Below are 143,013 nucleotides of genomic sequence, written 5' to 3' on the forward strand. Positions count from 1 at the left end.
TAAACTTTCCTGACTTGGCAATTTACCAAAAAGCAGTTAGTCTGTTTAACATTCTACAACTCTTATCAGCGCCTGAACTCTCTAGTTGGAATATACCATTGTGTTCACTCCCAAAATCATTCTCACTTGGTGACTTGATTTGGAATCAAAGAAAGGATCGCCTTCCATTACATAATAACATATTTCTGTCAGCAATACTATCAGAATGGGATTTAATAAGAGATAAAATAGTTCCTAAGATTTCAAGATTCTCCTCTTTTCACAATCAAACATGGTTTCCACCAGGAAAAAACAGTAATTATAACTTGGTCCTCAAAGATAGCTTCTGGAAAAGATATTATGTCAAAAGAAGAACTGGAAAATAAAACACAAAAGAAAATTCAGTGGTATGTTTACATGCAGATTAAAAACATGACAGAGAGTATAAATCTTAAAAAACTTATGAGTACCCCTTTGACTGATTTTGAACAAATTTTAAACCATACACAGAGGGAGAAAAAGGGGGTGGTATCTAAAATGCATGCTATTCTGCTCTCTTGTTTAAAAAGTACTGATTTACCTTGCCAATCCAAATGGCATCAGGATTGCAATATCGAAAAAACACAGGAAAAATGGGAGGAAATCTGGTCATCTTCAATATTTACATCAAAAGTAATTTCTATAAGACTCCAAACGTTTAAAATTATTCACAGGTGGCACTTGACGCCTAAAAGATTGTCTACAATGTCATCCTCTTGCTCTCCCCTGTGTTGGAAGGGTTGCAATGAGGTAGGTTCCTTCTCTCATTGTTGGTGGGGTTGTCCACGGATAGCCACATTTTGGAAAGAAATATTGGAAGTAATAAAACAGATTACGAGTTATGATATTCCATTATCGCCTTCAATTATATTTCTAGACCAATGGAATATTCCGCAGGTCCCAAAAGCTATCAGGAATCTTATAGCAATTTTTTTAGTTGCAGCGAAATCAGCGATAGCTTCAGTCTGGAAACTAAAGAAAGTGCCAACTAAAGAGATGTGGCTCTCTAAGATATGGGACCATTTCATCCTGGATAAAATTGATGATAATATCCTCAATGCTGAACGCTTTCCTGCCAGGTCTAATTTCTATGACAAATGGTTCCCTTTTCTTGAATTTATAGACATGCACGATTTACATCCCAAAATAAGAATTGCTCAGATGTTGACTCAGTTTTCTGATATTTGGTAATATTATGTATGCTTTGTTTAAAAGTTATTGTAATGTTCATATTCTTCAAAACTTGTAAACTATTATTGATTAGTTGTTGTGTTACAGTTGATGTTCATTGTTGATTTCTATTTGTTGTATGTTATAAAGCTTAATTTAAAAAATCTTTAGGGATAGATTTAACAGCTAAAAATATTGACTTGTTTAAGAATTATGAAAAATTATGAGTTCAAATAGAAAAAGATTTGATTAAATGGAAGAAGTTAAATTTGTCACTATTAGGTCTATTTCAGTAGTTAAAATGAATGTACAGCCTAGAATGATATTTTTGTTATAAACGATACCAATTGTAAAGGATAAAAAACAGTTTGATAAATGGCAGAGAAAAATTGCAGAGTTTGTTTGGGCGGGGAAGAAACCAAGAATAAAAATGAAAGTACTTTGTGATGCCAAAGAAAGAGGAGACCTCCAACTGCCAAATTTAAGATTATACCATGAGGCAATATGTTTAACTTGGTTGAGAGACTGGATTAAATTGTCCAAGCACAAACTATTGGTATTGGAGGGACATGACAAGTTGTTTGGATGGCATGCATATTTATGGTATGAAAAACATAAAATGGATTCGATGTTTCTTCATCATTATATTAGAAAGAATTTATTTGTAGTTTGGCAAAAATATAAGGTATTTCTTGGAGAAAAAATACCATTATGGATTGTACCAGCAGAAGTTGTGAACCCAAATCGAGAACATAAAGGAGAAGAATGGATACCCTATAAAGAACTGCTGAACTGGGATAAGAAAGAACCTAAGATTAAAGACAATACAGAGCTGGGTGGTTTCAATTTAGACAAATTAAGGATTTATTTGAAACAGATAAAAGAAAAAGAGGGTTCAGACAGCAGTTAGAAGAGTTAATGTTAGGATTTTGCAGACTTTAATAATAAAGAACGCAGAACTCCTGCTACTGAACTTAAATATGGAAGATGTTCCTATAACAATACAGAACATTGCTATTTTACATGACAACAGCGGAAAGAATATTATATGCGCAGAAATGGAAAGTGTAAGAAATACCATCTATTGGAGATTGGATACAAAAGTTGCTGTACATGGCGGAAATGGACAAAATGACAAGAAGGCTGAGAGACCAGAATGCTGAAGAATTTTTTAAGGATTTGTTGAAGGAGTATTTGGGAAAAAAGTGGGACGTGAAGGGGAAACTGTGGCGATTTGAAAGTTATTAGGGGAATTTAGTGGGGACAGTAATCTTTACCATTTTAAGAAAAGTTTTAATTACTGTAAAGTTTAAATTTTAAATATATTTGAGTTTAATGGAAATTATTTAGTTTATTAATGTAATAAGAGTTAATTATATAGAGAGAGAATAGAAAAAATAAGTTATAGAATAAGATATGGGTTGGAAAACTGTTGGAAGTCACCAGAAAAGAGGGGGAGGGAAAGGGTGGGGGAAAATTGATATTTAGGTTTAATAATTGAAATAATGTTTGTAAATTTGTACTCACCTAATAAAAATTTCTTTAAAAAAAAAAGAAGAAGAGTTAATGTCAGGAGATGGACAAAAAACTTATTGCTAAGATATACAAACTTTTGTTGAAATGGGACACAGAAGATGAAACAGTTAAAGTTCAAATGGTAAAATGGGCAATGAACTTTAATAGGGAGATTTCAATGGATTCTTGGGAATATCTTTGGAAAAATACAATGAAAATATCGACAGCAACAAGTATAAAGGAGAATGGTTATAAGATGATGTATAGATGGTATTTAACACCAAAAAAATTAGCCAAGGCTAATAATCAAATGTCAAACAAATGTTGGAAATGTAAAAAAAATGAGGGTTCAATGTATCATATGTGGTGGACCTGTGAGAAAGCGAAATTATTTTGGTCTATGATTTTTGATGAAATGTTAACAATTTTGAAAAGTAATGTAGAAAAAAGTCCTGAAATGTTATTACTGGGGTTAAAGAGAGAGTATTAATTTACTATATGATGGTGGCGGCAAGAATATTGTATGCTCAAATGTGGAGACAAGAGGAGATACGAGAAATTCAAGATTGGATACGGAAAGTGCTGCACACGGCAGAAATGGACAAATTAACAAGGAATTTAAGGGGGGGAAATCCAAAGGAATTTATTGACGACTGAAGTAAATTTAAGAAATATTTAGAAAAGAAATGGGATGTAAAGGGCTTATTATGGTCTCTTGTTAATTAACTACTAAAATGTAAATTTAGACTTTACCTCAATTAATATGTGGGGTAGATTAGAATTATTTACTGTTAATAAGGATCTGATAACCGTTGGAAGCCAACACAGAAAAGGAGGAGGGGGAGGGGTGGGATAGCATATTTGGGTCTGATCTTTAGTTATTGTATGTTTGAAATATATGTGAACTCATCCAATAAAAATTTTATTTAAAAAAAAGTGCTCTCGGCCACATGAAGGGCTGGGTGGGCTTTGCGATCTGCTCCACACCTGATACAGGCCGGGTAAAGGGGGGCCAGGTAAAGGGGGGCGTTGCTATTCCTCACCTCAGCTAGGTGAATGGGGGTGGGCATTACCATCTGCTCCATTCCTGGGTTAAGGGGGGTGGGCATTCCCATCTGGCTCCTCTCCTAATACCATCTGGGTTAAGACAGGGGTAGGAATTGCTGGGGGTAGGCTTTGCCACCTGCTCTGCTTCTAATACTACCTGGGTTAGGCTGGGGGTATTGCCTCCTGCTCCATTCCTAATATCAGCTAGGTTAAGGGGGGGTGGGCATTGCCACCTTTTCTGCTTGTAATACCAGCTGGGTGAAGTTGGGGCATTGCCACCTGCCCCACTCCTAGTACTAGCTGGGTTAAGGTGGTGGGTGGTCTTACCACCTGCTCCACTCCTAATACCAGCTGGGTTAGGGCATTGGACGGGCACTGCCACCTGCTCTGTTCCTAATACCAGTGGGGTGAAGTGAGGCAGGCATTGCCATCTGCTATTCCTGATCTCAGCTGGGTGAATAGGGGTGGGCATTACCACCCACTCCATTCCTAATACCAGCTGGGTTAAGGGGGGTGGGAATTTCCATCTGGTCCTCTACTAACACCAGCTGGGTTAAGACAGGGTAGAAATTGCTGGGGGTGGGCATTGCCACCTGCTCTATTCCTAATACCAGCTGGGTTAAGGGGGTGGGCATTGCCACCTGCCCCACTCCTAATACCAGCTGGGTTAAGAGGGGTGGGAATTTCCATATGGTCCTCTCCTTATACGAGCTGGGTTAAGACAGGGTAGAAATTGCTCGGCGGTAGGCATTTCCACCTGCTCCGCTCCTAATACCTCACCAAAAAGAGAAGCACCCTTAGAAATAGAACAGAAACTGTCAGAGTGGAAATCCACAGCTAAGGGGAAAAAACAACAGAATATTACAAATTATATAAAGTGATGGTTAAGCATATAAAGAGGCACAGTGCATAAATTAACAATATTCAATGAATTACAAGTGTAATATAACAAATTTCATACACATTATTGCACTACAATCCGGCCAACTGTAGAATGAACACTAAATCCAACGTAGGTGGAAGCACAGAGGAGATAACAAAGTCCGTTCACTGAAGAACGTGAAACAGAACGGTTCCTGTTGTATTCATTTAATCAGCCATTTTCATCATCATCATCTTGCGCAGGGCCAAAAAGATAGGGGTGCGTCGTCCTGCCGCCTGAAAAACTGTAAGCGGCAGGTCTGTTGATGCAGTTTGGAAACAACTGTTACCCATAACCGGTTCCTTGTTGGGCCTTCCGTCCTGGACGTATATCATCTCCTCGTTCCACCTGGAAAGAGATAAGATTATGAAAAGGGCTGAGTGTCACCTGCATATTGCGGACAACCAAGCCCCCATCCAGATGTCCCCATCCAGGGGTTTCTGTAGGACCAGAACCCCCATAGAACGGTGCCTCCCAATCCCGAGCTGGGTCGGAAGTCCAGAGAGATGCCATAATTACTAATATTGGAAGCCCCAGAGAGGTCCGGGAGAACCCACCGAGCTGCACTCCCCCTGTCCATCTCCGGGCGCACGTCATCCACGAGGGCCACCGAGGCAGATGCTGTCAGATCCAAGATGAATGGAGGGTTTTAATAACTTTTCTTCCGTTTGTAATCCACCTCAGGCAGACTCACCGGAGAGGCAGAATAGAAAATGTCCAGATCAATACATGAGTAAGAGACTCAGTTCAGCTGAGTTGCCAGGTCCAGGTTGGGAAATTCCTGGAGATTTGGGGGGTGGGGCCTGGAGAGGGTGGGGTTTAGGGAGGGAAGGGGTCTCAGAAATGGTATAATGCCATAGAGCCCCCACCCTCTCCACAGCAGCCATTTTCTCCAGGGGAACTGATCTCTGTCACCTGGAGATCAGTTGTAATTCCGGGAAATCTCCAGCAACCACCTGGAGGCTGGCAGCCCAAGCAGAGGCCCACAGGGGTATACTGCTTCACGCCAAGGAGGTTCCATTTCTCCCCCAAGGTGAGTGATCGACCTCTGCTCCGTGAGCGCGCCAGGCCCCCTTTTAAAGCATGGCGCCCTACAGGCTCACAGCCTGCCGACCCATCATTGCAGAGGCAAGAGAGCCCCAAGACGTGCTCAGTCCTGGAGGGGGCCCCAAAGGCACCCCATGGCCGCCTCCTTTCTCTCCGGGCCCCCCCATCACTCTCCCCCCAAGGGCAGAGCGGAGCCCCCTCCCCCCTCCCCAGGAACGGGCACGCGACTCCCGCCGCGCCGTTGCCCAAAAGAGCAGCCGGGGGGGGGGAGCAGCAGCCGGGCAGGGCTGGGGGGAGGGACCGATCGACCACGGGGTTAAAGCGAGAGAGTCCCGACTCCTAGACGTGCAGAACGGAGGGAGGGGGGGCTGGTGAGGTCACTTCCTGCCATGCCCCCTCCCTCCGGAGGCAGGTGGCCCCTTTGGCATTCCCAGGGCAGCCTCTGCTCCGCCCCAGGCGCGCTGGGTGAGTCACAACCGCGTTGGTGGCGGGGGGGGGGGGGAGGAGAAGGGGAACAGCCCCCCCCTTTGCCCCAAGGAGAGGCGGGCTGGACGGCGGGTCCTTTGGGCTTCCTCCCCCCCCCGCCTCCCCACCATCCTGCAGTTTCCTCCTTGCTGCAAAGCCCGGAGGCCCCGGAGCAGAATTCAGCCGGGGGGGGGGGCTTTGGGGAGGGCTCTGGCCAGTGGCTGATGGAAGACCTGCCCCCCTCCCTCCCTTGCCAAACTCGGTTTCTATCTTGAAGACAGGAAACTTTGGATCTCCTCCCTCCCGCCCAGCTGCATGCATCCCCCCCCCTTTCCTTGTCTGAAAAAGCGGAGGGGATTTTTTTTTAATAGCAATGGACTGTTCTTAGAACAATGTAACTGTCCGGTTCTGAGAATTCCCAGTTTGCATTTCTGGCCCCTTTCATCGCAGTCTTTCCTTGTTATTTTCACAAGAGGGGGAGTTGGGGTGGCGACTTACTTGTTAAAACAAGCAAAGCTGAGAAAGAATTTGCTCCAGATCCTGGTATAACGCTAAACCAATCTAGTTATGCCAGTTCAGTCCCCAGCTTTTAAAACAAGCTAGGCGGGCATGGAAGGGTCAGGGGGCGGTGGACGTTAATGGAAGATGGGGCAGGGGAGATACAGGAACCCTGCCCTGTGGAAGCCCTATGGCCACTGCCTTGTCTTGCCTCTTCCACAGGCAGTAAAGGATATTACCCTTGTGGAAAACCCCTTAGATGCCCCACCACTCCCCCTCCCTCCCTCCCTCCCTCCACTTTGACATCCTAGCCAGACTCCTGTAACGTTTTGACTGCTTTTCTCATCCTCTGGGCATGTGCAAAGGGGGCTTCTCCCTCCTGCCTCCCATAGATTATCAACCACTGGGGGCAGAGTCGGCAGGGAAGAGAAACAGCCCCTGCTTGACATAGGGACTAAACCAGAGTCTCAGATCTGGTCCTCACAGCCAGGAGGAAGAGCTGGCAGAGGCCTGAGGTGGTGGAGGGCAATTTCAGACACTGCCCCCCCCCCCACTTTCTCCACACGTACATTCAAGGTGGCTTCTCTTCAGACCGCTCAAGGAAGAACCCATTTTGGGAGGCTTCCCTCTGGTAAACACTTCCTGTCACAAGAGAGGCGCAATGACAGGCAAAGACAAAGGGCAGAAACGTTTCGCGGGCAGGGCTGGTTTTCTCCGCGTGGGCAGATTTCAATTCCTAGCTGGCTTCTCCCACCTGCAGTCTCACATCCCGCCACTTCCGGGCCCCTCATTCCCAGCACCTCCCCCTAATTGTGTGGGGCAGGCCGGAGGGTCTCATTTCCCCTTAGAGGAGAGGAGGGACCAGAGCGGCTTCCAGGGCCAGGGACCCCTCAGCACTCAGGAAACGACTGGGTGAAGCTTGGGTGGAAACATGGCCGGAAGGAGAAGGGGATGAGCAGATAAGGAAGGTGGGCCCTTCCCCTGGAAAGAATGGCTGGGCGGGGGGGGGATACCAGGCCAAAGACTCTGTATCCAAGACCCTGAATTGCGCCTCACAGCAAATCCTGAGAGAGCTCTGCTGAAGGGCAAAGAAATTTGAGTGCAGCAAAAAGCGTTGCCCTCCATCTTTGTTTCTCTCCCTCCCAGGTAGCCAAAGAAAGCCCCCCTCTGCTGTTTCTCCGCTGTCTCCTCAGTGTGGTGAAGGGAAAAGACCAGCCATGCAGCCAGCTCAGGTAAGGGGGGGAGGGGTAGTTCACGCCATGTGTTGTCCTGAATTTCCCTTCGCAAGGGATTTGCTCCTCTTCTTGGACGTCTCTGGCTGCTCCCCCACAAGGCTTATAGCCACCTGCAGAATGAGGGGCCCTGAGATGTCCCCAAGGGAGACTGCAGGCCTTAAGATGTCCCCAAGAGACTTCCCCCTGCTCTGCTCCTCCTAAGACCAGCTGGGTAAAGGTGGAGGATGGGCATTGCCACCTGCTCCACTCCTGCTCCCAGCCTGGGCTTCCTGCCATGGCAGCGCCCTCTGGTGCTGCACCAGGGTATGAAGTCAAGTGAGTTGTCTTGAATATGCTTACTCAATTATATAGTAAGAAGCTTCCTATTTTTAAATAAATCCCCCTTTTTTTCAATGGCTGGGGACCTAACACAGCTTTTCAAACTGTTCTTCTCCACTTAACCCTTCCAACAACAGTCTTCTGAGGTAGTTTGGGCTGAAAGACTTTGATAGGACCAATGCACCTGGGCAAACTTATATGGCACTGAAGGAATTCGAACTCAGTCCTCCCAGGTCCTAGTCCTTCACTCTAACCACTATGTCACACCAGCCTTTTGGATTTTCTTTCTCATGGACCACCTTTCCAGCACTATAATGAAACTCTCTTCTCCTTCTTCCAGGGCCGGGTGTCCTTCGAAGAGGTGGCTGTGCATTTCTCCAAGGGGGAGTGGAGCCTGCTGAGCCCAGCGCAGAGAGCCCTGTACAAGGAAGTCATGCTGGAGAATTTTGGGACTGTGGCCTCTCTGGGTGAGGGTCCCTTTCCCCTGGGCTGCCTCCTTCTGGCTGAGAGGAGTGACTGTAAGGACCTCCTGATCGAGGGAGGACATAGTCAGGCTGTCTGCCCTGGGCCCAGGGGCTGATCTCTGCCACTCTTTGTGGGAGGGGTTGTGGAGAAGGAGCCACCCCCCCCCATCTGGCATCGCTGTGCCTGGACCACAAGGGAGGGCCTCAGAGGAGGTGCCAAGGGGCCTGGATATGGAGGTGGGAGTGTCTAAGCGGGGCTCCCCCCCCCCCCGGCTGGGCCTTGCCTTACCCTGGCTGAGTTTTGGCTGTGGAGGGAACTTGGCTGGCTTCTCTGCCCCTGAGTGAGTTCTCAGCTGGCACAGAACTGCCAATGCCAGATATGGCTCCGTACCACCCTTCCCCTACTCCTTGTCTGTTGTGTATTTCTGGAGGGGCCGGCACCCCGGCATGGAATTGCCCAGTTTATGAACACACAGAAGAGTCACAGATTTGTCTTTCTTTCTTTCTTTCTCACAAAAGGGCCTGAGGTTGCCAAACCTGACCTCATTTCCAGGCTCGAAGGAGAAGAAGAGCCCTTTCTCCGGATCTCTGATGAAGAGGAGGGATTGGCAGGTATCCATTTTAACTTGTTGTGGGATTGTCTGTTCCTTTTGCTTCCTTCCGAGGGATTTCTGTGGCCTTTTTCTCTTTGAGCTTCTTCACGCAAGAGCTTGGCTGGGTTGGGGAAGGTGAAATGGTGCTTGTAGACCCTGGACGCCTGAAAGCAGGCCTCTTCCCCCTCCCCGGTCGGATCACTTGTGCCAGGTGCTGTCCACTCGCAGAGGCAGCGGCTCCCTGGCAGGCCTTGATCCTGGGATGCCGGGTCTGCCAAGCAAAGCAGGGGCTTTTCCTCAGAGACATGATGGCCCACAGCAAGTCCAGCCAGAACTCACGTGGACACATCCTGCCTCCACCCCCCAGCACAGAGCTGCGTTGTAGGTGACTCCGGAGGGAACTGCAGGATGGTGTCGCTGTGCAACATTCAGCCCCTTGCGGCAGAAATTTTCCCAGCCTCTTTTCCACCCTAGCCAGGATTAAACTCTTCCAATTGACAGCCAATGGCCTGTAGTCTGAAGCAGCCCCTCAGGAGGCTGATTTAGTTCCCCATACAATGTGTGGAAGTGGTTTAGCAGGGGACGGGCTGCTCCACAGAGACCCTGGCAGAGAGAAAGGGGGTGGGGCAGAGCAGTGGTGGATCGTGTAGCAAGGGCAGCCAGGCTGGACCAGGTCTGACTCGGATGCCGCACAGGCTCTGGGTGAACAGGGGGCTCTGGTGGGGGGCAGGAGTGCTTTTCCCCTCGGAGGTCACGCAAGATTGACAATAAAATTGAAACCATCGAACACATGGATATAGACCATCCCATCTTTAATGAATTGGTGGCTCACTTAATTAACCCTCTGCTTAAAAATATGGAACGACCTAATAAGAGAGCCCAGGTGACGTGGTGATCATTGGATACAAATGATTCCCTTTCTGTGGCAAAATATATAGGGGCAATAATTCAATATCCGAGACTGAATATTGAGTAAGGTTTTTCCTGTTTTAATTTCACCTTAAGACAATAGCTTTAATAGCAGCGTCAGACAGACAGACAGACAGACAGTGGCCACTCTTGGGCCTGGGGCGGGGGGGGGATCCAATGTGACTGGAGAGTGAACTGTCCCTTCTGAAGCCGGCTTCTCCTTTTCAATGTAAACTTGACTCTTAATTTTCTTCTCCATTCTTGCTTTCCTCCAATGTGAAATGGAAGCTTCTGATGGGTACAAAAACTGCATGAGAAATATTTATCTTCAATGCACAGCATGCAGGGGACACACACACCCCAATAAAAACCAAACAATGGAACTCCGCAGAGGACAATGTTTGTGCCCAGGACAATCAAGGATGTGAAAAGCACATTTTCTCCTCATGCTTCACTGATCCCTGTGAGGGGTTTAAAGAAAGATGCAAATCTGGTTTACTAGTACCAGGTTTGTTGTTCAGCTTATAGTAAATCCTGTTCCCTTCTTCTTCTGGCTGACATCTCTCCTCCAATCATGCACTGGTGTGTCTCTGTTCTCATTTACGGTTGCGTCTGACTGCCTTCTCAAGGCATATTTAACCTTGGAAGACCCCTCTAAAGAATGGCTGCCCCCCTTCTTAAAGTCAGTGTTTTGGTCTAGTAAATCCCCTTCTGAAAAGAAGCCGGGACAGAAACGCCACTGGGTTCTCCATTGCTTACATGACCAGGCCAGAGTTCTCTCTCTCTCCCTTGTCTATCTGCCAGTAAGCGTCCCAGTGAAGTGCTGTTCTTCATTTAATTGCCACAAGCTACTTATCGGGGTGTGGGTTCTAGGGTGTGGGTTCTAGATCCAGTCAGTCTTGAATTCTTCCTAGGAGCTAAAATGACTAAACGGAGGCTTTGGTCTCAGCATGAGAAGACAAGACTTGCTGGAAAACACAGCAAAGCTGGGAAAGTCAAGGCAGCCGGAAAAGAGGATGGCTTGAATCGATAAAGGAAGCCCTGGCCTTCTGTTCGCAGGACCTCGTCAAGGCTTATAGTGATAGGGCATTTTGGCGGTCTTCATGTACAGGGTCACCTTAAGTCAGAAGCAACTGACTGAAAAAAACTAAAGTTGGGAAGTCAAATAATCTGATACACCAGTTGTTACCATGCTGTATAGAAATAATATTTTGTTACTAATTTTTTTAAAATAAAAAGTTCCCCCAGTGGCAGGAGGAGGAAATGGTTGCTGTGCGGTCAGTGGAAATGAGCGCCACATGGGCTGCAAAACCCAAATTTTCTACTCAAAAATGAAGCCATCCCGGTTTTACTACCATCTTTCCCAAAAACTTGGAGCAGAGCCAGTTTGAGATGGATAGCAGAACAGCAAGGGAAGCTCTGGGAGGAGCGGAAATGTAACGTGACGCTGTGGGCACGCAGGAATAAAACCCAGTTCCCAAAAGCATTCGTCTTATGGAAATGGCCATTATTGCCTTCTCAACAACAGATTATTTGGTTAATTCTCCCCAATTTCATACTCCATTTTTTCCTGTGTGTTTGTTCCAGGTATGGTAAAAACCCACCCCACCGGTCCCTGCTTTCACCACAGGGAATGAGAGATTCACTCTGTTGATTGTGGTCTTAAGTTACTAGATCACAAGGTGGAATTCCTCTCTCTCTCCGGCTTCTCCCCCCCCCCCTCCATCTCTTAAGCAACTGGAGATTGCTCTCTACCGCCACCATCACGCTAGAATTAGAATTGCAGACTGTCAGCTGGCAAACAGACTCTCTGTAGAAGAATGAGCAAAGACAGGGCAGGCCTTGCCCTCAGCCACTGGCAGCCCTAGGCAATTGCCCCAAGTGCCAAGGGAAGAGCCCCAGTCTGCTCCATTCCCTCAACCCCAGCTACCATCACTAACCTGCCTGGCTGCCCCAGGCAGACCCCTAACTCCCTCCTATTATCTGTGGGTGGGGACATGGGGCAGACCCTCTTTCTCTTCCCTCAGTTCTTGCTTTCACCCAACCAAGGAGGGGGCTCAGAGGACAAGGGACTGAGAGAGCCAAGACTGCTTAAGCCAGCCCTAAGCCAATGCAGAGGCATTTTCAACGAAGCAGCTTCTTTCTTTGGTGACAGGGGCTAGTGGAATCTGATTTCAGGAACATAATTTTTTTTTAATCTTAATAAAATAAACCATGTAATTGACACACCCCCAAAAGTTCTTACGGCTGAACAGCATAGAATGACAACATCTGAGCATAGAGAAAGTGAAAAAGATAAAAAAACCCTATCTTCATACCTCCTGCTTGGTACATTAAAGCCGAACTGGCTGTCCCTGTCTTCAAAGGTGCCCTTGTTCTCCCCAGAACAACCCCAAACCACTCCTTCTCTCAATTCTCCTAGGCAGGAAAAGAAAAACTTCAAATGACTGAGTCACTTTTAGAAGTGTGTGTGTGGGGGCCTCTCTTGTATATTCTCTTTTCTTGTCTTGGGCTATACTTTCCACCATAGAAAGGTTTTTTCTGCCAGCTTTGCCAGACTGGAACGTAGAAGGAATGGAGAAAGAGAGGGGAAGAACTGGAAACAGGCTGTGTGATCTTAACCCCTGAGCATTCCCAGAGTGCAAACACAACCATCACAAAGCAAAGGAGAAAACTCTTATAAAGATGGCTTGTAAATGTGTCCTATCCTCACACCAGGTTTCTCTTTCTTTCTGCAGGAGGCATGTGGAGGTCGGCGAATGAAACATGTGAGCATCCAGCGATGGATAAAGGGGAAATGTATTCAGATGTGAAAGGGGCTAAATATTCTGATACCCTGAGGAAAGAGGAGAGAAAACATCCATCTATAGGAAGGAGTAATTCTGGTCTTTTACAAGGTGAATACGCTCATGAAATCCCACTACTTGAAAAAATGTACATAGAAGACAATAGAAATGAGGGCAGTGAAAGTTGGAATTTTTTTCCTGAAAAATCAAACAATACCATGCATTGGAAAAGCCATAACACAAAGGAAAAATATAAATGCCTGGAGTGTGGGAAAAGCTTTAGAAAGAGTGAAAGCCTTAATTCCCATCAAAGAATTCACACAGGGGGAAACCCTTATAAATGCCAGGACTGTGGAAAAAGCTTCACTCACCGTGGAGGCCTTCATTACCATCGAAGAATGCACACAGGTGAAAAACCTTACAAGTGCGTGGAGTGTGGGAAATGTTTCAGAAAGAGTGGACATCTTAATTGCCATGAAAGACTTCACACAGGGGAAAAACCTTATAAATGCCAGGACTGTGGGAAAAGCTTCAGACACAGTGGAGACCTTAATTCCCATCGAAGAATGCACACAGGTGAAAAACCTTACAAGTGCCTGGAGTGTGGGAAAAGTTTCAGAAAGAGTGGTCATCTTAATTGTCATGAAAGACTTCACACAGGGGAAAAACCTTATAAATGCCAGGACTGTGGAAAAAGCTTCAGTCAGAGTGGAAGCCTTAATTCCCATCAAAGAATGCACACAGGTGAAAAACCTTATAAGTGCCTGGAGTGTGGGAAAAGTTTCAGAAAGAGTGGTCATCTTAATTGCCATGAAAGACTTCACACAGGGGAAAAACCTTATAAATGCCAGGACTGTGGAAAAAGCTTCAGTCGCAATGATAGTCTTAATTCCCATCAAAGAATACACACAGGGGAAAAACCTTATAAATGTCTGGACTGCGGAAAAAGCTTCAGAGAGTGTGGAGGCCTTTGTTCCCATCAAAGAATACACACACGAGAAAAGCCATATTAATGCCTGGAGTGTGGAAAAAGCTTCCGACTGAGTGGAATCCTTAATTCTTACCGGTGCTACTACTAGAACTACGAGTTAAGGCAGCAGCAAAAAATGACTTTTACAACCTCACTGTAGCCTGCTAGGTGGCTTCTTACCTCGACATGGCTGACCTGGCCACCTGGATCCCTGCTACGGTAACATCAAGACTTGACTATTGTAATGCACTATGCATAGGTCTCCCATCCAAATTAAGTAGGAGACTCCAATTGGTGCAAAACGCTTTGGCACGACTGCTATCAGGGCATGGACATCACCCCCATTCTGCAGTCACTCTGTTTGCTACCTATCAGCTACCATGCTCAGTTGAAGGTATTGGTTATCACATTCAGAGCTCTTCACAGGCCTGGCCTACCTACAGGAGGGCTTCCTTCCCTATATTCCTCCACAGGAGCTTCACTTATCTGAAGAGGGTCTCCTGCAGGTGCCACCCTGTACATGGGCGTAATGAACAGCATTCCATACGTGATCTTTCTCTGTGGTGGCCCCTACCCTGTCAAATGGACTGCCTGAGGAGGTCAGGAGAGGCCCCACCCTCCTGGCTTTTTGCAAACTATGCAAGACTGAATTATTCAAGAAGGCTTTTGTATTGTACGGAAGGGCTCTCAGTTGCTTTACTAATGAGTTCAGGACCAGGATCATAGACTTCACCACTATATTTCCTTACGTACTACCTGTTGTCTTAAATACCTGCTCCCGTGAGCTACCTGTGCTTCTTGCGGTCTAATGTCAGCCTTAAAATTCCTTATCTTCTGTTTCAGCATTTCTTCAACTCTGTCTTGGATTCTTACTAACGCTATGTCTGTGTAAAATTGTGTTTATTGACTCTATGACATCGTTTATGGAAATGTCCTTGTAATTGAGTGTCCTGATCTCATTCTGTGTAGTTCGCCTTGAGTGTCAGTGAGAAAGGTGGACTATAAATGACATAAATAGAATAAAATAGATGACAGATAAATTCTGGTAGAAGAATTCACACAGGGGAGAAGCCGTATAAATGTCTAGTATTTGGGAAAGGGTTTAAACAGAAGAATGAACTAACATCTCATCCAAGAATTCACAAGGGAGAAACCATTAGTGCCCGGTATGCGGAAAAAGCTTCAGTGTGGGTGGAAACCTGACTTCCCATCAAAGAAGTGACACAGGGGAGGAGCTATAGACATGTTTTGAATGTGGTAGGACACTGCATAAAATAAGTTATGTTTTACTCACCCCTCCCTCCGTCATGAGTGACTGGGAGAGGCTATTTGTGCTTTTGCCCTGACGTGGATAGCCCAGGCAAGCCCACTCTGGCCTGTTGTCAGAAGCTAAGCAGGGCTGACCTTGGATGGTAATTGGATGGGAGACCTCCCAGGAAGTCCAGGGTCACTCTGCAGTGGCAGGCAATGGCAAACCACCTCTGTTAGTTTCTTGCTTTGAAATCCCCACCATGGGTCACCATCAGTCAGCTATGGCCTGACAGCACTTTCCACCACCATCCACTTGAGAAATATGCTGCCTTAAACCGTTGTGATTCAGTTACGGGAGCCTTCCTGTGTGCATTAGGCAGCCACATCTCCCAAGTGGGAGCCATAGGAGACTGCCTCTCGATGGGCAGCTGTACTCCTTCCTCCTTGGCTTTGCTCAGATGAGTGACGCTGTCACAGCAGAGCGTAGCAAGACAGATGCGGACCCTGGCCTCCAAAAAGCCTTGTAAGTTAGAAGCAGCACCCAAAATTGGGCCTGAACCGTAATGAATAGACTCTGGAGCAATTCTGGAATGTGTTTAATGTGCAATCTGGACCTCAAGCTAATAGTGGGTGACTTGAGGCATTCTGTACCAAGTGGATTATCTGCCTTCAATAGCAGATCCATGTGGAGTGTGTTAAAGCAGTCGAGCCACATGGTTGTTGTGGCATAATTCTCCTCCATTTTCTTTTCACAACAACCCTGTGAGGTAGGTGAGGCTGAGCATGTGTCTATCCCAAGGTCACCCAGCATGCTTCCATGGAAGAGTCGGGATTTGAACCTGCCTTTCCCAGACTCTAGTCTGACCGGGTAGGGGCCACCCCAGAGAAAGCCCACGTGGGGGCTGCTGTTGATTTCGCCCAGGTGCAGGCTGGCAGCTGCAGTTGACCTTGTTCAGATGAGCGAAGGTGCTGTGAGGGGACATAAGGAGTGAGGTGATCTCGTAGGTATGCTGGGCCAAGGCCCTGGAGAGCTTTGTATGTAATAACCAAGACCTTGAATTGGGCATGACGGTAACTGATAGGTAGACAATGGGGTGACTGTAGGGTGGGAGTGATGTTCATGCTCCTGCTCGCTCCTACTAACAGTCAAGCTGCAGCAATTTGCTCCAATTGGAGCCTCCTAGTTAACTTAGATGGGAGACCAATGAATAGTGCATTACAATAGCCAAGTTTTGATGTTACCGGGGCATGGATGCACGTGGTTATGTCGGCCGTGTCGAGGTAAGAAGCCATCCTCCAGGCTAGAGTGAGGTTGTAAAAAGCCTTTTTCTGCAGCTGCCTTGACTTGTTTTTCTAGTAGTAGCGTTGGATCCAGTGTAACCCCTAGGCTCTTAACCGAGTGTGCAAGGGTCAGACGAACTGCATCGAAAGTGGGGAGTACAATGTCTTTAAGATCTCTGCTTTCCCAACAAGCATCACTTCAGTCTTGTCTGGGTTCAATTTCAATTTGTTATTTTTATTTATATATATGTGTGTGTGTGTGTGTGTATGCATGCATCCATGTATGTCTCCATCATAGTCACCTAATAATAGTGAGGGATTTCTGGGATTTATTGCTGACATATAATATTCCAATGGGTATACTGGCTAACTTCACTTTGCATACTTGCATATTATTCACTAGAAACAAAGCCTGTTGTGCAGAAAAAATACAATGGGCTCTAGAAAGGGGAGGGCGGATAGGAAGGCATTCTCTCCTCCTCCTCCGTCACTGATCCTGGCCGGTGACAGAGGAGGGTAGGCACTTGCTCCACACCTGTTCTTGGCCATGTAAAGGGGGGTGGGCTTTGCTACCTGCTCCATGCCTGATATAGGCTGGATAAAGAGGGGTGGCATAGCCAAGAGCTCCACTCCTGATCGCAGATGGGTGAAGGAGAAATGGGCATTGCATCCTGCTCTACACCTGATTACAGATGGGTGAAGGGGTGTGTGTATGGCCACCTACTCAGTGCCTTATTCCGGTAGGATGAAGGAAGTGAGTATTGCCACCTGCTCCACTCCTTATACCAGCTGGGGTGAAGGGAAGAAGGGCATTACCTCCTGGTCTGTGCCTGATCCCAGCTATGTGCTCCACTCCTAATCCCAACTGGTTTATGGCAGATGAGCAGGCATTGCCACCTGCTCCACTCATGATCCCACCTGGCAGAAGTTGGAGTGGGCATTGCCACCTGCTCCACTCTGAATACCAACTGGATTAAGGCAGGGGGTGGGCATTCCCATCAGGTCCTCTCCTAATATCAGCTGGGTTAAGGGGGGGATTTTCAGGGTGGGCATTTCCACCTGCTCTGCTTCTAATACCAGTTGGGTAAGGTGGGGGGCAGGCATTGCCACCTCCTCTGTTCCTGATCCCAGCTGGCTGAAGAGGGGTGGCCATTGCCATCTGCTCTGCTCCCAATTCCAGGGGAGTTAAGGTGGTGGGTGGGCATTGCCTACTGTCCTGCTCCTAATACCAGCTGGATGAAGACGGGCGGGCATTGCCACCTGCTCAGCTCCTGATCCCAGATGGCTGAAAGGGGGCGAGCATTGCTACCTGCCCCACTCCTCATACCAGCTGTGTAAAAGTGGACGTGGGTATTGCCACTTGCTTCACTCTTAATATCAGCTGGGTTGAGGCAGGGGTGGGCTTTGCTACTTGCTCTGCACGTAATATTATCTGGGTTAAGGTGGAGGTGGTTATTGCCACCTATTCTGTTCCTAATACCAGCTGGGTGAAGACAGGGGGCAGGCATTGCCGCCTGCTATGCTTCTAATATTAGCTGGGTTAATGTAGGGTGTGGGAATTATGGAAGATGGGCATTGCCACCTGTCCCGCTCCTAATACCAGCTGGGTTAAGGCGGGGTGGGCATTGCCATCTCCTCTGCTTCTAATATTAGCTGGGTTAAGGTAGGAGGTGGGCATTGCCGGGGGTGTGATTGCCACCTGCTCTGATTCTAATAACATCTTGGTAAGGTGAGGGGTGGGCATAGCCACCTGCTCTGCTCCTGGTCTCAGATGGCTGAAGGGGGTTGGGCATTACCACCTGCTTTGCTCCTAATACCAGCTGGGAGAGGAGAATGAGTGGGCATTGCCAGTTGCTCCACACTTGATCCCAGAAGGTTGAAGGAGGGTGGGTATCACTACCGGTCCCGCTCCTAATACCAGCTGGGTTAAGATGGCGGTGGGTATTACTACCTGCTCTGCACCTAATATCAGCTAGGTTAAGGCATTGGATGGGCATTGCCACCTGCTACGCTCCTAATACCAGCTGGGTTAAAGCAGGGGTGGGTATTGCCACCTTCTCTGCTTGTAATGTTAGCTGGGTTAAGGTGGGAGGTGGGTATTGCCACCTATTCTGTGCCTAATTCCAGCTGGGTGAAGATGGTGGGTGGGCATTGCCACCTGCTCCGCTACTAATACCAGCTGAGTTAAGGCATTGGACGGGCATTGCCACCTGCTCTGCTCTTAATCTTAGCTGGGGTGTGGGAATTGTGGTATTGCAGGCATTGCCACCTGCCCCGCTCCTAATACCAGATGCCAGCTCGATAACGTGAGGGGTGGGCATTTCCACTTGCGCTTCTCCTACTACCAGCTGGGTGAAGACTGTGGGCAGGCATTGTCACCTGATCTGCTTTTGATCCCAAATGGCTGAAGGGGGGTAGGCGTTACCACCTGCTCTGCTCCTAATATCAGCTGGGTTAAGGTATTGGACAGGCATTGCCACCTGCTACATTAATGTGGGTGTGGGGATTGCGGGCATTGCCCCCTGTCCCGCTTCTAATACCAGCTGGGTCAAGTTGGGGGTGGGCATTATTATCTGGTGTTCAAATGATATCAGCTGAGTTAAGGTATTGGATGGGCATTGCCACCTACTCTGCTCCTAATATTAGCTGGGTTTAGGCAGGGGGTGGGAATTGCCGGGAGTAGGCATTGCCACCTGCTCTGCTTCTATAACAGCTGGGTAAGGCTGGGGGCAGGTATTGTCACCTGCTCCACCCCTGGTCCCAGAGGGTTGAAGGGGAGTGGGCATTACCACCTGCTATGCTCCTAATACCAACTGGTTAAGATGGGGGTCAGGCATTTCCACTTGCTCCGCTCCTGATCCCAACTGGCTGAAGGGGGGTGGGCATTGCCCCCCTGGTCTGCTCCTAATACCAGCTTGGTGAAGATGGTGGGCAGGAATTGCCACTTGCTCCACTCTGATTGATGAAGGTGGGTGGGTATTGCTACCTGCCCTGCTCCTAATACCAGCTGGGTTAACATGGGGGTGGGCATTACCACTTGGTCTGCTCCTAATATCAAGTGGGTTAAGGCATTTAACGGGTATTGCTACCTGCTCCGCTCCTAATACCATCTGGGTTAAGGCATTGGACGGGCATTGCCACCTGCTTGGCTCTTTATACCAGCTGGGTGAAAGCAGGAGGCTGGTATTGCCACCTGTTCCCCTCCCAATCCAGGCCTGGCCTTCCTGCCATGGCATGTTTTCTGAAGTCATATGGTATGTTGCCTGGGCTTCCCTCTGCAGCAGCGCCCTCTGGTGGTGCACCAGGGCAGGGTATAAAGTGAGTTGTCTGAAACACGCTTACTCAATTATATAGTAGGATTAGACTTCATTCAGCGTGTGTGTGTGTATGTGTGTGTTCATTTAATTGGGTAGAATAAGTCAGGCTTTCAGAGAACAGGCAAGGTAAGCTTGAGTCACAGTGATTGTATGCATCGCATCCACACCCAGCAGCCTCTCTTGACTGGTTTTATAGCCCCAGGCCTAATTGCCATGAGTGCAGTCAATTGCTTGGGAAAGGATCCTGCACCTGCTCTTTCCCATCATCAGGGGGCAGCTGGCACCGGCTCAAGAGGCATGCACTTTGCCTCCTTGCTTGCAGTTCCATTCTCAGCTTCCGTCTTCGGCGCTCTAAGGGTGGAGGTGAAGCTGGGAAGCTGGAGTGCTGGGACCAGCTAAGGATCGGAGCTAGAGAGTGCTGGCTCTTCTTCAACTGTTGGTTGTGTCTGCTGGTCAGCTCAGCACATTGCCACCTGCTTCACTCCGGATACCAGCTAGGTTAAGGCGAGGGGGGTGGGCATTCCAATCTGGTTCTCTCCTAATATCAGCTGGGTTAAGGCAGGGGGTGGGAATTGCCAGGGGTGGGCATTGCCACCTGCTCTGCTTCTAATACCAGTTGGGTAAGGTGGGGGGCACACATTGCCACCTTCTCCGTACCTGATCCCAGCTGGCTGAAGAGGGGTGGCCATTGCCACCTGCTCTGCTTCTCCGACCAACTGAGTTAAGGCGGTGGGTGGGCATTTCCACCAGCTCCACTCCTAATACCACCTGGGTGAAGGCAGAGGGTGGGCCTTGCCCAGCTCCTTATCCCAGCTGGGAAGAAGGGTAATTCTGGACTCCAAAATTAAAAACAAGAAACTTTATTACTTAATCAGGTGGTGAGACTTTGACAAAGCATTCCAGGAGTGGGTCGAACACTCCCACATCAACGCCCCCGACTCACTGCCAACTTCCACAAACGATACCCGAACAAACCAGGGTGACAGGGGCCTTGGGGAGGCAGAAATGTCAGGTCTGTTGCCCACTGTCCCTCCATACTGTTACCCAGCTTAAGATTTGTTGCAATAGCCTCATGCAACTGTTCCCTTGTTGCTTTCCAGATTCCAGGACAGTCGAGCCCTTATCTCGGATGGCTCACCGCAGCAGCCTTGGGGCAGCTCCTTCCATCCCGCTACTGATTATGTTTGGCTGAAAGAGCCGGAGGGGTGGGGGGACATGTGAACGGGTCCCCGGAGGGGTGGGGGGACATGTGAACGGGTTGATATAATGTATCCTGAACTCAATGTGTCATTCTTAACTAGGGGTGTGCAAGGCCTGCTTGTTTTGGTAAACCTGATTCGGTTTTAACTGAATCAGGAAACCGTTTTGGCCGAAACAGCCCTGATTTGGTAACTTTAACTTAATCAGAATACCTAATTGCACACCTCTATTCTTAACAAGAGACCTGTGTACAGCCAGATGCCTTTAATTGCTTCTGTGTAGCCTATGGACATATGTATGAAGAAGCTTATGATATCTTAATAAAGACCTATTTACTCAATAGAGCTTGGATTTCTTGCTGCAAGGGTTGGGAGTCAACTTCAATGTATCCTGTCTTCTATGGACTGACAGTGGGCATTGCCAACTGCTCCACTCCTAATATTGTGGAGAACAAAATGGCTATTCCCTTGCAAAACAGCAAAATGGAGGAGGAAAAAATCCACAGGGAATACAATACTAATTTACAAAATTACAAAGCTGTATTCAGAGTGCAAAGGCTACAAAATTTCATCATTGTGTTCAAATAAATAAATAACAATCTCTTGATGCAGTTTTCAGGCACACACATCAACAATACAATAATCTTTTACATAATCATACAGGGCAAGTTACAGTAGACACACACAATTCCCAACAGTCTTCTTAGAATAGTTATAACAATTCTTTCCAGGGCTCCCCTCAGCAGGTGAACGGTGAAGCCCAGCCGTGAAGCAAAGCTCCAACCCACGCTCAATCCGGGGCCGGCTATCTGCTACAAATTAAGGAGATCTCCTGTTTGGGTAACACAGTGAGACCATGTGCAAAGCAAAAGTAATTTTTAAAACTTGAAGAATTAAACTTGCTCTCCCCAGTGGATGCTAACATGGGTAATTCCTGGAAAGATTACTTTTAAGTTGTTGTTCATTTTGTATTTTTTTTTTACTGTTTTACTGTTTCACGGTTATTATCTCTGTTCCCCTCTCCTCGGCAGCAAATGCGTTATCTCAAACAGTGCACTGCTACCCACGAAAGGTTGTAATTCCGGATGCCATTGGCAATATCACTTGCGTAAGACCTCCAAAGAAATGTCTTGGGACTGGCACCTTCAACAGGCAGGAAGACGGGGTTCTAGTAGCAGACACCATTGCTCCATCCAGTGCAGGCCAAACAAGCTTGCTCAACCACTGAGGTGTAATGGGGAGGGGGGGGTTGTAAAAGACCTTCTTATCTCTGAAATCCCCTACAATGCTGTCTGTGGGATGCTGAAGGCAAAATGCCCACTGAATCGGATCAAGGATGAAAATGATCCGTTGAATTATTATACTCCGGGAGACCCCCTCATTGGCGGGGTCGTATCTGCAACTTTTGTTTTTCTGAAATCTCTCACTTTCCGTGAACCTCCCCGTAACTTACCCTACATAAGTAATTTGAGCTGAGGGGGTTAAAGCGAGTCCACCTGCTTTGGGTCCTGGTAAAATCTCTGACTCTGTTATGTTTTTATTCTGACTTCTGGAGAATATCCTCTTAGCAGCAATGTACCACCCTGCCTGCAGATGGCCTTTTCACAGCCTCCATTGGTTGAGGTCCATACAAGGAAAGGCTGACGAGTCCAGGAGTTTTCAGTGTAGAAGAGAGACAACCAAGGTGGGACATGAGGGGTGGACAAAGGGGACAAAAGGAAGTTTTTCTTCCTTTCCAAATAACTAGAACTCAGGAGTATCTGATGAAATTGACAGGCAGTAGATTCAGAACGGATAAAGGAAATGCTTCTTTGCTCAATGAGTGATTAAAATGTGGAATTCGCTGCCGGAGGACGTAGTGATGGACTCAGCACAGACAGCTTTAAAGGGGGATTGGACAGATTCTCTGATGAGAGGTATAGTAGTGGCTACTAGCCCTCATGACTAGAAGGCAGTAAACTTCTAAATACCAATGCCAGGGCAATCATCAAGACCTCGACCTCTATGCCCTGTTTTCGGCCATCCAGAGAAGGAGAGGGGCTTTGGCTCAGTGGAAGAAGCTCTGCTTTGCATGCAGAAGGCTCGAGGTCCAGCTCCCTGCATCTCAAGTTAGAAAGGCCAGGCAGCAGGTGATGGGAAGGACCCCCACCTGAGACCCTGGAAAGCTCCTGGCCTGAGTAGGCAATGGTGACCTTGGTAGAGCAATGGTCTTCTTCTTTGGAAGAGAGCTTCATGTGAATGACTTGTTGGCCGCTGCGTGGGAGGGTGGTCTGATCCAGAAGAATTGTTCTTACCCTTTTATGGGAAAGTCGCAGGGCTTCGGCATTTTTTACTGAACAGAAGATGTAAATGTGCTCCTTTTTTGTCAGGTCAGGGACCCCAGATTACGAGAGCATCCTGTCCTTCCTATTTGCCATTCAAGAGATCAATCAGAATCCCAGGATCTTGCCCAACGTCACTCTGGGCTACGACATCTACGACAATATTTTGATGCAAGGGTGACAAACGATGGCTTGTTAGACTTGCTCTCCCCGGGGCAAGAGAACATTCCAAACTACCGCTGCAGAGAAAAGAAGAATCTCTTGGCTGTTCTCAAAGGGACTAATTCTGAAATGTATTGTCGAAGGCTTTCACAGCCAGAGAACGATGGTTGTTGTGGGTTTTCCGGGCTGTATTGCCGTGGTCTTGGCATTGTAGTTCCTGACGTTTCGCCAGCAGCTGTGGCTGGCATCTTCAGAGGTGTAGCACCAAAAGACAGAGATCTCTCAGTGTCACACTACTGTGACACTGTGACACACTACTCAGTGTCACTCGCTACAGTGACACTGAGAGATCTCTGTCTTTTGGTGCTACACCTCTGAAGATGCCAGCCACAGCTGCTGGCGAAACGTCAGGAACTACAATGCCAAGACCATGGCAATACAGCCCGGAAAACCCACAACAACCATAATTCTGAAATCTCCGTCCAGATTTCAAATATGATGGGCATCTACAAAATCCCACAGGTTAGAAGAACATTAACTCTAATTTGATTTAACTTTACTGAGTAAGTCAAGAAGTGATTACCTATTTTCGATATTCCAGCAGTAGGAAGTAGGAACTTAGGGAAGTATGTTGGACTGGTTTATATTGTTCCTCCTGGGCAGGATTCAAAGGGTTGCCATTAGAGTTGTTATCGGTGTAGAAGCTTCCTTGCAGTGTTCCACAATGCCATGCTATTCAATCTCTGCGCCAAAAGCTTAGGGGAAATAGTTTCTGGTTTGGGAGCAAGCTGTCACCAATATGATCACAACACCTCCGCTGACTCTTTTAAGAGCCTTGGGGTTATTCTAGATCCAGGGTTATTGCTGAAGGAGCAAGTTAATGCTGCTTCCAGCCTCATTTAGGCCAGAAGATGGTTTCCTACCATGACTCCTGTGAATCTGCCACGTGGATCCAGGCCACGGTAAGTTGAAGGCTAGACTATTGTAATGCACTCTACATGGGCCTGCCCTTGTCATCTCACTCTGTTGTGGCAGCTTCCCTCATGTGAGCAAACCCTTCTGAGGTTCCAGCCTGCAGATGGGTGAGATCGGTGACTGCCCAAACTAGACCATTCTCTGTTGCGGCTCCTGACTTTGTGGAATGGCCGGTCTGAGGAGGTTGAGAAGGCTGAAACGCTGATATAATTCTGCAGAATGGACAACCCACAAGCATTCAGGAACAAATCATAAAGGGATTAGAATTGCAATATAATGAACAGTCCAGGAAGATCAAGATGGGTAGCCATGTTAGTCTGTCTGTAGCAGCAGAAAAGAGCAAGAATCTGGTAGCACCTTAAAGACTCAACATTTTGTGGTAGGGTATGAGCTTCCGTGAGTCACAGTTCACTTCTTCAGATACATTCTAGCGGTATCTGAAGAAATGAGCTGTGACTCATGAAAGCTCATAGCCTATCAATAAATGTTGTTAGTCCATGAGGATGTTTTTATAAGGGGCAAGGATACGGGTTTGTTGTGGTGTTTAATATATGTATTATCTTTGTAATGCAGCTTCTGCATTGGTTATGGTATGCCATGCCTTAGACAGGTTTCTGTTTGCTGATTTCTGTAACTCTAATCTGGTAGGTAGCTGTGTTGATCAGAACATGATACAGGCCGAACTGCCAAACCCAAGGCCAGACCTTCCCTCCATGTCTCAGTGCAGAAGATTAAGCCCAAGGTGAGACCTTTTTCATGCGTTGGGCCCATCACAAGATGAGAGAGCCCCATAGCAGCCAAAGAAGCTGGGACAGCCCTGGCAGGGAAGACTCGGCATGAATGCCGAAGTGCCCCAGAAAAATCAGTCTAAGTGCCTCCAGCTCCCTGCCCAAAAGCACCTGTCCTCCACCAACTCAGACAGGCTGTCCACTGGGGAACTAGGGGGCTGGTAAACAAGCAGAATGCCTAATCTAGACCCCCCCCCCAGTGGGAGGACCCTCCTGTGCAGGGCCCCCACGAACATCAGTTAAGCTCTCTGAGAGCTACTTGGTTGCCAGTTGTTCACTGCAGAGGCAGAGACCAAAAGTAGGGGGTGCCTCCTCAGAGATGCCAAGGAAGAAGCAGGTGCCCAATGCTATGCCTAGCTTTGCTCATGTTGCACTCGGGAACAGAGAAATGACTAGTGCCAATTACTTGATACTTGGGGATGACTTTCTCTCCCTGCAGCTGTGGACAAGTTTACATCGGGACCCCAAAGCGTAGCATCTGGACAAGAATATGAGAACATAAAAGACACTGCAGACTTGGCCATCCGGAAAAATCAGCAGTGGCTGAACATAGCCTAACTCAAACAGGGCACAGTATCCTATTCCAGGACACTAAAATACTTGACAACACTTCCAACTACTTTGTCAGACTGCACAGGGAAGCCATTGAAATTCGTAAGCATGAGCACAATTTCAACAGGAAAGAAAAGACTTTAAGAATGAATAGAGCATGGTTTCCAGTTCTGAAAAACACCAGGCTAACAAAACACTCTATACCCGACAATAGCCCTGTAGAGAAGATTAGCACATCAAGCACCAATCCATATGCAAAAGAACCTCCTCAGGATACAGTGAAGCCTCCCTCTGTTAGCATTCCATACCCTGGGAAACTCTTACAGGATGACTCAGCTCAACCCCACCCCTCCTGAGTAGATACAAATGACCTACATCTTTTCCACACTGTGACACTGAGAGATCTCTGTCTTTTGGTGCTACACCTCTGAAGATGCCAGCCACAGCTGCTGGCAAAATGTCAGGAACTACAATGCCATGGCTATACAGCCTAGAAAATCCACAACAACCATCGTTCTCCAGCCATGAAAGCCTTCGACAATATACTGTTTCCCAAAATTCAAGTACAGTCACGTCTTAAAGACCCCCAGAGTATCAGCTTTTGTGAGTCAAAGCTCACTTCATCAGATACCAATTATTTGTATCTCATTTGTATCTCATGACGTGAGCTTTGGCTCACAAGGGCTTATGCCCTGGGAAATTTTGTTGGACTTGAATTTTGTTCTGCTGCTTCGCATGGCTACTCACAGGAACCAGTTTCATAAAAACACAAGAAAGGGTATATCTAGTCCAGTATTCTGTCTCACACAGTGGCCAACCAGTTACCCTGAGACCAAGGCTTTCCCTCTTATGTTGCCTCCCTGCACTGGGATTCAGAGGTTTGCTTCCTCTCTATTTCTACTGGAATATGCTAGTGGATGGGTATGAGTTGTTCAAGAAAAAACAGAAGTGTAGAAGAGGAGGTGGAGTGGCGTTGTATGTGAGGAGAGGGCTTGATCGTCAAGAAGTTATGGAGAATGGGGCGGACAGCCCGGTGGAAAGTATATGGGTAGAAATAAGGGGAGGAAGGACAAAGGGTATTATTGTTGGAGTCTGCTACAGACCACCTGACCAGCGAGAAGAAATGGATGCTGCCCTCTTTGAACAGATTGGCAGAGTATCCAGACATCAGAACCTTTTAATTATGGGAAACTTCAACTTCCCCGATGTGTGCCGGGAGACAGGCTCAGCAAAGCGTCATGAATCACGCAGTTTCCTGACCTGCCTGGCCGATAACTTCCTTTTTCAAAAGGTGGAGGAAGCTACAAGGGGTTCGGCCATACTAGACTTGATATTAACCAACAGGGAAGAATTGGTAGATGAGATGAAGGTGGTGGGGACCTTAGGGGGAAGTGACCATGTCCTCCTTGAATTCCAGTTGCTGTGGGGGGCCAAGGAAGTTCGTAGCCAGACTCGTAGGTTAGATTTTCGTAGGGCCAACTTCGATGAACTCAGAGGCTTGATGAGAGCAATTCCATGGGGGAGTGTGCTGGAAGGAAAAGGAGAGAGTGAAGGGTGGGCCATTCTCAAACACGAGCTTTGCAAGCTCAAGCCTTCACTATCCCAGCAAGACGGAAACATGGTAAGGGCTCCAAGAAACCAATGTGGATGCACAGAGAGCTCCAGAATAATCTAAGGGAGAAAAAGGAAATGTTCAGGAAATGGAGAGAAGGACACACCTCTAAAGAGGAGTATATGAGGGTTACTAGGTACTGCAGATCAGCCATCAGAGAGGCCAACGCTCAGTACGAGCTGGGTCTGGCCAGGAGGGCTCGCTACAACAAGAAAAACTTCTACAGATACGTGAGAAGCAAACACAAGGTAAAAGAGGCAATTGGACCGCTGTTGGGAGTAGATGGAGAAACTCTGATGCAGGACAGAGAAAAAGCAGACAGGCTTAATGACTTTTTTGCCTCTCTTTTCTCCCTGAAGAACTGAGGCACATCTAGAGATAGTAGAAAATGTGGCAGGACACCTGAGTGGCTAATTGACATTGACAGAGAGGTAGTGGAGAGGCATCCCCTGGGCCGGATGGGGTGCACCCAAGAGTGCTGAAAGAACTTTCCAGAGAACTTGCAGAACCCCTGTCCATCATCTTCAAGGCCTTCTGGAGGACTGGGGATGTGCCACAAGATTGGAGAAGAGTGAATGTTATCCCAATCTTTAAGAAAGGGAGGAAGGATGACCCGGGAAACTACGGGCCGGTCAGTCTGACTTCTGTTGCTGGGAAGATATTAGAGCAGATTTTAAATGGATCAATCTGTAAGTATCTGAAGGACCACTCAGTGATCCGGGGAAGTCAGCATGGTTTTGTTCCTAACAGATCTTGCCAGACCAACCTGGTTTCCTTCTTTGATCGAGTGACCAGCTTACTGGATCGGGGGAACTCTGTTGACGTGATTTATCTGGATTTCAGTAAAGCTTTTGATAAGGTCCCCCATGACATTCTGATGGGCAAACTGGAAGACTGTGGAGTAGACTATGGGACAGTTCGGTGGATAGGGAACTGGTTGGAGGACCGCACTCAAAGAGTGGTGGTCAACGGCGTTTCATCAGATTGGAGGGAGGTGTCAAGTGGGGTGCCGCAGGGCTTGGTTTTGGGCCCGGTACTTTTCAATATTTTTATCAATGATCTGGATGAAGGAGTGGAAGGGCTGCTCATTAAATTTGCTGATGATACCAAATTGGGAGCAGTAGCAAACACCCAAGAAGATAGAATTAAAATTCAACAAGACCTGAATACTCTGGAGAAGTGGGCAGCTGTGAATAGGATGCAATTCGATAAAGACAAGTGCACAGTATTACATCTGGGCCACAAAAATGGGAAGCACAAATACTGGATGGGGGATACACTTCTGGGCAGTAGTATATGTGAAAGGGATCTTGGGGTAAGAGTGGACTGTAAACTAAATATGAGCAGTCAGTGTGATGCGGTGGCAAAAAAGGCTAATTCAGTCTTGGGTTGTATCAAAGGGGCCATAGTGTTGAAATCGCAGGAGGTCATAGCCCCTCTCTATACTGCCTTGGTCAGGCCACACCTGGAGTATTGTGTGCAGTTCTGGAGGCCTCACTACAAAAAGGATGTGGACAAAATCGAGAGGGTGCAGAGGAGAGCAACAAGAATGATCAGGGGTCTGGAGACTGAGCCCTACAAGGAAAGGCTGAGGGCCTTGGGAATGTTTAGTTTGGAGAAGAGGAGGTTGAGGGGGGACATGATTGCTCTCTTTAAATATTTGAAAGGCTGTCATTTGGAGGAGGGCAGGGAGCTGTTCCAGTTGGCAGCAGAGGGTAGGATGCGAAGCAACGGGCTTAAACTACATGCACAAAGGTACCAACTGGATATTAGGAAAAACTTTTTCACAGTCAGAGTAGTTCAAAAGTGGAATCAGCTGCCTAGGGAGGTGGTGAGCTCCCCCTCACTGGCAGTTTTCAAGAAGAGGCTGGATGAATACTTGTCAGAGATGCTCTAGGCTGATCCTGCACTGGGCAGGGGGTTTCAATATTTTTATTGAAAATATGAAAGACATGGAAGGAAGGGAGGGAGGGAGGGAGGGAGGGAAAGACATGGAAAGAAAGAAGGAAAGGGAGAGAAATAAACTAAACTAAAATAAAATGTATGGCCACAGCGATACTCAGAGACCTCCGGGAGCCACACAATATGTCCAGAAGAGCCATATGTGGCTCCCAAACCGCGGTTTGGCCACCCCTGATCTCCAGGAGTTTCCCAACTTGGCGCTGGCAAACCCTATCTCCTGCACACCAACAGGGCTTTCAAGCTAAACTCTCCTCCCAAAGGCTGGGGGGAAGGGGAGTGCCCCCGCCGCCTCCCGGGAAAGCCTCTTCCAAGTTCCTTGCAAGTCTTGCCTGGTCGCCTGTCATTCTGTCTCTTGCGCACTGGATGAGACTCCAACTAAGGGGTTAAAGGGAGCGAGTCCGGTTTCCTAGCCATGCAGCGAGGCAGGAGGCCCGGTGAGGTCACTTCCATCCTTCCCCCGCGGGAAAGCGCCCTTTGTCTCGCCCACGCCTCCCTCGCCGGCGGCCCAGGTGAGTTGGATGCCCGGGGCGCAGGGGGGACCCGGGGCGCCCGCAGCGGAGGGCAGTGCCCAGGCAGGGAAGGGCCTCTGCCGATCCCGAAATGCAGGCGAGACCCTCCCTCCCTCCGCCTCGGCAGCGGCTCCATCCCAGACCCGTTCCGTCTGCAAAGCAAGGGGGTTGTCGCGTCGCAAATGTGTTTGCGCGTTGAAGAAAGGCGGGAGGGTCTGCGCAGCTCGGGGGGACAGAGTCACTGGGGCGGGGAGGGAGGGTTTTTTAGGGACGGGCGAATGGCGGGCCTTCTAGTGGGCAGAGCAAGAAGCAGAGGGTGGAAACAAGGCACGTTTCCCCCCATAGAGGGAGAGCTGACTTTGGACCAGTGCTGTTGAATTTGATCGAGGCTGGCCTTGCCGGTCTTTTGGAATTATAACTGGAGATCAGAGAATAATGGCTGCTGGGGGGGGGGGCGGCTATGGCATTATACCCTGCTGAGATCTTTCCGGCCCTCAAGCCCTGCCCTCCCCCAGGCTCCATCACCAAATCTCCAGGATTTTCCTAGCCTGGAGCTATGGTCCAGTTTGCAGAGGACTCCAAATTATCCAGCATGTGGAGAAGACCAGAGCAGATTGCAAAGGTTGACGCAAGCATAAAGTGATGCACTGTGGGGGTCAAAACTTCCAATGCCATCTTTCATTTCTTTTGAAATATTTTATGTCCCTGCTCTGAATCGGTCGCTCCAGAGACAGTTTACAAATGTCCCATAACAGAACTATAGAAAAGAGTCCCGTAGCACCTTTAAGACTAACCAACTTTACTGTTGCATAAGCTATTTTACTGCTACAGACTAACACGGCTAACTCCTCTGGATAATAGAACTACAATTCCTGTAAAAAACAAAACCATAAAAGATTCAGCACAAGGGGAATAGAGGGTGTGTGTGTGTGTGTTTTTCTAGGGCAGAGAACACCCTGCTTCTTTCTTAACGATGCCAAACTCACAGAGGGCTTCTGAGGGCAGGCTTAGCAGACAGGCAGGTCCTATAAGGCATGTCAGTCCCAGACCATAAAGGGCCCTCGCAGTTATCAGTAGCATTTTGAATTGGGCCTAGAAGCAGATTAGCGTCTGATGTCGTTTAGAAGCTTCTGAATTGCCTTCAAAGGCAGCTCCATGCATAGAGCATTGCAGTTATCTAGCCAGGTCTCTGATATAAAGGGATGAGGTTTGAATTGGATATGATTGACCAAGAAAGGAGTCTTGAAGTCTGGTGGATACAACTTTTTTCTTAAACTTGGTGTAAAGCTGCACTGAATTAACTCGTTCCAAACGGGAAAGGACTACAAGATTTGAGGAAAAGGACTGAAAATCAAACTGCTGGTACTATGATATAGCTTTGTATAAATTCATGACACAGCCAGATTTAGAAAATGGTGTATATTTCTGATTGCTGTGCCCTCTCCGAGGTCCCATAGAGCCGAGGAAAGCCACAAAAAGAGCAATCAAAATTATCAAGGGGTTGGCGCATCTTTCCTGTATGAAAAGGGTGAAAATTTTGGAAGTTTTTAGTTTGGAAAACAAGATGACTGAAGAAGAGACCAGCGTAGAGGATTATAAAATCATGTTTGGAGAAAGGGAGAGAAAGACAACTTTTTCTCTCTCTCCTGTAATTGTAGAACCATAATCCAGTGAAATTAAGATTAAAGTCTGATCAACATGTGTCTAATTGATTGGATTTATTCATGGAGAAGCCCTGAAGGTGAAACGGAGTCCCACGGTCTTCTCCGGTCTTCTTTGAGATCAGCAACATTCAAGTGCAGTGGCACCTTGAAGACCAAGATTTTCAGGGTATAAAATTTCAAGAGTCAAGCTCCCTTCGTCAGATATATGTAGGAATGGAGATGCCTGAACCTTTAAATCCCAGCCAGAAGGTGCAAAGGGTGTTGCAAAGAAGGGAGTCAGAAGACAAAAGTACAATTCAGCTTGATTAGAATAGGGAAGAAATGCTTAGGGGTAGGAAATGCAGAAAATTAGCATCTGTAGTGAGATTTTAGGTGGGATTGCAGGATTTGAGTCCAGTGGCACCTTAGAGACCCATAAGGTTTTCAGAGTGTAAACTTTCAAGAACCAGAGCTCCGTTCTTCAGACTCAAATCCTACTGTAATGAGGTAAGAACCCTGTGGCTCTATTCAGCCCCGTGGGAATCCATTGTTCTGAATTTGCAAATGAACTCAAGTTCAGCAATCTCTCCTTGAAGCTTCTCTGTTTGAGGACTGACACCTTTAGGTCAGCAAAAGAATGTCATGGAAGAGTGAAAGGTTCTTCCACCAGTTTTTGAGAGTTATGATAATGTCAGATTTATGTCTGCTTATGCTTTGTGTAGCGACTGATCTACATGTCTGATGTAGAGAGCAGAAAGACAGTGTTGGCGCTTGATGGCATTTATAACATTGGAAGATGAACAAGTGAATGAACCTGAGATGGTATAACTGGTGTTATTGGAGTAAATATGGAGACAGAGTTTGCATCTTGGTTTATTAAAGTCCAGAGTTCATGTCTTATGTTTGGGAGTGCATTACTGTGAGTGAGAAGTTGTTTAAGGTTAGGGGTCTGATGCCCCAGTTTGATCACAAAATACTTTACTGACTTATCAGAATTTAGTAGCCCCTTCACCCATTTTGCCAGTCCTTGCCTTTAAAAAAAATCCCATAAGAAAGGAATGTGCAGCCAAGCGAGGAGATCCTTCCAAAGGGTTAGAAACTGATGTAGGGTTCCGGGGCCAAGATGGAAAAGCAAGACTCAGTGGGGGCAGAAAGAGACCCAGATCCTATCCTGGCCGGGAGCAGAGGGGAATTCTGGGAAAGAATGGCACAGAAGATCTTGGGTGAGGAAACAACCAGCTCAGTTGCCCAGCGCCAGTGCTTCAGGTGGTTCCACTACCAGGAGATAGAAGGCCCCCAAGAAGTTCGCAGGAAGCTCCACCATCTTTGCCACCAGTGGCTGAAGCCAGAAAGGTGCACCAAGAAGGAGATCCTGGACCTGGTGGTCCTGGAGCAACTCCTGGCTGTCCTGCCCCTGGAGATAGAGATCTGGGTCAGAAATTGCAGACCAGAGACCAGTTCGCAGGTGGTGGCCCTGGCAGAAGGGTTCCTCCTGAGTCAGTCAGAGACTAAAATTCAGGAAGAGCAGGTGAGATGGATTCATCCTGAGACATCCAAACAGCAGAATATGGAAAAATCCCTCTCCTCAAATGCCCAACTTTTCCAGAAAACCATTCAAAAATTATATTCTCTTTTGCCATCCGGCTTGCGACATTCATTTTCCAATCCCTCTTCCCACTCTTCGTCTGCTCTTCCAGGAACCATCCAGAGGGGCTGATGATGTTTCCACCGAGGCACAAGAAGCTTCATTAGATCCCAGGCAGAAGTCACTGTTTTGGGGGGGCTTGCGCAACAGGCTGAAGGAGGCGCCACTTTGGTCGGTAAGATTTGTAATGGGGCAGGTTTCCGTTTGGTCTGCCTGAAATCTGTAGGCGGCTTTTAAAGTTCTCCGTCTGGGTAGAAAAGGTATTGGTGTTCAGTTTCAGAATTTTCAGGACTTCCTAATTCCATGGAATGTCTTTGACTTGTAGCCCAGAAGCAGCGGGGAGAGGCTGTGCATTAGAAGAAAGAGCCGCAATGTAAAGCGTGCGTGAAGAATAATTTATTCTTTGTTTAAAACCTTCACATTGTGTAAAGATCCGCATGTGCAAATAGGGGGTTGCCCCTGCAGGTAGCTCCTGGGGCTCTACCACCCCACGAGATGGATTTCAGGGGGTATTTTGGGTCTGCTTGCAGAGGCAGAGAAGTTGTGCTTCTCTCCATGGAACTGAGATGGGATCCAACCCGTTACCTCATGGGGCATTTTCTCTCCCACCAGCCCTCTATGACCCCTTCTCCAGCACTCCAGTCCACCAGTGAAGCTCTGCTCTGAATAGAGATGGGTGTTAGCTATGGCCCCCTTCAACAAGGAGCAGAGCTTTGAAGGTGGTGGCTCCAGAAGGATAGAATTCTCTTTGGGTAATGTTCTTCCTTACAACTGTGTGTGTGTGTGTGAGACTGAAGCTGCTTCTATGTTGTATTACAAACGAGGGCCTACTCTTTTAATAAAGGTTGTGGCTGATCTGGATTTCTTGCCAGATGTTTGCAGTGCTGGTTATTAGTGTTGCGTAAATGACTAGGGATTTACTGCCGCTGTTTTGGTGTTTTTTACCTGTTGGCTTCTCTGTGAACTGTCTTGGGAATGGTTAATGCAAAGGCAGTTTGGAAATATTTTAAATAAACGAAGTGCACAGATGTGCAAACGAGAAATCTGGACTAATAAGAGTATCAGAAGAGTTCTACTGGATCCAACCAGTATAGAGCTTCACACAATGGCCAACCAGTTACTCTGGAGGGCTAATGACAGGGCATAAAGGCTGAGGCTTTCCCCTGAAGTTGCTTCCTGCCTCTGGTATTCGGACTTTGACTGCCTCTGAATGTGGAGTTTCCCTTTAGTTGCCATGGCTAATAGCCGTTGATGGATCGCTATCCGTTCTTGTGGCAGTGAGTTCCACAATTTACAGTGCAATCCTAAGAAGACTTATTTTATTATTTATTTATTATTATTTATTTATTTTTATTTACAAGACTCAAAGGTGGATTACACAGTATGGGATTAGTACAATCAGTATCAAGTACATTTCAATACAGTGTCAAGGACATTTCCATAAACAATACCATAGGGTAAATAGATACAAGTTTAAAAGACATAGTATTAGCAAGAATCTAATACAGAGTAGAAAAAATACTGAAACAGAACATAATCAGTTCTAGAATTAGCATTAGACAACACGGAGCACTGGTGGTACATAGCAGTACATATTTAAAGCAGCAGATATGTAAGGCAATATAGTGATGAAGTCTATGGTCCCTAACTCATTAGCAAAGCATCTTCCCTACAATACAGGAGCATTTGAGTAAAGCCTTTTTGAATAGTTTGGTTTTGCATCGTTTATGAAAAGCCAGGAGAGTGGGGGCTCTTCTGACTTCCTCAGGCAGGTCATTCCACAGGATAGGGGCCACCACAGAGAAAGCCCATGTATGGGCTGCTGCTGTCTTCACCTGTATGCAGCCTGGCCCCTGCAGGAGACCCTGTTCAGATGAGTGAAGCTGCCATGGAGGGACATAGGGAGGGAGGCAGTCCCATAGGTATGCCAGACCAAAACCATGAAGAGCTTTGTATGTAATAACGAATATCTTGAACTGAACACGGTAACTGACGGGTAGCCAATGGAGTGACTGTAGGATGGGAGTGATGCTCATCCTCCTCCTCGCTCCTGGTAACAGTCGAGCTGCAGCATTTTGCACCAATTGGAGTCTCCTAGTTAACTTAGATGGGAGACCAACATATAGAGCATTACTGTAGCCAAGCCTCGATGCTACCATAGCATGGATCCAAGTGGCCAGGTCAGCCGTGTCGAGACAAGAAGCCATCTTCCAGGCTAGAGTGGGGTTGGAGTAAGGCTTATTCCTGTCTATTGGTTTCAGTGGGTTTTTAGACTGGAGTACCTCTCCTTAGGATTGCCCTGTTTATTGCTCTGTCCTGAACCAATTTCCCAACAATTTCAATGGGTGCCCCTGAGCTTTAGTATTATGGGAGAGGAAGAAAAAGTTCTCTCTATCCACTTTCACCATGCCCTGCATAATTTTAGTAACCTCTGTCATGTCTCCCTTTAGCCATATTTTTTTCTAATCTGAAAATCCCAGATTCTTCAGCCTTTCTTCATAGGAAAAGCTCCAACCATCTTATCATCTCAGTTGCCCTCTTTTCCCAGCTCTGTAATGTCCTTCTTGAGACACGGTGACCAGAACTTCACACAGTATTCTGAAAGAGTTTGCACCACAGCTTTATATAAAAGCATGACTCTGAGTGATTCCGCATACATTGGATAATGCACTTCCAATCCTCTTTATAGATCATTTGGAATGAATTTTTTTTGTGCGCGGAACAAAAAATCCACCTCAAACGACTGATAATGTGCATTGAAAGTGCATTATCCAACTTGTGCGGAATCAGCCAATATTGACCGTTTTATTTCCAGTCCCCTATAAAACTAGTAATATCAGAATAATTCATGCTCTGCTGGAGACTTCAATGGAGTGACAGACTTGGAACTGGATAAAAAGACTACAATGGCACAAAAGAAAAGAGGACTATTACCAAAGCTCTTTTTTGAGCTGATTCAACAAGAGACTCTTGAAGATGTATGGAGGAGAGAATATCCTAAAAGCAGACAGTTTACTTTTTATTCTGCAAGGCACTCCACATTATCAAGAATTGACATGATCTGGGCCTCAAAAGATTTGGCGTTATGGACTAAAGATGTAGAAATAATGCCGATGGTAGGCTCAGATCATAACCCAATTATGTGGAAATTAGGGAAAAGAAGAAAAAGGAAAGCATGGAGAATAAATGAGGACTTGCTACAGGAAAAAGAGAATATGGAAATATTGAGAAGAGAGACAAAGTTTTTCATACAATACAATGTGAAAAAAGAAGTACCAACTGATAAAGTTTGGGATGCTTACAAGGCGGTTATAAGGGGCATACTAATGGACTTAAATGGTAGAGCAAGAAAGAAGAAAGAGGAGAAGAGACAAGAGACTGAGGAGAAAATAAAAGCTAAGGAAACACAGTTAAAAAAGAGACCAGGGAAAAAGAAATTATACCAGGAAATTAAAATATTGCAAGAACAGCTAACAGCAATGAGTAATAAAGAATTGGAGTGGAATCTCAAAAGGCTGAATCAGAAAGTGTTTGAGGGTGCAAATAAACCTGGGAAGTACCTGGCATGGCAACTGAAGAAGAGAAGGGAAAAGAAAACAATAAACAAAATTTGTGAAGATGACAAAACGTATTTGGAACAGACTACCATTAGTAGAGCCTTTTATAAATTCTACGCTAAACTGTACAACAAGAAAGAAGTAAATAAAGACTCAATAGCGTCATATCTGGAGAAAATGACGCTACCAGAAATCTCGGACGCTTGGAGAAGTAAACTGAATAGTGAAGTAACGGATGAGGAAATAAGTAAGGCAATACAATCTGCAAATCTAGGAAAGGCGCCAGGGCCAGATGGACTTACAGCTAAATTTTATAAGACTATGGCCAATGAGCTGGCACCATTCCTAAAGGAGGTGATCAATGGAGTTCTAAGGGATCAAAGGATTCCAGACACTTGGTCTGAAGCGAACATATCATTGATCCCAAAAGAGGGCCAAGATTTGACTAATGTGAAAAATTACAGACCTATATCGTTACTCAACAATGACTATAAAATTTTTGCGAAGATACTGGCGGAGAGACTGAAGGGGTGGCTTTCGGAAGTTATAGAGGAGGAGCAAGCAGGCTTTTTGCCAGACAGACAAATAAGAGACAATTTAAGGACAGTGATTGATGCTATTGAATATTATGATAAGCGTTGTGATAAAGAGGTTGGTTTCTTCTTTGTTGACGCTGAAAAGGCATTTGACAATTTAAACTGGGACTTTATGTTTGCCACTATGGAAAAGCTACAATTAGGAGAAAGATTCATCAGAGCAATTAAGGAAATCTACAGAGACCAGACTGCAGCAATTGTGGTGAACAATGAATTGACTAAGAAACTGATTATAAGTAAAGGAAAAAGACAAGGTTGCCCATTGTCTCCACTGTTGTTCATTTTAGTATTGGAGATCCTGATGATACAAATACGACAAGATGAGGAAATTCGAGGAATAAAAATAAAGGACTATTCATACAAGGTCAGAGCATTCGCTGATGATATAATGTTAATCGTAGAGGACCCATTGGAGAACATGCCAAAAGTAATAGATAAGATCAAGGAGTTTGGAGACTTGGCAGGTTTCTATATCAACAAAAAGAAGTCAAAGATACTATGCAAAAATATGACTAAGCAGAAACAACAACTGTTAATGGAAACAACGGACTGTGAAGTAACAAGTAAGGTGAAATATTTGGGAATTGAACTGACTGCAAAGAATATAGATTTATTCAAGAATAATTATGAAAAACTATGGACTCAGATTGAGAGAGACTTGATTAAATGGAATAGGCTTAATCTGTCATGGTTGGGTAGGATTGCAGCAGTTAAAATGAATGTGTTACCAAGAGTGATGTTTTTGCTACAGACAATACCAATCATCAGAGACTCTAAACAATTTGAAAAATGGCAGAGGAAAATATCAGACTTTGTATGGGCAGGCAAGAAGCCTCGAGTGAAAACGAAAGTTTTACAAGATGCAAAGGAAAGAGGCGGAATGCAACTGCCCAACCTGAGACTTTACCATGATGCAATCTGCCTAGTTTGGCTGAAAGAGTGGATGACATTAAAGAACAAGAAACTATTAGCCCTAGAGGGATACAAAAAAATATTTGGATGGCACGCATACCTATGGCATGACAAAGTAAAGGTCAACTCGATGTTCCTGCACCATTTTGTACGGAGAAGTCTATATACAATCTGGAAGAAGTACAGAATTTATCTACAAGAAGGAACTCCTTGGTGGGTGGTTCCATATGAGGTGATAGACCCGAGAGCTGTTGATAATGAACGACAATGTTTAACATATAAAGAAATAACTAAAGTAGAAGCATCTAAACTTAGAATAAAGACGCAAGAGGAACTATCACCCAATTACGATTGGTTCCAGTATAGACAGATCAGAGATTTGTATAACTCGGACTCTGTAAAAGGAGGTATACGAATAGAGAATTCGGAACTAGAGCAGACCCTTCTTAAAGAGGATAAGAAAAGAATATCCAAGGTATACCAAGTACTGTTGAAATGGTATACTGAGGATGAGACAGTTAAAACACAAATGGTGAAATGGGCTATAAATTTTAACAAAGAAATAACAATGGAGGCATGGGAATACTTGTGGAAGACTACAATGAAGACAACGACATGTATAAATATCAAAGAGAACATCTACAAAATGATTTATCGTTGGTACATGACACCAAAGAAGATTGCGCTAGGGAATTTGAACACTTCTAATAAATGCTGGAAATGTAGGAAGCATGAGGGCTCCCTCTATCATATGTGGTGGTCGTGTGAGGTAGCCAGGCAGTACTGGGGGGTAATAATAAGAGAAATGAGTGAAATTTTACAATTTCAAATTAATAAGAACCCAGAACTCCTGCTACTGAACTTAGGAATGGAGGGAATTCCAGCCCATCACAGGACGCTGATATTTTACATGACGGCAGCAGCTAGACTTTTGTATGCGCAAAAATGGAAAGTACAAGAAGTGCCAACTATCGAAGATTGGATCTACAAATTGCTGTATATGGCTGAAATGGACAAGATGACAAGAAAACTGAGAGATCTGGACTCAGGGCAGTTTAACACAGATTGGGAGAAGCTGAAACAATATCTGGAGAAGAAATGGGAGGTGGGAGGAAAACTGTGGCAGTTTGAGAACTACTGAAGTATAATAAAATGTAGAGGGGGGTGTGACTTTACCGGGGGGAGAAGAGATAAATGTGAATTTATAAGCAGTTAGATTAACAGATTGACATATATATAGATATATATAGGTTAACAAATAGAATATTGATAGAAAATAATTAACTATAAGGATTAAATATAAGGATTGAGTAACTAACAATATTTTCTTTCTTTGATAAGATTTGTATAATGCACCAAACTGAATGTCTGAAGGTATAGACGAGTCAAATTGATTGACTATGTGATGAGAGTTATATAGAATTACTATAAAAAGACAGAATGAGTAATATATAGAGAATAAGTCAAATTGTTTGATTTAAATGTGTAAGGTTTTTATGGTTTATGATATATAGAAATATTTAAAATTGGAAAATGGGATAAATTGTTTATCTAAGATGGAACAAGACTTACAGTTTGGGTATATAATAAGAAAAATAGTTAAGGATGTACTGCTTAGTATAATGGAGAATATATATTTGTTTTAGATAGAGGAATTTAATAGAAGTAAGGGAAAAGGGACAAAGGGTTGGAAAACTGTTGGAAGTCAACAAAAGGGGGGGAAAGGGAGGGGGTTAGAAATGAAAAATTTGGGGAAAATTGAATGTAAATGAAAAAATAACGGATTCTAACCCAATAAAAAAATTTTTCAAAAAAAAAAAGAATAATTCATGCTCTGTAATATAAAGAGAAACCAGTGAAGGGAGTGGTTGCTCAGATCTTTCCCATTTTCCTCTCCCCCTAAGCTCCCCTTTATGACCCTTGAGAAGTATGTGCAAGATAGGAACTGTGGACTGTACTACTGAGTACAGCAAGTACTGCCAGTTGCTGTAAGTATGATCCTACAATGCAGGGCTTTTTTCTGGGAAAAGAGGTGGGGGAACTCAGTGGTGGAACTCAGGAATGCACAATGACATTACTTTGGGACAGCTGGAACATGCGGGGAGTTTTTAAAAGTTTAAATCACCCTAGGCGAAAATGGTCACATGGCCAGTGGCCCCACCCCCTGATCTCCAGACAGAGAAGAGTTTAGATTGCCCTCTGTCTGGAGATCAGGGGGTGGGGCCACCGGCCTTGTGACCATTTTCAAGAGGTGCCAGAACTCCGTTCCACCGTGTTCCGGCTGAAAAAAAGCCCTGCTACTATGTAATTCCGGCATTGTTTAATATGTCAAGTTAATGCTTACGCTTCTTCAGTTTTCTGCAATCTGTTTTCAGATTTCTGCAATCCAAACTTTATTACTTTGTTTATTGGATGCCCCATCCTGTTGGTTGTTTTGGACTTACACTGCCTAATCTACCTTGAGGAGAAGTGGACAATAAATAACACAAATAAATAATACATAAATATGGACAAATAGCCATGGGGGGGTCAGAAGGCAGTAGTGGGAAGGAGATAAACCCACCCTTTCTGCCATTTCCTCCATGAAGCCTCCCTAAATGAACAAAGAGGTACACATGGAAGAAAGTGGTCTCCAAGGAGTGCTTTCAAGATAAGACTCAAAACCAGGCAGTCAACAGGATAAATATCATTCTGTCTCCTTTGCCTCCCTGGCAGGTCATGGAGGGAAACTCACAGGATAGCCTGGATTTTTTGCTCTTTGTGGTGGAGTGAAAACGTCTTCTCTGCAACCAGATCAGGTAGGGAAGGAATTGTTGGGGAGAAAGGGCCGGGGGTACTGCAATTCTTTGTGTTCCTTCCCTATCGCCCAAGCCAGGAAGGTCCATTCTTTTTCTCTTTCTGTCAAGAACTGCAAATGCCATGTGTGAAGCTGTATATCCTGCCAAAGAGCTCCTAACCACATTGTCCTTTCGATTGTTACCGTATTTGTGAGCAGACGATGTTTCTTGTGCTCTCAGGACTTGGTGACCTGCAAGGAGGCGGCTGTGTATTTCTCAGAGGAAGAGTGCGCTCTGCTGGATCCGGGCCAAAGAGCTTTGCATACAGAAGTCATGATGGAGAATTGCAGGAATCTGGACTCTCTTGGTAGGGCTCCCTTTTTTGTGTTTGGCGCACAGGTAGTGCTGCTATTGTTGATAATTAGGGTAAAAGGTAAAGGTAGTCCCCTGTGCAAGCACTGAGTCATTACTGATCCACGGGGGGGACGTTGCATGACGACGTTTTCTTGGCAGACTTTTTACGGGTTAAATACAGGTATAAGATACATCAATCAGTCAAGTAAGCAGTTTTGATTTCCTTTGACTTTCAGTATTTAGTTGTCATATTTATTTGTTGGTTTTCCAACTGGAAATCGCAAGGCAACATGTCTAACACGCAGTTGCTATCAATAAAACGTCCATATGTTGGAACTATGGAATAATGACTTCTGCACTTATTCTGCTTTTGCTTTTTATCCCTTTCCATCCTCCTCTGGCCGAACTCTTCATAGAGACACAGTAGCTTTATCTGGAATCTTTGGTTTGACTTGGCATTGAGCGCCAGTGTGGTACAGGGGTTAGGGAGTCGGATCTGGGAAACCCAGGTTTGAATCCCCACCGTGCCGCGGAAGCTCCCCAGGTGACCTCGGGCCAGTCACACCCTGTCAGCCTAACCTACCTTATGGGGTTGATGTGAGGACAAGATTTAGGAGAGGAGAATCATGTAAGCTGCTTCAGGTCCCTGTTGGGGAGGAAAGCAGGGTAAAAAAAATGAATGAAACAAAGGGATGGCTGTTGTGGGTTTTCCGGGCTGTATTGCCGTGGTCTTGGCATTGTAGTTCCTGACGTTCCATGTAGAAGTTTGCTATAACTGGGCTGAGTGGGCTCCCCATGGCCACCCCATCCATCTGTTCATAGAATTCGTTGTCCCATTGGAAGTAACTGGTTGTCAGACAATGATGGAAGCTTATGGAAAAGCATAACCTTCAAGCAGTATTCAGACCCACCCGAAAAATACAACAGATGCTACGATCAGCAAAAGACAGCAGAGACCCCCTCACCTCTGCAGGAGTATACCGTATACCCTGCAGCTGTGGACAAGTTTACATCGGGACCACAAAGCGTAGCATCCAGACAAGAATAAAAGACCATGAAAGACACTGCAGACTTGGACAGCCTGAAAAATCAGCAGTGGCTGAACATAGCCTAACTCAAACAGGGCACAGTATCTTATTCCAGGACACTAAAATACTTGACAACACTTCCAACTACTTTGTCAGACTGCACAGGGAAGCCATTGAAATTCACAAGCATAAGCAAAACTTCAACAGGAAAGAAGAAACCTTAAGAATGAACCGAGCATGGTTGCCAGTTCTGAAAAACACCAGGCTAACAAAACATTCTATCCCTGACAATAGCCCTGCAGAGAAAATTAGCACATCAAGTACCAATCCATATGCAAAAGAACCTCCTCAGGATACAGTGAAGCCTCCCTCCATTAGCATTCCACACCCTGGGAAACTCTGACAGGATGACTCAGCTCAGTCCCACCCCTCCTGAGTAGATACAAATGACCTACATCTTTTCCACACTGTGACACTGAGAGATCTCTGTCTTTTGGTGCTACACCTCTGAAGATGCCAGCCACAGCTGCTGGCGAAACGTCAGGAACTACAATGCCAAGACCACGGCAATACAGCCCAGAAAACCCACAACAGCCATCGTTCTCCGGCCGTGAAAGCCTTCGACAATACATCGAAACAAAGGGATTTAGGGTTCATTATTAGAGGCTGTCCCCTGGCTTGCCTTTGGAGGAAAACCTAGTGGTCGAAGCGATCAGCTCTCTAGGTTGGATTTTCCTTTCTCTGTGCTGCAGGAGTGAACTACACATACGGCTTCTGTACCATAACCACCTTCCCAAGGTGATTTCAAAACATGCTGAGCAAGCCGAGGCCTCTTTCTCACATTAGGCTGAGACTTTCCATTTTCGGCCATCACCCATGCTGCATTTTTGTTGTCCAGGAATTAAAATATCTCACCATGAATATATTTTTCTTTAGAGGATCGTCTCAAGACTATGCAGACTGGCAACGGTGGAAATTTGTGGTAGGGGGGAGTTCCAAAAATAATCGGCATTGTGTTTTGTTTTTGTTTCCCTTTCTAAAGCAGAATTCCAGGTTCCCAAAACTGAGCCCTCCTCCTGGCTGGAAGAAGGGAAAGACGCATTTGGGCAGGACTCTGAGGAAGAGGAGAAACCAGCAGGTAGCTGCCAAGTTGCATGGCAGGAAACTTTTCTGTAGAAAGCAGAGTAGAGAGCCAGCATCCCTGACCAACTTTTTCTCCGCTGTCCCACATCTCAGAGGACAGGAAAGACAAGGTCTTACTGGGAAGTAGGCACACACCTCTTTATTGCAGGGACCTGCCAAACCAAACTAGACTCCCATGTAGCAGGGGTCTGCAACCATGACGGTAATGTCAAACCCTTCCCTAGGAATGGGGAAAAGGCAAACTGTCCCCAGCACCAGGACATGGAGGTCAGTGATAGAGCTGCAAGCCCCAGTGGGGGCAGGCATCTTCAGCCCCCAGGTCTCATTGCCTGCCACTGTTAGAAATAGCAGCTGGAGAAAAAGTAAAAAGAAAAATAAGGCCTCATCGACTTACAACCAGTTCTTATCATAGAGTTCTAGCAATTCTTGCCACTGTAGTACACACTCTGATAACATCTAGGTTAGACTACTGCAATGTTCTGCACCGGGGGCTGCCCTTGAAGACCGTTCAGAAGCTTCAGTTGGTACAGAATGCTGTGGCCAGAATGCTGACTGAAGTGGGTCATAGGGACCGTATCACTCCAGTCTTGTTTCATCTGCACTGGATTCCAATTTGCTTTTGGCAAAATTCTTGGTGCTGGCATCGACCTTTAAAGCCATGGGGCCAGTATATTTTAAGGACTGCCTTCTCCCATGTTAACCTATCTGTTCACTCCAGTCATCTTTAGAAGACCTGCTTTGGGTACCCCCACCAACTCAGGCTAGATGGGTGGCAACCCAAGAAAGGACTTTCTGAGTTGTGGCCCCAAAACTTTGGAACTCCCTCCCAAGGGAGATTTGTCTGTGCCCTTCTATTGCTGGCTTCCTCCACTAAATGAAGACTTTTGGTTTTGTTTGGCTTATTCCCAATAACTGTTGTTGGTCCTCTCTCTTTTCTTCATGATGTGTGTTTGTGTGTATATTTATTGCATTGTTTTAATTCTACTTTAAATGTTTTCCATTTAAAGTGTTTTAAAATGTTGCTTCACATTGTTAGTGTTTTAACATATGCTGCCTTGAGGATCCCATTTTGGGTAGAAAGGCAGCATACAATTTTTTAAAATAAATAAATAAATAAAGTCCCAGAGCTACCCAGAAGTTAACAAAGGGTAGCTCTATGAAATGCTCTATGGTAAAGCCTGAAGTTCTTACCATAGTTTCCAGGTAGTTCTGTTTGAGATATTCAGTCTGTTAGTCCCAGTAGAAGTTAACTTCATTTCTTCTAGAATGTGGAGCATCCATTTCCCCTTCATTTTGGTTTCTTTATCATTTGGGTCTCTATCTTTATTTCTACAGTGAGGGAGAGCAAGAGAGAAGAAGAGGACGAGCAGATAAGCGAACATGAAGAAGAGCAGAAATGGAGAAAGGAAACGGTTGCTTCGGAAGGTGCCAAATTCCATGAAGTTCGAGTCAAAGAAGAAAGTGACAGAGGGAACTTTGCTCCATGTGAAAAATCCTTATCCAGTAGATCAAGCTTGAAGGCACGTCAAACAATGCCAAATCGGGAGAAAATATTTCAATGGTCAGAGGGTAGGAAAAGCTTCGGTCGCACCTCAGGCCTTGCTTTCCATAAACGAAGCCACTCCGGAGCAAAACCTTTTAAGTGTTCTGAGTGTGGAAAGAGTTTCAGTCACAACTCAACCCTCGCTTCCCATCAGAGAATCCACACTGGCGAGAAACCATATAAATGCACAGAATGTGGGAAAAGTTTCAGTCACAGTTCAAGCTTTAATTCCCATCAAAGAATCCACACTGGGGAGAAACCATACACTTGTTCTGAGTGTGGGATAAGCTTCAGTCATAGCTCAAGCCTTACAACTCATGAAAGACTCCACACAGCTGAGAAACCATATGCATGCTCTCAATGTGGAAAGAGCTTCATTCACAGTTCGGGTCTTGCATACCATCAAAGAACCCACACGGGTGAGAAACCGTATAAATGCTCTGACTGTGGAAAGAGCTTCAGTCGCAGCACAAATCTTACTTCCCATCAAAGAATCCATACAGGGGAGAAACCATACAAATGTTTAGAGTGTGGAAAGAGCTTCAAAGTGAGCTCACACCTTACTTCCCATCAAAGAATTCACACAGGTGAAAAGCCTTATACCTGTGCTGATTGTGGAAAGAGCTTCAGACACAGCTCAAACTTTGCTTCCCATCAAAAAATCCACACAGGAGACAAACCTTATAAATGTTCAGAGTGTGGAATGAGCTTCAATCAGAGTGCGAGCCTTACATCCCATGTCAGAACTCACACTGGGGAGAAACCATATAAATGCTTGGAGTGTGGGAAGAGCTTCAGTCACAGCACAAATCTTACTTCCCATCAAAGAATCCACACAGGAGAAAAACCATATAAATGTCCAGTGTGTGGAATGAGCTTCTGTCAGAGTGCACGCCTTACTTCCCATCAAAGAATCCACACAGGAGAAAAACCATATAAATGCTCAGTGTGTGGAAGGAGCTTTCGTCAGAGTTCAAGTCTTACATCCCATCAAGGAATCCACACAGGGGAGAAGCCATATAAATGTTCAGTATGTGGAAAGAGCTTTAGTCAGAGCTCAAGCCTTGCATCCCATCAAGGAATCCACACAGGAGAAAAACCATATAAATGTTCAGAGTGCGGAATGGGTTTCCGTCAAAGTGCACGCCTTACTTTGCATCAGAGAATCCACACAGGGGAAAAACCATATACCTGCTCAGAATGTGGGAAGAGCTTCAGCCAGAGTGCAAGCCTAATATCCCATCAAGGTATCCACACGGGGGAGAAACCATATAAATGCTCAGAATGTGGAAAGAGTTTTATTCGAAAGGAGTACCTTTCTTCCCATCAAAGGATACATACTGGAGAGAAACCATACTCATGCCCAGAGTGTGGGAAGTCCTTCCGCCAGAACTCAAGCCTTACTTCCCATCAAAGAATCCACACAGGGGAGAAACCATATAACTGCTCTGAATGTGGAAAGAACTTCAGTAAGAGGTCAAGCCTTACCTGCCATCAGAAAATCCACACAGGGTACAAACCATATAAATGTCAAGAGTGTGGAAAGAGCTTCCTTTGGGAATCAAAACTTAAGAGACATCAAAGCAGTCACACAGGGGAGAAACCACATAAATCCTCAGAGCGTGGGAAGAGCTTCATTCCAGACACTCACCTTAGTTCACATCAGACAGTCCATGCAGAAATTAAGCCGAATACCTGCACAAATGGTGAGAATGTGGGAAAAGCTTCAAACGTAGAACCATTAGAACCATTGGAAAAATCCACCTAAAGGAGAATGGGTTTAGTATAAAAAGAATTTAAAGAATTTAAAACTGTGATGGTGACAAAAGACTTCTGCCCTGCCATTGGAAATGTGGAGTGGGGGGTTCTTTGTGATCCTTCTGCTATATATCTCCTCACATGTGTTCCAACCTGGGTGTTGTACTGTTTACCTATAAGTAGCATAACACACACACACACCTTTCCCAGCTGTTCTGTCTGAATGTGATACTTTTCAGCTTGCGGAGTTTGAGAATGTAACCAGGATTCTTAGAGGTGAAACCACTTGACTCTTTCCCTTCCTGCATGTTTAAAGTGGCCTGATGGGGACCAGCCATATAGACATCTAGCTTGCCAATGCGTTCTTGAGGAAGGTATTGGTCACTGCAACACTTGAGGAAGCCATTGCGTCCCTATTCTGAAAGAAACCTTCCCTTGATTCTTCTAGGCCAGGGGTGGCCAAACTGTGGCTTGGGAGCCACATGTGGCTCTTCTGGATATATTCTGTGGCTCCCGGAGGTTTCTGAGTATTGCCATGGCCATACATTTTAGTTTAGTTTAGTTTAGTTTATTTCCCTCTCTCCTTTCCCTCCCTTTTCTCCTTTCTTTCCATCTCTTTTTCTCCCTCCCTTTCTCCCTCCCTCCCTCCCTCCCTTTCTTTCTTTCTTTCTTTCTTTCTTTCTTTTTTTCTTTCTTTCTTTCCATGTCTTTCCCTCTCATTTCCTTTTTTCCTTCCTTCTTTCTTTCCATGTCTTTCATATTTTCAATGAAAATATTGATGTCATTTCCAAGTCAAAGGTCAGGTGATGGCTTTTCCCAAGCTCCACCACTTCCAATGATGTCACTTCCAGCATACTGCAAAAATCCACCCCTTCCTGTGATGTGACTTTCAGGACACTCCCCCAAACGCTCCTCTTCCTCTGAAGTCACTTCAATGCATCATGTCTTGTGGCTCTCAAATATCTGACGTTTATTCTATGCGGCTCTTACATTAAGCAAGTTTGGCTACCCCTGTTCTAGGGTCTCTGCCACAAGATTTCAGATTCGCAGAGTTGGAAGGGGCCATACAGACCTTCTAGTCCAACCCCCTGCCCAGTGCAGGATCAGCCTAAAGCATCCCTGACAAATATTCATCCAGCCTCTTCTTGAAAACTGCCAGTGAGGGGGAGCTCACCACCTCCCTAGGAAGCTGATTCCACCTTTGAACTACTCTAACCATGAAAAAGTTTTTCCTAATATCCAGCTGGTACCTTTCTGCATATAATTTAAGCCTGTTGCTTCGAGTGCTATCCTCTGCTGCCAACTGGAACAGCTCCTTGCCCTCCTCCAAATGACAGCTTTTCAAATATGTCCCCCCTCAATCTCCTCTTCTCCAAACTAAACATTCCCAAGGCCCTCAGCCTTTCCTTGTAGGGCTCAGTCTCCAAACCCCTGATCATTCTCATCACTCTCTTCTGCATTCTCTCGATTTTGTCCACATCTTTTTTGTATTGAGGCCTCCAAAACTGCACATAGCCTTTTTTGCCACCGCATCACACTGACTCCTCATATTTAGTTTTCAGTCCCAAGATCTCTTTCACACACACTACTACCCAGAAGTGTATCCCCCATCCTGTATTTGTGCTTCCCATTTTTGTGGCCCAGATGTAATACTGTGCACTTATCTATGTTGAATTGCATCCTGTTCACAGCTGCCCACTTCTCCAGAGTATTCAGGTCTTGTTGAATTTTAACTCTGTCTTCTTGGGTGTTTGCCACTCCTCCCAATTTGGTATCATCAGCACATTTAATGAGTAGCCCATTTACCCCTTCATCCAGATCATTGATAAAAATACTGAAAAGTACTGGGCCCAAAATCGAGCCCTGCGGCACCCCACTGGACACCTCCCTCCAATCATTTCACATATTTCTGATATCACGTTGAGTTTCTAGGAAGCAAGACACAGCACTGTCTGGGAATTAGCACAAGGTCGTAAACACTGGAAGCTGTTACAGTCCAACAGATAAACACCTGTGAAAGCCTGAGAAAAGAATAGTTATGACACTAGCAAAGTGACATTGAGCTATAGCCAGATACACTGTGTTCAGCAGAACAGAATCAAAATTGGCAGGGATGGTGCTTAGACACGACATGTAGTGAGCCCCCCTGGCCAGACCCAGCTCATACTGAGCTTTGGCTTCTCTGATGGCTGATCTGCAGTACCTAGTAACCCTCATATCCTTCTCTCCATTTCCTTTTTCTCCCTTAGCTTATTCTGGAGCTCTCTGTGCATCCACATCGGTTTCTTGGAGCCCTTACCATGTTTCCGCCTTGCTGGGATAGTGAGGGCTTGAACTTGCAAAAGCTCGTGTTTGAGAAGGGCCCACCCCTCACTTGCTCCTTTCCCTTCCAGCACACTCCCCCGCAGAATGACTCTCATCAAGCCTCTGAGTTCATCGACGTTGGCCCTACGAAAATCTAACCTACAAGTCTGGCTGCAAATTTTCTTAGCCCCCCACAGCAACTGGAATTCAGGGAGGACATGGTCACTTCCCCCTAAGGTCCCCACCACCTTCACCCCATCTCCCAATTCTTCCCTGTTGGTTAATATTAAGTCTAGTATGGCAGAGCCCCTTGTAGCTTCCTCCACCTTTTGAAAAAGGAAGTTCTTGGCCCGGCAGGTCAGGAAGTTGATTCTTGTCGCTTTGCTGAGCTTGTCTCCCAGCACACATTGGGGAAGTTGAAGTCACCCATAATTATAAGGTTCTGATGTCTGCATACTCTTACTAATCTGTTCAAGGAGGGCAGCATCCATTTCCTCTCCCTGGTCAGGCAGTCTGTGGCAAACTCCAGCAACAACAATACCCTTTGTCCTTCCTCCCCTTATTTCCACCCATATACTTTCCACTGGGCTGTCAACCACATTCTCCAGAACTTCTCGACAATCAAGCCTCCTACCCTTCTGATTTTTCTTGAACACTCGTACCCATCCACTACCACATTCCAGTCATGGGAATCATCCCACCAAGTCTCAGTAATTCCTACTATATTGTAGCCCTCTGTTTGCAAGAGAAGCTCAAACTCTTCCTTCTTATTACCCATACTTCAGGCATTGGTATATAGGCACTTGTAGCCTTGTACCTTTGTTTGATCTGTCCTACCCAGGTGGGCCCCTGCTGTTATCACTTCTTCATTGAAGTCGCCATGTCAATCGTCCCCTTCCCCTTGAGGCCTCAGTTTAAAGCTCTCCTGATGAAGCTCTCCAGGTTCTTTCCAATCATTTTCTTCCCTGACTTTGAGAAGTGAAGCCCATCATGTGCCAGAAGGCCTTCTCTAAGAAAACTTATCCCATGGTCCCAGAACCCAAAGCGCTCCTGCCGGCACCACCTCCTCAGCCAACGATTCACCTCAAGTATGGTCTGCTCCCTTCTCATTCCTCTTCCTTTGACAGGAAGTTTTCTGTTTCCTCAATGATACTTCTGTTCAGTGTGAGTTTTGCACAGTTAATACTGTTTTATGATGAGCTGCAGAACAAAAATCCTGATTTCTAAACTGTTGGTTGTATTGCGTTGTTCTATTGCATTGCCGTGTGTATTTTTTTTTTAAAAAAATTCTGTTTGGTTCATGTTTTACTGATTTACGGTTTATGGTATTTAAAATTAAACTGTATCACTGTAAGCAACTTCAGTAAAGCAGGGTAGATAAATGTTAAATAAATAAAAAACACTGGACGTACTATCTCTGTCCTTCGATGGATGCCAAAACTGGTGTGCCATCTGATGTGAGAATACAATCCATGATGCTTTAATTGCCCTTGAAAAAGCTAGCGTGTGTGAAATGAACTCGGCCAACAGTTTGTCAGGCAGATTTGGAAACCGTGTGCTCTTTGTGGAAACCTGTGCGATATAAAACTACATGCCATGGTGTGTTGTTATAAGTCATTCTATGACTGAAGAGAGTGAAGAGCCACTGTGTGACTTCTTTCCTCTGTGACTTCTTTCCAACCTGTTCTGGTTGCTCAGATGATGTTTCCATCCTGCCATTAAGAAGGGGGTATCAGGATATCCCGCCTGCGTCCTTCCATTACCTGAGAGGCAGACAAAGGAGGTAAAAGGAAATTTTATCCAGTTAACTGCCTGACCCAGTTACAGGAGCTAGCCTTCCTCACCTTAGTAGCTCTTCCTGGTCTAGACCCTCCATACCTCAGAGATAATTTCCTACCACATGCACTTCTTTGCTCAGTATGTTGTTGCTTATCTGCATCGCTCCATTTTTCATGTTTAGCACTTCGAGACCGAAGAGAAGGATCTTCTTTGTGTTGGCCCACTCCTTTGAAACCAAAAGACAATGAATTAAGTAAAACACTTGTATATAATTTAATAAACACTGGTATAGAATTCCATTCAACAAATAAAAGTACACAAGCATGATTAAGAACATCAACATTGTGAATCAACAGTGTGGTTCAACAAATAACATATCACACCCCTGTATATGTACATAGTAAACTCTTACGCACTTTTATTTGTTGAAATAAATTATATACTGGTGTTTTAATTATTTGTATTGTGTTTTAAGTTATACTTGATTCACTTTTTTTGTTTGGTTCCAACCTTTTTGGTTATCCTTCTCCTAATTTCTCCCCTTTTTTTCGTTCTCACTCTTTATCACTCCTTCCTGGGAGATGGTTTTCTAGTTGGGTAACCTGCTTCCAAGTAAAACCATTATGCTGAATCCACAATGAGAGAGACCGACAGACAGATGTGAGTTTTTGCATTAAAAAGAAGCATTGGAGCAAAACTCACCCTAGGTTTTGAGGAAGGAAATTCTACAATCCTGGAGCCACCACCCTCAATTCCCTGCTCCCTTTTCAACACAGTCCTGAGCTAGCAATTGCTACAGTTGCTGGACAGAAATATAATTATGTCACAAATAAAATAACACATTTTAAATGTCAGCACCTCAGACAAAAACTTTCTCTTCCTAGGCATCCTGGCTACAACTCATACTCCTGAATCAGACCTATGCATCTGTATTGACCCCGAGTCTCTCATCCCCCACCCCTGCTGGTTCTCCTGACTACACAGGACTCCTAGGAGCCTCTAAGAGCTCTTGTAGTTATTTGAAGCACCCAGGGCTTTTTTTCAGCTGGAGCATGGTGGAACAGAGTTCCAGCACCTCTTGAAAATGGTCACATGGCCGGTGGCCCCGCCCCCTGATCTCCAGACAGAGGGGAGTTTAGATTGCCCTCCGTGCCAAGCGGCTCAGAAAGCAATCTAAACTCCCCTCTGTCTGGAGATCAGGGGGCGGGGCCACTGGTCATGTGACCATTTTCCCCAAGGGTGATTTAAACTTTAAAAAACTCCCCCGACCCAAAGTGACGTCATTCTGCGGTCCTGAGTTCCACCACTGAGTTCCACCACCTTTTTTCCCAGAAAAAAAGCCCTGGAAGCACCCTTACTTCCGGGTTCTTTTTTGAGTGTGTGGACCTCCTTAGCAAGCAATGCTGGAGACAGACTGGTAAAATATAAAAGGATTTATTAGAAAGAGAACATAGGTGTGTGTGCTAGGCAGAAACCGCTCATAAAGCATTTAAGCAAGGCAAAAACAAATATCCGCTTGCTATTCTATCTATGTTCTATCAAGCTAAAACACTACTCACTGGCTAGCTGTCGAAACATTCTCTGAGTTGGTTCCAAGGCTGGTTGTTCTTACTAAAGTCCATCCATGCCAGCTCACTCTGGGCATCCTGGGGAGGGCAGGGAGCTAGAAGCCCTATTCTTACCTAGCCGGTAGCTGGCAGTGATTACCAGGTAGCCTAGCTGGTCAAGTGTGGAATGGTGTAAAGATCTAGAATGGTAGAAATAGAGAGGCTTCTTCCAAGTGGTGGGGGCCATCAGCCCACTAAAGGAACCAATCAGGGCTCGTTACTTAATTGGACATTACCCAGTGTGAAAGTGTAGGGAGGACAGCTAGAACTGGGAGCAACACTAGGCTCCAAGCCTCTCCAAGGTCCCACTCTCAAAGCAAGAGAGAGCCCAGGAGCAGGTAATCAGCAGAGGCTGTGCCTGTCTCAGCAAACAGGCCTGGTAAAACTTCTTTACAGGCATGAAGCCTGAACCAGAGTTTTTATTCTGTATATGGTGGAACAGAGCCTGCTCCTTGCAACATCTTTCGGCATAACTTTTTAATTCATGGAACAAGCTTGCAGGGAGGGTGGATTATAAATGTAATAAAATAAAATGTCTCCTTCACCTAGGACTTAAAAGCAGCTCATTGAAGCCAGGTGTACTCACAGGGAAGAAACCAAGTTGAAATATGCCCCACTAATCCATACCCAGCAGGGGGGTACCTCCTTTGTCCTCCTACAGGACACCCCAGTACAGCACCTTTGGCCTGGGGTCTGGCGGGGGAGCCTCCTTTGCCACGGCAAAATCAACAGCCCCTTCTGTCGGCCCCTGAAACAGCAGAGGAGACACAAGGGAAGGAACTGTGCTACTAATAACACGGGACAGCTGGCAAAGTAGGATGTCGTTTAGATAAGTCCTGGGAAAGTTGCGCACCTGAGTTCATTATTTAGTGAATAATAATGAAGAGGAAGCTTTGGGACTGCCTTTCATATATTGAATGCACACATGAAGCTGTCTTATGCTAAATCAGATCATTTGTCCATCAAGAACAGTATTGTCTATTCAGATTAACAAAGGCTCTCCAGGAACTCAGGCAGAGGTCTGCTGCCCGGACCTTTTAACGGGAGATTCTGGGGATTGAACCTGGGACCTTCTGCATGCCAAGCAGAGGCTCTTCTTCTGAGCCACTGCCTCTCCCCATGGAAATCTCGCCTGCTCATCCTCCGTCCTGTCTTCTGCCTGGCTCAGGAGGAAGACTTCTGCCAGGGCCAACACCTGGGAACTGGTCTCTGACCTGCATTCTCTGACCCAGCTCTCCATCTCTGGGGGCAGAACAGCCAAGAATTGCTCCAAGACTATCAGGTCCAAGATTTCTTTCTTGCTGTGTCTTTCTGGTTTCAGCCACTGGCAGCAAAGATGGTGGAGTCAGCTGTACACCTCTCAGGGGCCCTCGACTCCTTGGTAGGGGAATTGCCTGAAGCACTGGTGCTGGACATCTGAGCTGGTGGTTTCAACTTCTCCCTGGATCTTCTACACAATTCTTCTTCCCAATTCCCCAGTGCCCTCATCTTGGATGGCACCGGGGCCAGCTGAGTCTTGCAGTCCCAAGCTCAATCTGTGCAGAGGACAGAGAAAGATATCTTGGCACTGCTACCAGTTCATTTTTGCAAAGAATCAACTGGTAAAAGAAATGAGGGTCCTGTAAAACCAAAAAGGTGTTTTGTGAGCAAACTACAACACTCCCTTCACATTTATGAATTTGTTTCGTGGATGTCACCACAAAGAGAGACAATCCTATTATATAAAAGGCAAGCTGTATTCCTGACAACTCACCTCTTATCCTGGTGCGCCTCCAGAGGGTGCTGCTGTGGCGGGAAGCCCAGGCGAGGAAGCCCAGGCCTCCAGAAAGCGTGCCATGGTGGGAAGCACAGACAAGAGAGCCCATCTCTTCCTCCTGCCCCCTACCTTCACCCAGCAGCAATCAGGGCGGGGATGAGACTGCAATGTCCAACTGCCCCCCCTTCCTTCACCTGGTGGTGATCAAGGTGTGGAGCAGACAGCAACACCCACCCCACCCCATGCTTCACCTGGCCAGGATCAGGCATGGAGCAGGAGGCAATGCCCACCTTCCTTCACCCAGTGGGGATCAGGTGCAGAGCAGTCGGCAATGCCTGCTCGCCCTTCACCCAGCTGGGATCAAATGCGGAGCAGGCAGCAATGCCCGCCCCCACTTAACCCGGCTGGTATCAGGCATGAATCATGTGGCAATGCCTGCCCTCCTTCACCCAGCCAGGATCAGGCATGGATCAGGTGGCACTGCCCTCCGCCTTCTCATTCTAATTCCTGGATTTTTAGAGGTAGATTCTGGGGAAGGTGGGATTCGAGGAAGGAAAGGACCTCCATGGGGCATATCTCCACAGACCCCACTCTCCAAAGCAGCCATTTCCCCCAGGAAAACTGATCTTTGTCGTCTGGAGTGTAGTTGTGATTCTGGGAGATCTCCAGGTTTCACCTGGAGTCTGGCAACCTTAACAGATGTGGGGTTTATATCACACGTTCGGCTGTAAATGTGGTGACAGTAACTTGAGAATTACTCAGTGCCCATGCAAAGAATGAGCAAGTGTACATACAAGGTGCATGGACTGTAGGTGCTCCTGTGAGCTTTATCCAGCTTTTCTCACCTGCATGGGGAAGTGGAAAGAACCGACAGCTTTGCTTCTTGCGGAGATCTGATTTAAAGGGCTACAATAAGAGAGGGAAGATTCCTAGAAAGGCAGTGAAGAAGGGGGAGGCAGGAGGTGAATTTCTTCCTCCCCCCCACCATAAGTAGCCTTCACTTTCCCCATATTTAATATAAGCACCGCCACCCTGATGTTGAAGGATCTGGTGAGTGGAAAAAAGAATTTGGACTGAAGGGGTTGTAATGGGGGGGGGGAGGAATGAAAAGGAGTCAGTGAAACTCTTGGAAATTGGATGGATTGAATGGATATACTATAAGCTACTCAGCACCAGCAAGAAGACACATGGCCACATTTTGCATCAAATGATAATTTGGAGTTGTTTTCATGGGCAGCCCCACATCAAGTGCACTGTAGTAGTCTAGCCTAATTCAGTTCTTTCAAAACAACAACTTTCCCAATTTTGTCAGACATGGATTAGCCACTTCTGGTTGCTCGGTGTAGGCATTTTATCGGCCGAAAGTTTGGCTGCAGGCCTCTAGTTATTATTAAAGCTCTTTTAATTGATGTGTGTAGTGGCCAAAGTAAAAATAAGAACAGCCAAACTAGATTGGCCTAGAGGTCCAACTAGTCCTGCATCTGCCAGACAGACGGCTTCGGGAAGCCCCACACTATGGGGTACCTGAGCAGGGGGTGAATGCAGCCACCTGACTTTGAAATGCTTTGTTCATGCTTCCCGTAGGGACGAGAAGGTGGCGGTGGTGGGAGAAACAGCCCCGGTACGAAGGGGCAAGCTTGTCTTGAACCAACATGGAATCAACTAACCTGGTAGCTCACTTCCAAACTGCAGTGGGTTCAAATCACAGTCCTAGGATGTCACACCAATTTTCACAGCCCTCGTCTCTGGAGGACAGCCTCTCCTTACACAAATGTGCTGGCCATTTCCCCTCGCCCTGTCAATTCTTTCTCCACTCCCTTCCCATGGGGAGGAGAAGGTGGGGGGGACCCATTGTGGGGCTTTTTCTGACATTTCACCAGAGTTCTGGAAGAGGATGCAAGAGGAACTCCACCTTCTCTGCCTGTTTTCCACACCATGCGTAAGAGGGTTTTGTTCAGAAGGCCTTTGACTGTCTTTTGGGGGGGAGCAAACTGTATTTTTTCTAATTTGAAATTTGTTATTACCGCCTGGGTGTACATGGAGACGTCTTAACGTGGTGCCTTGGTGTGTGTTGAATGTAGACTTTTATGTAAACTGCCTTGAACCCAATTTTGTGCACAAAGGGGGTTTAAGTAGAAAAAGGCAAGAGTCCAGTAGCACCTATAAGACTACCAAAATTTGTGGTGAGGTGGTATACATCATTTTAATTAAAAAAATGGGCTTGTAATGCGCTGGGAACCCCCTTTTTCTTCTGTGTGTATCTTGACCCCAAGTCCCACGTGAGACACTGTTGCAAGCTGGCTCTCTGTGGCCTTTGATCCTGGCCAGCGGCCAGTAGAACTTTTTACCTGCCCCACCTTTATCCCCTGAGTGGATTGCAAGCCACACGTTGGCAGGACGAGACTCCTGCTCCATCCAGATGGGTTTCCCTCACTGGTGCCTTCTGCTCCTGGGGGCAGCCGCTCTTCTCCCAGGGGGCTGTTCCGGTGAGTACGTTCAAGGGCCACAAGGGTGCAGAATTTCTTTTCTTTTCTTTAAATGCATTTCCTTGGCATGCTCAAAGGGGAGACAGGTTTGGGCTTCTGGAGCCCTTTGCAAGATGCTGGCATTGGTCCCAAACAGGGCATGTCTTAGAAGGAGGTCTCTTCCCTTCTTTTTCCTGGGCAGCCCCTGGTACAAAGTTCTAACACAAAGTCAGGGGGACGGATGATTCAGAACAGTGAAAGTGGGTTACTCTTCTCCCTAGATTCATTTTCCTGAACTGGGCAATAGAAGTGGGATTACTGAGTGTAATATTTCCCCAATGCTCATTTCTTTCTGGTTTCTCCTTTAAGCAGGACTGAACATCCCTTCTCCTGTTAATCTTCTGACCTGAAAACAGTGCATATTTGGGTTCCTCTCCCTTCTCTAGGGCAATTTACCCGCATTTTCCTTGACCCAATCCCCAGCAGCAGTCCCAACGTCCCACCCCCAGCTTATGCCAGAGGGACTTTTTCATTTTTTAAAGTAAAAAATTTTAGTTTGTTATAATATTATAACAATGTGGTCATCAGGTTCTCTGAATTCCCAGCATTTTTTAAAAAGTAGGTCTCAGGTCACTGTGTGTATATGCCTTTGCTCTTATAGCTCCACAACAAAAGGGGCTAGAGACTTTTAAAAAACACACACACACGGAAACTGGGAACTGAGAGGATCTGATAACACATTATTACAACATCAAGATAGTTGTAGGAGGGTCTGTAGTAGAACAGCAGGATTCGAATCCAGTGGCACCTTAGGGCCAAGCTACAAGTGACGAATGACACTTGAATGGCAAGTGAACAGACTCACGTGTATTCCTCCCTGTTCACTTGCACTCCACTTGCGCATCACCTGATCAAGTGGAGCGCAAGTGGAGTGCAAGTGAACAGGGAGGAATGCACGTGAGTCTGTTCACTTGCCACTCAAGTGTCATTTGTCACTTGTAGCTTGGCCCATAGACACCCTTAGCTCAGACTCTCGAAAGCTTACACCTTTATTGATCTCTAAGGTGCCCCCAGTCTCTAATCCTGCTATTATAACACTGTATCACTACATATTAAATTGCTGACTTAAAAAAAAAGCCATACAGTGGCTGGGTGCAATGGTCGCCATAGGGACTGGGCCAGGGAAAATGGCACCAACATGGGCAGATCAGGCAAGACCCAAACTTTCCCATCCACATGGGTGCCACCCCAGCTTTCCCCAACAGATCACTGCAAAGATGATTTAGGAAACTAGGAAAACTTCCCAATAGCATGCGGGTTTGGGCAAAAAAAAAAAAAAGCCATGTGTAAGTGACCCTGCCTTGATAAGAGGATGGACTGGGAAATTCACTGGGAGGATTTATAAAAGCCCTCTCTTTATAACAACTTCATTATAACCATTTCCCAAGCCAGAGTTGGCAACCTTAATCCAGCGCTAGCAAAAGTCCCGTCAAGACGCTGATCCTGTCTTCCTCCTTCTAGGCAATGGATGCAGTGATGACAGCCCCCAGTTCCAGTGCAAGGACGGTCTCTGCATTCCCCACAGCTGGGCCTGCGACGGCCTTTATGACTGTCAGGATGACAGCGACGAAACCAACTGCACCTGCTCCAGCGATCAATTCACATGCAAGAACGGGCGCTGCATTCCCATGCTTTGGCGCTGCGATGGGTCCAACCAGTGTGGGGACCTCAGCGACGAAACCAACTGCACCTGCTCCAGCCACCAGTTTGCATGCCGGAACAGGCGCTGCATCCCGATGTCTTGGGCCTGCAATGGGTTCGATGACTGTGGGGACCTCAGCGACGAAACCAACTGCACCTGCTCCAGCCACCAGTTCACCTGCGACAACGGGCGCTGTGTTCCGGAGAATTACGTCTGCGACGGTTTTGATGAATGTGGAGACAACAGCGATGAAGCCGGGTGCCCCTGCTCTAGCGTCAGCTTCGTATGCCACGACGGCTCCTGCGTTCCTCGCCTTTATGTCTGTGATGGGGTGAAAGACTGCAGGGATGGCAGCGATGAAGCCAGTTGCAGCCGCTTCTGCCCCAGAGGCCAGTTCCGATGCCGCAACACCCTCTGCATCCCCGAACACTGGACCTGTGACCAATACGACGATTGTGGGGACTATACAGACGAAGCCGGCTGCCGCCAGCCCTGTGCCGGCTACCAGTTCACGTGCAGCAGTGGGCTCTGCATTCCCACGCTTTGGACGTGCAATGGGTTCAACGACTGCGGGGATGGAAGCGACGAGGCCTATGCTGTCTGCACCAACCCGGGTGAGGCTGGGGCTGATGGCTGAAATTGCACCGGGGGTGGGGGGGGAGGGCCAAATTAGGATGCAAACTCCAGGTTTGGAAATTCCTCTAGATACATAGATAAGTTGTCATTCTGGGAGAACTCCAGGCTCCACTGGAGATTGGCATAGGGCAGCAAGTTGATGATCTGTAAGGTCCTTCCAGCTCTATGAGTCTATGGTTCTATGACTCTACGATGGCCACATGCAAAGCTCTAAAAGGGGATTGGACAGATTCATGGAGGTCTATCAGTAGCTACCAGCCATGATAAGTAAAGGCAACCTCCATATTCAAGGCATTTAACTTCTGAATGCCAGTGACTAAGAGAAAATGCAGGGGGAGGCCTCTGTGCCATGTTTGTTTGACCCTCCCAGGACAACTGGTTGTCCACTATGAAAGAGGGTGCTGGTCTAATCCATCGGCGATGTTCCTCTAGAATGCATTCTGCGCACAGACCCTGCATGGAAACTTTAGTGGGATGTTCGAGCTTTCGCTGTGTGTGGCTCAGGACTCCCTCCGTTGCAGCCCTACCTCGACTATGCTCCTCTCTTTCCTCGGCAGGCTCCTTCATACACTCCCTGCGCTATTTGGCCATGTCGGTGTCTCAGCCCAGCCAGGGGCTCTCCCATTACACCAAGGAGGGATACGTGGATGGGCAGCCCTTCGAGCGCTATGACAGCAAGACCAGGCAGAATGTGCCCGTGGCACCCTGGATGGAGAAGGTACAGAAAGACTACCCCCTTTACTGGCAATGGACAACCAACGCCAGGCGCTATGATGAGGCGATGTCCCGCATGGCACTGGGGCTTGTGCAGGATCACTTAAACAACACTACGGGTGAGTGGAAGGCCAGAAGGACGAATATGGCCCCCATTGGAAGGATGTCGAAAAATAGCCCCTCCTACTTTTGCTGTTCAAAGGACAAAAGCTGGGTTTCCTCTCGCTTCCCTTTCAAAGGCTGATAGCCAGACTGGGAACCAGTTTAACTCCCCACCCCTTTACACGGTCCCAATCCAAAATGTAAACCTGGCCCTCCCCTTACAGCCTGTAGCTCACTGTCTTAGGAACAGGAAGTGAAATCGGAGCCAGGAAAAGCTGGGATGGGGTGAGAGAAGCGGAAGAGGCAGAAACCGGTCCAGGGTTGGGGGTTAAGGGCAACGACCAAGAGACCAGGATGCTGCAATGGGTGGTGAAGAGAGAGAGGTTAAAAGAAAAGCAGGCTAGCCAGAGTTTTCTAAGACCGTGCCACAGGAGGATAGGTGCCCCAGAAGCAACAGCCAAAGGGGCAAGGAAGAGGGGCTCCCATTGCCAGAGAGAGAGCGTTTAGTCAAAGCAGAAGGTAGGGAAACCTCGAGTGCCCCGCTGGAAGCTCCCCCAGCTCCAGGGTGGGTTGGCTGGGGTGGGGTGTGGGGTAACCGATTCATATCTCTTGGATCATTGAGCGCTACCAGCAGTGAAATAATTTATTTATGCAATTTATAGTTCACCTTTCTCAAGGCAGATTACACCGCAGCGAGAGTCAATGCAGAAAACATTATGATATAGGTAGAAAATGACGCTGTGACGGCAAACATCCTATGTACAGTCCCATTCTGTTTGTAAAAGTATCTTCCCTAACCATTCTGTTACACTACGGCCATCTTATCTTTCTTAAAATGTACTCCTGAACAATAGATCCAGAGGAGTTAGCCGTGTTAGTCTGTAGTAGCAAAACAGTAAAGAGTCCAGTAGCACCTTTAAGACTAACCAACTTTTTTGTAGCATAAGCTTTTGAGAGCCACAGCTGGCAGCATAAGCCACAGCTTGTAGCATAAGCTCTTGAAAGCTTATGCTACAATAAAGTTAGTCTTAAAGGTCAAAAAGAGTCCAGTAGCATCTTTAAGACTAACCAAATTTATTGTAGCATAAGCTTTCGAGAATCACAGTTCTCTTCGTCAGATGCAGAAGACGGACCATGCATCTGACAAAGAGAACTGTGATTCTCGAAAGCTTATGCTGCAATAAATTTGATTAGTCTTAAAAGTGCTACTGGACTCTTTTTGATTTTGCTACTACAGACTAACACGTCTAACTCCTCTGGATCTTAGTCTTAAAGGTGTTACTGGACTCCTGAGCAATGTGTCCTCCTCAGGCAAGCCATCCCACAAAGCAAGGGCCACTCCAGAGAATGCACATGTATGGTAAATTGTGGGAGTAAGACTGTCTAATGATCCTCCGGCTTGTGTGTCTCTTTCAGGGTTTCACACACTGCAGGACATTTTCAGCTGTAGGCTGAGAGAAGATGGGCTGAAAGGCGTGGTCCGGAGCTACGGTTATGACGGGAGAGACTTTGATCTGCTGAGTTATACCTGGAAGACGGACCATGTTGCGATTCCCATGCCCAGGAGGAAGTGGGAAGCTGAACAAGCGGCAAAGGATAAGGTCGGCCTGGAGGAGACTTGCACTGAGTGGCTGAGGAAATGTTTGGCCTATGGGAAGGGAAGTCTGCTGGAGAGAGGTGAGCAGGGCTTTTTTTTCAGGGGGAACGTGGAGGAATGGAGTTCCGGAACCTCTTGAAAATGGTCACATGGCTGGTGGCCCCGCCCCCTGATCTCCAGACAGAGGGGAGTTGAGATTGCCCTCCTGCGGAGGGCAATCTCAACTCCCCTCTGTCCTGCGGAGGGCAATCTCAACTCCCCTCTGTCTGGAGATCAGGGGGTGGGGCCCACCAGCCATGTGACCATTTTCTCCAAGGGCAACCCACTGAGTTCCACCACCTCTTTTCCCAGAAAAAAAGCTCTGGAGGTGAGGATGGAAAACATGTTGCTTCGTTGAATAAAAAATGAGGATATGAACGGACAGGGTGGGGGCTCTGCAGATCTGGCAGTCCACCGGCGGGGCGTGCCTAATTGATGACAGGGAGGCAGCAAAGGGATAGTTGTATTAAGTTTGTGGTAACAAAATAAAACAAGAATCTAGTAGCACCTTTCAAAGCGGTGTTATGTGCCGCTTCCAACTTACGGCGACCCTATGAATCCATCGCCTCCAAAATGTCTGATCTTTAACAACCTTGCAAACTGAAGGCTGTGGCTTTCTTCATTGGGCCAATCTTTAAAAACTAACAGCATTTATTTCAATATGAGCTTTTGTGGGTAACAGTTCACTTCATCGTTATACTCCAGATTCGAAATGGAATAACAGTAACAATAATAACATTCGATTTATATGCCACCTTTCAAGATGACTTAACGCCCACTCAGAGAGGTTTACAAAGTGTGTTATTATTATCCCCACAACAATCACCCTGTGAGGTGGGTAGGTCTGAGAGCACTCTGGATGAGCTGTGATTGGCCAAGGTCACCCAGCTGGCTTCAAGTGGAGGAGTGGGAAATCAAACCTGGCTCTCCAGATTAGAGTCCTGCCACTCTTAACCACTGCACCAAACTGGCTCTCAGGAGGAAAGAGGAACTAAAAGAGAGTGAAAGCAGATGGACCAAAAAAAATGCAAAATTAGGTGGTTTCTTAAGTGCCAGCTGGGGAAGAAAGGGGTGCAGTTTTACCAGAAGACGGAGAAGCCAGAAGAAAAACATTATGCCTCTTCCATGCCTGTTGGCTTTGTACAGTAAAACAAGTAAAAAGTATCATGACTGACCAATACAAGGTGGGTTAAAAGGGGGGGGCTGAAGGATAATAATTCTAAGACAACAAAGAGCTGTAATTCCAGTGTCCAACATCTGCAGGGCTGGCCTGGCCGATAGGCAGGGCTTGGTGAATACCTAGGATGCCAGATTTTGAAAGCTACCAAAAAGGCAAGAGGAACATCTTATAGTAGCTTGAAAGGAAGCTGGCATCCAGGAATCTCCATGCCTGGTGAATCTGTTCTTTTATAGCTGTCATGATGGGCTATGGGGAGATTTTGTACAGCTTATAAATGTTTGTTTTGGCATTGTTCATTTTGAGTGCCCACGAAGTAAAATGGTCATTCTAGACTTCTCAGTTTTATCTCTATTAAATGAAGTCATTGTTTAGGGAGCTGAAAAACCTCGGGACAGTTCTTTGTGCTTTCTCAGTGTAACAAAATGCGGAAGGACGTTCCAGGGACACTTTCCACGGAATAATGTCTTTCTTGCAGATGGCTGATAACCTGTTGGAGGGCTGGGAATGGGGGTGGAAGACGAATGGGTGACAATTTGGAGTCCCTTTTGGCAATTGAAGGACAGCATCCATTCCGCTAGGCATGGAGAGACATTGGGTTAACACTAGCTAATGTTGTCATTTCCTCAGAACCGCCCATCGTGGAAGTGACACGGAAGGCAGGCAACGAAAGCCTGGAGACACTTACATGCCGAGCCTACGGCTTCTACCCTGAGCAGATTCAGACTACCTGGAGGAAGAACGGGGAAGTCCTGGGGCAGCAGAGCCTCCCAAGGGGTGTCGTTCCTAACTCAGACTGGTCATATGACACCTGGCTTAGCATCGGGATTGACCCCAAAGACAGGGGCCCCTACCAGTGCCATGTGGAACACGTTGGCCTGCCGGAGCCCATGGATGTGGCTTGGGAGAAGTCTGGTGAGAAACTCAAAAGGCATGGAGGGCTTAGTCCTTTCGGGGGGGGGGGAGGGCATGAAAGATTCTGAGGGCTGAATTTTCACCCAGGACTGAAAGAGAAGCTGCTTTCCGCAGCCAGCACCCAAGAGGGCCCGGGGGGGGGGTGCGGTTTGAGGATGCAAATCTGGTCATGTGCCTGTGGCCAAGGCCGGTCACGGGGAAGGTGAGAGCAGTCCCAAAGATGATGCGAGCTCACATCCAGGCACGTGGGCAACCCACCTGGGTCCACTTCAAGGGGTGTTGGGAGGCAGAGGCAGCCCGAAGAGTGACTCGTTGGGCGAATGTTCGGCAACGTGCAGACATTTGTAGGAGCAGCTGTGACTGAGGAGGGCGTGACTCGAGGCTAGAGACATCTGAGGGGAGGAGGAAGAGGTTGGGGCGTGGCCCGTAGTTGGGACATGCTTTAAAGGCCGTGTGGTGGCACACCTGGTGGTGTTTGGGGACTGAGAAGGAGGAGTAGGTCACCACGAAGGGCAGTGAAGCCACTCTTCTGCCTCTGTATTCAATGAGCAAAGCTGCCTGGCAAATACCCGTGGTGTACCTATTTGTTAGAGGGGTCTGAATGGACGGGAGACCCTCTCCGCAGTCTGCTACGAATGCCAACCTTATTTGCATCCAAAACTCCCTCGGCTGTGGTGGCAACCACAATTCCAGCCTGAAAGTGCCCCTGTACCAAAGGCAGACAGGAGGGGAGAATTTGGCTGCTAAAACAGGAGGGTTTCTATTCTAACCCTCAGGTGGTGGCTGGAGATCTCCTGGAATTGCAACTGATCTCCAGGCCACAGAGATCAGTCCGCCTGGAGAAAATGGCTGCTTCGGAGGGAGGAGGCTATGGCATTATACCCCTCTGATGTCCCTCCCCTCCCCCGATCCTCCCCTCCTCAAGCTCCAACCCCCAAATCTTCAGAAATTTCTCAACCTGGAGCTGGCAACCCTAGGCCAGAGCGAACCCAGGAAGCTAGGGGGTGCCTTGGGCCGTGGAGGCCCTGCTGCTGCTGTAGCCCTGCACAAGTTTTAAAATATATGTTACTTAGCTGCCTTGGTGGCCCTTGGCAGGGCAGAAAGTCAGGGTATAAATTTAGTAAAACAAAATAAATAATAAACAGTACAGAGGCCCCCCCCCCCAGTGATGAGTCGGGCCAATATCAGGCCCCACCTGGAGTACTGTGTGCAATTCTGGAGGCCTCACTTCTAAAAGGATGTGGACAAATTGGAATGGGTGCAGAGGAGAGCAGCCAGGATGCTCATGGGCCTGGAGACCGAGCCCTGCGAGGGAAGACGGAGGGACCCGGGAATGTTCACTTTGGAGAAGAGGAGGTTGAGGGGAGACATGATGGCTCTCTTGAAGTATTTAAAAGGCTGTCACTTAGGGGAGGGAAAAGAGCTGTCCCTGTTGGCAGCACTGGAAACAATGGCTTTAAACTACAGGAAGGAAGGTAACAGGTGGACATTAGGAAAAAATTCTTCATGTTAAGCATAATTCAGCAGTAGAATCGGCTGCCTAGGGATGTGGTGGCTTCCCCCTCACTGGTAGTCTTCAAGGAGTGGCTGGGCAAATGCTCGTTGGAGATGCTTTAGGCTGTTCCTGCACTGGGCAGGGAGGTTGATGGTCTGTAAGGCCTCTTCCAACTCCAGGAGTCTATGAGTCTATGAGCGGAACCACAAGTGACAGAAGGCACAGGTTGGACACTTGTCAGCTTCCCTCAAGTTTTGGCGGGAAATGTAGGCAGCTTGGCGGAATGTTGGACAAGTGACAGTTGAAAAGTCCATTGGACAGCAGTCGGAGAGCGAAGCTGCAAAACTAGGACGCCTACATTTCCCATCAAAACTTGAGGGAAGCTGACAAGTGTCCAACCTGCGCCTTTTGTCACTTGTAGTTCCGCTCTAAGAATTCTACCACTCCGTGCCTTCACTGTCATTTCCTGCTAAAAAGATTCTTGGCCCAGAGTGATCTGAGTGTAGAGTTGCCAGATCCCCCTGTACTCCCAGCAGGAGGTAGGGGCCTCAGCACCTACTTTTTGGTTTTCTCCTTTGCGCACATGCAAAGCGCACGCATGCCCCCGGGGCCTGAGTAATGACATCACTTCCGGGAAGTGACAGCATCACACAGGCTGTGGCCACCCCGGGAGTGCTCCCGCACTCGAAGGGCCCCCCAAATTGGGCCAAAGTCATCCCAGATCGGGCCCAAATCGGCCCACTGTGACGTAGGGGAGCACTCCCCCACCCGGCAGTGGCCCGATCTGGGACATTTCAGACCTGCAGGAGTGCGCTGTACTGCCTGGGAGTGTGCCCATGAGGCCTACGCCTCCCCTGCTAGCCAGGTAAGTGGGGGTAGGGGGTGGAGGGTGGGAGGGTGGGATCCCCCTTCCCCAGCGGGTGAATGGCAACCCTATCTGAGTGGAATTATTGAATTTCCCACCTAGATCCCCACAGGATCCCAAATCTCTCTCCTCCTCACTTTTGGCCAATCAGGTGTCATACCTTTAGGGCTGCCAGCAGGCCTGGAGAAAAACCTCTTTCCTGTTTCTTAGAGGCTTCATGTATGGAAAAGGGCAGCTGAAACTTTTCATGGCATGGAGGCAAATAACATTAACTTGACAAATAACATCCTATTGTCTGTCTTCTTGGGGCAGAGTATTTTTTCTCCAGGCAGATGGCACCCCTGCTTGCCCTTCTCCTCTTTTCCAAGTCTGGGAAGAAAAGAGTCTTTTGTTTTTTAAATGAGGCCTTTGCTGTAGGATGTACTTGTGTGAGATCTTGCTAAATCTTTATTTGATCCAAATATCTTGCATTTCTGTAGATCCAGGATACGAGCCCTGGAACCGAGCCAGTGATTCCCTGCTTCATTTCCCTTTGGGATTACTTATTGGATTATTTGCTGCCTGGATGTTTTAACTTGTTCTGGACTTCTGCTTGGAACCTGAATGGATTGGTAGTTATAGGTGACTCTACCTAACTCTCATACTCTGGCCTTTCTCTTCTTCAGTGGATTATGTTGCAGTGTGTGTCCGTAATGGGCATATTTCACAGCCCTTTGTGGATAGTCCAGAGTGGGTGTTATATTGAATGCTTGATATTATTTAGACAAGACTAATTGTGTTGGCAGTGTCCAGTAGCACCTTTAAGACTAACCAACTTTATTGTAGCATAAGCTTTTGAGAGCCACAGCTCACTTTATGGTTCTTGAAAGCTTATGCTACAATAAATTGGTTAGTCTTAAAGGTGCTACTGGACTCTACTATTTTGCTACTACAGACTAACTCCTCTGGATCTATGTGCTGGCAGTTACTCCAGAACAGTGGCTTGTATGATTTCTCTCAATAAACTTGACTTCTGGCTTCACTGTACTGCGATGCTCAGTTTTTCTTCCAAGCTTGTAGGGATTTGTCCCTCTGTCAGCGTATTTTAAAATAGCTGTTTGTGCGGGCTGCTAGTTGGGTAGGAGCTATTCCTTTAATCCAAGTGCAGAACCTAAAGAACAGCAGGGGTGTTTTTTTAGCACATGTCATAAACTTGTTATTTTCAGAGGCCTTTTTAAATAAATTTAAAAAAATATTGAAGGCTTTGCTGAAGGGTCAGTAATGCTGGACTCCCGAAGGACTTTGCAGGAAGGGGAGTTAGCCGTGTTAGTCTGTAGTAGCAAAATCAAAAAGAGTCCAGTAGCACCTTTAAGACTAACCAATTTTATTGTAGCATAAGCTTTCGAGAATCACAGTTCTCTTCGTCAGATGCGTGGAGGGCAAGAAGAAACTGGTCAGATATATAGGTGGAGAGGGGAGGGCGGAGTAGATGCAAACAGTAGCTTCTGATATGGAGATCAGTTTGCTTCTGTAAAGGAAATCAGTTACCTGTGATAATGAGATAACCATTTACAGTCTCTATTCAATCCCAGCCTGACTGAGTCAAATTTACATATGAATTCCAATTCAGCAGCTTCCCCTTGGATTTTGTTTTTGAAAGTTTTCTGTTGAACTACAGTGACTTTTAAGTCCTTGATGGAGTGTCCTGGTAGATTGAAGTGTTCTCCCACTGGTTTCTGGATGTTGCTATTTTTAATGTCAGATTTGTGTCCATTTATTCTTTTGAGTAGAGGTTGGCTGGTTTGTCCAACTTACAGAGCAGAAGGACATCGTTGGCACATGAGGGCATATATTGGATTGGAGGATGAGCAGCTGTAAGAGCCAGTGACAGTGTAGTTGATGCCATTGGGTCCTGTAATTGTATTCCCTGGGTAGATATAAGGGCAGAGCTGGCATCTGGGTCTGTTGCAGGGCCTGGTACCTGTGCTGGTGACTCTGCTAGCCGATTCATGATTGTAAGTGAGAAGTCATTTCAGGTTGGGGGGCTGTCTGTAGGCAAGGAGAGGTCTTCCACCCAGGGCTTCTGAGAGAGAGGCATCATTTTCCAGGATGGGTTGTAGATCACCATCCAACGTATCAGTGGTTAGTCTTAAAGGTGCTACTGGACTCTTTTTGATTTTGCAGGAAGGGAATTCCATAGTACAAGGGCGGCTACAAAGTATTTCATATTGGGAAAATGGCATGAAGAGGAAGTCTTTGTCCCCCTCTCTAGTCTTTTACCCAGGATAGCCACAGACCCTAATGAAATCCTTAGCTCTTCCCTTTTATGAACTCACCAAGCTGGCTTCTCTTGTCAGACCCTTGGTCTATCAAGGTCAGGATTGTCTCCTGTGAACTGGCAGTAGCTGTCCAGGATCTCTGGTGCAGGACTTTCCTTGATACCCTTTTAACTGGAGATGCCGAGAATTGAACCTGGGACCAGATGCTCTGTTCACTGAACCCTAGCTGAGCTTTATTCTGAATCACATTGGATTGGCAGCAAAGGACAGACCTGTGATAGGAGACTAGATCCTGCATGTGACCAGCTCCAGCCAATAGACTCCTTTGTCCCCAAACCCGGGTCACACACTTTTGGGAAAGGGAGCCTTCTAGACTTTACGACTGGTGAGAAAAATGGAATCTTTGTGGACTACAAGCTTCTCCCTCTTACCTAGTTTTAATATGCAGAAAACTTGCCTTGAATTAGATACGGTTTTTAAAAAACGGTCTGCTGTTTCAGTGAACAAAAGATGCCCGATGAACTCCTTCTTCAAGGATTAGATCTTGAAAAATGGCTTCTTCATCCTGGGCTTTGGTGGCATAGAACAGTCAACTTCAGAGAGGGGAGAAAGCGAGGCTGACACTACAGATCTCTCATATGTTTTTCTTGGCTAATTGTTCCTATGTGGGTTTTACAGATGGAACATTTATATGGTTTCTCCCCTGAGTGGAGTATTTGGTGGCAATGTAATGAATTAATTAATCGGCATCTAATTTAGAGTTTCGAGCCACTCGGCTCACAAGATTTATTCTTTGAAACTGGGCAGTCTCCAACAACTCCAAAAAGATCTCTCCAGCAAGGCTTCCGTCCCCTCCACCAGTCTTTCAGTACAAAATATTTTTTAAGTGGGTTTTAAATTTAACTCCTTCCCAGCAATGCACCCAGAAACTTCTTTTAATTTTTAATCTTTATTAAGGTGTCAACTCTTTTATTTTACGCAGAGTTATTAAAAAGCAGGTACAGATTATGCATGCAATCAAAATGCAAAATGAGATCTTTCTCAAGCATAACTGGATATATGAGACGGAAAAGAATAAGATTTTAACTAGCAATCTATGAAGTACTTTATAAACCTTTGGACACACACAGATTTCTCACCTAAAACCACTTCTTGATCATTTCTTTGCAAGAACCCTGATTATCTATTTATGTGACATGTATTTATACATTGTGACAATCATTATCTTCACGTCAATCTTTGTGATCTTTAGCAAGTGTCTACACTATAAAAATATGATTGGTTCTCAATCTAGTTGAATCTTATTTTTCATTATGTGATATTTTTGCTGAAGCTAACTATGACATCATGCACATGGTCACTGAGACTACTTTTTTTATAAATCTTTGAAGTTGCTTAAAGCTAGATTAAACAGGGTGTATATTTGTGTTGTGTGCCATTACGTCGCCTCTGATCTATGGTTACCCTATGAATGAAAGACCTCCAAAACATCCTCTCATTAAGAGATCCGGAGGAGTTAACCATGTTAGGCTGTAGTCACAAAATAGTAAAGCGTTCAGTAGCACCTTTAAGAATAACCAACTGTATTGTAGCATAAGCTTTCGAGAACCACATCTGATGAAGAGAACTGTGGTTCTCGAAAGCTTATGCTACAATACAGTTGGTTATTCTTAAAGGTGCTACTGGACGCTTTACTATTTAACTTTAACAGGCTTTCTCAGACCCTTGCAGTAAGGGTCACAGGGTGCATGTTGGGGGATAGCTTTGAATTTCCTGCATTGTGCGGGAGGTTGGACTAGATGACCTTAGAGGTACCTTCCAACCCTATGATTCTAAGATATTCCAAACTGGAGGACATGGTTTCCTTTATTGAGTCAAGCCATCTATTCCTGGGTCTTCCTCTTTTCCTACTGCCTTCAACTTTTCCTATAAAGGGTATATTTAGCTATTAAGAATGATTAAAATGCAATATATCTTATCTTATTACATCTTATCTTTTCTGTAACCAGTAAATTGGCTGTTGATATAAAAAGAACTTTCTATTTTTCTTTAACCTGCTCTGAACTTCTTTGAGAGCCAGTTTGTTGTAGTGGTTAATAGCGGCAGGACTCTAATCTGGAGAGCCAGGTTTGATTCCCCACTCCTTCACTTGAAGCCAGATGGGTGACCTTGGGTCAGTTACAGCCCTTTCAGAGCTCTCTCAGCCTCACCCACCTCACAGGGTGATTCTTGTGAGGATAATAATAACACACTTTGTAAACCACTCTGACTGGATGTTAAGTTGTCCTGAAGAGTGATATATAAATCAAATGTTATTTATGTTATGTTATTATTAAGAGTCATTAAAAGTACACAAGAACAGATGTGTACAAACTTGAGTTATTCAAATATATCAGTAAGTAAGGTATCCCCTGTGGCTGAAGCTCTTTCCACATTCTGAGCATTTATATGGCTTTTATTTATTTTTCAATTAACATTATTTATAGTTTGCCTTTCTCACTGAAACTCAAAGTAGATTGCACAGTGTAAGTCAATATGATCAATTGGTAGGACAGTCAATAAACCATACAATGAAGTATGGATTACAGACATTTTCAAACAAACAGAAATCCAATACAGAGCTGAAATCATGCTGGAAAAGATAAGCAATTTAACATTATTAAATGATGCAGAAACTATCCAGTAGGAGCATACTTGCAGCCACAAATGGTACTTAGTAGCATAGTCTACAGTTCCTGTTCCTTTTTACCTAAGCATTTCTCTGACCCATTTCTTACAGCACAGTCCTATTATCTGAATAATTCAATTTTGCACAGTTTGTGGAAAGCCAAGAGAGTGGGAGCTTTCCTAACCTCTTCAGGCAGGTCGGGAAGGGCTTTGTATGTGATAGCCAAAACCTTGAATTGAACCTGGGAACAGATGGGCAGCCAATGGAGTGACTGTAGAATGGGAGTAATATGCATGCCCCGCCTAGCTCTTGATAATTATGAAGCCGCAGTGTTCTGCACCAACCAGAGTCTCTGGGTTGATTTTGAGGGGAGACCTGTGTAAAGTGTATTACAATAGTCTAGTCTCAATGTTACTATGGCGTGGACCCTGGTGGCCAGATAAGCCATGTCAAGGGCTAGATTGAGTTGTAAGAAGGTATTTTTTTCAGCTGCTTCTCTAGCTGCAGCATCAGATCCAATATAACCCCTAAGCTCTTAACCAAGTCCGCAAGAGTCAACTGAACCCCATCAAAAGGCTTCTTCCCTGTGTGGATTCTTTGATGGGAATAAAGGCCTAAGCATTTGTATGGTTTCTTTCCAGTGCGAATTCCTTGATGTATATTGAGGACATTCAAAGCATGTATACAATTTCTTCAATGAGGATTCTTTGATGAGAAGCAAGACCTGAGGCCTGACTGAAGTGCATTCCACATTCTGAGCATTTATACAGTTTCTCCCTTGTGTGGATTTTTTTTATGGGATATAAGATTTCCGCTCTCAGTGCCTTCCAAACTCTGGGCACTGATATAGTTTCTCTCCAGTGCAGATTATTTGGTGGGAAATGAGTTTTTCCTTCTCCCTGAAGTTCTTTCCACATTCAGAGCATTTTAATGGTTGCTCTCCCGTGTGAATTCCTTGATGGGAAGCAAGTTTTCCACTTTCTCTGAAACTTTTCCCACACTTTTAGCGTTTGCATAGTTTCTCCCTTGTGCAGACACTTTGATGGTGAGGTCTGAGTTGTGGCTGAAGCTAACTTCCCATCAAAGAATGTTTTAAATAGATAAATAAATATATTAGCAAGCAAGCAAGCTCTTTTCACACTCCAAGCAAGCATACAGTTTCTTTCCAGTGTGAATTCCTTGATGTATATTGAGGACATTCAAAGCACGTATACAATTTCTTCCATGTGGATTTTTTGATGGGAAGTAAGCCTTGAGCTGTGACTGAAACTCTTCCCACATTCTGAACAGTTGTATGGTTTCTCCCCTGTGTGGGCTCTCTGATGGTAAGCAAGACCTGAATGGTGACTGAAACTCTTTCCACATGAGGAACAGCTGTATGGTTTCTCTCCTGTGTGAGTTCTTAGATGGGAACTAAGTTTTCCACTTTCTCTGAAACCTTTTCCACAGTGAGAACATTTATATGGTTTCTCCCCTGTGTGGATTCTTTGATGGTAAGAAAGACCTGAACTGTGACTGAAGTTTTTTCCACATTCTGAGCATTTATATGGTTTCTCTCCTGTGTGGATCTTTTGATGGGAAGTGAGTCCTTTGTTGAGGCTGAATCTCTTTCCACACTCAGCGCACTGATATGGTTTCTCTCCTGTGTGGATTCTTTGATGGTCAGCAAAACCTGAGGTGTTACTGAATCTCTTTCCACATTCAGAGCATTTATACGGTTTTTCACCTGTGTGGATTCTTTGATGGGAATTAAAGCTTGAACTGTGACTAAAACGCTTTCCACATTCTGTACACATATATGGTTTCTCCCCAGTGTGGATTCTCTGATGGGAAGTGAGGGTAGAATAATGGCTAAAACTCTTTTCACACACTGAGCATGTATAGGGTTTTTCTCCTGTGTGGATTCTTTGATGGGAAGTGAGTCCTGAGCTGAGACTGAAGCTCTTCCCACACTCAGAACATGTGTATGGTTTTTCACCAGTGTGTGCTCTCTGATGTGCAGTGAAATGGTCCTTCCTGTTGAAGCTCTTTCCACACACTGAGCATTTGTGCACCTTCTTCTCGGTGTGTGATCTTTTGTGAAAGGTAAAAGTTTTATTCAGAATTAAGTTCTTACACTCTGCCAGTTTCAACAGCTCCTCCCCATTTGACCTGCTCGGTTGTATGCTGGGGTCTGACGGTCCAATTAAGAAGTCTTCCCACAGAGGGAATGTAATTTTTTCCCGCGGTCTGTAAATTTCTTGTTGCATTGCAATTCCCAGGCGGCTGGCACTCTCAGAAGCAGCGGATTCCTCCCTCCACATCTGCTTTTCTTCCATTTCTCTTTTCTGCTCTTCTTCTCTTCCCTTGCTTTTCTGCCCTGTAGAAGTAAAGCGAGAAGCCAGATTAGCTATAAGTAATGGAATGGATGAAAAAAAAGGGGAGGTGTTCGTATATCTGCTGATCCCCCCTCCCAAAGCACACATCTGCCCCCTCCCACATGTCATTGCTGAAAGTTCTTTGCCACCCAAGAGGAAAACTGGAGAGGCGAAATTTTGAGTTTCAGTGGGAGGGAGAAGCTGAGGAAACCATGTTCTAAGGACAGAAATCCATGTGGTCAGTGGAAATTACTGGTGGCTCCAAGCGAGTACCTCCCATCATATTTAGGGAACTCTTCTTATGATTAAGAAAATGAAAAGCGAGGTTGTCCTATGTTTTCTATCCTCTCTTATTCATTGGTATTACATAACATCTGAAGCAACACAGAGCACTGGACCCTGAGACCTTGGCTTAATTCCATGGTGGAGCAACTGCATTGCTTGCATAAAGTCTCAAGTTTAATCTTTGGGGTCCCATTCAAACAGTAGGGCTGGCAAAAGACCCTGCCCTGCCCCCACTAGGTAGCCTAGACAATAGAGTGGAAGAAGCTCTGCTAGGTAGCCCAAATTCCTCCAACAGTAAATCAGGAAACAGCCTCAGCTGAGTTGGAAGCCACCAAATGCAGCTTCCACCATTATCTTTGTGAAGAGGCCCAATAATCCCGCCGGCTGGGAAAAGGAGAATTGTTGAGAAGGGCTAACACTGGTATGTATCTAACCATCTGTGGATTTCACAGATCTGGAATTTCTCTCTCCCTCTTCCAGACCACTGAGTCCCCGGAAGTTTTGTTCCCGGGGTTCAATGTAAGAACATGAAAAGAACCTTGCTGGTTCGGACTGGCAGTCTATCTAGTCCAGGATCCTGTCTCACACAATGGCCAAACGGCTGTTATCGAGGGCCAACAACATGGCATAGAGGCCAAGGCGTTCCACTGAAGCTGCTTCCTCATACTGATGTTTTGAAGTACAGTCCTCCTAAATGTGGAGGTTCCCTTTAGTCACCATGGCTTTAAAGCCATCTGTGCCTGCAGCCATCACTACATTCTCAGAGAGTGAATCTCGCATTTTAATCCCTCATTGTGTAAAGAAGTGTTTCCTTTTATCCATCCTGAATCTACTGCCCTGAGCTCTATTGAATGCCCTCAATTTCTAGTATTTTGGGAGAGGAAGAAAAAGTTCTCTCTTTCCACTACCCCATCCATAATTTCATAAACCTGTTCCTAAACCAGTTTGATATAGTGGTTAAGAGCGGCAGGATTGTAATCTGGAGAGCCAGGTTTGATTCCCCACTCCTCCACTTGAAGCCAGCTGGGTGATCTGGGGTCAGTCACAGCTTCTTGGAGCTCTCTCAGCCCCACCCACCTCACAGGGTGAATGTTGTGGGGATAATAACAACACTTCGTATATCGCTCTGAGTGTGGCATTAAGTTGTCCTGAAGGGCAGTATATAATCAAATATGATTAATATTAAAGGCTGCAACTGGAACTCATACCTTCATCAGACATATTGGTTATTGCTTGTACTGTCTAGTACTTCCAACCTGGAAAAAATAGAAGGGAAAAAATTCCCGGTAGCTACCTGCCAATCTCACTTCTTCTGCAGAGACCTTCCCAAATGGATCTTCCCCTTCTTCCAGCCAGGAGGCAGGCTCAGGCTTGGGAATCACAAGCCCTTATTGGGAGAAGGAAAAACACACTCAATATTTCTGGCACTTGCAGCCACAACAAGTTTTCAAGCCTTACAAAGCAGTCAGTGTACATAACATCACCCTGTCCAATCTGAGGATGGTGCATATCTGTGGGCTTCACAGAGCAGGACTTTCTTGCTTCCCCTTCCTGCTGTAGACCACTGAATCCATTTAAGTTTTGATCTTGGGGTTCAATAGACCTTCAGGAATGGCTCAAAGCTGGGGTGTACAGCGGGACAGGGGAATTCATGAAAATCACCACACTCTCCTCTGCAAGCAGGAATCTCATTCTGAGAGAGGAATTGCATGTTTGGAGACATCCCACCATTTTTAAATGTTTCTAATCTTATGTTAGGATTATCTTGAGAGCTTCAGTTTAAATAATAAAAAACCCACAGATTTTTCAATTAAATAAATAGAGAAAGATCTGCTTCCATGTATGGTGGCTTCTCTAGCTTCTAGTTATAGGCAGACAATAGGAGCAATTCCTGCTTTTACTATCAATTAACAGAAAGGGAGAGCCGTACCCAGAGAGGCCAGGTTCCCATAATTCTCTTCCATGACTTCCTTGTGCAGAGCCCTTTGGCCCGGATCCAGCAGGGCCCACTCCTCCTCTGAGAAATCCACAGACACATCCTCAAAGGTCACCAGATCCTGAAAAAAGGAGGAAATATTTTCTCTTCCGCAAGGATCCATAAAGACAACGAGCCAGGAGTTCTCTGACAGGAACCAAATAAAGCTCCCCCACCCCGAAGCATTCACAGCCATTCTTGTGGAGCAGATTTTTATAGAAGCAAAAGGAAGGAGATTCCTTCAGACATAGGAGGAGGTGACAGAGGCACCAGGGATGTCCCCATCTATATTAATTAGTTAATGAGAAAATTTATATCCCACCTTTCCTTTTGACTCTAGGCAGCCTTACCCCACGGATACCTTCCCTACCTGATCTGGCTGCATACATGGAGAATGTACTCCATTCCACTGAAGACAAGTCTCAGAACATCCATTTGATGTCCTTCCAGTGCCTGAGAGGGAGACAAAGAAAGGGGGAAGAAGTTTAGTCTGTTCACTGCCTGGCCCAACCCCACATCCTGGCCCTCACCTTTAAAACCTTCTCCACCCTGGGCCTTCCATGCCTCAGAGGTCTCTTTCTCCTGCATGTATGCCCTTGCTCAGTAAAGATGTCTAGAGAGGCTAGCTTCCATTACATTAGTAAGGAATGAGAGCCAGTTTGATGCAGTGGTTAAGAGTGCAGGACTCTAATCTGGAGAGCTGGGTTTGATTCCCTACTCCTCCGCTTGAAGCCAGCTGGGTGACCTTGGGCTACTCGCAGCTCTCTGGAGCTCTCTCAGCCCCACCCACCTCACAGGGTGTTTATTGTGGGGATAATAATGACATTCTTTGTAAACAGCTCTGAGTGGGCATTAAGTTGTCCTGAAGGGTGGCTTATAAATCAAATGTTGTTGTTATTTCTCTTGTTATGACTTCCCCTGCTTTGTGGAACCTCCTCCCTGGGAGATTAGATCTTCCCCTTATCTATATGGCTTCCCTTCCCAGGTGAAAACAGATTATTATTAAACAGAATTAAAATGCAGCCAGCCATGAGAATCACAAAACAGGGCTTCAAAAGCAAGATCAGAAGAGAATCTGTCAGCTTTGTCAGCAAAAGATCAGAGCCCCATCTCGTCTCCAAGACAGATGTGATAATCCCCTTGGAAAAGTTGAAACTCTCCCAAGCTGACAGGGAACAAAACTGCCTCACTCTTGAGCCACCACCCTCCAAGGCCCTGCTCCTTCTTCACGGCCACTCAATGCCAACAACTATTGTCTGCGGATGGGCTGTGCAGGCCAATCAAAATGACGTGTGTGCGCACAGTGGGGAGTTCTTTTAGTAAGCGTTACATGAAATGTATACATTAGTCTTCATAATGTTTCATATATGGGGGACAGCCAGTGTGGTGCAGCGGTCAGAATGCCGAACTAAGATCCGGGAGGCTCAGGTTCAAATCCCCACTCCGCCATGGAAGCTTGCTGGGAGACCTTGGACTGGTCAGACGCACAGCCTAACCTACCTCACAGGGTAGTTGAGAGGATAAAACGAAGGACAGAACGCTGTAAGCTACTTTGGTTCCACAATAGGCAGAAAGGCAGGGTAAAAATGAGTAAATAAATAAATAAAAATATGTTCTGCTCGTTTTATGAAAGCCCTCTCCCTCCTGCCGCCTCTTGGCTAGAACTCTAAGGGCAGGCTTGGGCCTGTATAACTGCTGAGGTACCTTTTTAAATCACGAGAGAAGCTCCCTTCGTTGCAAACTGAAGAGGGATGGAGAAGCAGTGCTCAGATTTCAGGGTTACTCGGGAGAAGGAAACTAGGCCGAAAGATGCCCCAATTAAACACATCCTCCTTACCCAGCCAAACGTCACCTCCATCGCCCTCCTGCTTGACCTCCCAATACAGTAATCTCTGCCAAGGCACTGCCAGCGCCTCCCCTGTTCCTTCCAGCGGCCCCTGAAAGAGCAGAGAAGAAACGGAGACGGGTTGGGAAAGGAAGGGGGCCAGCGAACGGCTGTGAAATTGGGCATAATGGACTCCTTCATGGATGGTTTTCTGAAAAACTCAGGCCCTGGGGAAGAGGAGGGTACGAAGAGAACCTTCCCCACATCTTTGAGGGTCCCAGGAGGAAACTCTCTCAAACCTGCTCTTCCTGCTTCACGGTCCCGGCCTGGCTCTGGAGGAAGCCTTCTGCCAGGGCCACCGCCTGGGATCTGGTCTCCCGTCCGTTTTCCCTCACCCAGCTCTCCATCTCAGGGGCACAGCAGCCGGCTGGGATCTCCTCGATCTTCTCCCTCCTTCTTTGTAGAGGAGAACAACAGCAGAACAGGTGAGGCTGTGAAATCCACAAAGGTGTGCTGTAAGCAACCTATGGCCCTCTTTGGGCAGACGAGGCAGAAAGAAGAAGGAAGCCAGCTAGGAGCCGAGCCTTCTCTTTGGAAGGAAAAGATAACGTTCCCTCAAATGACACCTACAGAGGGAAGACTTCACTTGGTCAAGAGGGACGTAAGAATAGAAGAGCCCTGCGGCATCACACACCCCAGACACCAGTTGCTGCCCCTGCCGGTGGATCTCAGAGCTCTTGAGTGTGGGATCCTTCCGGGCCAACTTTTAGGCGGGGGTGGGGGTCATTGCCTTCTCCCAGCTCCACATCTGCTAGGAAGGCAGGTGCTTGAAGGGGGTCCGGGCAGGATGGACCTCAGCTTTGCACAGTGGCTCCTAGGTGAGGGGGGCTCCCCGGAGCTCCCCGCCATCCTTCCTTCAACATCTACAGCCGGCTGAGACCACCTGGGGGTCCGAAATGAGGCGCCCCCTCCCCCAGAGCTGCACCCAGGTCCATTTCTCCCTTTCAATGCCAGACGGAGCAGGGGCTGCAGGCAGGAAAGAGCTGGGTGAGAACAAAGAAACAGAGGATGAATCCGAGGGGGGGGGGCGGAGGATGCTGCCTGTCAAACATTCAGACTAGGAAGGGGGTGGGGTTCTTGCTTGCTAGAGCTGGGGCAGCACACGCTCCTGCGCCCACCACCTGGGGGGCTTTTGGGTCCAGCCCCATCTCTGGATGCTTCTCAGCCCCCCACCTTTCGCTCCCACTTCCCCTCCTTGCATTCCCTCCCCCCTTCCCTTCCTCCACTGCTGCCCTGGGACTCCCCCCCCCATGCATTTTCAGCTCACCTGAACCGAGGGATGGCGGGGGGGGGGGGGGATGCGAGGGAGGTGCAAGCAGCAAGGCCACCTTCTTTCCCGGGGGGGGGGGGGTTCTTGCAGTAAGCGACTCCCCACTCCTCCTCCCCCACCCCCCTCTAGGCGTGCAGACTCGCTGCCTTTAACCCTTTCTGCATGCCGCTGAGCGGACAGGGAGGGAAAGGAAGGCGTCGATAGGCAACGGGCTTCCCTGCCTTGCTCACCCCCGCCCCCGATCCCTGCAAAATGAATGCTGCGACTTTTTGTAAAAAAAATCTGGACTTTTATTCCTGCTGCAGAATATAATAATACACGGTGGGCGGGGAGCAAGAAAAAAGGCTGGGGGCAAGCAGAGGGGCTTGGCCAGAGGCAGGCCTAGGAAGGGGGGGGTGCACTGGGAGGCCGGGAAAGGAGGCCAAAGGCAGCCGCGGGTCCAGGAGAGGAAGCAACACCCCCCCCCGCCCCAATTCCCTGCAGCTGCCCCATCCACAACCCGGGGTGTGTGTGTGCGTGTGTGTTTTCCTTTCTGCAAAGCCGAGCGCTCCCTGCAGGCCTCCTCACCTTCCTCGGGGCAGAGTGCTCCGACCCCTCCCCCTTTTGTGTGTGGATGCACCGACACGGGTTCCGTTTCCAGCGCGGGTTGGGAAACGGCGCAGGTGCGGGTCTCTCTTTCTTTGCATCCTCAGGGGCGGGCAGCGATGGGGGTTCAAACAACGTCGGACCTTTTCAGGATGTTTAGACGTTCCTTAAATCCACAGCCCTGGACGCTCAGGTGCCATGCGTGCCACAGTTGAGAATGATGCCACCAAAGAGAGGGGGAGGCCAGCATGCAGAGCCAAAGAAGCTATTCAAGCAAAATCCTTCCAAAAGATTATCTGATTTTCAGCAAGGGAAACATGTAACCATGAAATATGACTTGTTCCAATTTGGAGTACATAAGAAGGAGGGACAAGGAGGAGGGGGGGCCCTAACCAGGATGCAACAGGGAAGAGCCAGCAGCAGGAGTACAAAATGGTCCCTAACTGGAAATGAAATGGCTATGACAGGGTCAAAGGATATAGAAGGTTACATTAGGAAAGGAGAACAAAATGGGAGAAAAGAAATCATGTGCCTCTCTCTGAAGGGTCCAGTGTCGGATTCTTGCGGATTGGAAGATGGCTCTGAAACCGAGGGGTCAGGAAGCCCATCTCACGAACCTGAACTTACCTTCAGGGGAGTTAGCCATGCAGGTGCAAAATGGTAAAGAGTCCAGTAGCACCTTTAAGACTAACCAACTTTATTGTAGCGTGAGCTTTCGAGAACCACAGCTCTCTTTGTCAGATGCATGGAGGGTATGAAGAAACTGGTGCACTCCATCTCTTTCATGACTTTTGTCACTGATTTGCATTTACATGGCCCTCACTCCCTGCACCGTCTCCCCCCTCCCCATACCACCTATATATCTCTGGCCAGTTTCTTCATACCCTCCATGCATCTGACGAAGAGCTGTGGTTCTCGAAAGCTTACGCTACAATAAAATTGGTTAGTCTTAAAGGAACTACTGGACTCTACTATCTGGAATTTACCTTGGTGTTTATGGGAAAGAATTGCCATTGGCCCACTTTGGTGCAGAGGCAAGATAATAACTGTGCTTATATACTGCTCTTCTGGACAGATGAGTGCCCCACACTGCACACCCTGCCCACTTTCCCCTCCCCCTGCTGTGATTGGAGCTCAGAGAAGGAGGTAATGCCTGACTGCTTTGCCCTCCTCCCATGCTGCCCTCCCCTGGCTGCAATCTGGGCACGGAGGAGCTGTCAATGCCTGGCCCACCCACCATGCCTGCCCTGCCCTCCCCTGATAGTTTATCTTGCCAAAATCTATGGAAAATTAGTGGTTACAAGTTTCTCATACATTTGAATCTCTTTTGGCCCTCCACCAATACACATATTCTTGAATCCTGTCTTCAGCTTCTTTGAAGTTAGACATTCCTGCCATTCTCAGACGCTCTTTGCACTTGTCCCTCAATAAATTGTATATATAGATACGGGGCCACTTTGGATTGGGAGCGGAAAGGACATCACTGATGGCTTCAGCGAGATGAGTATTCCAGCCCTCTACCAGATCATCCAACAAGCCACCAGGGGATATCGCATCCCACAGGGCATTCTGGAATCCAGTTGGACCCATCAAACTGCACAGTCGAGCATAAATCAGCTCATTGCCCAGTTCACTCTTCTTATTTTTTTTATCTTAACAAAATCTATGGAAAACGTTTCTATGGCTACACGTTTCTCATATCTTCAGCTTCGGTGAAGTTAAATATGCTGGCCATTCTCAGATGCTCTTTACACCTTGGCCTCAATAAATTGTATATACTGATATGGGATAAGGAAAGATAAATCCTTTCACATTCCAAACATTTATACAGTTTCTCTCCAGCATGGGTTCTTAGATGGGAAACAAGGCTTGACCTATGTGTGAAAACCTTTCCACGTTCTGAGCATGTGTATGGTTTGTCACCGGTGTAGTTTTTTTTATGGTTAGAAAGGACTGAACTTCTCCTAAAGCTTTCCACATTCCAAGCATTTATACAGTTTCTCTACGGTATGGATTCTTTGATGGAAAGCAACATCTGAGCTGCACATGAAAGCCTTCCCGCATTCTCAACATTTAAATAGTTTCTGCTCTGTGTGTCTTCTTTGGTGGGAAATAAGGCGTATGCTGGATCTGAAGCCATTTCCACATTCAGAGCATTTAAATGGGAGCTCCCCTGTGTGGATAGTTAGATGGTAAGCCAGGGAAGACATGACTCTGTAGCTCTTTCCACACAGAGAACATTTACATGGTTTCTCCCCTGTGTGGATTCTTTGATGACAAGTAAGGTGTGAGTTCTCTCGGAAATCCTTTCCACACACTGAGCATTTATATGGTTTCTGTCCTGTGTGGATTTTTTCATGGTAAATCAGGGATTTCCTGGCTCTGAAGCTCTTTCCACATTCAGAGCATTTATATGGCATCTCCTCTGTATGGGTTGTTTGATGGGAAACCAGGTTTTTTTTCTGTCTGAAGTTCTTTCCACACTCAGAACAGCTATATGGTTTCTCTCCTGTGTGGATTCTTTGATGGGAAACTAGTGATGGCTTGGCTGTGAAGCTCTTTCCACATTCAGAACATTTATATGGCTTCTCCCCTGTGTGGATGCTGTGATGGGTAGTAAGACTTCCACTGCTACTGAAGCTCATTCCACACTCTGAGCATTTATATGGTTTCTCTCCGGTATGGATTCTTTGATGGATAGCAAGGGTCGAGTTCTTCCTGCAACCCTTTCCACACTCTGAGCATTTATATGGTTTCTCTCCTGTGTGGATTTTTTGATGGTAAATCAGGGATGTGCTGACTCTGAATCTCTTTCCACATTCAGAGCATTTATATGGCTTCTCCTCTGTGTGGGTGTTTTGATGGGATGCCAGGTTTTTTTTCTGTCTGAAGCTCTTTCCACAGTCAGAACAACTGTATGGTTTCTCCCCGGTGTGGATGCTTTGATGGGAAACTAGTGATGGCTTTACTGTGAAGCTCTTTCCACATTCAGAACATTTATATGGCTTCTCCCCTGTGTGGATCCTTTGATGGGAACCCAGGGATTCTTTTCTACTGAAGCTCTTTCCACACGCAGAACAGCTATATCGTTTCTTCCCTGTGTGGATTTTGTCATGACTGGTAAGGTCAATTTCACTGACATCTGCTCTGTCCAAAGAAACGAATTTTTTCTGCTGCTTCTTCTGTACTTTGACTTTCCTTCTGTGCTGTTGAGTTTCTTTTTGCTCCCTCCGGTCACCTGAAGAAATAAGGAGATAAATCCAATGAGGAAGAAATGAACTCAGAAGTTATTGAATATAATCAATTCATCCCTCATCCTAAAGGCCTATTTTTGGTAGATTGTTCCTGGGAACTGCAAGGGCAACTTGCAGAAAACAATATTGGGTGAAAGGAAAGTAGGTAAATATTTACAGGGTCAATAGGACCCAGCATTGTAAAGAACTAGGAGTTCCCAAACTTTTAAATAATTATAATAATATTCAATTAATATACTGCCCTTGAGGACAACTTATGTCACTCTTAGAGAGGTTTACAAAGTGTGTTATTATTATCCTTACAACAATCTCCCTGTGAGGTGGGTGGGGCTGAGAGAGCTCCAAAGAGTTGTGACTGACCCAAGGTCACCCAGCTGGCTTCAAGCAGAGGAGTGGGGAATCAAACCCAGTTCTCCACATTATTGTCCTGCCACTCTTAACCACTATGCCAAATTGGCTCTGAGTTTCAATTAAAGATATATAAATTGGAAAAATAAAAATAAATAAATAAAGAGCCAAACTGTCAAAAATTCAGAGTAAGAGATCAAAGAATATAACACATCAGAAATTCCATTTGCAGCTCCGAATATATGCACCCCTAATATTATTAATAATTGACATCTTGTTTAGTAATCCCTAAAGGTTTTGCAGCCCAAATACTGGATGTTGTTAATGACCTCACAAGAATACACACAGCACTCGTTCTGCTATTATTTAAGTGTGTGGAGTGGAGAGTGCCCTCAAGTCAGAGTTGACTTATGGTGACACCTGGTGGAGTTTTCATTGCAAAAGACAAACAGAGGTCGTTTGCCATTGCCATTTTTAATACTGCACCTGCAAACCAATTTGCCAGAGGGTGTTTGTAAGATAAAACAGTGCAAATTTTCATTTAAAGAATGAACTACCTCAGTGTAAACATTAACCTAAAAACACAACAGCAGCATAAAATCATCACCATAAAAATAGCCACAGAATTAATTACCAAAGGCATAAGGCAAACAAATGGCTAAAGTGAGGTGATAAGAGATTAAGTAAGTTGTGCATGCGAAAACAATGTTGTTTTTAACTGTCAATATATTTTTGTTGGTATTCAGATTTTTCTGCTAACATCTGTTTTGTTCCCCAGTGGCCCCAACTTGCTGATTTAAGAATCTGCACATTATGGCCACTTGGAAGTCAGATATAGGATTGAAGGCTGCCAGGGGAACTCATAGCCTCATCAGGAACATCAGTTATTGCTTGTAATGTCAGGTGTTTCCAACCAGGCAAAAGAGAGAGAGAAAATTTCGCATCACACAACTCAGTAGTTACCTGCCAAGCTGTTTCCCTCCTTGAAAACTTGTCTGAATGGATCTTCCTCTTCTTCTGGCCAGGAGTCACACTCAGGTTTGGGAATCACAAGCCCTTATTGAGAGGAGTAAAAACACATGAACAATTTAATAATCGTGCTTATGTAATAACTGCACTCATAGACCATTCTTCTAGACAGATTAGTGCCCCTCTCGGCACAGTGAACAGTGTTATTATCACCCCCGTAATACAGCTGAGAAGCTGGGGGAGGAGTGGCTTACCCAAGGTAATTGCTGAGCTCATGGCAATAGGGGGAGTTGAACTAGCAGAGGGCTGATTCACGGCCCAACCACTTCACCTCTATAATAACGTTCGAATAACATTCGACTTATATACCGCCCTTCAGGACAACTTAATGCCCACTCAGAGCAGTTTACAAAGTGTGTCATTATTATGCTACAGCAGCTCTGGCACATGCAGCCACAACCAATTTTCAACTCTTGCAAACCAGCCAGTTGGCACAGCATCACCCCATCCCATCAGGGAACCATCTGTGGACTTCATAGAGCAGGACCCTCCCACTTCCCATGCCTGGCACAGGCCACCACGTTTTGTTCTTCAGAACAAGCACAGAGGGCAAGGCTGAACTGTGCTGTGGGAACTGGTGGGAATTACCAGACCCTGGTCAGCAAGCAGAAATCTCATTCTGGCAGGCGAATTGCATGTTTGGAAACGTCCCACCATTGAGGAACATTTCTAAACTGACTTTAGTATTCTTATTAGGGCGTCCCATCAAAGAATGAAAAAATAGATTTTACAATAAAAAGAGAACAGTACAGAAAGCCAGATTTTCTATTTTACATGCTTGCTGAATTCCCTGGCACCCAGTGACTGAGAGATAACAGGAGCAAATTGACTAACGAACAGAAAAGGAGAGATTTACCGAGAGAGGCCAGGTTCACATAATTCTCCTCCATGACTTCCCTGTGCAGAGCCCTTTGGTCCGGATCCAGCAGCGCCCACTCCTCCTCCGAGAAATCCACAGACACATCCTCAAAGGTCACCAGAACCTGAAAGGAGGAGGAAATATTTTCTCTTCAGCAAAGATCCATAAAGACAATGAGCCAGGAGTTCTCTGAGAGGAAGCAAAGAAACTTTTTTTTTTCTTGTGGCACTTACAGCCTTCCCTGTCAGCAGGTTTGATAGAAATGAAGCGGAGAGATTCCTTCAGACACAGGTGATGTGAAGAGGACGGGGCCCCTGGGGTCTCCCATCCCTTCTCCCCACTGGTTCCTACCTGATCTGGCTGCACAGAGGGTGTGTTTGCTCCATCACATTGAAGGGAAAGCCCAAAATATCCACCCGACATCCTCCCAGGGCCTGCGAGGGAGACAAAGGAAGGGGGAAGACGCTTAGCCCTCATTGTTAAAGCCCTCTTTACTCTGGGCCTTCCATGTCCCAGAGGTCACTTTCTCTTGCATGTATGCCCTTGGTCAAAAGAGGGGATAGATCTCGCTGTTTTTAGGGAGCCCCTTCTCTATGTGGCTTCCCTTCCCAAGAGAAAACAGATGATCCAGAGTAATTAAAATAAATCCAGCAGTGAGAATCACAAAACAGAAGGCCTCAAGACCAAGTTCACAACAGAACCCATCAACTTAACTAATAAAATATCAGAACCCCAACTGGTCTCCAAAGGAGATGGAACAACCCCCCCCCCCAACATCCAAGGTGTATTTATAAATACATTTTAAAGACAGTTTTAATGTTGTAGGCTGCCTTGGGGACCGTATATGGGTGGAAAGCAGCATATAATTATTTTAATAAATAAATAAATATCATCTGGAGCCAGCCTGCCCGGGTTGTTCAAAATACATGTGTGTGCTAGGAGGTGTCAAGAAGACAAAGTGCTCCATGAGAGAACTGTTGGGAAGGAAGAATGAAAAGGAATAAACTATTCTTCATCGTACATGTTTCACAATCTGCGCCTTTTATGAACGGCCTCTCTCTCCTGCCACCAGGCAAACAAGCATCCTCTCTCTTCAGACAGAAGAAGGAGATACAAGTAGTCTTCAGGTTTCAGGACTACTCAGGAGAAGGGAAATAGGCTGAAAGAAGCCCCTGATTAAACCCACCCTCCTTACCCAGCGAAGGGGCCCCTCCATCGCCCTCCTGCTTGTCCTCCCCAAAGAGGAATCTCTGCCAAGGCACTGCTGGGGCCTCTTCTGCATCTTGCAATGGGTCCTGAAACAGAAGGGAGAGGGAAAGGGGTCAGGAAAGGAAGGGGGCTGGGGAATGTTTGGATCAGTGGCCAGAATGGACTCTTCCTTGGATAGTTTCCTGCAAAGTCAGGCCCCAGGGGAGGAGCGGGGGTCATGCGGACAGCCTTCCCCACATCTTCTGGGGGTCCCAGGAGGATTCCCTCACCTGCTTCACATCCCCCGCCTGGCTCTGGAGGAAGCCTTCTGCCTGGGCCCCGGTCTCTGGCTGGGACTCCCTGGCCCGGCTCTCCATCTTGGCTGGGATCTCCTGGATCTTCCGCCTCCTTCTTTGTCCAGGTGAGCAAAAGGAGAAGGGGAGGCTCGGAGCAGGCGGCAAAGGGCTGGGTGAGAACAGAGAAGCTGGGGGTTATTATTATTATTTATGTCATTTATAGTCCGCCTTTCTCATTGAGACTCAAGGCGGATTACATAGTGTGAGATGAGTACAATCAGTAGCAAGGACAAGGGCAGACATTTCCATACAGCATCAAGGACATTTCCATAAACAATGTCATAGGGTAAATGAACAGAAGTTTACAGAGACATGGCATTAGCAAGGATCCAATATGAGGTTGAAGAATTGCTGAGACATAATCAATTCTAGGACTGACATTAAACAACATGTAGCACAGGTGGTATATAGGAGTACATATTTAAAGCAACGGATAATATGTAAGGCAACATAATGGTGAAGTCTATGGTTCCTAATTCATTAGCAAAGCATCTGAGACCCGCTCTCTACAATACCGTCCTCCTATCTGAGTAAAAAGCCTTTTTGAATAATTTGATTTTGCATTGTTTGTGGAAAGCCAGGAGGGTGGGGGCTCTCCTGCCCTGCTCAGGCAGGCTGTTCCACAGGGTAGGGGCCACCACAGAGAAAGCCCCTGTATGGGCTGCTGTTGATTTCACCCATGTGTAGGCTGGCACCTGCAAGAGACCCTGTTCAGATGAGCGAAGCTGCCGTGGAGGGACATGCGGAGGGAGGCGGTCCGGTAAGTATGCTGGGCCAAGGCTGTGAAGAGCTTTGTACGTAATAACCAATACCTTGAACTGAGCATGGTAACTGATAGGCAACTGATAAGGATGAACTGGGGAGGGGGGGGCAGCACGCACTCCTCCATCCACTCCCTGGGCGGGCCTTTGGATCCAGCCTCACCTCCACCCCCCCCCCCGCCTTTTGCTCCCCCTTCATGCCCTGGGGGGACCCCCCCCCCCATGCATCTTCAGCTCACCCGAACTGAGGGATTGGGGGGATTTGCGTCTGATGCATGCAGCAACCTTTCCACTGTTGGGGGAGGGCTCTGGCAGGAAGTGATTCCCCACTCCTCCATTCCCCCCCCTTCTAGTCTGCAGACTCGCTGCCTTTAACCCTTGAGTGGCCTTTCTGCAAGGAGCTGAGAGGACGGAGTGGGAAAGCGGGGGGGGGGGGGCTCGTGCTGAGGGATCTGCACTGAGGACCTCCGAGGTGAGAAATAGATGCAGAGAACTTAGCCGTGTTAGTCTCTGTATCAGGCATCTGAAGAAGAGAACTTGATTCTCGAAAGCTTATGCTAAAATAAAATTGGTTAGTCTTAAAGGTGCTACTGGACTCTTTTTGAGGTGAGAAAATGAGCGCATTTTAGCCCCCAGCTTCTGTAACGCAACTCTGCGTCTGGGAAACAGGAGCTAACTAGACTTGTGTGCATAGCTGGAAAGTGAGGAGTGGTTTAAAACAGCGGGGGGGGGGGGGCTAGCTGGCAGAAGAGCGAAGCAGAGCCTTTTAGGGGATGGCTGCATGTGCCCCTGTATCCCCGACAGGAAAAGGGCTGGAGGACTGGGGAGCAACGATCCCACGATCGGGTGAGCTGGAAATGTTTGGGGGGAATAGGAGGAGAGGGGATTGCGCTTTGAAATTTCGATTGCCATGTTTTTAATATTGATGTTAGCGTTGTGATCTACGCGTGATGTGACCCGCCCCGAGCCTGCTTGTGGGGAGGGCGGGATATAAATCAAATAAACCATAACCACACCAACCACATTCTCCATATTCGCTGACAAAAACAGAACCAAGCACAAAGCTCTCAAGGTGAACTCAGAGCGCTCCTCTTTCCTGTGCGTCCAGCCGCAGTTGTGTCTTTTCTTGTGTTTCTTACAAACTGGCCAAAAAAGCCCCCTGCTTTTATATTTTATATTTAAAATATATTGTTTTATATTGCTGGCTTTTGCTGTAATAAATTGGATTTGGAAAAAGCCCCCTGCCCCCTTCCTCTGCAAAAAGTCCACCCCTCAGCCCAGCTCCACATCCAGCGCTTGGCAGGGCAGGTGCCCTTCTAAGGGCCAAACTACAAGTGACGCCTGACACAGGTTGGACACTTGTCAGCTTCCCTCAAGTAAATGTAGGCCGCCTGGAGGAATGTTGGACAAGTGAGTTGAAAAGCCTGTTGGACAGCAGTCGGAGGGCCAAGCTGCAAGACCAGGACGCCTACATTTCCCAGCCTCCTCCTTCCAGGCTTGGGGGGGGGGTCTCTTCCTTCTGACAAGCCCTTGTGATCGCCCTCAGCCATTATTTCTTACTTAATCAGCTCAACTACCCCCCCCTTGCATTTTTACTACTTCCTTGACTTTGCAGCAGGAATAAAAGTCCAGATTCTTAAAAGAAAATTTTGCAGGAGAAGATCAGCCAGGGATGCATGTTGCCCATTAAAGCCCCCCCCCTTCCCACTCCGTCCGTTCAGCTCCTTGTAGAAAGACACCGCAAGGGTTAAAGGCAGCGACTCTGCATACCTAGAGAGGATGGGGGGGGGGGTTTGGAGGAGTGGGGGGGTCACTTCCTGCCAAAATACCCCCCTCAAACTGGGAAGGTGGCCTTGATGCATGTATCAGCCTCACCTCCACCCAATTCCCTGGTTTGGATGAGCCCCTGATCTCAGCCTCCCCTTCTGCTCTTGCTCACCTGGACAAAGAAGGAGGCGGAAGATCCAGGGGGTCCTGGCCGCTGAGCCCCGAGATGGAGAGCCGGGCCGGGGAGTCCCAGCCAGAGACCGGCGCCCAGGCAGAAGGCTTCCTCCAGAGCCAGGCGGGGGACGTGAAGCGGGAAGAGCAGGTGAGCGACTCCACCTGGGACCCCCAGAGATGCGGGGGAGGCTGTCCGCATGGCCCCCTCCCCAGGACTTTGCAGGAAAGCATCCAAGGAAGAGCCCACTCGGCCCCCTTTCCCAGGCATTCCCCGGCCCCCTTCCTTTCCTGACCCCTTTCCCTCTCCCTTCTCTGCTGTTTCAGGGACCATTGGATGGAGCAGAGAACGTGGTGGCAGTGCCTACGCAGAGATTAATATTTGGGCAGGTCACGCAGAAGGGAATGGGAAGCGCCCCTTTGCTGGGTGAGGAAGATGTATTTAATCAGGGGCTCCTTTCGGCCTAGTTTCCTTCTCCCGAGTAATCCTGAAATCTGAGGACTACTCGTCCATCCCTTTTCAGTCTGCAGAGAGGGGACGCTTGTTTGCCCTGAGCTCCTCTTGCAATGCAATAAGGTGCAGCAGCCAGGCCAGGCCAGCCCTTGGGATTCCAGCCAGGAGGCGGCAGGAGAGAGAGGCCTTTCTTAAAAGGAGCAGGTTGTGAAACGTGTGTGAAGAATAATTTATTCCTTTTAGTTTTTCCTTCCCAACAGTTCTCTCATGGAGCTCTTTCTCCCCGTGAGAACCCACTGAATGGCCCCTGTAGGCTGTCTCCAGATAATATCTATTTTATTTATTTATTAGAATAATTGTATGCTCGATGTATTGTCGAAGGCTTTCACGGCCGGAGAACGATGGTTGTTGGGGGTTTTCCGGGCTGTGGGGTTTTCCGGGCTGGGGGTTTTCCGGGCTGGGGGTTTTCCGGGCTGGGGGTTTTCCGGGCTTTTCCACACTGTGACACTGAGAGATCTCTGTCTTTTGGTGCTACACCTCTGAAGATGCCAGCCACAGCTGCTGGCGAAACGTCAGGAACTACAATGCCAAGACCACGGCAATACAGCCCGGAAAACCCCCAACAACCATCAATTGTATGCTCCTTTCCATCCAAATATGGTCCCCAAGGTGACACAGAACAAACATTAGAGCATTTAAAACATTAAAATTGTCTTTATAATGCATTTATAAATATTCAAAAATGAAATGAAAACATACAGACACAATAACAGCCGTTGTTGGCCCTGGACTGCCTTGAGGAAGGAGCAGGGCCTTGGAGGTGGTGGCTCCAAGATGATGCCACTGTCTTCCCTGGAAACCTAGAAAAGTTCGTTCCCTTTCTGCTTTTCACAAGGCGGTTGTGGCATCTCTTTTGGAGACTAGTTGGGGCTCTCCTCTTTTATTTGTTAAGTTAACTTGGTCTTGAGGCCTTCTCTTTTGTGATTCTCATTTCGGGAATGATTTTAATTACTGCAGATCATCTAGTTTTACCTGGAAATAGAAGCTGTATAAAGAAGGGGCTGATCTGATCTCCCAGGGAGGGGGTTCCACAGAGCAGGGAGAGCTATAAGAAGAGAAGGCACATCTTCTCCGGACACAATGAGATCTGTCCCCTCTACATGTCTTTACTGACCTAGGGCATACATGTAGGAGAAAGAGACCTCTGAGGCATAGAAGGCCCAGGGTTTACAGGGCTTTAACAATGAGGGCTAAATACCTTTCCCCCCGCCCTTCCTTTGTCTCCATGGCAGGCCCTGGAAGGATGTTGGGTGGATATTCTGGGCCTTCCCTTCAGTGTGATGGAGCACACACACCCTCTGTGCCACCAAATCAGGTAGGGGAGGAACCAGTGCGGAGAAGGGATGGGAGACCCCAGGGGCCTCGTCCTCTTCACATCCCTTGTGTATGAAGGATTCTCTTTCCTTCATTTTTATCAAAACTACTGAAAAGAAGGACTGTGAGAGTCACAGGAAAAAAGTTTCTTTGGTTCCTCTCAGAGAACTCCTGGCTTGTTGTCTTTATGGATCCTTGCTGACGAGAAAATATTTCCTCCATCTTTCAGGTTCTGGTGACCTTTGAGGATGTGTCTGTGGATTTCTCGGAGGAGGAGTGGGCGCTGCTGGATCCGGGCCAAAGGGCTCTGCACAGGGAAGTCACGGAGGAGAATTACGGGAACCTGGCCTCTCTCGGTACGGCTCTCCCTTTCTGTTTGTTAGTCGAATTGCTCCTGTTATCTGTCTGTCGCTGGATGCTAGGGAAGTCAGCAAGCATGTAAAATAGAAGACTTACTGTTCTCTATTTATTGTAAAATCGATTTTTTCATTATTTGATGGGAAGCCCTAATGAGAATGCTAAAATCTGTTTAGAACTGTTCAACATTGGCGGGATGTGTCCAAACATGCAATTCCTCCGCTGGAATGAGATTTCTGCTTGCAGACGAGAGTGCGGCGATTTCCGCCGGTTCCAGCGGTTCCCACAGCACAGTTCAGCTTTGCCTCTGTGCTTGTTCTGAAGAACAAAACGTGGTGGCCTGTGGCAGGAAGGGGAAGTGGGAGGGTCCTGCTCTATGAAGTCCACAGATGGTTCCCTGATGGGATGGGGTGATGCTGTGCCTACCGGCTGGTTTGCAAGACCTGGACATTTTTTGTGGCTGTATGTGCCAGTGCAGCTGTAGCATAGTGGTTAATTGGTTGGGGTACAAATCAATACTCTGCTAGTTTGACTCCCACTACAGCCATGAACTCTGCACGTGGCCTTGGGTAAGCCACTCCTCTTGACCCCAGTTTCTCCGCTGTATTGTGGGAATAATAACAACATTGACTTTGTTCACTGTGTTGAGAGGGACACTAATGTGCCTAGAAAAATGGTATATAAGTGCAGTTATTACATAAACATAGTTATTAAATCGTTTGTGTATTTTTACTCTTCCAAATAAGGGTTTGTGTTTCCTAAACCTGACTGTGCCTTCTGGCCAGAAGAAGAGGAAGATCTATTCGGACACGTCTCGAAGGAGGGAAACAGCTTGGCAGGTAGCTACTGAGTTGTGTAGTGGGAAATTTTCACTCTCTTTTTCTTAGTTGGAAATACGTGACATTACAAGCAATAACTGATGTTCCTGATGAGTCCCCCTGGCAGTCTTCAACCCTATATCTAACTTCCAAGTGGCCGTAATGTGCAGATAATTAAATTTCCAAGTCAGTGCTACTTGGGAACAAAACAGATGTTAGCAGAAAAATCTGAATATCAACAAAAATATATTGACGGTTTAAAAACAAACAAACAAAAGAAAAGGATGTTGTTTTCCCATGCAAAACTTACTTCATCACTCATCACATCAATCTGAGTTTTAAAATTTGTACTCCTTGCCCTTTGTTTGCCTGTACAGCTGCCTTTCGCCTTTGGTAACTAATTCTGTGGCTATTTTTATTGTGATGATTTCATGCTGCCGATGGGTTTTTGGGTTAATGTTTAGAGTGGGGTGGTTTATTCTTTTAATGAACATTTGCATTTTTATCTCGCAGACACCCCCCAGCAAATTTGTTTACAGGTGCAGTATTAAAAAAATGTTTTCTATTTTTTTAAAAAAGCTCTTTTCCCTTTCTGAGGCTATCCAGGACTGCTTCGAATCCCAGCAATAATTTTTTCATTCCAAAGCAGGACTCGTGGTTACCTCCGCTGACCTCCCCTCCTGCCTCGAAGAAGGAGAAGACCCCTTCGTGCAGGACTCTCAGCAAGGAGCGAGAGCAGCAGGTGATGGTGAGTACCTTCTTTCTTTTGGATCAGGTGATGAATTCTCCTTGTAGATGTGACTCACTTTTTCTCATTGCAGAGTCTTTGCTCAGCACACGTAATGAAATTTGTGCTCTGGAGCCAGGCAGCATGTGTAAACAGGGGTCAGCTTTTTTATTCCCATTGCTAGAGAGATTCCCCACTCCGAACCCTGATCATTATGGGCTGCAAATGCTAACAGGAATCATGGCGGAAGGAGCTGCTTTGGGTCTGGCCAGAGTCTTTGGCCACCAGGCTGGGAGTGAGTGAGCCCTGGCTCCAAAGACCTCTGAAGACCCCTGAGAAGCAAGTAGGAGCAGGAGAGGATGAGGAGATGGCATCAGCTGTGTGGGGGGGAATAAAACGGGGTGACGGGCCGGTCAAAAGAAGGAGAAAGGCAAAGTGGGGGCAGAAGGAGGAGAGAAGGAAGTAGGAACAGAGGAAGCAGACAGCCTGAAGGCTGAAGTGGGCTGAAGGTGGGTAAATGGGGGAAGCAATAGGATTCTCGCCTTCCCCAAAACATTATTAGTTAGTAAATCCAACCTTGGAGAACCCAGAATGGGGGGAAATGCCTGGGGCTTGGAGAGGACTTCAGGGGCAGCTCCAGACCTCTACGTCCTACTGTTAAAGAATGCATCCCCTCCTTGTCTTCCTTCTCGCTGTCCCTGCCCAAGAGGTGGAGGGGAATCCACGTGTGGGAGGGAGGGCTTGCCCCACTTGTCAGAAATAACTTCCGACTGGGGCTGGTACCAAGGAGGAGATAGTGAGAGATATCTAAGAGAGAGAGAAATAGTATGCCTTTGAAAACAAAGCCATTCACAAACTTTCATTCAGCATTCTCAAGGTGTCTGGCCAGGACTGGAAAGAAGAAGTCTACTAGGGAAGATTTCTGCTATGCTCTCGTTGAGGCCCTTTTCTCACTGCATCTAATACCCCTATAGGCTGTCCCTGGGGCACCATTGACCAAGTGGCTGCTTCCAGTTGCATGCCAACCCTGGCATATGTACCTTGGATATTTGGCTGTACGGATACCTGGCCACAGTTCTTTTCATATCCATACTTTCTGGCTAGATGTGTGATTTGCTACATGCCCCCATATGGAACATACTATACCTTTCCTCTTTCTAGCTGTGGTTTTAGTAACTGATAGGGGCGGTGTGTGTTTGGGTGTGTGTGCGTGTTCCCTCTCTCCCCAGCACGTTAAAAGTCTGAAGTTTCTACTTTGTGTGGATTGAGCAGCCAGGTGCATAGGTGAAATACTTTTGACCACAGTCTGAGATCCTTTAAAAGGAAAAGATCTTTATTCCCTAATATACACTCTCCGTTCCAAGGTTGCCAACTGTGGGTTGGGAGATTCTGGAGATTTGAGGGTGGAGCCTGGAGAGGGCAGAGTTTGGGGAGGGGAGAGATGCTGACAGGGTATAATGCCATAGAGCCCACCCTCCAAAGCAGCCATTTTTTACAGAGGACTTGATCTCTGTAGCCTGGAGATTACTTGTATCTCTGGAAAGGCTCCAGACCCCACCTGGAGGATGGCAACCCTACTCAATTCACTACTCAATTCAACCCTACTCAATTCACTAGAGCATTAAGCTTTGAAATGTTATATACAAAGTGCCACATGGTATTACAGAATTGATCAAAGAAAATTAAACATATGGGGCTAAGTTGTACCCTCACAGGTGTTACTTTGACATTCCCTTCTCTGGACGTAAGCCTGAAGGAACTTTTGAGAATAGAGGCTGTTTAATGGAATGATTTATCCTGATTTATATCTCAGATTCTGGTTCTGCTCAGAAACTTCAAATAAGACCTTTTTAGAGAACCTGCTTCTTCGTACAATTTATTTTGTCTAAGTTTTCCTTGTTTAACCCTTTCCTTCAAGAGGCACAGAGACTTCCTTTAGAGTTCACTGTTTATACTTTCTTGAAATAAACTCTACTCTTCTTAATTAAGCAAGATACTAAAATATGAAGGCTTATTAAAATGAAACCAATAATTGATGAAGATAGGCTTGCAATAAAAATAAATATCTTAACATTTCTCAATGAAGCTAAGAATGATTTAAAATCAGATCATACTGAAGTCTACTATGAAGTGCATTGGAGTCTCAAAACACACAAATGCATGCATCTCTCACCGAAATCTTCTTCAAGAGATTTCCTCCATCAGAATCCTAGCTTCTTACCTGGGTGACATCTTTTATGATAATTGGCATCTGGTATCTATAGACATATCTCTTAAGTTCCTCCACATGTGACAGTAATATAAAAATATGATTGGTCTTCGATTGAGCTGATTCTTCAGATTTTCCATCATGTGACATGTTACCAAAGCCAAGTGTAACTCATTAAAGTTTGTTAAAAAGTTAAGAAGAGCAGATTATTAGTGGTCCATTCTAGCAATTAAAGAATCATTAATCTGCTACTGTCCAACTGCCTTTATTTAGTTGTCAACTTATAAAAGGAACAGCTGTGTTTATTACACAGCCTGCTAACAAACGACATTGAAGTCCATCCAAAATTCACTAGAATCCACATGTATAACTGAGTATGTTGTGATTTAATCCATATTCCCACTACAGCTGGTATAGGACAACTTCATTTACTTTTCCCACCCCTTGGCTTCGATGCAGCTGACAGGGTCTTCAGGCCTTATAACCCTTCCTGCTCCAGGTGGGAGGGTTGGGCTTCTTTGATCTTTTACTCCCTCTTGCCGCTGGGATTCTGCAATATGGTGTCCTGGATTGGTTTTCATGAAATTCAAAAGGTACACAAGGAGCAAGTTTTACATAATACACAGTATTCTGTTCTGGTCACCCCTGTTTGTAGCTGAATTGTTGGAGGGGGACCTGGAATAACTAAACAGACTGCATCATCTCAGAAAGGGAGGTAATAATAATGAGAGGAATGGACTATATTTAAGCTGCCCTGGAATTTTCTGTACCTCTAGGGTCATGTGTGGCTTTTTTAAAAAAGTCGTGCTTATGATAAGATCCTAGAGGGGTACATGGAATGCTAGAATTAGCCTCATGCGAAGCGAATGGAAAGAAGAGCTCTCAATGGAACTAAAGGGCTTCTGAAAGGTGCTTTACAGAGAAGGAAATGAGAGAGGCGATCAGTTGCCATTAATACAAAAGCATCCAATGTGCAGATTTAGGCCTGTGTATTTAAACAACTTGAATAGCCCAAGTAAGCCTGATCTCATCAGATTTTGGAAGCCAAGCAGGGTCGGCCTTGGTTAGCAATTGGATGGGAGACCTCCAATAAAGACCAGGGTTGCAGAGGCAGGCAATGGCAAACCGCCTCTGTTAGTCTCTTGACATGAAAACCCCACCAGCGGTCGCCATAAGACAACTCTCTTGAAAGCACTCTCCACCCACTTAAACAATGGCACAAGTGCTCTTGTGTGTATTCTTGTGAAGTCACTTACAGCATCCAGTATTTGTGTTGCAAAACCTTTTGAGATTACTAATCAACATTACTAGTCAATTATTAATGATATTAGGGGTGCATATATTCAGACATGCAAATGGAATTTCTTATATGTTATCTTCTTTGATCTCTTACTCTGAATTTTTGACAGTTTGGCTCTTTAATTTAAAATGAGAGCCAATTTAGTGTAGTGGTTAAGAGTGGCAGGTCTCTAATCTGGAGAACCGGATTTGATTTCCCACTCCTCTGCTTGAAGCCAGCTGGGTGGCCTTGGGTCGGTCACAGCTCTCTGGAGCTCTCTCAGCCCCACCCATCTCACAGGGTGAGTTTTGGGATAATAATAACACACTTTGTAAACCTCTATAAGAGTGACATATTGTCCTGAAGGGCAGTCTATAAGTCAAATGTTATTTTAAAAGGTTGGGGACTCCCTATTTCTTTTTTCTTTTTTAAAAAAATTATTTAATCAGTTGCCATATGTAACTACAACAAGTAAACAATAACCATTTGTACATTAACAGTCAGCTTTCAGATTAAACAACAACTATTAGTTATGCCAAATAATCATATGGAGAATTGTATAAGTGATTAGACATTAGGTCAACAAAAAAGAGAATTATACTCTCTTAGTATCCAAACCACTCATAGAACGAGGCATGTATCTGACTATCTGTCGATGAATGTTTTTTCTCTATATATTCCAGTACGGGCTGCCAAGTTTTGAGAAAGGTGGAGTCATAATTAGTGTTTCCTGTCATTTTTATTTGGTCTGCAATCTTTTCCATTATTAAATAGTTCCAGATTTTCAAATACCAAGTTGTGATCTGTGGGACTTTTTTGTCTCTCCAGCAGGCAGCAATAGTTGTTTTAGCCGCTGTCAAAAGTATGGTTATCAAATTTTTCTGAGGTGTTGGCATATTTAAATCATGCCCCAAATTTAGCAAAATTGCTTCTGGTGTTAATGGTACTGAAATGTCTGTCATTTCTAACAACAACAACAACATTCGATTTATATTCCGCCCTTCAGGACAACTTAATGCCCATTCAGAGTGGTTAACATTATTATCCCCACAACAAAACACCCTGTGAGGTGGGTGGGGCTGAGAGAGCTCCAGACAGCCATGTCTAGTCCAAGGTCACCCAGCTGGCTTCAAGTGGAGGAGTGGGGAATTAAACCCGGCTCTCCAGATTAGAGTCCCATGCTCTTAACCACTACACCAAACTGTGGGTGTAATATAATGTGGGTAACTTCTCTCCAGAATTTCTGAATTGCTTCAGAGCTCCACCAGCAGTGGTAGAAAGTTCCTCTCATCTCACACCCCTTCCAGCATAGAGAGGGGAGTTCTGGGTTGATGTGATTCAGTTTGGGCGGCATAACATACCACCTTGTTAAAATTTTAACCATCCGTAATTTCATATTAATGATTCTGGAATTTAGAGTGTGTAAGAATGCCAAATCTCCGCCCACTGGTCTTCACTTAATTCCTTTTGACAATCTCTATGCCATGCTTTTTGGTACACTAACGATTTCGAGTTTGTGGCTGAATTTAGGATGTTATAAAACTTGGCAATCAGTCCTTTTGAACTACCTGTGTTTAGATCTATTAAGTTCTCAAATTTTGTACTGGGTTTTGTTATTGAACCTTTAATTTCTGGTCTTTCTATTAGATGTCTCACCTGAAAGTATTCAAACCATGGTATGTTAATGTTTGCTTTACTTCTAAGGGAGCATTCTCACTACAAAAGTTGTTACTTAGAACATCAGTAAATTTTGTTAAAGTTCCTAATTTCCAGTTGGGAAATAAATTAATCTCTTTTGCTGGTAGGAACCAGGATTGGTTCAGAAAGGTAGAGCGTTTGGAATGGAGACTCCTACTTCTTTGCAATGCTGGGCATTAATGACCCTGTAAATACTTACCTACTTCCCTTACACCTAATATTGTTTTCTTGGACTAGAAGTTGCCCTTGCAGTTCCCAGGAACAATCTACCAAAAATGGGCCTTTAGGATGGAGGATGAATGGAGTACATTCATTAATTTCTGTCTCTATTTCTTCCTAATTGGATTTATCTCCTTATTTCTTCAGGTGATAGGAGGGAGCAAAAGAAAGAACAACAGCACAGAAAGAAAATCAAAGTAACGCAGAAGCAGCAGAAGAAATTTGCTTCATTGAATAGAGCGCATGTCAATGAAATTGACCTTACCAGCCATGACAAAATCCACACGGGGGAGAAACCATATAGCTGTTCTGAGTGTGGAAAGAGCTTCAGTAGAAAACAATCCCTGGGTTCCCATCAAAGGATCCACACAGGGGAGAAGCCATATAAATGTTCTGAATGTGGAAAGAGCTTCACAGTAAAGCCATCACTAGTTTCCCATCAAAGCATCCACACCGGGGAGAAACCATATAGCTGTTCTGAGTGTGGAAAGAGCTTCAGTAGGAAACAAACCCTGGGTTCCCATCAAAGGATCCACACTGGAGAGAAACCGTATAAATGTTCAGAATGTGAAAAGTGCTTCACAAACAAGTCATCACTAGTTTCCCATCAAAGAATTCACACTGGAGAGAAACCGTATAAATGTTCAGAATGTAGAAAGGCTTTCAGAAGAAGCTCATCCCTTAATTCCCATCAAAGAATCCATAATAGAGAAAAGCCATATAAATGCTCAGAGTGTGGAATGAGCTTCAGAAGCAGTGGAGGTCTTACTTCCCATCAAAGAATCCACACAGGGGAGAAACCATATACATGCTCAGAATGTGGAAAGAGCTTCACAGTCAAGTCATCATTAGTTTCCCATCAAAGAATCCACACAGGGGAGAAACCATATAGCTGTTCTGTGTGTGGAAGGAGCTTCAGACAGAAAAAAAACCTTTCTTCTCATCAAAACATCCACACAGGGGAGAAGCCATATAAATGTTCAGAATGTGGAAAGAGCTTCAGAATCAACAAATCCCTGATTTATCATCAAAGAATCCACACTGGGGAGGCACCATATACATGCTCAGAATGTGGAAAGAGCTTCACAGCCAAGTCAGAACTTGTTTCCCATCAAAGCATCCACACAGGGGAGAAACCATATAGCTGTTCCGAGTGTGGAAAGAACTTCAGACAGAAAAAAAACCTGGTTTCCCATCAAAGCATCCACACAGAGAAGAAGCCATATAAATGCTCTGAATGTGGAAAGAGCTTCAGAGTCAGCACATCCCTGGTTTACCATGAAAAAATCCACACAGGAGAGAAACCCTATAATTGCTTAGAGTGTGGAAAGGGTTTCAGGAATAACTCAACCCTTGCTTACCATCAAAGAATCCATACTGGAGAGAAACCATACAAATGCTCAGAGTGTGGAATGAGCTTCAGTAGAAGTAGAAGTCTTACTTCCCATCACAGTATCCATACAGGGGAGATGCCGTATAAATGTTCTGAATGTGGAAAGAGTTTCACAGCAAAGCTATCACTAGTTTCCCATCAAAGAATCCACACAGGGGAGAAACCATATAGCTGTTCTGAATGTGGAAAGAACTTCAGACAGAAAAAAAATCTGGTTTCCCATCAAACAACCCACACAGAGGAGAAGCCATATAAATGCTCTGAATGTGGAAAGAGATTCAGAGCTAGGAAATCCCTGGTTTACCATGAAAAAATCCACACAGGACAAAAACCATATAAATGCTCAGTGTGTGGAAAGGATTTCCGGCAGAACTCACAACTTACTTCTCATCAAAGAATCCATACCGGAGAGAAACCATATAAATGCTTTCAATGTGGAAAGAGCTTCAATACAAGTGGAATTCTTACTTCCCATCAAAGAATCCACACAGGTGACAGACCATATAAATGTTCTGTCTGTGGAAAGAGCTTCAAAGACAAGTCTGCCCTGGCTTACCATCTAACTATCCACAAAAGGGAGCTCCCATTTAAATGCTCTGAATGTGGAAAGGGCTTCAGATCCAGCACACGCCTTATTTCCCACCAAAGAATACACACAGAGGAGAAACCATTTAAACACTGAGAATGTGGAACAGCTAACATGCGCAACTCAGAGCTTGCTTTCCACCAAAGAATTCACACAGAAGAGATAACATATAAATGCTCAGAATGCGGGAAGGCTTTCATGTGTAGCTCAGATGTTGCTTTCCATCAAAGAATCCATACCGTAGAGAAACCGTATAAGTGCTTGGAATATGGAAAGCTTTAGGAGAAGTTCAGATCTTTCTAATCATTAAAAAAACAACAACTTCACAGGTGACAAACCATATACATGCTCAGAATGTGGAAAGGTTTTCACACGGAGGTCAAACTTTGTTTCCCATCTAAGAACCCATACTGGAGAGAAACCATATAAATGCTTGGAATGTGGAAGAAGCATTATGCTCAACTCATAACTAGCTTGCCATCAAAGAATCCACACAGGAGAGAAACTATATAAATCCTCAGAATGTGGAAAGAGCTTTAGAGAGAGCTCTTGTCTAGTTTTTCATTTAAAAAAATCTACACTGGGAAGAATCTCTACAATTGTTCTGAATGTGGAAAGAGCTTCATTTATGGATTAAGTCTTACTTTACATCAAAGAATCTACAAAGGAGAAAAACCATAGAAGCTCCCAGAATGTGGAAAGAGCTTCCATCAACGGTCAAGTTTTACTTCCCATCAGCTTGCCACTCTGCACCACGGGGCTCTTATCCCCTATCAGTTTATACAATTTATTGAGGCCAAGGTGCAAAGAGCATCTGAGAATGGCAGGAATGTTTAACTTCACAGAAGCTGATGAGATGAGAAACTTGTAGTCATTAATTTTGCATAGACTTTGTTAAGATAAAAAATAAGAATGAGCTGGGCAATGAGGTGATTTATGCTCACCCGTGCAGTTTGATGGATCCAATTGGATTCCAGAATGCCCTGTGGGATCCGATGCCCCCTGGCAGCTCGTTGGATGAGCTGGTAGAGGATGGGCATCCTCGTCTCTCTGAAGCCATCAGTGAGATCACTCCCCATCATCCTCTCTGCTCCCGAACCAAAGTGGCCCCGTATCTATATATACAATTTATTGAGGGACATGTGCAAAGGGCGTCTGAGAATGTCTAACTGCACAGAAGCTGAAGATAGGATTCAAGGATACATGTATTGGTGGAGGGCCAAAAGAGATTCAAATGTATAAGAAACCTGTAAACACTAATTTTCCACAGATTTTGTCAAGATAAAATATAGGAAGAATGAACTATTTTATATACTTTAAGAAGTTGTTTCAAACATAGATAACCATATCTGTTTTTGAAGTTTGCCACTTTGGGGTCAGGAAGGAATTTTCTTCCAGGCCAGGTTTTGGAGGTTTTTGCCCTCCTCTGGGCATAGAGCTGACTCCTCTGTGCCCCAACCGTGCACAAGTGAAGGCAGGGCAGGCACAATGGGTGGGCCGGGCATTGCCAGCTCCTCTGCCCCCAAATCACAGCCAGGGGAAGGCAGGGCAGGGTGGGCTTTGCATTGCTGCCACCTCAACTCCCCAGTTGCAGCTGGGGAAGGGCCAGGTGGGCAGGACTGGCATTGCTGCCCTGATAGTGGTCAGGCAAGCAAGGAGGGGGGCTGGGCATTGCCATCTCCTCCACGCCCTGATTGCAGTCAGGGGAGGGCAGGGCAGATGAGCCAGGCATTGCCGCCTCCTCCGCACACCAATCATGGCCAGAGGAGGGCAGAGCAGGCAGGCCTGGCATTGCCACCTCCTCCATGTCCAGATCACAGCCAGGGGAGGGCAACATGGTTGGAGTGGACATTGCTACCTCCTCCGCACCCTGATCATAGGGGAGGGCAGGGTGGGAGAACCAGGCATTTATTCCTCCTCCATGCCCAGATCGCAGCCGGAGGAAGGCAGGGTAGGCAGGCCGGGCATTAGTGCCTCCTCCATGCCCCAACTGAGGGCAGGGCAGGGTGGGCGGGCCAGGCATTGCCGCCTGCTCTGTGCTCAGGTCATGGCCAGGAGAGTTCAGAGCGGTCAGGATGGGTGGGCAAGGCATTGCCTCCTCCTCCAAGCCCTGATCACGGCAGCGGGAGGGGAGAGCAGGCAGGCTGGGCATTGCCACCTCCTCTGTGCCCCAATCATGGCCAGGGGAGGGAAGGGTGGGCAGTCTGGGTATTGCCTCCTCCTCCACACCCCGATTGCATTTGGGGGAGGGTGGGTCAGGCATTGCTGCCTATTCTGCATCTGGATTGCGGCTGGGGTGGGGGCAGCACAGGCGCGCCGGGCCTTCTCGCTGCCTGCACAAGATTAAAAGGTGAGTCGTCATCAGTATGGCTCACCTTTTATATTGTAGTAGATGTTCTAATCAGTTAGTCAAGAATGTGAGCCTTTTGAAGCAAGGCAATGAGTTATTGTTAGGAGATGGTTCTGAAACCCTCTGCTTCTTCCTAGTTGTCCTGACTTGTTTATCTTTAGGTACTTCTTTGGACCCGTGTAATTACTGTCCTTTAATGATCGATGTAGTTAATAACAATTTCCTCTGGATTGGGCTGATATTGACTGCTAAATAATCATTTTTTAATAATAAAAGCTTGGAATGGAAGCAAAGATTCTATCATAGTATTACATGTCTACAATACTCGGTAATGACTTCTTGCCAGGAGTTGAATGATTTGATAAAGGAAACTTTTAGGTGGGTAGCCACGTTGCTGTGCAGTAGAACAGCAGGATTTGAGTCCAGTGGCACCTTAAAGACCAACCAGACTTTCAGGGTATAAGCTTTCGAGAGACAGATATCTGAAGAAGGGAGCTCTGACTCTCAAAATTTTACGCCTTGAAAATCTTGTTGGTTTCTAAGGTGCCGCTGGCCTGAAATCCTGTAGATACAGGAAAGCTAACAAGACACTTAGGGCTTCTTAAGCGCACGCCTATATCTGAATCAGGCCTTGGCTGGAGCCTTCAACAACAAATGGCTGTCTAGCTTTTTGAGATGCCTTCTCAGCTGGCTTCTTTCAGGAAAACAAGCCACTCAGGCGTTGGGGGAAATTCAAGGGCAGCTGGGGGCAGGCAAATTTTCTGGAAGTAAACTGGCCCGGCTTAAAATTAGAACCTTGGAGAAGATGACATCCATGTCGGATTTCCATGTTTTCCGGTAACGGGACTGTCCGTGTAAAGAATTTGTGCTGTTTCACCATTTCTTTGGGAGGTTCCCCCAAACAGCAAGTTCGAGAAAATCCAAAACTCCCCAAAGGGAAGGAAAATGGATTTTACTCCCAAACCAGTAACATCCTACCCAGCAATAAGCAATTAACAGTAAAAATGTCCCCCCAAAGCTCAGACCAGAAACGATAATGAAGATTTTTCTCAGTGTAAATCCGTAGTGAGCCCTGCAGGCTATACTACTGTGTACTGTCTACTGCTGCAAACATGCTCCTACTGGGCGGTTTCTGCATCGTTTAACATGTCATGTTTAACAGCGTACCCTTTTTTTCAGCTTGGTTTTCTACTCTGAATCAGAGATCTGCCTGTTTTTTTTTCAAATTTCTGTACTCTGCACCCTATTATGGGCTCTTAATAATGGGAAAGAAGGAAGGAAGGTTTTGGTACTTGGAAGAGAAAAACCTTCTGTCCACCATAGTGGAGCAGCCATATCCAGGGCGCATTTTTACAGAAGCATCCTTAAAACACAGTGATGAACAACTTGGATATGTGTATCTAACCGAGGCAGTGTGGTGTAGTTGTTAGAGTGTCAGCGTGGAATCTGGGGCAGCCAAGTTCAGTCCCCCACTCTGCCATGGCAGTTCTCTGGGTGACCTTAGGCCTGTCACATTTTTTCCAGTCTAGTCAACCTCACAGGGTTATTGTGAGGATAAAATGGAGGAGACAGTTGTAAGCCACTTTGTCCCCATTGGGGAGAAAGGCAGGGTATAAATCAGGGTATAAATTGTAAATGGCCTCCCTCCCCTGCACATAGACACACACAAACGACTCATAATCTGGAAGGAGGCCTGAACACATACCAAGCAGCACTTCCGAGCAGGACTGGGAAGTCAGAGCCTGTGGCTCAGAGTCAGAGCATCTGCTTGGCATGCAGAAGGCCTCAGGTTCAATCCCCGGCATCTCCAGGTAAAAAGATCAGGTGATGGGAAAGGCCTCTACCTGAGACCCTGGAGAGCAGCTTCCAGTCTGAGCAGACAAGATTGATCCTGATGGATCCAGAGTCTGATTAAGTAGAAGGCAGAGCCATATACTCAAGACTGGGGTCCCACTCAGCTATGAGTCACCCAGGATCTATGCAGTGTGCTATGCAACGTTTCCTCACCTGTCCTGAGACAGATGACTGCATCTCAGGAAGGTTTTCTTGTCTGACCTTGACCATTTCAAGGCAGGCAACTCGTGATATGTGACAGAGAAGCTGGCTCCCTCTCAGACTCAACTTCAGTGGACCTTGGACTATACACGATCACCATCAAATAACAAGCAGTTCATTTACAGAAACTGAGCAGTCGATATTGCAAGATTCAAGTCCAGTAGCCCCTTCATATTGCTTAGTCAATAGACCAACATCTCAACCTTCTCTTCCTGCCAGAAGACCTATGGACCTCGCAGCCTTCCAAGGGGAAAATCAGAATAACAATAACATTTGAATTATATACTGCCCTTCAGGACAACTTAACGCCCACTCGGGTTTACAAAGTGTGTTATTGTATTGTTGAAGGCTTTCACGGCCGGAGAACGATGGTTGTTGTGGGTTTTCCGGGCTGTATTGCCGTGGTCTTGGCATTGTAGTTCCTGACGTCAAGCACCAATCCATATGCAAAAGAACCTCCTCAGGATACAGTGAAGCCTCCCGCCATTAGCATTCCACACCCTGGGAAACTCTTACAGGATGACTCAGCTCAACCCCACCCCTCCTGAGTAGATATAAATGACCTGCCAACATCTTTTCCACACTGTGACACTGAGAGATCTCTGTCTTTTGGTGCTACACCTCTGAAGATGCCAGCCACAGCGGCTGGCGAAATGTCAGGAACTACAATGCCAAGACCACGGCGATACAGCCCGGAAAACCCACAACAACCATGTGTTATTATTCTCACAGCAATCACCCTGTGAGGTGGGTGGGGCTGAGAGAGCTCCAAGAGAGCTGTGACTGATGCAAGGTCACTCAGCCAGCTTCTAGTGGAGGAGTGGGGAACCAAACCTGGCTCTCCAAATTAGAGTCCTGCCTTGATTAATACCACTGCCAAGCTCACCTATAATAACAATTAAGCAGTGATTAATTATGTGTTTGCTATAGGCAGTTTACAATTGCTTAGTAACTTTGAGAAACTGTGTTTAATTACACTGAGTACTGAAAGCAAGAGTTCAGAGCTTTGTCTCAGAGCGGGACCACAAGTGACGCCTGACACAGGTTGGACACTTGTCAGCTTCCCTCAAGTTTTGATGGGAAATGTCGGCACATTCTGGTCTTGAAGCTTGGCTCTCCGTCTGCTGTCCAACGGACTTTTCAACTGTCACTTGTCCAACATTCCGCCAAGCTGCCTACATTTCCCGCCAAAACTTGAGGGAAGCTGACAAGTGTCCAACCTGTGTCAGGCGTCACTTGTGGTCCCGCTCTCAGAAGATAATGGTATAACAGCATTGTTTGTTTGCCAGATACATTCATCCAGGAAGGAATTCTTAAAAGGTAACATACCCGAGACAATGGCTTCTCCTGTAGTGTCACAGGTGTGCCACTGTGATAGGAGCTGACTTTGCACTAAAAAGGTGACATGAGCCAATCATATTGTAATTAAGTACACTGCTATTGTCCTGTCATCGTTGCTATAAAAAGTGCTGCTCAAGGGAGGAGCCAGACGGAAACAGTTTTGTGGGGCTTCTAAGGCCTGGTTTCCCTCCCGCTGTTGCAACAGCGAAATAAATCTAACCCTCTTCTTACTCCTGGCCTCCAGTGTCTTACTTGGTGTGGCACTGGAGGAGACAGCCTTTTTCAGGCCTGGCACTCTTGACCATCACACCAAACTGGCTCAGCACCTGAAGCTGCAGGGCCCAGAGAGGCTGAGAAGCAGACGGCCCACAAGCTCTCCCCTGCGTCTCTCCCTGGGGAGGTTCCTTCCCTTACCGGACCAGGCTGCATAGCAGCTGTTTCAGTCCTGCCCTAAAGTGGGCCCAGTCCAGGACGTCCCTTTACCTGCAAGGGAGGGTGGGAATGCACACATTCTCCGTGCTCGCTGACGAGGCCACGCACCCCATAAAAGAAGCGCAAGGCCTAAATGTGAACTCACCACACTCCTCTCTCTTTTGCTCCCTGTTGCAGTTGTGTGTCTTCCCAACTGGCCAAAACACACACACACACACAAACCCTCTTCCACTGCAAAACGTGTATTCCTCAGCTCAGCCTGCTGCATCTAGCAGCCCTCAGGGCAGGTGCCTTTCTCAGGGCCAAGCTACAAGTGACGAATGACACTTGAACGGCAAGTGTATTTCTCCCTGTTCACTTGCCCTCCACTCAATCCACTTGCTGTTCAAGTGTCATTCGTCACTTGTAGCTTGGCCCTCAGACTCCCTCCAGTGCCTTGAAATCCCCTGATGTCAGTCCACAGGTTTTCCCTGACTGTCTCTTCCAGCAAAAGAGTTTGGAAATGGCTCTTCTATAAGCAGTCAGGCCTGTTTTTATAGCCTGGGTTTTTGCGCAGGGATGAGGTTTTAAGTGCTGGGTGTGAATTAACGTTGCTTAAGCCCTTCTGGTCGCCCTCTGCCCATTTGTCTTCCTTACCCCCCCCCCCTTTTGCATTTTCACCTCCTTAACTTTGAAGCAGGAATAAAAGTCCAGCTTTTTAAAAGAAAATTTTGCAAGGGGGGGGGGGAGGCAGGGATGCGCATCGCCCATTGAAGCCCACCTTCCCCCTCCGTCCTCTCAACTCATTGCAGAAAGGCCCCCTAAGGGTTAAAGGCAGCGAGTCTGCCTGGCTGGAGAGAATGGCGGGGGAGGAATGGAGGAGTGGGGGGGTCACTTCCGGCCAAAGCTTCCCCCAACTGTGGAAAGGCGGCCTTGCTGCAGGGATAAGCCTGAAAATCCCCCAATCCCTCAGCGCCGGTGAGCTGGAAATGCAGGGAGGGGGTTGGGGGCGGGGAATGGGAGCAAGGGGTGGGGGGAGGTGGGGCTGAGATGCATCCGAAGGTGGGGCTGGATCCAAAAGCAACCCCAGGGGGTGGATGGACGCGTGTGTGCCGCTCCCTACGTGCGGATTCAGCCCCCCCTTCTTTGCTCTCGCCCAGCCCTTCGCCGCCAGCTCTGAGCCCCCCCCCTTCTGCTCTAGCTCACCTGGGCGAAGAAAGAGGCGGAAGATCCAGGGGGTCCCGGCCGCTGAGCCCCGAGATGGAGAGATGGGCCGGGGAGTCCCAGCCAGAGACCGGCGCCCGGGCAGAAGAGCAGGAAGAGCAGGTGAGGGACTCCTCCTGGGACCCCCAGAGATGTGGGGAGGGCTGTCCGCATGGCCCCCTCCCCAGGACTTTGCAGGAAACCGTCCAAGGAAGAGGCCACTTGGCCCTCTTTCCCAGGCATTCCCTGCCCCCCTTCACTTCCTGACCCCTTTCCTTCTCCCTTCTGTTTCAGGACCCTTTGGAAGAAGCTAAAGAGGCTCCAGCAGTGCCATGGCAGAGATTCCTCTTTGGGGAGGTCAAGCAGGAGGGCGATGGAGGGGCCCCTTCGCTGGGTAAGGAGGAGGTTGTGTTTAATCAGGGGCTTCTTTCAGCCTACTTTCTTTCTCCTGAGTAGTCCTGATAGGTGAGGACTACTTGTATCTCCTTCTTCTGTCTGAAGAGAGAGGATGCTTGTTTGCCTGGTGGCATGAGAGAGGGGCCTTTCATAAAAGGCGCAGATTGTGAAACATGTACGATGAAGAATAGTTTATTTCTTTTAGTTCTTCCTTCCCAACAGTTCTCTCATTGAGCACTTTGTCTCCTTGACAGCCCCAGCACACACATGTATTTTGAACAATCCTGGCAGGCTGGCTCCAGATATTTATTTTATTTATTAAAATAATTATATGCTGCTTTCCACCCGAATATGGTCCCCAAGGCAGCCTACAACATTAAAATCGTCTTTTAAATGTATTTATAAATACACCTTGGATGGGGGGGGGGGGGTTGTCTCATCTCTGCTGGAGACCAGTTGAGGTTCTGATCTTTTATTAGTTAAGTTGATACGTTCTGTTGTGATCTTGGTCTTGAGGCCTTCCGTTTTGTGATTCTCACTGCTGGATTTATTTTAATTACTCTGGATCATCTGTTTTCTCCTGGGAAGGGAAGCCACATAGAGAAGGGGCTCCCTAAAAACAGCGAGATCTATCCCCTCTTTTGACCAAGGACATACATGCAAGAGAAAGTGACCTCTGGGACATGGAAGGCCCAGATTAAAGAAGGCTTTAACGATGAGAGTTAAGCATCTTTCCCCTTCCTTTGTCTCCCTCGCAGGCCCTGGAAGGATGTCGGGTGGATATTTTGGGCTTTCCCTTCAGTGTGATGGAGCAGACACACCCTCTGTGCAGCCAGATCAGGTAGGGAAGGAAGCAGTGGGGAGAAAGGATGGGAGACCCCAGGGGCCTCGTCCTCTTCACATCCCCTCTGTCTGAAGGAATCTTTCCTCTTTGTTTCTCTCAAACCTGCTGACAGGGAAGGCTGTAAGTGCCACAAGAAAAAAAAAGTTTCTTTGGTTCCTCTCAGAGAACTCCTGGCTCATTGTCTTTATGGATCTTTGCTGAAGAGAAAATATTTCCTCCTTCTTTCAGGTTCTGGTGACCTTTGAGGATGTGTCTGTGGATTTCTCAGAGGAGGAGTGGGCGCTGCTGGATCCGGGCCAAAGGGCTCTGCACAGGGAAGTCATGGAGGAGAATTATGTGAACCTGGCCTATCTCAGTAAATCTCTCCTTTTCTGTTTGTTAGTCAGTTTGCTCCTGTTATCTCTCAGTCACTGGGTGCCAGGGAAGTCAGCAAGCATGTAAAATAGAAAATCTGGCTTTCTGTACTGTTCTCTCTTTATTGTAAAATCTGTTTTTTCATTCTTTGATGGGACGCCCTAATAAGAATACTAAAATCAGTTTAGAAATGTTCCACAATGGTGGGACGTTTCCAAACATGCAGTTCCCCTGCCAGAATGAGGTTTCTGCTTGCTGACCGGGGTCTGGTAATTCCCACCAGTTCCCACAGCACAGCTCAGCCTTGCCTCTGTGCTTGTTCTGAAGAACAAAACGTGGTGGCCTGTGCCAGGCATGGGAAGTGGGAGGGTCCTGCTCTATGAAGTCCACAGATTGTTCCTTGATGGGATGAAGTGATGCTGTGCCTACTGGCTGGTTTGCAAGAGTTGAAAATTGGTTGTGGCTGCATGTGCCAGAGCTGCTGTAGCATAATAATGACACACTTTGTAAACTGCTCTGAGTGGGTATTAAGTTGTCCTGAAGGGCGGTATATAAGTCGAATGTTATTCGAACATTATTATAGAGGTGAAGCGGTTGGGTCGTGAATCAGCCCTCTGCTAGTTCAACTCCCCCTATTGCCATGAGCTCAGCAGTTACCTTGGGTAAGCCACTCCTCCCCCAGCTTCTCAGCTGTATTACGGGGGTGATAATAACACTGTTCACTGTGCCGAGAGGGGCACTAATCTGTCTAGAAGAATGGTCTATGAGTGCAGTCATTACATAAGCACGATTATTAAATTGTTCATGTGTTTTTACTCTTCCAAATAAGGGTTTGTGTTTCCTAAACCTGACTGTGCCTTCTGGCTGGAAGAAGAGGAAGATCCATTCAGACAAGTTTCCAAGGAGGGAAACAGCTTGGCAGGTAACTACTGAGTTGTGTGATGCGAAATTTTCTCTCTCTTTTGCCTGGTTGGAAATACCTGACATTACAAGCAATAACTGATGTTCCTGATGAGGCTATGAGTTCCCCTGGCAGCCTTCAATCCTATATCTGACTCCCAAGTGGCCATAATGTGCAGATTCTTAAATCAGCAAGTTGGGGCCACTGGGGAACAAAACAGATATTAGCAGAAAAATCTGAATACCAACAAAAATGTATTGACGGTTTTTAAAAAAACACAGCACATTGTCTTCGTATGTACAACTTACTTCATCTCTCATCACCTCAAATTGAGTTTTCGAATTTGTTCTCCTTGCCCTTTGTTTGCATGTACATCCATCTTACATTTTTGGTAACTATTTCTCTGGCTGTTTTTATGGTGATGATTTCATGGTGCTGATGAGTTTTTAGGTTAATATTTGCAGTGGGGGTAGTGTATTCTTTCAATGAAAAATGGCATTGTTTTATCTTGCAAATACCCTCCAGCAAATTTGTTTGCAGGTGCAGTATTAAAAATGTTTTCTCCAAAGGCCTCCAAAGATGCCAGCAAAGCAAGCAGGAGGAGGAGACAGGATCTGTGGGGGGGAGGGGATGAAAAGGGGTGATGGACAGATTTAAAGGAGTGACAGAAGGTAGAGAGAGGAGGAAATAGGAATGGAGGAGGCAGACAGCCTGCAACGGGCTGAAATGGGAGGGAATAGGATTCCTGTCTTCCCCAAAACATTATTAGTTAGTAAATCCAACCTTGGCTGAAGTTGAAGAACCCAGAATGGAGAGAAATGCCTGGGGCATGGGAAGGACTTCAGGGGCAGCTCCAGACCTCTACGTCCTACTGTTAAAGAATCCGTCCCCTCCTTGACTTCCTTCTCGCTGTCCCTGCCCAAGAGGCAGAAGGGAATCCACATGTGGTGGGAGGGCTTGCCCCACTTGTCAGAAACAAATTCCTCCTGGGGCTGGTACCAAGGAGGAGAGAGTGAGAGATATCTGAGAGACTGAGAGACAGAAAAACAGGGTGCCTTTGAAAACAAAGCCATTCACAAATTTGCATTGAGCATTCCTGAAGTGTCTGGCCAGGCCTCGAAAGAAGAAGTCTGCTAGGGAAGATTTCTGCCACGCCCTTGTTGAGGCCCCTCTCTCGCTGGACCCTCTCTCACTGGGGCACAATTGTCCAGGTGGCTGTTTCTGGTTGCATACCAACCCTCGCATATGTGCCTTGGATATTCAGCTGTACTGATGCCTGGCCACAGCTCTTTTCATATCCATACTTTGTGGCTAGATGTGTGATCTGATACATTCCCACATATTGAACATATTGTACCCTTCCTCTTTTTAGCTGTGCTTTTAGTCACTGATAGGGGTGGTGTGCGTTTGGCTGTGTGCACGTGTTCCCTCTCTCCCCAGCAAGTTAAACATCTGAAGTTTTTGCTCTGCGTGGATTGAGATACTTTTGACCACAGTCTGAGATTCTTTAAAAGGAAAGATCCAGAAGAGTTAGCCATGTTAGTCTGTAGTAGCAAAATCAAAAAGAGTCCAGTAGCACCTTTAAGACTAACCAACTTTATTGTAGCATAAGCTTTCGAGAATCACAGTTCTCTTTGTCAGATGCATAGAGGGCAAGACCTCCATGCCTCTGATGAAGAGAACTGTGATTCTCGAAAGCTTATGCTACAATAAAGTTGGTTAGTCTTAAAGGTGCTACTGGACTCTTTTTGATTTTAAAAGGAAAAGATCTTTATTCTCTAATATTCACTCTCCGTTCCAAGGTTGCCAACTGTGGGTTGGGAGATTCTGGAGATCTGAGGGTGGAGCCTGGAGAGGGCAGAGTTTGGGGAGGGGAGAGATGCCGACAGGGTATAATGCCACAGAGCCCACCCTCCAAAGCAGCCATTTTTTCCAGAGGACTTGATCTCTGTAGCCTGGAGATTACTTGTATCTCCGGAAAGGCTCCAGACCCCACCGGGAGGATGGCAACCCTACTCAATTCACTAGAGCATTAAGCTTTGAAATGTTATATACAAAGTGCCACATGGTATTACAGAATTGATCAAAGAAAATTAAACACGTGGAGCTAAGTTGTACCCTCACAGGTGTTACTTTGACATTCCCTTCTCTGGACGTAAGCCTGAAGGAACTTTTGAGAATAGAGGCTGTTTAATGGAATGATTTATCCTGATTTACATCTCAGATCCTGGTTCTGCTCTGAAACTTCAAATAAGGCCTTTTCAGAGAACCTGCTTCTTCGTACAATTTATTTTGTCTAAATTTTCCTTGTTTAACCCTTTCCTTCAAGAGGCACAGAGACTTCCTTTAGAGTTCACTGTTTATACTTTCTTGAAATAAACTCTACTCTTCTTAATTAAGCAAGATACTAAAATATGAAGGCTTATTAAAATGAAACCAATAATTGATGAAGATAGGCTTGCAATAAAAATAAATCTCTTAACATTTCTCAATGAAGCTAGGAATGATTTAAAATCCGATCATACTGAAGTCTACTATGAAATGCATTGAAGTCTCAAAACACACAAATGCATGGCTCTCTCACCGAAATCTTCTTCAAGAGATTTCCTTCATCAGAATCTTAACTTCTTAATTGAGTGACATCTTTTATGATAATTGGCATCTGGTATCTATAGACACATCTCTTAAGTTCCTCCACATGTGACAGTAATATAAAAATATGATTGGTCTTCAATTGAGCTGATTCTTCAGATTTTCCATCATGTGACATTTTACCAAAGCCAAGTGTAACTCATTAAAGTTTGTTAAAAAGTTAAGAAGAGCAGGTTATTAGAGGTCCATTCTAGCAATTAAAGAATCATTAATCTGCTACTGTCCAACTGCCTTTATTTAGTTGTCAACTTATAAAAGGAACAGCTGTGTTTATTACACAGCCTTCTAACAAACGACATTGAAGTGCATACAAAGTTAACTAGAATCCACATGTATAATCCATAGTCCCACTACAGCTGCTACAGGACCACTTCATTTACTTTTTACAGCCCTTGGCTTGGATGCAGCTGAGAGGGTCTTCAGGCCTTATAACCCTTCCTGTTCCAACTGGGACGGTTGGGCTTTAACTGAGCGTGATACTGGGAGTGGATCCCCACATGGACCTTTCCTCCAGTGAAATGAAGGAGCCAGTCCCAACGTTTTATGACCTTCTCACTGTTTCCAAATAGCCAGCTGTCTTCCCCCATCCTGACAGGTCATTTCCATCCTGCCGATCTGTCTCCATAAAGGAAACTTGTCTCCTCCAAGCGTCCAATTTGAGAAGTTTGTAGTTCTTTCCCCAGAAAGCATATTTGCTCTGAGGTCAGGGCCTCCTTACGTATTCATTCAGAGACCCTGCATCTCTCTCTGTTGTAATTCCTATACCTGCTCAGTATTTTGAAAAGAGCATCAGTTTGGGAGGTGAGTGGAGGAAAAGAGAACAGAGATGAAAAGGGAGTGGAAGAGGAAATGTGGTGTGGGGGAGGGGGGATTCCTTCTTAACAGTGTGATTCTGTGATACCATAACGTGGATTGGTTTGCATGAAATTCAAAAGTACACGAGGAGCAAGCTTTACAAAATTCACAGTATTTTGTTGTGGTCACCCTTGTTTGTAGCTGAATTGTTGGAGGGGGGCTTGGAATAGCTAAATGGACTGCATTATCACAGAAACGAAGGTAATAATTATGTGACAAATGGTCCGTATTTAAGCTGCACAGGAATTTTCTGTGCCTTTAAGGTCAAAAGTGGCTCTTTTTAAAAAATGTCATGCTTCTGTTAAGATCCTAAAGGGGTACATGGAATGCTAGAATTAGCCTCATGTGAAAGAAATAGAAAGTAGAGATCTCAATGGAACTAAAGGGCTTCTGAAAGGTGCTTTACAGACAAGGAAATGAGAGAGGCAATCAGTTGCCATTAATACAAAAGCATCCAATGTGCAGATTTAGGCCTGTGTATTTAAACAATCTGAATAGCCCCAGTAAGCCTGATCTCATCAGATCTCAGAAGCTAAGCAGGGTCAGCCTTGGTTAGTAATTGGATGGGAGACCTCCAATGAAGACAAGGGTTGCAGAGGCAGGCAATGGCAAACCACCTCTGTTAGTCTTTTGCAATGAAAACCCCACCAGAAGTTGACAGAAGTCAACTCTGACTTGAGGGCACTTTCCACTCCACCCACTTAAATAATAGCACAAGTGCTGTGTGTATTCTTGTGAGGTCATTTACAACATCCAGTATTTGGGCTGCAAAACCTTTAGGGATTACTAATCAAGATGTCAATTATTATATCTTATGTGTTATATTCTTTGATTTCTTACTCTTAATTTTTGACAGTGTGGCTCTTTAATTAAAACTGAGAGCCAATTTGGCATAGTGGTTGAGAGGCAGGTCTTAATCTGGAGAGCCGGGTTTGATTCCCCACTCCTCCACTTGAAGCCAACCGGGTGACCTTGGGTCAGTCACAGCTTCTAGGAGCTCTCTCAGCCCCACCCACCACACTGGATGATGGTTATAAGGATACTAATAACACACTTTCTAAACTTTTCTAAGAGTAACTTAAGTTGTCCTGAAGGGCAGTATATAAATTGAATATTATTATTATTTAAAAGTTTGGGGACTCCCAGTTCTTTACAATGGTGGGCCCTATTGACCCTGTAAATATTTACCTACTTCCCTTTCTCCCAATATCGTTTTCTTGGATTCAAAGCTGCCCTTGCAGGTCCCTGGCACAACTTTCCAAAAATGGGCCTTTAGGATAACAACAACAACATTCGATTTATATACTGCCCTTCAGGACAACTTAACACCCACTCAGAGCAGTTTACAAAATATGTCATTATTATCCCCATAACAAAACATCCTGTGAGGTGGGTGGAGCTGAGAAAGCTTCAGAGAACTGTGACTAGCCCAAGGTCACCCAGATGGCTTCAGGTGGAGGAGTGGGGAATCAGACCCAGGTCTCCAGATTAGAGTCCCGCACTCTTAACCACTACACCAAACTGGCTCTCTGGATGAGGGATGAATTGAGTATATTCATAAATTTCGGGATCCATTTCTTCCTCATCAGATTTATCTCCTTATTTCTTCAGGTGATGGGAGGGAGCACAAAGAAACTCACCAGCACAGAAGGAAAGTCAAAGTACAGCAGAAGCAGCAAAAAAAATTCCTTTCTTTGGATAGAGTGGATGTCAGTGAAATTGACCTCACCAGCCATGACAAAATCCACACAAGGGAGAAACCATATAGCTGTTCTGAGTGTGGAAAGAGATTCAGTAGGAAAAAAACCCTGGATTCCCATCAAAGGATCCATACAGGGGAGAAGCCATATAAATGTTCTACATGTGGAAAGAGCTTCACAGTGAAGCCATCACTAGTTTCCCATCAAAGCATCCACACCGGGGAGAAACCATACAGTTGTTCTGACTGTGGAAAGAGCTTCAGACAGAAAAAAAACCTGGCATCCCATCAAAGCATCCACACAGAGGAGAAGCCATATAAATGCTCTGAATGTGGAAAGAGATTCAAAGTCAGCACATCCCTGGTTTACCATCAAAAAATCCACACAGGAGAGAAACCATATAAATGCTCAGAGTGTGGAAAGAGTTTCAGGAAGAACTCAACCCTTGCTTTCCATCAAAGAATCCATACTGGAGAGAAACCATATAAATGCTCAGTGTGTGGAATGAGCTTCAGTAGTAGTGGAAGTCTTTCTACCCATCACAGCATCCACACAGGAGAGAAGCCATATAAATGTTCTGAATGTGGAAAGAGCTTCACAGCCAATCGATCACTAGTTTCCCATCAAAGAATCCACACAGGGGAGAAACCGTATAGCTGTTCCGAGTGTGGAAAGAACTTCAGACAGAAAAAAAATCTGGTTTCCCATCAAACAACCCACACAGAGGAGAAGCCATATAAATGCACTGAATGTGGAAAGAGCTTCAGAGCCAAGAAATCCCTGATTTACCATGAAAAAATCCACACAGAACAGAAACCATATAAATGCTCAGTGTGTGGAAAGGATTTCCGAGAGAACTCACACCTCACTTCTCATCAAAGAATCCATACTGGAGAGAAACCATATAAATGCTTTCAATGTGGAAAGAGCTTCAAAACAAGTGGAATTCTCACTTCTCATCAAAGAATCCACACAGGGGAGAAACCGTATAAATGTTCTCTGTGTGGAAAGAGCTACAGAGGCATCTCTTCCCTGACTTACCATCTAACTATCCACATAGGGGAGCATCCATTTAAATGCTCTCAATGTGGAAAGAGCTTCCGATCCAGCACAGGCCTTCGTTCCCATAAAAAAATACACACAGGAGAGAAACCATATAAGTGCTTGGTGTGTGGAAAGGATTTCCGAGAGAACTCACACCTCACTTCTCATCAAAGAATCCATACCGGAGAGAAACCATATAAATGCTTTCAATGTGGAAAGAGCTTCATTACAAGTAGAATTCTTACTTCCCATCAAAGAATCCACACAGGGGAGAAACCATATAAATGTTCTGTGTGTGGAAAGAGCTACAGAGTTATGTCTTCCTTGGCTTACCATCTAACTATCCACACAGGGGAGCTCCCATTTAAATGCTCTCAATGTGGAAAGAGCTTCCGATCCAGCACAGGCCTTCGTTCCCATAAAAAAGTACACACAGGAGAGAAACCATATAAGTGCTTGGTGTGTGGAAAGGATTTCCGAGAGAACTCCCACCTCACTACTCATCAAAGAATCCATACTGGAGAGAAACTATATAAATGCTTTCAATGTGGAAAGAGCTTCAATACAAGTAGAATTCTTACTTCCCATCAAAGAATCCACACAGGGGAGAAACCATATAAATGTTCTGTGTGTGGAAAGAGCTACAGAGTTATGTCTTCCCTGGCTTACCATCTAACTATCCACACAGGGGAGCTTCCATTTAAATGCTCTGAGTGTGGAAAGGGCTTCAGATCCGGCACATGCCTTATTTCCCACCAAAGAATACACACAAAGGAGAAACCATTTAAATGCTGAAAATGTGGAATGGCTAACATGCAACTCAGAGCTTGCTTACCACCAAAGAATACACACAGGAGAGATACCATATAAATGTTCAGAATGTGGAAAGGCTTTCATGTGCAGCTCAGATGTTGCTTTCCATCAAAGAATCCATACCATAGAGAAACCATATAAATGCTTGGAACGTGGAAAGCTTTAGGAGAAATTCAGACCTTTCTAATAATCAAAAAAACCTACACAGGTGACAAACCATACACATGCTCAGAATGTGGAAAGGTTTTCACATAGAGCTTCATTTATGAGTTAAGCTTTACTTCCCATCAAAGAATCTACACAGGAGAAAAACCATATAAGTGCCCTGAAAATGGAAAGAGCTTCCGTCACTGGTCAAGTTTTGCTTCCCATCAAAGAATCTACACAGAAGAGAAAGCATATAAATCCTCAGAAAGTGGAAAGAGCTTGGTAGTCGCACTTAACTTGCTTCCCATCTAAGAATCCATGCAGGGGGACAAACCTTCCTCACCTTTGACTGGCTGAAAATTTGTAAACCTTAGCAATATTGTCATGGTTGTTTAGCAACCTCTAAAATGGCCAATGAGAACTTAGTCTTGTAAGACCACAGTAGGCACTAATTTCTTAAAGCAACAGACATTGCTTTATTATTTGGGTTGTTCTCAACCTCTCGATGTTTTTTTTGTTTGTTTAAAGATTTCAGATTTGTTGGCAAACTTCAGGCTTCTCACAAGTCTATGGAAAAATCCCTCATCTGTTTCCTGGCACATTGTGTCATTTTTTTATTTGCACTTTTGGGCTTTGGTTGAGAATTTGATATAGTTGTAGAACAGATGGGTAAGAACAGTTTCATGTAGGGAATCCTTTCATGTGTGAAAGAATAAGAAACAAGGATTATAAAGTAAAAGTTAAAGTGTGTGAAGAATCTCTGTTTATTTACTGTAGACATTAAACTACCCCCTTGTTAGACTCGGTTCTAACGTATAGGCCAACATGTACATGGACCTCTAAAGGCTTTTCCAATGTGTGGGCCTTCCGACCTGTATGGTTAAGCCCCAAGCGTGCTCTCAAACTGACACAGGAGAAATATTCCTGCATTTTGACTGCCAAAATTATATCAATTAGAGTTTGTTTGAGCAGTACCAGGCAGCTTGTTTACTCTGGACAATGTTAGTGTCCAAAAAGGTTTAAAATGAGTTTGGGATTCACCAGGAAAGAGGAGAAGCCATCAGCGATGAAGATGCTATCTTTTTAAAATCATATAAATATATATGTTCTTTAATTATTTTTGATGGAATAAGGCAAGGAAGCCAGTCAATGGGATTTTTAAGGAGCTCTTTCGATATTGGTATAGGATTAAGCAGTCTAAAGAGAATTAGCAGCGGAAAAAGTGATATGTGTATTGGTGGAGAGCCAAAAGAGATTTAAATGTATGAGAAACTTGTAACCACTAATTTTCCAAAGAATTTGTCAAGATAAAATATAGGGAGAATGAACTAACAATTTTATATGCTTTAAGAAGTTGTTTCACATATAGATAACCTTATCTGGTTTTGAGGTTTGCCACTTTGGGGTCAGGAAGGAATTTTCTTCCAGGCCAGATTGGTCAGGGGTCCTGGAGGTTTTTGCCCTGCTCTGGGCATAGAGCCGACTCCTCTGCACCCCGGCCGTGGGTGGGGGAGGGCAAGGCAGTAACGGCAGGTGGGCCAGGCATTGCTGCCTCCTCCACTCCCAAATCGTGGCCAGGGGAATGCAGGACAGGATAGGGTGTGCGTTGCTGCTGCCTCCACTCCCCAATCACAGCCAGGGGAGCACAGGGTGGGTGGGCCAGGCATTGAAACCTCCTCTGCGCCCGGATTGCAGCCAAGGGAGGGTAGAGCAGTCAGGGTGGGCAGGCCAGGCATTCCCTCTTCCTCCGAGTCCTGATCACAGCAGGGGGAGGGGACAGCGGGCAGGCCGGGCATTGCCGACTCCTCCACACCCCAATCACAGCCGGGGGAGGGAAGGGCAGGTGGTCTGGACATTGCCACCTCTTCCACCCCCTAATTGCATTCGGGGGAAGGTAGGGTGAGCAGGTTGGACATTGCCGCCTCCTCTGCGCCCTGATCGTGGATGGGGGTGGGCAGCACAGGCATGCCAGGCCTTCTCGCCACATGTGCAAGAATCAAAGGTGACTCGTCGCCAATACAGCTCTTCTTTTTATAGTAACTAGCAACAAAACCCGTTGTGGGAAAAAAATACAATGGGCTCTAGAAAGGGGAGGGTAGGTAGACAGGCATTCCCTCCCCCTCCGTCACTGATCTCGTCCAGTGAAGGAGGGGGTGGGCATTGCCACCTGCTCCATGCCTGATCTAGACCACGTGAAGGGGGGGCGGGCTTTGCTACCTGCTCCATACTTGATACAGGTTGGGTAAAGGGGGGGGGAGGGCATTGCCACCTGCTCTGCTCCTGATCCCAGCCACGTGAAGGGGAAATGGGCATTGCCTCCTGCTCCACGCCTGATTACAGCAGGGTGAAGGGGGGCCAGCAGCAATGCTCCGATCCTGATCTCCACTGGGTGAAGGAAGGAGTGGGCATTTCCTCTTACTCCGCACATGATCCCGACGGGCAAAGGTGGGCAGCAGGCTTTGCTACCTGCTCCGCTTCTGATCCCAGCTGGGTGAAGGGGTGGGGGCATTGTCACCTGTTCTGCTCCTGATTCCAGCAGGTTGAAGGGGGTGGGCATTGCTGACTGTTTGGCGCCTGATTCTGGCAGGGTAAAGATGGGGGCGGGGCATTGAGCAATTCTTCTTTCACACAAAAGGAGTAACGATGGGCTGTGCTGCAGCTCCTAGCATCAGTAACCTCTATATGATCAAACAGGAGACACTTTTTGTTATGAATCGAGAATCGAACCCTTTTTTTCATAATATTCTCTTCTTCAGAAGAAACGTAGACAATCTTTACTTCCTGTATGATGGTTATGATGATTATGATACAGTGGAGGCCATGGGAAGTTGGCTGAACTCAAGAAATCCACACATACAGTATACCTGGCAGTACAGCAGAACCAGTGTTCCATTATTTGGATGTGGTAACTTTTAGCAATGACCAGGATGTGATCAAAATTAGACCATTCCACAAAGCAACGGATAGAAATTCATACAGTATGATTCTTTCTACCCCCCACATCTCAAACATAACTTACCCTACGGGCAGGTTCTTCAGCTCTCTAGGAACGCATCTAGTGAATTGGATTATGCATGTGAAAGGGACAAACTTAGGAAAGATTTATATGATAGAGGTTACCCTAGATGTGTTCTTGAGAGAGCAGCTTCAAGGGCATCTCGGGTACCACGAGATGCCTTATTTAGGACCAAGGAAAGGGAGACACCAGACGTCACCTGTCTATTCAATATACCCCTTTATCTAAAGATATTATTAACATCATTAAGAAACATTGGCACCTTGTAAAAGACATCACTGGATGCGAGGCAATGCCTTATGTAGGGTTAAGGCAAACCAGAAACCTTAAAGATTCTCTGGTGGCGTTCTGGTTTTTGTTCTAAGGCCATTCAAAGGGGAAACCTTGTGGGTCACTACAGATGTGGGAGATGTAATGTATATGACCTCCTGGCCAGTGGAAAAGAATTTATTGTCAGGATAACTGGACGGTCCATCTCCTTGAAGGGTTTTTTGACGTGCGATACAGCTGGAGTTATGTTATCGAGTGCACATACCCTCTTCTATACATTAGCAGCACCTCCACACCGGTGAAAGTAAGAATTCAAGAGCACATCTCTCGCATTAGAAACAGAGTTGCTGAAGCACCTTTGGTTCAGCATTTTTTGAAGGTATATAATGAACCTAGAGAATTCAGATTCTCTGTACTGCAGGTCATAAGAAGCACTAGGGCTTACGACTTACAGCATGAACTTTTGAGAAGGGAATATTTTTGGACCTTTAAATTCAATACGGTCTCTCCTAAGGGTCTGAATCGGACACTAGATCTGTCCTGTTATTCGTGAAGTTCAGAAGTGGATTCTCTCATTTGTCGTTACTGTACCTTTAATTTCTAGCAATTGAATGTGTCTGTTTGAGGGATTGACAATGGGATGTTTGTAAAGCTAAGGGAGTGGCAGTCCTCTACCTTCACTTAGGGAGTGGCTGTCCTCCCCTAAGGGAATGCATCGGGGACTAGGTCTTTCTTGTACATTGTGAAGTTCTGATGTGGATTCTCTTGCTTGATGTTACTGTACCTTTAAATTCTAGTAATGGAACGCATCTGATTGAGGGATCGACAATGAAATGTGTATAAAGTTTAGGGAGTGACAGTCCTCTACCTTTACTTTGTATCAAGGTACCTATTACAGTTGATTCCTGCTAAATGCTTTATTGCTTGAGAAACTGGAGATGTGAGTAATGCATTGTGTATTCACATTCTTTACTGTTTAAGAGTTATAAGATCATGCCTTTATTGTATATTGTGCATCTCAGGGAGAATATTACTGTTGCAGAACTCTCTTGAAAAAGCTTGTCGAAACAGGATAACAGCTAGCCCCTGTTGAGCGATTCTCAGCGGCCTTGGACCCTCTCCTCCTTGTGACTTAGTTGCCCTTCAGAATTCTCCCGGGAAGCTTCACTGTCTCCAGTGTGGAGTTTTCACCTACAAGGGAAGAAGAAGAGGTTACATCATATGCATCGTGTTGATACATAAAGGACTCAGTTCAGGACACCAAGTCTTTAATGTATTGTCAGCACTTACGGTCGGGCAGTAGAAGAGTACTTCTTGACGACATGATCTGTGTATATTATTGTACATTGTTATGAATTGTTGTGATGGAAGACAATGATTGGACATGAACTATATATTAACAATTGAGAATTATTTATTTTTTGTTATTTATTGCACTTTATATTCACATATATAAATATAAGAATATTGAATACTATTGTTTTTTGCATGGTGCACTTTAATAGTTGAAAAGGTGGTAAGTTCTTGCTGTGAGAGATCCATGCTCTCTCCTCTTTCCTGTACTTTCCTCAGTGTTTCCTCTGGTTTGTTTTTTCTTGGTTCCCCTCCTTATCCTGGCTGGGAGAAGGGAAGAAAGACTTTACCACCTGCTCCACTCCTGAAACCAGCCAGGTGAAGGGGGCTGGGCATTGCCACCTGCTCTGCTCCTGATACCAGTAGGGTTAAGGCGGGAAGAGGCCATTGTTACCTACTTCGCTCCTAATACCAGCTGGGTTAAGGCAGGAGGTGGGCATTGCCACCTGCTCTGCTCTTAATATCAACTGGGTTAAGGCAAAGGGGTGGGCATTGCCACCTGCTCTGCTCCTGATCCCCGCTGGCTGAAGGGTTGGCAGGCATTACCACCTGCTTCACTCCTGATCCCACAGGGCAAGCCTCCCCAGACAGAAAAGCTGAAGCAAAAAGTGGAAAATCACAATCCAGGGAACTGAATACTCACTAAAGTTAACAAATTAATTTATAACCTTCTATTAGATATATTAGTGTAAAGTGTACAAGTGCAGAATCAATAAAAGCAATGTTAATGTCTTATGCAATTAACATAAGCAATGTTCTCCTACAAAAATATATTCATACAAAAATACATGCTATAAATGATACTCTATTCCACTATAGGCAACAGCCGGGCAATGAATAACCAAAAGTCCAACAGCACCATGGACGGTATATTCTATTCTCTTATAGGTGTGTGGATCTGTGGTGCTCTGTGTAAATGTACAAAATCCAACTGATAAGTATGGGACGGGTCAGAGACCAAAGTCCAAACTGAACATTCGCTATGTCTTTTTCTTTCTGTAGATGGAGCCAGAAGTGTCAGGACTCGACAATCGACCAGGCTGAAGTTTGCTTGTTTCCTAAGTTACAATTTCATCAGGGGTCCTCAATCCATGGCATTCCAGATCTACAAATTAAATCAAGTTAAATACAAGATTCACGTAATAACCAAACATGTTCGAATCATTTCTCAAATAAATGCACAACTCACCAGAAGACACACACAACACTTTCCTGTGTGTCAAACCCAGTGCACCAAAAACCAAGCCGTGCGCAAAAACTCAGATGTCAGCAAAGCCCCCAGAAAAAAATTGCATCTGCCCCCCTTGTAAGACCCTAATCCAAAATTACCATAACAAAGTAAATCACTGTGAAGATAATAATAATTGTTCATTAGGTAGGTAGAAAGGGACAGGTTATTAAGAAATCGGATGAATATGAATATGATTCGCACAGTGCACATTGCGATAGTGCCAAACAAACATACAGACAAACAACACAAGCAAGCAAAATCAGGAAGACGGCCAAGCCAAGGGACCTATCCGGAATACAACTGCCTAAGGATGCTTAATGCATGGGGGGGGGGACTGGGGAGATGAGATAAGTCGGTTTTATCATCCAGGGAGAGGAGGCAGGTGAGCAAAAGGGTCATTCTTGCACCTGCACTGACTTTAGTGATTCTTGCCCCCAGAGGTTGGAATCCAAAGAGCTCCAGTTCTCTCTCCCCCTCCCTTGCCCTCTTCTGCAGCTGCCGCCTCATTAAAGAGGAAAAAGGAAAGCAGGGGCAACCTGGGTGAGCGAAATTACGATGCGTATCCCTGCCTGCCCCCCTCCTTGCAAAATTTTCTTTTGAGAATCTGGACTTTTATTCCTGCAGCAAGATCAAGGAGGTGAAAATGCATTCGGGGTGGGGGGGGCCGGAATCGAGTAAGGAAGAAATAATGGCCGGGGGCTTTCCCGCTCCGTCCTCTCAGCTCCTTGCAGAAAGGCCACTCAAGGGTTAAAAGCAGCGAGACTGCGCGACTAGAGGGGGGGCGGGAATGGAGGAGTGGGGAATCACTTCCTGCCAGAGCCCTCCCCCAACAGTGGAAAGGTTGCTGCATGCTCCAGCCTCAATTTCCCCAGTCTCTCTGTTCGGGTGAGCTGAAGATGCATGGGGGGGGGGGTCCCCCCAGGGCGAGGAGGGGTGCAAGGTGGGGAAGGGGGAGCAAAAGGCAGGGGTGGAGGAGGGCGCTGAGAAGCATCCTGAGATGGGTCTGGATCCAAAGGCCCGCCCTGGGAGAGGGTGGGAGGAGTGCATGCTGCCCCCCCCCATTCATCGGTATCATACCTATGGGACCGCCTCCCTCCCTATGTCTCTCCACGGCAGCTTCGCTCATCCGAACAGGGTCTCCTGCAGATGCCACATGGGTGAAATCAACAGCAGCCCATACAGGGGCTTTTTATGTGGTGGCCCCTACCCTGTGGAACGGCCTCTCTGAGTCAGTCAGGAGACCCCCCATTCTCCTGGCTTTCCACAAACAATGCAAAACTGAATTATTCAAAAAGGCTTTTTTCTCAGACACGAGGGCGGTATTGTAGGGAGGGGGTCTCAGATGCTTCGCTAATGAGTTAGGAACCATAGACTTCACCATTATGTTGCCTGACATGCTATCTGTTGCTTTAAATACATACTCCTATGTACTACCCATGCTACATGTAGTCTAATGTCAGTCCTAGAACTGATTATGTTTCAGCAATTTTTCAATCCCCATATTGGATCCTTGCTAATTCTATGTCTTTGTAAACTTGTATTCATTTACCTTATGACATTTTTTATGGAAATGTCCTTGATGCTGTATGGAAATGCCTGCCCTTGTCCTTGCTACTGATTTTATTAATCTATGTAATCTGCCTTGAGTCTCAGTGGGAAAGGCAGACTATAATGGCATAAATAATAAATCATCATAATAATAACCCCCAGCTTCTCTGTTCTCGGCCAGCCCTTTGCTGTCTGCTCTAAGCCTCCCCTTCTGCTCTTGCTCACCTGGACAAAGAAGGAGGTGGAAGATCCAGGAAATTCCAGCCGCTGAGCCCTGAGATGGAGAGCCGGGCTGGGGAGTCCCAGCCAGAGATCGGCACCCGGGCGGAAGGCTTCCTCCAGAGCCAGGCGGGGACGCTGAAGCGCAAAAGGCAGGTGAGGGACTCCTCCCGGGACCCCCAGAGATGTGGGAAGGCTGTCTGCATGACCCCCACTCCTCCCCCAGGGCCTGAGATTTCAGGAAACCATCCAAGGAAGAGCCCGCCCAGCCCACTTTCCCTGACGTTTGCTGACACCCTTCCTTCCTAACCCTCTTCCCTCTTCCTTCCTTGCAGTTTCATAGTCCATTGAAAGATGGAGAAGAGGCTCCGGCCGTGCCTTGGCAGAGATTGTTCTTTGGGGTGATCAAGCAGGAGGGCGATGGAGGGGCCCCTTCGCTGGGTAAGGAGGGTGGGTTTAATGGGGGGGGCATCTTTCAGCTCAGCTTCCTCCTCCTGAGCAACCCTGAAATCTGTCTACTTGTACATTCTTCTTCAGTCTGCAGAGAGGGGACGTTTGTTTGCTTGCAGCTTCTCTTGCGATTTGTTTTTTCGGTCCAGGCCGGGCCTTGGAATTCTAGCCAGGAGGCGGCAGGAGAGAGAGGCCTTTCTTAAAAGGAGCAGATTGTGAAACATGAATGAAGAATAATCTATTCCTTTTCATTCTTCCTTCCCAACAGTTCTCTCATGGAGCGCTTTGTCCCCTTGAGACCCCACCCCCCTCCAGCACACACGTATTTTGAACGGCCCATGCAGCCTGGCTCCAGATAACATTTATTTTATTTATTTATGTGGAATAATTCCATGCTGCTTTCCACCCAAATATGGTTCCCAAGGCGGTTTACAACAAACATTAGAGCATTTAAAACATTAAACTTGTCTTTAAAACGTATAGCCTGGATAGCCCAGGTGAGCCTGATCTCGTCAGATCTCAGAAGCTAAGCAGGGTCGGCCCTGGTTAGTAATTGGATGGGAGACCTCCAAGGAAGACGAGGGTTGCCAAGGCAGGCAAGGGCAAACCACCTCTGATAGTCTCTTGTCCTGAAAACCCTGCTAGGGATCGCCTTAAGTCAGCTATGACTTGAGGGCACCGCACACACATTTATAAATACACCTTGGAGGTGGCGGCTCCAAGATGACGCCACTGTCTTCCCTGGCAACCTAGAAAAGTTCGTTCCCTTTCTGCTTTTCACAAGGGAGTTCTTGCATCTCTTTTGGAGACTAGTTGGGGCTCCCCTCTTTTATTACTTAAGTTGAGTTCTGTTGTGATCTTGGTCTTGAGGCCCTCTGTCCTGTGATTCTCACTCCTGGATTTAATTTTAATTACTGTGGATCATCTGTTTTTACCTGAGAAGAGAAGCTGTATAAAAAGGGGGCTGATCTAATCTCTCAGGGAACAGGGTTCACAGAGCAGGGAGAGCCATCAAGAGAAGGCCCATCCTCCGCAAATACAATGAGATCTATCCTCTCTAGATGTCTTTACTGACCAACGGCTTACATGCAGGAGAAAGAGACCTCTGAGACATGGAAGGCCCAGGGTAGAGAGGGGCTTAACAAGGAGAGCTAAACCCCTTCCTTTGTCTCCCTCACAGGCCCTGGGAGGATGCCGGGTGGATATTCTGGGCCTTCCCTTCAGTGTGACGGAGCAGACACGCCCTCTGTGCAGCCAGATCAGGTAGGGAAGGAAGCAGTGGGGAGAAGGGATGGGAGATCCCAGGTGCCCCGTCCTCTTCACATCCCCTCTGTCTGAAGGAATCTCTCCTCTTTGTTTCTTTCAAAACTGCTGACAAAGAAGGCTGTGAGTGCCACAGGAAACGAAATTTCTTTGGTTCCTGTCAGAGAACTCCTGGCTCGTTGTCATTATGGATCCTTGTTGAAGAGAAATTGTTTCCTCCTTCTTTCAGGTTCTGGTGACCTTCGAGGATGTGTCTGTGGATTTCTCGGAGGAGGAGTGGGCGCTGCTGGATCCGGGCCAAAGGGCTCTGCACAGGGAAGTCACGGAGGAGAATTACGGGAACCTGGCCTCTCTCGGTACGGCTCTCCCTTTCTGTTAATCGATACTAAAAACAGGAATTTCTTCTGTTGTCTGTCAATGGATGCCACGGATGTCACCAAACATATAAAATAGATTTGGCTTTCCTTACCGTTCTCTGTCTATTGAACTGTAAAATCTATTTTTTCATTATTTGAAGGGAGGCCCTAACGAGAATGCTAAAATCAGTTTAGAAATGTTCAAGAATGCTGGCGTGTCTTCAAACATGCAATTCCTCTGCCAGAATGAGCTTTCTCCTTGCAGACGAGAGTGCAGCGATTTCCACTGGCTGCTCATATCCCGCTGCACAGCTCATCCTTGCCCTGTGTGCTGTTCCTCAAGGACAAAACTGCAGCAGGAAGGGGAAGGGGAAAAGTCCTGCTCTGTGAAGTCCACCGGTGGTCAGATGCACACTTTCCTCTGATAGGATGGGGTGATGTTGTGCCTACTGGCTGGTTTGCAAGACCTGAACATCTTGTGGGGGCTGTATGAGCCAGAGCTGTGGTAGCATAGTGGTGAAGTGGTTGGGATGCAAATCAGCACTCTGTTAGTTCACTCTGCAGGTGGCCTTTGGTAAGCCACTCCTCTCAGCCCCAACTTTTCTGCTGTATTCTGGGGATAATAATAACACTGACTGTTCACCATGCTGAGGGGGGGGGAGAAGATCAGTATTATATGCCATTATTATACAAGCACATTTATTAAATAGTTCATGTGTTTTTACTCCTCCCAACAAGGGCTTGTGATTCCCAAACCTGAGTGTCTCTCCTGGCCGGAAGAAGAGGAAGATCCATTCAGAGACATCTCCAAGGAAGGAAACAGCTTGGCAGGTAGCTACTGAGTTGTGTGGTGGGAAATTTTCACTCTCTTTTTACTGGTTGGAAGGACCAGACAGTGCAAGCAATAACTGATGTGTCTGATGAGGCAATGAGTTCCCCTGGCACTCTTCAATCATAATGCTAATTCCCAAGAGACCATAAAGTGCAAATACTTCAACTAGCAAGTCGGGGTGACTTGGAAACAAAACAGATGTTAGCAGAGAAATCTGAATATGAACAAAAATATACTGTTTTACTATGGTTGTTGTGGGTTTTCCGGGCTGTATTGCCGTGGTCTTGGCATTGTAGTTCCTGACGTTTCGCCAGCAGCTGTGACTGGCATCTTCAGAGGTGTAGCACCAAAAGACACCTCTGCAGGGCTATTGTCGGGGATAGAATGTTTTGTTAGCCTGGTGTTTTTCAGAACTGGAAACCATGCTCTGTTCATTCTTAAGGTTTCTTCTTTCCTGTTGAAGTTTTGCTTATGCTTGTGAATTTCAATGGCTTCCCTGTGCAGTCTGACAAAGTAGTTGGAAGTGTTGTCCAGTATTTTGGTGTCCTGGAATAAGATACTGTGCCCTGTTTGAGTGAGGCTATGTTCAGCCACTGCTGATTTTTCAGGTTGTCCAAGTCTGCAGTGTCTTTCATGTTCTTTTATTCTTGTCTGGATGCTCTTTATTCTTGTCTGGATGCTCCGCTTTGTGGTCCCGATGTAAACTTGTCCACAGCTGCAGGGTATACGGTATACTCCTGCAGAGGTGAGACCCCCTCACCTCTGCAGGAGTATACCGTATACCCTGCAGCTGTGGACAAGTTTACATCGGGACCACAAAGCGGAGCATCCAGACAAGAATAAAAGAACATGAAAGACACTGCAGTGAAGCCTCCCGCCATTAGCATTCCACACCCTGGGAAACTCTTACAGGATGACTCAGCTCAACCCCACCCCTCCTGAGTAGATACAAATGACCCACATCTTTTTCACACTGTGACACTGAGAGATCTCTGTCTTTTGGTGCTACACCTCTGAAGATGCCAGCCACAGCTGCTGGCGAAACGTCAGGAACTACAATGCCAAGACCACGGCAATACAGCCCGGAAAACCCACAACAACCATCGTTCTCTGGCCGTGAAAGCCTTCGACAATACATACTGTTTTACTGTTTACTGTTTTTAAAAAGCCCAGTGTGTTGTCTTTGCACGCACAACTTACTTCATCTCTCATCACCTCGATTTGAGTTTTTAAATTTGAACTTCTTACCATTTGTTTGCATGTACAATTGCCTCACATCCTTGGTAACTAATTTTGTGGCTATTTTTATGGTGATGATTTCATGATGCTGATGAGTTTTAGGTTAATATTTGCAGTGGGGTAGTGTATTCTTTTAATTAAAAATTGCATTGTTTTATCTTGCAAACACCTTCCAGGAAATTTGTTTGCAGGTGCAGTATTAAACATGTTTTCTGTTTTTTGAAAAAAGCTCTTTTCCCTTTCTGAGGCTATCCAGGCTGATTTGAAATCCCAACAATAATGTTTTCATTCCAAAGCAGGACTCGTGGTGGCCGCCGCTGACCTCCCTTCCTGCCTCAAAGAAGGCGAAGATCCGTTTGTGCAGGACTCGCAGCAAGGAGTGAGAGAAGCGGATGATGGTGAGTACCGTGGCAAGAGGGTCCTTCGTCAGGCGATGAATTCTGCTAGATGTCACTCACTTTCTCTCACTGCAAAGTCCTGGCACAGATAAGGATATTTGTGCCCCGGAGCCAGGCAGCATGTTCAAACAGGGGTTCCCTGGTTATTCCCATTGCTAGAGAGATTCCCCACTCCGACCCCTGATTATCAGGGCTTTTTTTCAGCTGGAACACGGTGGAACGGAGTTCCAGCACCTCTTGAAAATGGTCACATGGCCAGTGGCCCCGCCCCCTGATCTCAAGACAGAGGGGAGTTTAGATCACCCCTCACACCACAGTGGAGACCAGGGGGCGGGGCCACTGGCCGGGTGACCATTTTCACTGAGGGTGATTTAAACTTTTAAAAAGTTCCCCCTTTGTTCCAGCTGACCCAGTGATGTCATTGCACAGTCCTGGAAGTGTGCACACACTATGCGCACATGGTACCAGGGGCACCACCTCCCACCAGGAATTGCCTCCTGTGCTGACAACCCACTGAGGTCCACCACCTCTTTTCCCAGAAAAAAAGCCCTGCTGATTATTATGGGCTGCAAATGCTAACAGGAATCATGGCAGAAGGAGCTGCTTTGGGTCTGACCAGAGTCTTTGGCCTCCAGACTGGGAGTGAGTGAGCTCTGGCTCCAAAGACCTCTGAAGACCCCAGAGAAGCAAGTAGGAGCAAGCAAGGATGAGGAGATGGCATCAGCTGTGTGGGGGGGGAATATAATGGGGTGACGGGCCGGTTAAAAGGAGAAAGGCAAAGCAGGAGCAGAATGAGAAGGAAATAGGAACAGAGGAAGCAGACAGCCAGAAGGCTGAAGTGGGCTGAAGGTGGGTAAATGGGGGAAGCAATAGGATTCCTGTCTTCCCCAAAACATTATTAGTTAGTAAATCCAACCTTGGCTGAAGTTGGAGAACACAGAATGGGGAGAAATGCCTGGGGCATGGAAAGGACTTCAGGGGCAGCTCCAGACCTCTACGTCCTACTGTTAAAGAATCCGTCCCCTCCTTGTCTTCCTTCTCGCTGTCCCTGCCCAAGAGGCGGAGGGGAATCCATGTGTGGGAGGGAGGGCTTGCCCCACTTGTCAGAAATAACTTCTGAACGGGGCTAGTACCAAGGAGGAGCTAGTGAGAGATGCCTAAGAGAGAGAGAGAAAAATAGTATGCCTTTGAAAACAAAGCCATTCGCAAACTTTCATTCAGCATTCTCAAGTTGTCTGGCCAGGCCTGGAAAGAAGAAGTCTGCGAGGGAAGATTTCTGCCACGCCCTCATTGAGGCCCTTTTCTCACTGCATCTAATACCCCTATAGGCTGTCCCTGTGGCACCATTGACCGGGTGGCTGTTTCTGGTTGGGTACTAACGCTGGCATATGTACTTATGCTATGTGTACATACGGGTGCTTTCTGCAATTGTTTCAGCATGGTTCTGGGTCTTTTGGGCTTTCTAGTTCTGGATCTTTTCTGACCCTTAGCGCGAGGTCCTTCACCTTTGATTTTTGGCTGTACTGACGCCAAGATGTGTGATTTGCTGCATGCCCCCATACGGAGCATATTGTGCCCTTCCTCTTTCTACCTGTGATTTTAGTCACATATAGGGGGAGTGTGAGTTTGGGTGTGTGTGCGTGTTCTCTCTCTCTCCCCTTCCTTGGAATGGACATAAGCCTGAAAGAGCTTTTGAGAATGGAGGCTGCGTAATGGAATGATTTATCCTGATTTATATCTCAAATTCTGGTTCCGCTCAAAAACTTCAATTAAGGCCTTTTTAGAGAACCTGCTTCTTATTACAATTTATTTTGTCTTAAGTTTTCCTTGTTTCACCCTTTCCTTCAAGAGGCACAGAGACTTCCTAGAGAGTTCATTGTTTATACTTTCTTGAAATAAACTCAACTCTTCTTAATTAAGCAAGATACTAAAATATAAAGGCTTATTAAAATGAAACCAAGAATTGATGAAGATAGGCTTGCAATAAAAATAAATCCCTTAACATTTCTCAATTAAGCTATGAATGATTTAAAATCAGATCATACTGAATTCTACTATGAAATGCATTGGAGTCTCAAAACACACAAATGCATGCATCTCTCACCGAAATCTTCTTCAAGAGATTTCCTCCATCAGAATCCTAGCTTCTTACCTGGGTGACATCTTTTATGATAATTGGCATCTGGTATCTATAGACACATCTCTTAAGTTCCTCCACATGTGACAGTAATATAAAAATATGATTGGTCTTCGATTGAGCTGATTCTTCAGATTTTCCATCATGTGACATTTTACCAAAGCCAAGTGTAACTCATTAAAGTTTGTTAAAAAGTTAAGAAGAGCAGATTATTAGTGGTCCATTCTAGCAATTAAAGAATCATTAATCTGCTACTGTCCAACGGCCTTTATTTAGTTGTCAACATATAAAAGGAACAGCTGTGTTTATTACACAGCCTGCTAATAAACTACATTGAAGTGCATACAAAGTTCACTAGAATCCACATGTATAACTGAGTATGTTGTGATTTAATCCATATTCCCACTACAGCTGGTATAGGACGACTTCACTTACTTTTCCCACCCCTTGGCTTGGATGCAGCTGACAGGGTCTTCAGGCCTTATAACCCTTCCTGCTCCAGGTGGGAGTGTTGGGCTTCTTTGATCTCTGCCTCTGAAGTTTTGACAGTTTGGCTCTTTAATTAAAACCGAGAGCCAATTTTGTGTAGTGGTTAAGAGTGGCAGGATTCTAATCTGGAGGACCAGGTTTGATTCCCCAGTCCTCGCTTGAAGCCAGCTGTGTGGCCTTGGGCCAGTCACAGCTTTTCGGAGCTCTTTTAGTCCCACCAAAATCACAGGGTAGTGAGAATAATAACATGCTTTGTAAACCTCTCTGAGAGTGACATAAGTTGTCCTGAAGGGCAGTATGTAAATCAAATATTATTATTATTTAAAAGGTTGGGGACTCTGAATTCTTTGCAATGCTGGGCTCTATTGACCCTGTAAATACTTACCTACTTCCCTTTCTCCCAATATTGTTTTTTGCAAGTTGCCCTCGCAGTTCCCAGGAACAGTCTTCCAAAAATGGGTCTTTAGGTTGAGGGATGAATTGAGTATATTCATTAATTTCTGAATAGGATTTATCTCCATATTTCTTCAGGTGATGGGAGGGAACACAAGAAAGAACAGCTGCACAGAAGAAAAATCAAAGTAAAGCAGAAGCAGCGGAAGAAATCTGTTTCATTGGATACAGCGGATGTCAGTGAAATTGATCTTATTGGCCCTGACAAAATCCACACAGGGGAGAAACCGTATAAATGTTCAAAATGTGGAAAGTGCTTCACAATCAAGTCATCACTAGTTTCCCATCAAAGAATCCACACTGAAGAGAAGCCATATAAAAGTTCAGAATGTGGAAAGAGCTTCAGAGTCCGCAAATTCCTACTTTTAGATAAAAGGATCCACACAGGGGAGAAACCATATAAATGTTCAGAATGTGGAAAGAGCTTCACAGTCAAGGCATCACTAGTTTCCCATGAAATAATCCACACTGGAGAGAAACCTTATAGCTGTTCTGAATGTGGAAGGAGCTTCAATCAGAAAAAAAACTTGGCTTCCCATCAAAGCATCCACACAGGTGAGAAACCATATAAATGTACAGATTGTGGAAAGAGTTTCAGAATCAGCAAATCCCTACATTTCCATAAAAGAATCCACAGTGGGGAGAAACCATATACATGCTCAGAATGTGGAAAGAGCTTCACAGTCAAGTCATCATTAGTTTCCCATCAAAGAATCCACACAGGGGAGAAACCATATAGCTGTTCTGAGTGTGGAAAGCACTTCAGACATAAAAAAAATCTGGCTTCCCATCAAAGCATCCACACAGAGGAGAAGCCATATAAATGTTCTGAATGTGGAAAGTGCTTCAGAGTCAGCCAATCTCTGGTTTATCATAAAAGAATCCACACTGGGGAGAAGCCTTTTAGCTGTTCAGAGTGTGGAAAGGGTTTCAGGCAGAACTCGACCCTTGTTTTGCATCAAAGAATCCATACCGGAGAGAAACTATATGCATGCTTAGAGGGTGGAATGAGCTTTGATAGAAGTGGAAATCTTACTTCCCATCAAAGCATCCACACAGGGGAGGAGCCATATAAATGTTCTGAATGTGGTAAGAGCTTCACAGCCAAGTCATCACTAGTTTCCCATCAAACAATCCACACAGGGGAGAAACCATATAACTGTTCTGAGTGTGGAAAGCATTTCAGACAGAAAAAATACCTAGCTTCCCATCAAAGCATCCATGCAGAGGAGAAGCCATATAAATGTTCTGAATGTGGAAAGTGCTTCAAAGTCAGCCAATCTCTGGTTTATCATAAAAGAATCCACACTGGGGAGAAGCCTTATAGCTGTTCAGAGTGTGGAAAGGGTTTCAGGCAGAACTCAACCCTTGCTTTGCATCAAAGAATCCATACCAGAGAGAAACGTTATAAATGCTTAGAGGGTGGAATGAGCTCCGATAGAAGTGGAAATCTTACTTCCCATCAAAGAATCCACACAGGTGAGGAGCCATATAAGTGTTCTAAATGTGGAAGGAGCTTCACAGCCAAGTCATCACTAGTTTCCCATCAAAGCATCCACACAGGAGAGAAACCATATAAATGTTCAGAGTGTGGAAAGAGCTTCAGACAGAAAAAAACCCTGAGTTCCCATCAAAGAATCCACACAGGGGAGAAGCCATATAAATGTTCTGAATGCGGAAAGTGCTTCAGAGCCAAGACATCACTAGTTTCCCATCAAAGAATCCACACCGGGGAGAAACCATATAGCTGTTCTGAGTGTGGAAAGAGCTTCAGTAGGAAACAAATCCTGGATTGCCATCAAAGGATCCACACAGGGCAGAAACTGTATAAATGCTCGGAGTGTGGAAAGGATTTCAGGCAGAACTCAACCTTTATTTCCCATCAAAGAATCCATACTGGAGAGAAACCATATAAATGCTCAGAGTGTGGAAAGGGTTTCAGGCAGAACTCAACCTTTATTTCCCATCAAAGAATCCATACTGGAGAGAAACCATATAAATGCTCAGAGCGTGGAACGAGTTTCAGTAGAAGTGGATATCTTACTTCCCATCAAAGAATCCTCACAGGTGACAAACCATGAAATGTTCAGAATGTGGAAAGACCTTTAGGAACAGTTCAGACATTTCTTCTAATCAAAGAATCCACACATGCGTAACTGTCCGAGACTGCCATCCTAGATCTCAGATAACTTCACTGCATGAGTCCAAGGATGCATGAGTTAAAAGATTTTATTGATAATCTAAGAGTTTAGTACAAGAGACCTTGATAGAAGTGGCTGTCCCCTCCCCATGTTGAGCATTACATTCTTCAGGCACTACCTACCCCTTCAGGCACTACCCACTTCACTACTACCCACTCTACTCCCACCAAAAGTAAGCTCTAAGTTCACATCTAATAAGCTGCAGAAAGTAAAATGAAAGTAAACAAGGTTGATGTTTTGACTAGGTCTTCAGATCCTCTTCATCTCCCTGGTAACAAAGATAACTGCATTCTCAGAGCTTCTCCCACAGATTACATTTCCCAGGCAGGATTAACACACACAAGGCTGCATTGAACCCACAAGGGTGCATTGGCACTTTTAAAGCAGGGTACAGATCTGGTCTGCAACAGTAATCCCCCAATGAACCCAATGAACCCCTCAAAATATGGCAGGGGCCACCCTGACATCCTGCCCCCTCAAAAGGCAGCCTTCCCTCAGCTTGTCTGGGTATTTCTTGTGGAATGCTTCCACCAATCTATCTGTATTAACATCAGTAGACTTGACCCACTCTGCTTGATGCTATCAAAATGTTTCCATTGTATCAGGTAGAACAACATGCATCTCTTCCACTTAGAGTCCAATATTTGTTCAACCTCATGATGCTGTTCAACCATGATAGGCGGTGGAGCCACAGGTTCTGGATGCCGCTTGTCTGGCCCAGGGTCTTTTTTTCAAAAGGCTGAAATGGAACACTGGATGCACACGCTTCAGGTTCTTGGGCAGGTCTAGCTCCACAGTTACATCACTGATTAGTCGGGAAGCTTCCCTATCCCTTTTCTCCTGGACTGTTGTGAATTTTATTCATATGTAAGTTTGACAAGACTTTATCCCCTTCATTCAACCGAAAAAATTTCCAACAAGCACCAGCTTCTCCAATATGAAGTAAATTCATTTTTTTCTGATTATTTTTTATCTTTATTGTAGAAAAGTTAAAAGATAGAGCAAAGAAGGAAAGTTAAACATAACAAAAACACCACTACAAAGAGCCAACAGTGGCCTATACACAAAGTTTTAAAAAGTAAAAACCATAATAAGCAGATTATTAATCCATTACAGTTTTTCACTGTATTAATCCATTACAGTTTTTCACCTACGACACTATTCCTTTAATATCAAGCAGCTTGTGGTCTAATTGACATCTTCTTGATATCCCAGATCCTTATTGTTAAAAATCAAAACCACAAATCATTAATTCATTTTTCTTTCTCTTTTGGATAGTCCATAAAGAGTTTCCAATTTGCCATGAATATAGTCTTTTGTCTCTGATTAATGTTGTAAATTCCTAAAATACAGCTGAGCCTAGCCTAGTCACTAATCCTACAGAGCATATAGTCATGAAGTTATAGTAATAGAAACTCATGAAGCAAGAATCTTATTATATAAAAGGCAAGTCGTATTACTGATGACTCACCTTTTATCCTGGTGTGCCTCCAGAGGGCGCTACCATGACAGGAATCCCAGGCGAGGCAGCCCATTCTTCAGAGAGTGCACTGGAGCAGGAAGCCCAGGCTGGGATCAGGCATGGAGCAGGTGGCAATACCCGCCCCTCCTTCATGCATCCGGGATCAGGCGCAGAGCAGGTGGCAATGCCCACCCCCCCCCTTCACGCAGCCAGAATCCGGAGCAGAGTAGGAAGCAATGCCCACCCCTGTGTTCACCCAGCTGGAATCAGGTACTGAGGAGGAGGCAATACCCACCAGCCCCCCTTCTTCTTTCTAGAGCTCATTGTATTTTTCCCAACAACAGGCCTTGTTGCCAGTAGTACATAGTTATCTTGAGGAAATAGTTTTACCAGTCATAGAGGGAGAGAGAGACAAAGTGACAGCAACAATAAAAGATAATGACCGGTTAATGGCTCTGCTACCCAACTTGGCAGTCCTCTAATTAGTTGGGCGAATTAGCTTAAAGGAGACAAGTGAGAGGGGGTAACGGTTTCTCCACCCATGTTTACAGGGATTATTTCCTTAGGGAACTCTCAAATAAATCAGTTCAACTGTTCAACTGGAAAGTAAAATAAAAGGGCAAACGTACAGAAAACCACACACAGCACACATATGATGCTAAGAAGAAACCAGGAAGGAAAGTGGAGAAAGAAATTTTGAGGGAGGTGATAGTTACCAGCCTAGAAGAGAAAGTCTGCGGAGGCCACAGCAAAATGACTAGCATTTCACAAAGAAGAGAAGAGGCCCAAACAGAATTGGGGTATGTGGACGAATCCAGAACACACACATGGACCAGTGGCTAGGTAGTCCAGATACATGGCAAAATGTTCCCTGAGGCAAGTTGACGTCTTCACCTCAAGAATAATGACTTGATGGCTTTTTCCAGAGGAGGACAATGGAGTTGGGAGAGGCTTAATGGGTCTACCTGAGGTAGTCTATAGGTATAAATTGTGCTTGATGCTCCTCTAAGTACTGGATGGGAAAAGCTACCAGGTTTCCCGAATAATTTGGGTGTTGTTTGATTAGGATAAATGGGTGATGGGACGTGAGACCGGGTATTGACAAGATAAGTCAGGAGTTTCCATGGAGCCCCATTGTCCTAAGTTATGCATCTCTTTCCAGGGTGTGGAAGGGCATCAGTTAATCATTCATTCTGATTCACACTCTGGTAATCTTCCAGGCTCCTGCTGGCTGGCATTCGCTCTGAGCCAGGCAGTGCCTTCAGCTAATGATATATGAGGAAGGGGTATTTATGATATTCCATCTATAAACTACCATCTGAGCAGTGAAGAGGGGTCTGACTGCTATACATGCTACACACGTGTAGCAGGTACTGCTACTTGTGTAGCACTATCTGCAGTTTGAGAATTCAGTTCATGCATCTGATCAAATAGATTCTTAACTTGAAAGCTGGAAGAACAGTACATAGTATGTGTGTGTGTAGGGGTGGGGGGGTAGCACTAGATTCCTTTTGGGGTTTGCCAAAACAGATTAATATGGCCACCTGTAATGATTTTAAGAGTGTGTGCGTGTCTTTAAATGCTTGGTTGATGACTGAATGTGGGTGGAGTGAACTGCTGTTTCAGTTACTGAGTGGAGAAAGAAGATGCAGTATGAGGGAAGCTGTGTGCAGCCTGAGCATATTTAAGCATTTCTACGACAAATATGGAGTCTGTGGAAAACAGGCAAGCTGTGTGCCGCCTGAGCGTGTTTAAGCATTTCTAAGAGAAATATGGAGTCTGGGGAAAACAGGCAAGCTGTGTGCAGCCTGAGCATATTTAAGCATTTCTAAGAGAAATATGGAGTCTGGGGAAAGCAGGCAAGCTGTGTGCAGCCTGAGCGTGTTTAAGCATTTCTGAGAGAAATATGGAGTCTGGGGAAAGCAGGCAAGCTGTGTGCAGCCTGAGCGTGTTTAAGCATTTCTACGACAAATATTGAGTCTGTGGAAAACAGGCAAGCTGTGTGCAGCCTGAGCGTGTTTAAGCATTTCTAAGAGAAATATGGAGTCTGGGGAAAACAGGCAAGCTGTGTGCAGCCTGAGCATATTTAAGCATTTCTAAGAGAAATATGGAGTCTGGGGAAAGCAGGCAAGCTGTGTGCCGCCTGAGCGTGTTTAAGCATTTCTAAGAGAAATATGGAGTCTGGGGAAAACAGGCAAGCTGTGTGCCGCCTGAGCGTGTTTAAGCATTTCTAAGAGAAATATGGAGTCTGGGGAAAACAGGCAAGCTGTGTGCAGCCTGAGCATATTTAAGCATTTCTAAGAGAAATATGGAGTCTGTGGAAAACAGGCAAGCTGTGTGCAGCCTGAGCATATTTAAGCATTTCTAAGAGAAATATGGAGTCTGGGGAAAGCAGGCAAGCTGTGTGCATCCTGAGCGTGTTTAAGCATTTCTGAGAGAAATATGGAGTCTGTGGAAAGCAGGCTAGCTGTGTGCAGCCTGAAAGTGTCCATGTATTTCTGAGAGAAAGGCAGCCTGTGTGGAAGCCTGAACTGTGTATGTTTGTGAAAGTACATTCAGTCAGGGCAAAAGAGGCATACTGTGTGCCGCCTGAGCATGTTTAAGCATTTCTGAGAGAAATACAACCTGTGTGGAAGTCTGAACTCTGTGCGTCTGAGAGAAAACCCATTCATTCCATCTAAAGCAGGCAGACGGTGTGTGCTTCTGAAAGAGAAAAGTTGTGTATATCTATATGACTGTGCCTATGAAAAGAAACCTTAAGAACTGAGACCTGTCTTTGGAACCATCAAGCTTAATTAACAATGTGAAACTGATATGCTTCTTGTAAAAATAAAAGTTTATTTTGTTTTGTTTTTTTATCCCAGAGTATATGTCATTCCTATATATCCTATTCCTATCCTCAGTGCCACATAGTACCATGAAGGAGCCTGACACTTGGGAACGTTATGAAAAGGGAAATTTAAATTATTTTGGAATATAATTCTTGGTGGCAGCAATCTGCCCAGAGGGGGCAAGAAGAAAAGGGTTAAAGGCAAAGTCCAACTGAGAGAAAGAAATGGGGCTCGTAACACCACCCCTCTAGAATTTGTTTTTTTTTTCTAATTTCCTTTTTTGCCAGCATCTCACCAGCACTTAGCCTAAGAGTTTGTTTCCAGTACGGGCTGAGTCCTGGAAGAAAACACTTCTGGGCATGCACAGAATGCCTTTCCCTCAATATTAAAAAGCTGCAGTCTCCTTTCATCTCACACACAGTAATAATCCAGCAGCATGCTTAAAAATGAAGGGGAAACAGTGGGATCCACTGAATAGATTTCTAACCCCCTCTGTAAAACTGACAGTAGGATAACTACTAGGCATGCACCTCTCTTAAGAATAAAATCAGAGTCAAACAGAATCACACCAGAGATTTCTCTAGTCTGATGTCCTACACATCCTTTGGGAAATGATCACACACACACCCTTTTCCTATTCATGTTGTTGTTGTTATTTAATTATTAAATTTATATTCCACCCTCTCTGTAAATGGGCTCAGTGGTTTTCTGTCCTACTACTAAGTATGTTTTTTTAAAACTCCACAGCCTCAGAAGAGCTGAGAAGGAAGGAACGTAGCCGGAAGGGGAGGGGGACAAATGAAGAATAATTAAAAAGTGGGTAAAGTGGAATGAAGACATACCAGGTTGGACGACAGGTTTAGCAATACCCCATTTCCCTTCAGCCATCTTGCACTTCGTTATACCTAGAGAGCTTTTTTTTTAAAAAAATCACTGGTTGGTTGTTGTGGGTTTTCCGGGCTGTATTGCCGTGGTCTTGGCATTGTAGTTCCTGACGTTTCGCCAGCAGCTGTGGCTGGCATCTTCAGAGGTGTAGCACCAAAAGACAGAGATCTCTCAGTGTCACAGTGTGGAAAAGATGTAGGTCATTTGTATCTACTCAGGAGGGGTGGGGTTGAGCTGAGTCATCCTGTAAGAGTTTCCCAGGGTGTGGAATGCTAATGGCGGGAGGCTTCACTGTATCCTGAGGAGGTTCTTTTGCATATGGATTGGTACTTGATGTGCTAATCTTCTCTGCAGGGCTATTGTCAAGGATAGAATGTTTTGTTAGCCTGGTGTTTTTCAGAACTGGCAACCATGCTCGGTTCATTCTTAAGGTTTCTTCTTTCCTGTTGAAGTTTTGCTTATGCTTGTGAATTTCAATGGCTTCCCTGTGCAGTCTGACAAAGTAGTTGGAAGTGTTGTCCAGTATTTTGGTGTCCTGGAATAAGATACTGTGCCCTGTTTGAGTTAGGCTATGTTCAGCCACTGCTGATTTTTCAGGTTGTCCAAGTCTGCAGTGTCTTTCATGTTCTTTTATTCTTGTCTGGATGCTACGCTTTGTGGTCCCGATGTAAACTTGTCCACAGCTGCAGGGTATACGGTATACTCCTGCAGAGGTTAGGGGGTCTCTACTGTCTTTTGCTGATCGTAGCATCTGTTGTATTTTTCGGGTGGGTCTGAATACTGCTTGAAGGTTATGCTTTTTCATAAGCTTTCCCATCTGATCAGTAATTCCTTTGATATATGGCAAAAACACTTTTCCTGTGGGAGACTGTTTTTCTTTGGTTGTTTGCTTCATCCTGGGTTTGATTGCTCTTCGGATTTCATTTCTGGAGTAGCCATTTGCCTGAAGTGCGTGGTTTAGGTGATTAATTTCCTCATTTAGCAAGTGTGGCTCACATATCCGTCTTGCACGATCCACTAATGTTTTCATTATGCCTCTTTTCTGTCGGGGATGGTGATTGGAGTTTTTGTGTAGGTACCGATCAGTGTGAGTTGGTTTCCTGTAGACCTTGTGACCTAACTGAAAGTTTGCTTTGCGGATGACCCAGGTATCCAGGAATGGGAGTTTTCCCTCGATTTCTTTCTCCATGGTGAATTGTATGTTCAGGTGGATGTTGTTGAGATGATTCAAAAACCCCATCAATTCTTCCTCCCCATGGCTCCAAATGATAAATGTATCATCCACAAACCGGAACCATACACTAGGTTTGTGGGGTGCTGATTCTAGAGCTGTTTTTTCAAAATGTTCCATGTAGAAGTTTGCTATAACTGGGCTGAGTGGGCTCCCCATGGCCACCCCATCCATCTGTTCATAGAATTCGTTGTCCCATTGGAAGTAACTGGTTGTCAGGCAATGGTGGAATAAGGCTGTTACATCCTCTGGGAAAATCTGATTAATAAGTGCAATAGTGTCTTTTACTGGAACCTTGGTAAACAGGGATACAACATCAAAACTGACAAGTATGTCTTGTGGATTGAGTTTCAGAGAACTGATTTTGTTGATGAAATCTGCTGAATCTTTGATGTAAGACGAGGTTTTCCCGATGTGGTCCTGCAGGAGATCTGCCAGATGTCTAGCTAATTCATATGTCGGTGAACCAAACTTCTACATGGAACATTTTGAAAAAACAGCTCTAGAATCAGCACCCCACAAACCTAGTGTATGGTTCCGGTTTGTGGATGATACATTTATCATTTGGAGCCATGGGGAGGAAGAATTGATGGGGTTTTTGAATCATCTCAACAACATCCACCTGAACATACAATTCACCATGGAGAAAGAAATCGAGGGAAAACTCCCATTCCTGGATACCTGGGTCATCCGCAAAGCAAACTTTCAGTTAGGTCACAAGGTCTACAGGAAACCAACTCACACTGATCGGTACCTACACAAAAACTCCAATCACCATCCCCGACAGAAAAGAGGCATAATGAAAACATTAGTGGATCGTGCAAGACGGATATGTGAGCCGCACTTGCTAAATGAGGAAATTAATCACCTAAACCACGCACTTCAGGCAAATGGCTACTCCAGAAATGAAATCCGAAGAGCAATCAAACCCAGGATGAAGCAAACAACCAAAGAAAAACAGTCTCCCACAGGAAAAGTGTTTTTGCCATATATCAAAGGAATTACTGATCAGATGGGAAAGCTTATGAAAAAGCATAACCTTCAAGCAGTATTCAGACCCACCCGAAAAATACAACAGATGCTACGATCAGCAAAAGACAGTAGAGACCCCCTAACCTCTGCAGGAGTATACCGTATATCCTGCAGCTGTGGACAAGTTTACATCGGGACCACAAAGCGTAGCATCCAGACAAGAATAAAAGAACATGAAAGGCACTGCAGACTTGGACAACCTGAAAAATCAGCAGTGGCTGAACATAGCCTAACTCAAACAGGGCACAGTATCTTATTCCAGGACACCAAAATACTGGACAACACTTCCAACTACTTTGTCAGACTGCACAGGGAAGCCATTGAAATTCACAAGCATAAGCAAAACTTCAACAGGAAAGAAGAAACCTTAAGAATGAACCGAGCATGGTTGCCAGTTCTGAAAAACACCAGGCTAACAAAACATTCTATCCTTGACAATAGCCCTGCAGAGAAGATTAGCACATCAAGTACCAATCCATATGCAAAAGAACCTCCTCAGGATACAGTGAAGCCTCCCGCCATTAGCATTCCACACCCTGGGAAACTCTTACAGGATGACTCAGCTCAACCCCACCCCTCCTGAGTAGATACAAATGACCTACATCTTTTCCACACTGTGACACTGAGAGATCTCTGTCTTTTGGTGCTACACCTCTGAAGATGCCAGCCACAGCTGCTGGCGAAACGTCAGGAACTACAATGCCAAGACCACGGCAATACAGCCCGGAAAACCCACAACAACCATCGTTCTCCGGCCGTGAAAGCCTTCGACAATACATTAAATCACTGGTTGCTAAAAAGTCAGTAAACGCCACTAACCAAGAAGTTGTCCTGCTCTGGTCTGCTCAGTCTGTCTGATTGTTCTGCTCTGCCCCTCATGACTGAGAGCAAAACTGCTTGAAAAGTTTTTGATTCTAGCTTCAGGG

The 143,013-nt window shown here is 45.9% G+C and overlaps 3 protein-coding genes, 1 long non-coding RNA gene and 1 pseudogene across 5 annotated transcripts; 4 read left to right on the forward strand and 1 right to left on the reverse strand.

The window, feature by feature from the left end:
• Nucleotides 1-7,801: 7,801 nt before the first annotated feature.
• LOC129329109 (zinc finger protein 43-like) lies at nucleotides 7,802-66,780 on the forward strand. The gene is made up of 10 exons (XM_054978538.1): nucleotides 7,802-7,914; nucleotides 8,576-8,702; nucleotides 9,219-9,311; nucleotides 12,940-13,945; nucleotides 45,211-46,790; nucleotides 58,275-59,069; nucleotides 59,649-59,924; nucleotides 61,324-61,584; nucleotides 63,351-63,635; nucleotides 66,475-66,780. The coding sequence occupies exons 1-10, from the start codon at nucleotides 7,900-7,902 to the stop codon at nucleotides 66,567-66,569; spliced, it is 4,533 nt and encodes a 1,510-aa protein (XP_054834513.1). The 5' UTR covers nucleotides 7,802-7,899; the 3' UTR covers nucleotides 66,570-66,780.
• Nucleotides 66,781-69,934: 3,154 nt separating this feature from the next.
• LOC129327991 (zinc finger protein 616-like) lies at nucleotides 69,935-87,372 on the reverse strand. The gene is made up of 15 exons (XM_054976734.1): nucleotides 87,313-87,372; nucleotides 86,247-86,421; nucleotides 85,964-86,063; nucleotides 85,120-85,202; nucleotides 84,766-84,892; nucleotides 83,844-83,936; nucleotides 81,350-82,516; nucleotides 79,261-79,421; nucleotides 78,691-78,861; nucleotides 77,663-77,854; nucleotides 77,376-77,475; nucleotides 75,909-75,991; nucleotides 75,494-75,620; nucleotides 74,858-74,950; nucleotides 69,935-73,280 (listed from the first exon to the last, which is right to left on the reverse strand). Exons 1-15 carry the CDS (start codon nucleotides 87,348-87,350, stop codon nucleotides 72,121-72,123), a joined length of 3,870 nt encoding a protein of 1,289 aa, XP_054832709.1. The 5' UTR covers nucleotides 87,351-87,372; the 3' UTR covers nucleotides 69,935-72,120.
• Nucleotides 87,373-88,923: 1,551 nt separating this feature from the next.
• Nucleotides 88,924-102,749, forward strand: LOC129329122 (zinc finger protein 260-like). Of its 2 annotated transcripts, XM_054978550.1 has the most exons (6): nucleotides 89,414-89,438; nucleotides 90,758-90,840; nucleotides 91,069-91,195; nucleotides 91,943-92,035; nucleotides 92,661-92,762; nucleotides 98,294-102,749. In XM_054978550.1, the coding sequence occupies exons 1-6, from the start codon at nucleotides 89,417-89,419 to the stop codon at nucleotides 100,219-100,221; spliced, it is 2,355 nt and encodes a 784-aa protein (XP_054834525.1). In that variant the 5' UTR covers nucleotides 89,414-89,416; the 3' UTR covers nucleotides 100,222-102,749. The 2 variants fall into 2 exon arrangements, with proteins under 2 accessions (XP_054834527.1, XP_054834525.1); XM_054978552.1 differs by lacking the exons at nucleotides 89,414-89,438; nucleotides 90,758-90,840 and adding an exon at nucleotides 88,924-89,162.
• A 4,442-nt stretch (nucleotides 102,750-107,191) lies between these two features.
• Nucleotides 107,192-134,601, forward strand: LOC129327992 (zinc finger protein 850-like; annotated as a pseudogene).
• Nucleotides 123,868-125,238, forward strand: LOC129329153 (uncharacterized). The gene is made up of 3 exons (XR_008596921.1): nucleotides 123,868-123,946; nucleotides 124,791-124,984; nucleotides 125,164-125,238. It is a non-coding gene; the product is annotated as an uncharacterized LOC129329153 (long non-coding RNA).
• Nucleotides 134,602-143,013: the final 8,412 nt, after the last annotated feature.

This window comes from Eublepharis macularius, chromosome 4 (genome assembly GCF_028583425.1).
Source record: "Eublepharis macularius isolate TG4126 chromosome 4, MPM_Emac_v1.0, whole genome shotgun sequence".
NCBI lineage: Eukaryota > Metazoa > Chordata > Lepidosauria > Squamata > Eublepharidae > Eublepharis > Eublepharis macularius.

Excerpts from the sequence above, each read along its gene's own strand:
- LOC129327991 (XM_054976734.1), bottom strand. The coding sequence starts at position 87,350 with ATGCATCAGACGCAAATCCCCCCAATCCCTCAGTTCGG. Across the intron at positions 86,422-87,312 it reads CCCCCAATCCCTCAGTTCGG|CCCTTTGCCGCCTGCTCCGA; the intron begins GTGAGCTGAAGA and ends GTTCTCACCCAG. Across the intron at positions 73,281-74,857 it reads AGAAGAAGTGAGATTGGCAG|GGCAGAAAAGCAAGGGAAGA; the intron begins GTAGCTACCGGG and ends TTACTTCTACAG.
- LOC129329122 (XM_054978550.1), top strand. The coding sequence starts at position 89,417 with ATGGGAAGCGCCCCTTTGCTGG. Across the intron at positions 90,841-91,068 it reads CCTCTGTGCCACCAAATCAG|GTTCTGGTGACCTTTGAGGA; the intron begins GTAGGGGAGGAA and ends TCCATCTTTCAG. Across the intron at positions 92,036-92,660 it reads GGAGGGAAACAGCTTGGCAG|CAGGACTCGTGGTTACCTCC; the intron begins GTAGCTACTGAG and ends TTCATTCCAAAG.
- LOC129329109 (XM_054978538.1), top strand. Across the intron at positions 9,312-12,939 it reads TGAAGAGGAGGGATTGGCAG|GAGGCATGTGGAGGTCGGCG; the intron begins GTATCCATTTTA and ends TTCTTTCTGCAG. Across the intron at positions 13,946-45,210 it reads TGCGGAAAAAGCTTCAGAGA|TCACAACTCAACCCTCGCTT; the intron begins GTGTGGAGGCCT and ends AAAGAGTTTCAG.